General features: G+C 40.2%; 1 protein-coding gene, 2 long non-coding RNA genes and 3 pseudogenes across 3 annotated transcripts; 1 reads left to right on the top strand and 5 right to left on the bottom strand.

The window, feature by feature from the left end:
* Positions 1–4737: 4737 nt before the first annotated feature.
* LOC135517351 (myosin-7-like) lies at positions 4738–29811 on the bottom strand (annotated as a pseudogene).
* A 12325-nt stretch (positions 29812–42136) lies between these two features.
* Positions 42137–51813, bottom strand: LOC135516961 (myosin-7-like; annotated as a pseudogene).
* Positions 51814–73673: 21860 nt separating this feature from the next.
* Positions 73674–89460, bottom strand: LOC135517349 (myosin-7-like; annotated as a pseudogene).
* Positions 89461–91279: 1819 nt separating this feature from the next.
* On the top strand, positions 91280–119407 carry LOC135517352 (uncharacterized). Its single transcript, XR_010452025.1, has 4 exons — positions 91280–91416; positions 107551–107702; positions 118073–118145; positions 118504–119407. It is a non-coding gene; the product is annotated as an uncharacterized LOC135517352 (long non-coding RNA).
* LOC135517347 (myosin-7-like) lies at positions 98091–123227 on the bottom strand. Its single transcript, XM_064941565.1, has 43 exons — positions 123065–123227; positions 118481–118630; positions 118032–118105; positions 114422–114505; positions 114249–114292; positions 112246–112454; positions 111750–111893; positions 111502–111658; positions 111389–111416; positions 111191–111296; positions 110972–111064; positions 110366–110429; positions 110177–110275; positions 109660–109763; positions 109424–109562; positions 109204–109322; positions 108872–109021; positions 108610–108780; positions 108126–108435; positions 107939–108012; positions 107539–107744; positions 107315–107438; positions 105605–105741; positions 105261–105516; positions 104781–105023; positions 104435–104611; positions 104179–104324; positions 104010–104100; positions 103528–103917; positions 103296–103422; positions 103082–103200; positions 102796–102992; positions 102433–102616; positions 101898–102063; positions 100534–100658; positions 100138–100446; positions 99825–100028; positions 99424–99720; positions 99175–99279; positions 98966–99061; positions 98737–98871; positions 98409–98457; positions 98091–98220 (listed from the first exon to the last, which is right to left on the bottom strand). The coding sequence occupies exons 6-42, from the start codon at positions 112444–112446 to the stop codon at positions 98437–98439; spliced, it is 5814 nt and encodes a 1937-aa protein (XP_064797637.1). The 5' UTR covers positions 112447–112454; positions 114249–114292; positions 114422–114505; positions 118032–118105; positions 118481–118630; positions 123065–123227; the 3' UTR covers positions 98091–98220; positions 98409–98436.
* Positions 123228–124973: 1746 nt separating this feature from the next.
* Positions 124974–132157, bottom strand: LOC135517346 (uncharacterized). The gene is made up of 3 exons (XR_010452024.1): positions 131910–132157; positions 130211–130244; positions 124974–125081 (listed from the first exon to the last, which is right to left on the bottom strand). It is a non-coding gene; the product is annotated as an uncharacterized LOC135517346 (long non-coding RNA).
* Between the last annotated feature and the right edge of the window lie 1612 nt (positions 132158–133769).

Genomic DNA, 133769 nt, shown 5'->3' with positions numbered 1-133769 from the left:
CAAGGTCTCAGAGCGAGTGATGTCACCGATTGAAACGCTACCAGTGCTCATCACCGCTAACTAGCTAGCCATTTCGCATCGGCTACACATGACACAAGTAATTTTTCCAAAAATTGTTTACAGATAGATTACTTAACTTATAATTTACTGTATCCAGAAGTTTACATACACTAAGTTGACTGTGCCTTTAAACAGCTTGGAAAATTATGTCATGGCTTTAGAAACTTCTGATAGGCAAATTGACATAATTTGAGTCAATTGGAGGTGTACCTGTGGATGTATTTCAAGGCCTACCTTCAAACTCAGTACCTGTTTACTTGACATCATGGGAAAATCAAAAGAAATCAGCCAAGACCTCTGAAAAGAATTGTAGTCCTCCACAATTCTGGTTCATCCTTGGGAGCAATTTCCAAATGCCTGAAGGTACCACGTTCAAACAATAGCACGAATGGTACCACGTACAAACAATAGCACGCAAGTATAAACACCATGGGACCGCGCAGCCATCATACCGTTTAGGAAGGAGGGATAATCAATCCCAGAACATCAGCAAAGTATCTTGTGGAGATGCTGGAGGAAACATGTACAAAAGTATCTATATCCACAGTAAAACAAGTCCTATATCGACATAACCTGAAAGGCTACTCAGCAAGGAAGAAGCCACTGCTCCAAAACCGCAGTTTGCAACTACACATGGGGACAAAGATCGTTCTTTTTGGAGAAATGTCCTCTGGTCTGATGAAACAAAAAATTGAACTGTTTGACCACAATGACCATTGTTATGCTTGGAGGAAAAGGGGAGGCTTGCAAGCTGAAGAACACCAATCCAACCGTGAAGCACGGGGTGGCAGCATCATGTTGCAGGGGTGCTTTGCTGCAGTAGGGACTGGTGCACTTCACGAAATAGATGGCATCATGAGGGAGGAAAATTATGTGGATATATTGAAGCAATATCTCAAGACATCAGTCAGGAAATTAAAGCTTGGTCGCAAATGGGTCTTCCAAATGGACAATGACCCCAAGCATACTTCCAAAGTTGTGGCAAAATGGCTTAAGGACAACAAAGTCAAGTTATTGGAGTGGCCATCACAAAGCCCCGACCTCAATCCTCTAGAACATTTGTGGGCAGAACTGAAAAAGCGTGTGCGAGCAAGGAGGCCTACAAACCTGACTCAAGCATTTCGCTACACTCGCATTAACATCTGCTAACCATGTGTATGTGACAGATAAAATTTGATTTGATTTGAGGGATGGGCCAAAATTCACCCAATTTATTGTGGGAAACTTGTGGAAGGCTACCCGAAACGGTTGACCCAAGTTAAACAATTTAAAGGCAATGCTACCAAATACTAATTGAGTGTATGTAAACTTCTGACCCACTGGGGATGTGATGAAAGAAATACACACTGAAATAAATAATTCTCTCTACTATTATTCTGACATTTCACGTTCTTAAAATCAAGTGGTGATGCTAACTGACCTAAAACAGGGAATTTTTACTAGGATTCAATGTCAGGAATTGTGAAAACTGAGTTTACATGTATTTGGCTAAGGTGTATGTAAACTTCCGACTTCAACTGTATATATTATTATTTTAATTGTTTCAGTCACTTCTCTTTTTTTTTACTTGCACTGTTGGAGCTCGGCACTTAATACTTCTCTAGGTTAGGGGGCAGCATTTGGAATTTTAGATGAAAAGCGTGCCCAAATTAAACTGCCTTCTACTCAGGCCCAGAAGATAGGATATACATATAATTGGTAGATTTGGATAGAAAACACTCTACAGTTTCAAAAACTGTTAGAATAGTGTCTGTGAGTATAACAGAACTGATTTGGCGGGCGAAAACCTGAGAAAAATCCATTCAGGAAGTAGGATTGTTTTTTGCTGTTGTAGTTTTGGATACTGCCAATACAGTATCCATTGATGTAGGACTCAAATTGCAGTTCCTATGCCTTCCACTAGATGTCAACAGTCTTTGGAAATTGTTTCAGGCTTTTATTCTGAAAAATGAGGGAGTAAGAGCAGTCTAAATGAGTGGACCCTGCCGGGTCACAGAGCTTTTTCATGCGCGCGACTGAGAGAGTACCTTTCTTGTTTACCTTTTATATTGACAACATTATTGTCCGGTTGAAATATTATCGATTATTTAGGCTAAAAACAACCTGAGGATTGAATATAAACATCGTTTGACATGTTTCTATGAACTTTACGGATACAATTTGGATTTTTTTGTCTGCCTGTTGTGGCTACGTTTGAGCATGTGGATTATTGAAGAAAATGTGCGAACATAACGGAGGTTTTTGCATATAAAGAGAGACTTTATCGAACAAAATGAACATTTATTGAATAAATGAATGTCTTCTGAGTGCAACCGTATGAAGATCTTTAAAGGTAAGTGATTAATGTTCTCTATTTCTGACTTAAGTAAGTCTTCTACTTGGCTGGTTACTCTTCGTAATGATTTGTCTGCTGGGCGATGTTCTCAAATAATCGTAAGGTATGCTTTCGCCGTAAAGCATTTTTGAAATCTGACACCGTGGTTGGATTCACAAGAAGTTCATCTTTAAACATATGTAAAATAGTTGTATCTTTTCTGAATTTTTTAATGAGTATTTCTGTATTTGAATTTGGCGCTCTGCTATCTCACTGGATGTCACTGGATGTTGGCCAGGTGGGATGCTAGAGTCCCACATACCCTAGAGAGGTTAAGAATTACACTGCACCCTGCAATTACATTTGCAAACCTGCGCGTATGACTAAGAAACTAATCTAAACTATAGAAGTACCTGCCCTGAGATCCCATATATCAAAAACTTGGATGATGCGTTTATTCTTGACACATCCAGTTCTGGATGTTTGACCTCTGGTGTAAGAAGAACATCCTTGAACATCCAAAGACCTCATCATCAACTTTAGGAAGGTACAATCAGCTCCAGAGACCAGAGCATAGAACAGGTGGAGGAATACAAACAGTACCTCGGCACAATAGAAACGATAGCGAGTGTAGTAAAAAATGTCAATCCCCATACTGTATTTGCAAAAGCTAAGAAGGTTGAATGTGAATCAATACGTTTGCAGTCCTTTTTATAGGTGTTTTTTAAATTTAAATGTATTTTTTTTGCACATTTTCTCCGCAATTGGTTGTTACAGTCTTACAAGACTCAGAAGAGGCGAAGGTTGAGAGCCGTGCGTCCTCCGAAACACAACCCAGCCAAGCCGCACTGCTTCTTGACACAATGCCCAGTTAACCCGGAAGCTAGCCGCACCAATATGTCGGGGAAACACCGTACACCTGGTGACTGTGTCAGCGTGAATCGCGCCCGGCTCACCACAGGAGTCGCTTGTGCGCGATGGGACAAGAACATCCCTGCCGGCCAAACCCTCCCCTAACCTGGATGACTCCGGGCCAATTGTGACAGAGCCTGGACTCGAACCAAGATCTCAGTGCCTTAGATCACTGCGCCACTCAGGAGTCCCCTTTTCATAGATGTTTTATTGAGCTTGTCATCACATTTAGTATAGTTGTCTGGTTTGGCTCGCTCACATGGGCAAGTCAGAATAACATAGAGAGAGTTGTGCTGGTCAGTGAAAAGATTGTAGGGTGTAAAGCTCTCACAAGAGGGGGAACAAAAATTGCTGTGGATCAAGTACATATCTACTGAGTAATCAATGTGTAATAGTACTTCATTAAGTGTGCAGTTCTCAGGTCTTTACCTCTTAAAACCAAGAGAGCCACTAACAGTTTTTTTTACCGGCATCAGTATGGCTGTTACTGTACATCTGTTATATGTTTACTATAGTTTTGCAGCAACTGAAGTTCCTTCTGCGAAACAAAGTGATTCTATTTTATTTGTCTCTGGATTCCTTGTACGTTTTTCCTCAATTTGATGTTACATTTTACTTCTCATCTCTTGCTTATTCCTTTTGCTTTCTTCCCTCTTGCACAGCAGCTCATTTCAAAGTATCTTATCTGATATTTGTCTCCATGTCTCCATAACTTTGGATTGAACCTGCATAAGTATTCTTTTAGTAACTGCATCCAGTTCAGGTACCCACTTTTACTGGGTATAGGCCTCTATGTATGTTAAACCATTCTCCTTGTTTTTGACATCATTGCCATTGGACATTGTATTGGCCAATAATTGTCTATTTGCAGTCTGGTTAAGGTAAAGACAGATCAACCAAATTACAACTAGCTGAATATATTTTTCATTACTACATCAACATGTCCGGGAAAATGTTTCATTTTGATTGTTATCTGTGTTGTTTTGTCCACTGCTCAGAATCACATAAAACTCTCATTAAAAATGTAGTATTTCTAGTAATGTAAAAATACTATTTATTTTGTATATATCCTGACCATGATGACATTAACTGCCAATTATGCCCTTAGGCCTAGAGCAAGCTAATACTCACAGCATTGAAATTATGAAAGATCCCTTTCAGTATGTATGACAGATTAACAATTTGATATGATTAGTGGACATGTCCATTTCTGTCCTGACCCATATCACTGGGCCAGGTGACTATTAGTCAATTTGAGATAAATAACCAATTTAGATTATGGAACATTAAATGTCCGTTTCATTATGGAATCCCTGTTTGTAATGGAATCAACAACAACCCTGATGTCTATACCAGACATGGAAAACCTTTGGCATACAGGTAACATGTTACAAGCAATACACAGAGTGGGCTATTTAAATTGACTTTATTCTTCTCATGTTGCATGGAGAATAAAGAAAAACTAAAGCACTACAATCAATAGGTTTTCAGAAAGGTCCATCCGAGAGCTTCACTCTTCATCATGTCCTTTCTGTGACAAAGAAGATAAATAAAGGTTGAGAAAATGTTCTTCTGTATTTTCTGAAAAATGTCTTATTAAGTACTGTTCTTCATATAAATATTTCCATTAACTGTTCCAATAAATAATTTATTAAAATAATTTATTGTGAACAATATTCCAATTCATATTTGATCCTGTCCTATACAATATATAAAGAATATGTAATGAATAATAGTATGGCTGTTGAACATCAAATACTTACAGAGCTATTGAGGTAGAGGCTGTTGTAATACATGAGGGAATTTACAAATGATAACCAATATAATGAATCTGATTGAAAGAACTAACCTGCGAGCCAGCATCACAACTCCTGGCCTCACTCCTCATCCTTTCCTTTCTGTGACAGAGAAGATGGATGGATTATGAGAACATTTTAATTCTACTGTGTAAAGGACAACATTTTATACTGCCATTTACTGTGTCCTTAAAATATATGATGGGAAACTTCAACAGGTATGTGAATTATGGTACACTATGAACATCATGCTGTCCCATACAGATAGTAAATGTATCTGATTCTCTTTACTGTGTAATAGCCAACACTAAGCTTTTACAAAATGTTTGTCGCAATAACGTCCAATTAAAGCATTCAATAAACAGTCATATTTTTCTCTTCAACTACAGTATTACAGAAATGAGTTACAAATGTTAAAGCTGTTTGCCGCACAGATTCAATGAGCAATCTAAAACAATTCTAGATTTATCCCCAATTCTAACCCCGATATATCCTCAAAGCAACGGCATGGAGGGAATTATCAAACCAAGCCAAGTTGTATTAGACACATGCGCCGAATACAACAGGTAGACCTGACAGTGAAATGCTTACTTACGAGCCCCTAACCAACAATGTAGTTTAAAAAAGGGAACTCCAAACAAAAATCATTATCAGCTATGTTGGTCCTCGCCTGAGGTATTATTGATATAATTTGTCTATATTTTAAATACAATGATTTAGCCAACATGTTAATAGAAAATAAATCCATGACGCCATTCTGATTATTGGCATTCAATCAAAATGTCCCTTGATCTTGTCCTGTATAGTTTCAGAACACAATAGATGGCAGCAAATTAATAAACATGCATTGTTATCAATTATGAATAACAATATATACAGTTGAAGTCGGAAGTTTACATACACTTCGGTTGGAGTCATTAAAACTCGTTTTTCAACCACTCCACAAATTTCTTGTGGAGAAAAATGTTCTGTTTTTTTCGCTTTGGCTCCGCCTCCTGTCCAGCTCAGGTGTTTGGCATCGCCGCCCTTCTAGCTGCTGCCGAACCTACTGCTGGCAAACGCCCTTCACTCATCAACCCCGGACTTGTCTCATATTCATTTCATACACCTGGTTCCAATCCCCACTCTATCACTGTATTTTCAGTTGAAGTCAGAAGTTTACATACGCTTAGGTTGGAGTCATTAAAACTTGTTTTTCAATCACTCCACAAATTTCTTGTTAACAAACTATAGTGTTGGCAAGTCAGTTAGGACAGCTACTTTGTGCACGACACAAGTCATTTTTCCAACAATTGTTTACAGACAGATTATTTCACTTATAATTCACAATACCACAATTCCAGTGGGCCAGAAGTTTACATACACTAAGTTGACTGTGCCTTTAAACAGCTTGAAAAATTCCAGAAAATGATGTCATGGCTTCAGAAGCTTCTGATAGGCTAATTGACATAATTTGAGTCAATTGGAGGTGTACCTGTGGATGTAATTCAAGGCCTACCTTCAAACTCAGTGCCTCTTTGCTTGACATCATGGGAAAATCAAAAGAAATCAGCCAAGACCTCAGAAAAAAATTGTAGAACTCCACAAGTCTGGTTCATCCTTGGGAGCAATTTCCAAATGCCCGAAGGCACCACGTTCATCTGTACAAACAATAGTACGCAAGTATAAACACCAAGGGACCACGCAGCCGTCATACTGCTCAGGAAGGAGATGTGTTCTGTCTCCTAGAGATGAATGTACTTTGTTGCGAAAAGTGCAAATCAATCCCAGAACAACAGCAAAGGGCCTTGTGAAGATGATGGAGGAAACAGGTATAAAAGTATCTTTATCCACAGTAAAAGGAGTCCTATATCGACATAACCTGAAAGGCCGCTCAGCCACGAAGAAGCCACTGCTCCAAACCGCCATAGAAAAGCCAGACTACGGTTTGCAACTGCACATGGGGACAAATTTTTAGAGAAATGTCCTCTGGTCTGATGAAACAAAAAATAGAACTGTTTGACCATAATGACCATTGTTATGTTTGGAGGAAAAAGGGGAGGCTTGCAAGCCAAAGAACACCAACCCAACCGTGAAGCACGGGATGGCAGCATCATGTTGCGGGAGTGCTTTGCTGCAGGAGGGACTGGTGCACTTCACACAATAGATGCCATCATGAGGGAGGAAAATTATGTGGAAATATTGAAGCAACATCTCAAGATATCAGTTAGAAAGTTACAGCTTGGTCGCAAATGGGTCTTCCAAATGGACAATGAACCCAAGCATACTTCCAAAGTTGTGGCAAAATGGCTTAAGAACAACAAAGTCAAGGTATTGGAGTGGCCATCACAAAGCCCTGACCTCAATCCTATAGAACATTTGTGGGCAGAACTGAAAAATTGTGTGTGAGCAAGGAGGCCTACAAATCTGACTCGGTTACTTCAGCTCTGTCAGAAGGAATGGGCCAAAATTCACCCAACTTATTGTGGGAAGCTTGTGGAAGGCTACCCGAAACATTTGACCCAAGTTAAACATTGTAAAGGCAATGCTACCAAATACTAATTGAGTGTATGTAAATGTCTGACCCACTGGGAATGTAATGAAAGAAATACACACTGAAATAAATAATTCTCTCTACTATTATTCTGACAATTCAAGTTCTTAAAATCAAGTGGTGATCCTAACTGACCTAAGACAGGGACTGGTTACTAGGATTAAATGTCAGGAATTGTGAAAAACTGAGTTTAAATGTATTTGGCTAAGGTTTATGTAAACCTCCGACATCAACTGTATATAATGATAATATGAATGGCAAGTTGATTAAATATGCCTTAACGGTTTTCAAAGTTGAGGCTTTTTCATCTACAGTGCCTTCCAAAATTATTCATACCCCTTCGATTTCTTCACATTTTATTGTGTTACAGTGGGATTAAATTATATTTTTGTCAACAATCTACTCAAAATGCTCTGATGTCAAAGTGAAGAAAAAAACATTTTTTTTAAAGATTAATACAAATTGGATAGCTAAATTATAGTCATTGCATAAATATTCAGCCCCTTTGTTAGGCAAGCCTAAATAAATTCAGGAGTAAAATTTGTCTTAACAAATCACATGGACGTTTTTTTTATGACTAATCCTTCCTCTATCCCCCATACATCTGTAAGGTCCCGAAGTCAAATATTGAATTTCAAGCATAGATTTAACTACAAAGACCATGGAGCTTTTAGAAAGCCTCATAAAGAAGGGCAGTGATTGGTAGATGGGTAACAATAACAAATCAGACATTGAATATCTCTTTAAGCATGGTCAAGTTAATATTTTTTTGCCATGGATTATGTATTAAACCACCCATAGACATAAAAGATGCAGTCGTCCTTCTGAACTGAGCTGCAGGACAGGAATGAAACTGCTCAGGGGTGTCCCCATTTGGCCATCTGTGTTTAAAAAAAACTGAGGATGGATCAACAACATTGTAGTGAATCCACAATAATGACTTAAAAGAAAAATACAAATATACAGAATAAATTTAATTCTACAAAAAAACACAGCAAAGGAATATACATTTTTTCCCAAATGTAAAGCCTTAGGATTGGGGCAAATACAACACATCACGGAGTAATTGCCTCCTTTTTTATTTTCAAGCATTGTGGTGGCTGCATTATGGTATGAGTATTCTTGACATCGGCAAATAGTGGCTCATTTTTCAAGATATAAAGTATAAGGGGTTGAGCAAAGCACAGGCAAAATCCTAGAGGTAAACCTGCTTCAGTCTGCTTTACAACAGACACTGGGAGATGAATTCATCTTTCAGCAGGACGATAACCTACAACACAAGGCTAAATCAAACCTGGAGTTGCTTACCAAGAAGACAAAGTGTTTTCCTGAGTGGCCAAGTTACGTTTTTGACTTAAATAGTCTTGAACATGTATGGCAAGACTTTAAAATAGCTGTCTAGCCTTGATCCTCAACATCGTGACAGAACTTGAATAATTATGAACAGAATAACAGAATAATGGGCTAATATTGCACAACCCAGGTGTGTAAAGTTCTTAAAGACTTACCCAAGAAGACTGACAGCTGTAATCGCTACCAAATATTTATTGACTCAGGGAGCTGAACACTTTTCACATTTCTATTCATCTTTGACATTACAGAGCATGTGTAGATTGTATGTGTATTTTGTGTAGATTGTTGACAGAAAATTCCAGTTCAATCTATTTTACTTCCACTTTGTAACACAATAAACTGTGAAGAAATCCAAGTGGTATGAATACTTCTGCAAGGACACAACAGAACAAGGGAAGTCCGCAAATTATCCTTTAGGATTCTTGAAAAAGTAACTTTACTGACCTTGGATCCGGCATCACGACTCTTGGCTCTCATCTTGTTGACCTGAGACTCAGCAATATCAGCCCTCTCTTCTGCCTCATCCAGTTCATGCTGAATCTTACGGAACTTGCCCAAATTGGAATTGGCTTGTTCCTCCTGTGAAAAATGTTAAATACAATTTAAGTTTCTAGCAAACAAAACAATTAGAAAATTACAGACGCATCAGTTGGATGATAGAAGGTTACTTACAGCCTCCTCTGAAGTTCTCTTGTAGGATTTGACCTTCAGCTGCAGTTTGTCCACCAGGTCCTGCAGGCGGCTCAAATTCTTACGGTCTTCCTCAGTCTGCACACAAAAAGAAGGGAAAAAATAGTAATGCTGTAGATATATCTTACATTTCATTCTGAGCATGTTAATGTATTTGTGCATTGTCAAATTAAAGTATATAATGTACCTGGTATGTGAGCTCCTTGATGCGTCTCTCATATTTACGGACTCCTTTCACCGAATCACTGCTCCTCCTTTGCTCCAGTTCCACTTCAGTCTCTAGCTCTCTCACCTAGAAAGATATGATCGATGTTAACACAACATTTACATTTATTTTGATAGTAACCACTACTTTTAATTTTATAACTACAAATATGACTATAAATATGAATTGTGACATTGAATTGATAGAAGAGAATGTTGCTTAGACACTTACTCTGGCCTCCAGCTTCTGGATCTGCTTCTTGCCGCCCTTCATGGCGATTTGTTCAGCTTCATCCAGGCGGTGCTGCAGGTCCTTGATGGTCTGCTCCATGTTCTTTTTCATGCGCTCCAGGTGAGCACTGGTGTCCTGCTCCTTCTTCAGCTCTTCTGCCATCATGGCAGCATCAGTAATGGCCTTCTTGGCCTTTTCCTCAGCATTTCTACACTCCTGCACGGCCTCCTCCACTTCATTCTGAAGCTGGGATGTGTCGCCCTCTAGCTTCTTCTTCTGGCTCAGTAGGCTGGTGTTCTACACACATATATATATATATGACAAATTATGTTTATATTACCTATACGTACCTCAAGTAGCAGACATTTAAAGATGGAATCCGTAGTAGGGGAAACTGGCACTGTCATTCCAAACACCATAGTTATTGTTTTGTTTTGTTGACAAAGCAGAGGTGAGGAGCATTGCACAACATGGTACATTACATTTTCTGCTGTTTTATTGTGCTTGCAATGACGTCCAAAGGGAAAAAACTGTGTTTTTCATTTGCAGTAACTACTTTGTTGTTGTAATATCACAAACAGACGTGTCAGTTTCACATTAAGGATTCCATCTTTAAGGAGAACACAAATTGTTATGTATTACCGACTTACCTGTGAGTGGAGCAGCTGAACTCTCTCACTAACATCCAGCAGTTCCTGCTCAGCCAGTTTGCGGCCTCTCTCAGTCTGCTCCACCAGGGCTCTCAGCTCATCCAGTTCAGCCTGCATCAGGTTGTTCCGTCTCTCCACAATGGCAATGTTCTCCTTCAGGTCATCATTGCTACGAAGAGCATCATCCAGCTGCAGTTGAGAATCCTGTAGAAAGAATCAATGATTTGACTATATTTATTTGTATTGTTTCACAGTGTGTTTTTTTCTTTTTCTGAATGCACAAGAAATGTTTTTAATTCAGTGGTGTGGAAGTAATACCTTCAGATGGGAATGGAGACCCTTAAGTTGCTTCTGGGCCTCTGATGCCTGCCTGTTGGCCTGGCTGAGCTGGATCTCCATCTCATTGAGATCTCCCTCCATCTTCTTCTTCAGCCTGAGCGCTTCATTCCTGCTGCGAGTCTCTGACTCCAGGGAGCTTTGCAGGGTATCCACAACTCTCTGCTGGTTCCTCTTATTCATCTCCATTTCTTCATCCTTCTCCACCAGCTTCCGTTCAATGTCAGCTTTCACCTGATTGAACTCCAGCTGAGCTCTCATGATCTTGCCTTCCTCATGCTCTAGGGAGGCCTATGAGATCACAGCCACCCATAGTTTGTAAAATCTTAAAATAAAATGTTGGTACTTTCACTATCTGTAAATGTTTTCTATTCTCACCTCAGCTTCCTCTAGAGCAGACTGTATCTCAGCCTTCTCCTGCTCCAGCTGTTTACGGATCTTCTCCAGTTCATGGATGCTCTTTCCTCCTTCACCAAGCTGCTCAGTCAGGTCAGAAATTTCCTCTGTGGAAAAATATAGTTGTACATCAGAATCTTTTCTCTATAACATATCGATATTTTATTGACTAAGTTTTATAGGCTATTAATTCTTATGCTCTGACCTTGGAGGTTCTTGTTCTCCCTCTTCATGGTCTCAAGATGATCCAGAGACTCCTCATAAGAGTTCTTGAGTTTGAAGAGCTCAGTGCTGAGAGATCTGGCCTCTTTCTGGGAGCTCTCCAGCTCAGTCTGAGACTCCTCAAACTTCTGCTTCCACTCAGCTAGGACCTGAAAGTCATACAGGTGTTTTAAGTGGTTTGAATACAGTGTATGATTAAGATAAAATATATGTGGAAGGACCACGAGAGGGCAGGCTCGGCTCACGGATAGTCGCCCAACAAGGCATGGGAGACAAGGTAACCAGAGGCAATTAAGCACAGCTGACAGTACTAATGACATATTCTCCTTCCCCTATAAGAGAGAGTATGGAACCAGCAGAGGGGGGAAAACTATCTCTGGAAGGTTGTCAGCCGACGACATAGCCCAAACGATTTAATTTGATTGCTTTTCTGATTTTCGTGACCACGTTGCCTGCTGCTAGCTTGGCATAATGCTATGCTAGGCTATCGATAAACTTACACAAATGCTTTTCTTGCTTTGGCTGTAAAGCATAATTTCAAAATCTGAGATGACAGGGTGAACCTCTTAGAGATCAGGCTACTTTTTTCAAAATTCTGTTAAAAATCGTGCAACATTTCAACTTCCTGCTACTCATGCCAGGAATATAGTATATGCATATGATTAGTATGTGTGCATAGAAAACACTCTGAAGTTTCTAAAACTGGTTCAATGGTGTCTGTGACTATAACAAAACGAGTTCCTTGGTCAAAATCGCAAGAAAACCTGATCACAAAATCGACAAAGAAAAAATCCATCCGCCAGTCTCTGTATTATCTATGGCTTGCCATAAATGATGGGACTGAGCTTGCAATTCCTACAGCTTCCACACAATGTCGCCAGTGTTGTGATTACCAGGTCCCTTTATCCTTGGTCAGATTAGTCAATGGCACATCCTGTCTTCAGGTGCGCAACTGGAAAAAATGTCCGTGAGGAAATGGACTTTGTTTTGAAAACTTCTATCTATTGAATACAGATCGCTCCGTGATCAATTTGATCGTTTATTAACGTTTACTAATACCTAAAGTTGGATTACAGAAGTAGTTTGAAGTGTTTTGTCAAAGTTTATAGGCAACTTTTTTAATTAAAAAAAATAACGTTGCGTTTAAAAACAGTGTTTTTCCTGGATCTGACGGTCTTCATAAATGGACATTTTGGGTATACAAGGACCGATTTAATCGAAAAAGACCCAATTGTGATGTTTATGGGACATATAGGATTGCCAACAAAGAAGCTCGTCAAAGGTAATGAATGTTTTATATTTTATTTCTGCGTTTTGTGTAGCGCCGGCTACGCTAATTCCTTTGTTTACATCCCCTTCTGGTATTTCGGAGTGTTGCATGCTATCAGATAATAGCTTCTCATGCTTTCGCCGAAAAGCATTTTACAAATCTGACTCGTTGGCTAGATTCACAACGAGTGTAGCTTGAATTGAGTACCCTGCATGTGAGTTTTAATGAACGTTTGAGTTTTAACGAGTGCTATTAGCATTTGGCATAGCGCATTGTTGGCAAGGTGGGGCGATTGCGTCTCGGGTGGGCCAGAGAGGCTAAGCTGTGTTTCACTATATTTCATGAATATGAATATTTTCTAGAAAACATTTTTTGTCCGTTTTTTGTCCGTTGTTTTATGCTAATTACTGTAGTCGATGACAACGGAGGAGGAGGTTGATATTGAGGCCTCCCACATGACCTTTGAAAGGACGGCCACCTTGGAAGAGTGGCCGACCACAGAATGGGCGAGAGCATTAGCCCCTCTTTTGACCGGGGTGGCTCAGGAAGCCTATTTTGACCTGGATTCCCGCGAAGCTGCGGACTATGGGTGACTAAAAATCGAGATCCTGTCCCGGTACCAATTGACTGCCAGAGGTAGGGCTGTAAAGTTACATCAATGGACCTATACAGCTGATCAACCCGTCCGTGCCCAGATCTTCGCATTAATACGACTGACGAAACAGTGGCTAGAACCTGGAAAGAGAGTAGGACATGTGATAGAGACCCTCGTAGTGGACAAGATATTGAGGGAATTACCCAGTGACTTAAAAAGGGTTGTGGGGCAAGCCAACTCGTTGTCAGCCGACGACATAGCCCAGGCGGTGGAAACATATCGGTCTACAGGGGAGTTGTTAAAAAGTGACAATGAGGAACGGAAGGATTCTTCCAATCCCGCACCACGACTCACCCCGGCACGTCCGCCACCGAAACGCCCAAACCCCCTCCGGAGGTGGGAGAAGTCAGCCACCACACAGCAGGGTCGGTGTTATAAATGTCAGTCTCCCGACCATTATGCCCCACAATGTCCTAGCAAGGACGAGCCCATGGTCACGGAGTCATCACTGCCTACCCCCACACATCCTGTTTTGAGGGGGCAGGAACAACACTGTTGGTTACCAGAAATAGCCCCAGAGATTCCGGTTCGAGTCGAAGGACAAGATGTGGTAGCCATTCTCAACTCGGGAAGTATGGTTACGTTAGTAGAGGAACGGATGGTGACCTCCGCAACACTGCTACCAGACAAAGTAGCCGTATCCTGTATCCATGAAGACCCACTATTACCCCACTGTGAATCTGCCTATTCTCACTCCAAAAGGAAGGTGTACAGTCAGGGCAGGGAAAGTGCCCCAGCTGAAGATGCCATTATTGATCGGGAGAGACTGTCCCCTATATAAGGAGCTTCGGCAGATGACGTTATGCACGGGAAGAAGGTGGACAGGAAAGAAGAGAAAATCCAAGCCCGAGGTAGTAGTCCTAGAAGGAGACATAGCCGTGTCCTCGTCCTCTGCAGCAGAGGAAGAAATAGCGACCCAACGTTTACGACAGATATTCCAGGAAACCACTGATGAAGACACATGTGAAGGGTTATACACAACGCAGGAAGGAAGGAGCAACCAGGCACTAAGGGATATATTTGAAGCTCCATCCGAGGAGGGAACCTGGAAGGGATTCTCCTCGGTCACCCCTGATGGGGATGGGGAACAACCTCCACATCCCTCTACCCAGGTTGACCTGCCCCAGGAATTAAAGGGACAGTTCGGCACCTCACAGCATAGAAACCCAGACCTAAGGGTGGCCATGAGGAAGGTGAAGGTGATTGACGGGAGGAACGTCGACGGATCAGGTGAGCCCCCTCTTCCTTACTATGCAATCAGGCTGGGTCTCTTATACTGGGCTGTACAATGAATGGGGGAAAACCAGGAATTACTAATGGTGCATAGACCATACAGGGATACAGTTCTACAGCTAGCCCATTCCCACGTCCTAGGAGGACACCTGGCACGAGACAAGATTATTGACAGAATCATGCAGAGATTCTATTGGTCCCGGGTCACCCGGGATGTGGCCAGGTATTGTAGGACGTGTGATCAATGTCAACGTACAGCCTCCATGGCCACACCTACGTAACCCTTTGATTCCTCTCCCCCTTTGAACGCATAGCTATGGACCTCGTAGGACCCCTCCCAAAAATCCGGCAGAGGACACGAGTACATCCTAGTGATTATAGATTACGCTACCAAGTTCCCGGAGGCCATACCCCTGCGTAACATGTCTTCAAAGGGAATTGCCAAGGAGTTGTTCATTATGTTCTCTCGTGTGGGCCTCCACAAGATGATCTTAACCGATCAGGGAACCCTGTTTATGTCCTGGTTGATGAAGGACTTGTGTCGGTTATAGCAGGTTCAACAGATATGTACAAGCATATTCCACCCTCAAACAGACGGGTTGTGTGGCCGCTTGAACAGATTGATTAATAGCATGTTGAGAAGAGTGGTGTCCCGAGATGGGAAAAACTGGGACATGCTTCTCCCACACTTAATGTTTGCCCTGCGTGAAGTACCCCGGGCATCCACTGGATTCTCTCCGTTTGAATTGCTCTATGGCAGACCCTGTCGAGGGATCCTCGACTTAGCCAAGGAGACCTAGGAGACCCAACCATGCCTCTTTCGATCCACAATAGAACATATTACCCTGATGAGAGACCAGCAGTGTGGCCCATAGTCAAGGAGCATATGGAGAAGGCACAAAGGACCCAAGGCCGGGCCTATGATAAGTCCGCGACCCCCAGTGAGTTCACCGTGGGAGAGAAAGTGATGGTGCTCATGCCCACGGCCGAACATAATTTGCTGGCGCAGTGGAGGGGGCCCTACGAGGTAATGAAAAGGGTCTCACCGGTCAATTACCTCATCAAGCAACCTGACAGGAGGAAGAAGGTCCAACTCTATCACATAAACCTGTTGAAGACGTACCATGGACGAGAGGAGGAGGTGGCTTTGATGGCCCTGGCTTCCAGGTTAAGAGAGCAGGTGTTAAGAAGCGTTGTTTGGCGGGTTATGTTTCAGAGGATACATGACTCTACCGTCGCCTCTCCTGAGCCCATTGGGGAGTTGCAGCCATTAAACAAGATCGCAATTGGATAACACAAAATTGGGGAGAAAAAGGGGGTAAAAATATAAATATGCAGTACATAAAATCTGCAGCACAAAAATGTCCCTATTAATGACCTCCATCTCATCTGATCCATACTACTAATCATCTATTTTCTGTGACAAAGGTTTTTATAGATGAAATAGTATTTATTTAATATATTTTCTTAGTCCCTTATTCGTTATGATTAATTTGCATGTACCCCTTTAAGAGCTTCAAGCAAATCCATGCTATAAATATTTTGTTTCTCTCTGTAAATTAGGTATTTAGATTAAAATTGGTTTGGGTGAGAGTAGAACGGTTTTTCTGCATTGTAAAGATACAAAACTATACTCTGCCTGTTTCTATGGCAGAGGCTATGATACACAGCTAAGCATAATCAAACTTGCCTGTGCTAATGATTCTCACAAGGCGAAGTAAAATGATACAAATGACTTTGAAATTCAAATGGATTCAATTGCGATTTTTGGGTTGTTTTTTTTGTAATTGGCCTAAACACAATACCCCGTACTGTCAAAGTGGAATTATGTTTCACAAAATTTGTACAAATTCATTAAAAATGAAAAGCTGTCTTGGGTCAATAAGTATTCGACCCTTTGTTATGGCAAGCCTAAATAAGTTCAGGAGTATAAATGTGCATAACAAGTCACATAATAAGTTGCATGGAATCACCCTGTGTGCAATAATAGTGTTTAACAGGATTTTTTATCACTACCTCATCTTTTTACCCCACACATACAATTATATGGAAGGTCCCTCAGTGCAGCAGTCAATTTCAAACCGATTTGGGGGGATAAAAATGAAATGGATTGGAACTAAGCACAGACAAAATCCTAGAGGAAGATGAATTCACCTTTCAGCAGGCCAATAAAACACAAAGCCAAATCTACAGTGGAGTTGCTTACCAAGAAAGACAGTGAATGTTCCAGAGTGGCCAAGTTACAGTTTTGACTTAAATCAACTTGAAAATCTATAGCAAGACCTGAAAATGGTTGTCTCACAATGATCAACAACGAATTGACAGCGCTTGAAGAATTTTGAAACACTAATGGGCAAATGTTGCACAATCCAGGTGTGGAAAGCTCTTAGATTTACCCAGAAAGACTCACAGCTGTAATCCCTGACAAAGGTACTTCCACAAGGTATTGACTCAAGGGTCTAAATACTTATTTAAAGGAGATATTTCTCTATTTAATTTTCAATACATTTGCAAAGATTTCTGGAAACATGTTTTCACTTTGTTATTAGACAGTGTGGTGAAGAAGGTACAACAACACCTCTTCAAACTTATGACCAATTTTTGTTACAGATGCACAATTGAGAGCATCCTGTCAGTCTGTTTCACTGCCTGGTATGGCAACTGCACCTCTCGCGGGGCTTTCCAGAAGGTGGTGCGGTCTGCCCAGCGTATCACCTGGGGCACACTAGCTGACCAGGCCACCTACAGCACCCGATGTCATAGGAAGGCCAAACAGATAATCCAGGATATCAACCACCGAGCCACGGCCTGTTCACCCCGCTATCATCCAGAAGGTGAGGTCAGTACAGGTGCATCATAGCTGGGACAGAGAGACTGAAAAAATGCTTCCATCTCAAGGCCATCAGATTATTAAATAGCCATCACTAACCGGCTACCACCTGGTTACTCAACCCTGCACCTTAGAGGCTGCTGCCCTAATGTATATACATACACATGGAATCACTGGTCACTTTAATGATGTTTATATACTGCTTTACTCATCTCATATGTATATACTGTATTCTATTCTACTGTATTTTAGTCAATGCCACTCCTACATTGCTCGTCCTAATATTTATATATTTCTTAATTCCATAATTTTACTTTTAGATTTGTATGTATTATTGTGAATTGTTAGATACTTCTGCACTATTGGAGCTAGGAACACGAGGATGTCGCTATACCTGCAATAACATCTGCTAAATATGTGTATGTGACCAATGAAATTTTATTTTATTTGACATTTTCACTTTGTTATTATGGGGTATTGTGTGTAGATGGGTGATTTTTAAAATATTTTTTATTCATTCCTTTTGAATTCAGGCTGTAGCACAACTAAATGTGGAATACATCAAGTGGTATGAATACTTTCTGGAAGCACCACCAAGTCAAAATTCTATGTGCATTCCAAAGGACACGTTTATAAGTGAGTGTTCCAAAAATGTACCATTTGAAAACCACTGCACCAGACTACCTGCCGCCCCTCATGTACTATAATGAAGGCTAATAAGACTTGTGTTTTTCTTACCTTGTCAAAGTTCCTTTGCTTCTTGTCCAGAGAGGCAGCAGCTGCATTGGATCTCTCCACATCCACCATGAGATCTTCAATCTCATTCTGGAGTCTGTGTTTAGTCTTCTCCAGGGATGAACATTTAGCATTTACAGCTTCCACAGCTTCCTCTGCATCCTGCAGACGCTGAGCCAGCTTCTTCCTAGATTGACATAGATGAGAAACACATTTCTAAACAGCTGTCTAATATATAATGGTTGTGTAACAGGTAATCAATGTATTCTTCATCATGTACATTTGTGTATCACTCTTTCAGCCAAGGTTCAATAGCCTGAAAATTAAGAGAAAGTAATAAAACATCCTTACTTTGCGTCCTCAAGCTCCTCAGTCTTCTGGATGGCATCAGTTTCATACTTGGTTCTCCACTGAGCCACCTCAGCATTAGCCTTGGACATGCCACGCTGCAGCTCAGACTTGGCCTCCTGCTCCTCCTCATACTGCTCCCTCAACAGATCGGAGTCATGGCGAGCAGACTGCACTGCATGGGCAAGTGCGTTCTTGGCCTGGTAAGGACATTTAAAACAAAAAAGGATATGTGATTATGCCTGAAGATGAATGTAGTTAGATAAGAGACACTGCATTCTTTGTATAAATACCTTGACTTCCTCCTCCAATTGTCTCTTTAGATCTTCAATCTGCTGAACGTTGGACTGCTTACCTCTGGTCAGTTGAGAGACCAGAGAGTCCTTCTCCTCCAACTGTCTGGCAAGTTCACCTGTTTTCATGCAATTCAAATTATTTTAAATTATATTACTTAATCAGGTTATTTATTGTGGCTGTTCATGTGAATGTTCAGATTTTTTGTTAATATACCATTCTCAGTTTGAAGCTTTGCTTTCTGCATTGTGAAATCATTGATGGATCGCTGTCCTTCCTCAGCTTTTGTCCTGTATTCACTCATCTGGTCCTCCAGAGTGCGACACATTTTCTCGAAGTTTGTCTAAAACAGATTTGTTTTTGAAATACAGAACAGCGACAAAAAGCATATATTTTATAGATCAATGATCAATGGTAACACATACTTTGGACTTCACCATCTGCTCCATGTTGGAGACCACATCATCCAGCTCCAGCCTGAGCTCACTCTTCTCTTTCTCCAGCTTCTGCTTCACTCTCTGAAGGTTGTCAATCTGTTCTCCCAGGTCAGCTACACTGTCAGCATTTTTCTTCCTCAGAGTGGCAGCTGTAGCCTCATGCTGCAGGGTAGCCTCTTCAAGGTCTCTGCGCACCTTCTGGAACTCAGCCTCCCTCTTCTTGTTCATCTCAATCTGGGCAGCAGTGGCTCCACCAGCCTCCTCCAGCCTCTCACTGATCTCTTCTAGCTCTCTGGACAAGTCTGCCCTCTGTTTCTCCACCTTGGCACGGGCAGCTCTTTCAGCCTCCAGCTCTTCCTCTAATTCCTCAATGCGGGCCTGAAGTGGTAGGAATTCAAATTATCTAGTAAAAATGTAACTTTAACAAGTAAAGCGTTTCAACAATTGTCTTGAATTACCTGCAGCTCCTTCAGTTTTTTCTGAAGCTGGGCACCCATGGCCTGCTCATCCTCAATCTTGCTGTTGAGTTGGCTCATCTCAAAGTCCTTCCTGTTGAGAAGAATATGATTGTTTTGTTTTTGCTATTGAATAACACTTTGTAAGCACTTTTTGACCTGTGATCCTACTTCTTCATTCTCTCTTCCATCTGCTGCTTGTCATTCTCCAGGTCCATTAGGCTTCCTGGGTCAACTTCAAGTCTCCTTCCAGCTTTCTCTTGGCTCTCTCAAGGTCCATTCTCACCTTCTTCTCTTGCTCCAGAGACCCTTCAAGCTGATAAAATATATATTAAACAATATTCAGAGTAACCAATTTACTGTAGCATATTTTTTAGGATATAACACATTTTGTTGTAATTTTTATGAATTCCTATTTGATACTCACATCATCAACATGCTGTTCCAGTTTGGCTTTGGCTTTGGTCAGTGTGTTGACTTTGTCCTCCTCACTTTGCAAGTCATCCAGCGTTTGCTGATGAGCTTCCTGCAGAGCCTTCTTCTCCTTGGTCAGCTTGGCAATGATTTCATCCAGAGCTGCCATCTCCTCAGTCAGGTTTTTAACCTAAGGAAACAGAACATTGCCATTACACTTCCTCCAAACATATTAATTTAAGTTTTAATAACACAATAATAAAGAAAAGCATTTACCTTGTTCTCTGTGGCATGCTTTTCCTTCTCCACTTTAGCCAGAGTGAGCTCCAGATCATCAATGTCCTTCTTGAGTTCTGAGCACTCATCCTCCAGCTTCCTCTTCTTAGCAGTTAGCTCTGAATTCATCTCCTCCTCATCCTCCAGTCTTTCTGTCAGCTCTTTTGCTTTGGCCTCAAGCTGGATTTTGCTTTTGATCAGACCCTCACATCTCTCTTCAGCATCAACAATAGTGTCTTCTTGCTGTCAAGAAGTATATCAAATTCTCCAATGCTCAGATGTTTGTTTGGAGGCAAAATATTTGGACACTACAAATGATTGACAAATTCTCCACTGATTGTCCGTATAAATTTAGAAAATATTGTCTCTTTCTCTCTGTTTTTCCATTTCTCTTGTTAGCTCTTAGCTTAAAGCTAACTAGTAAGGCCATTTTGACCCAATATGTGACTGCAGCAAAGTAACTGTAGTGCAGTTAAAGTTACTCACAGTTTGGACAGCGAGCTGCAGGTCGTTCTTCTCTTGGAGAAGGGAGACCATCTTCTCTTCCAGCTCCTTTCTACGGGCTTCACTTTTAGCATAAGCCTCTTTAAGCTTCAGGAATTCTTCCTTCATGTTGGCCATCTCCTTCTCAGTCTCTGCTGACTTCAGCAGAGGTTTGATCTTGAAGTACAGCTTCATCCAGGGCCAATTCTTGACACCCATGAAGGCACGAATGTTCCATTGGATCACAAGCAAGGCATCCCTGCAACATTTTTTATAAAATATGGTTAATACAACTGTTCCTCACCCCTAACATATCCTCTGCAAGAGTTTAAGCTAATATAATTTCTACCTGCGGTCAACCATTTTCTGGAACTCAATTCTAGCAAGTAGACCACGTGATCTGGCCTGGAATGCAGTGATGATAAGGGCGAGACGATCGTCTCTCATCTCCTCAAGTAGACCCAGGAGACCAGCCTTGAAGAACACCTGAAGATACACAAAGGCCATAATGTGATGCTGAGATCTTCTTGTATTTGGTAGGATTGTATTTTTCTAAATCATCTGAATGTGGTGTACCCCAGATTTACAAAACTTGTCAGTCATGTTTTGATTGCTGATTTCTTGCTTCTGTAAGGAAATGGCATGAGTTGACCACCATCTTTCCTGTCATCAGCATAAGTTTTTATAACTTCAGACCCAGCATGTTGACCAAGAGTTACTACAAGGTCTTTAAAAATAGAAAGTCCATCTCAAATGGTTTGGCCACTATGCTTTTAATTGCTTTCTGTAGATCTGAATCTACTACATTTTGGACCTATACCAAGTATAAATGTGTATTTCTTGACTTGACCCATTTGCCCTACAGACAGATGACATGAGGTAAGCATGAACAGTTATATATTAGCAGTTATTTCAAGAGGCATTGTTCAGGTCGGCTGGATGGTGGTGCATTGGTAGTATACTGCTTAGACCCCGTAATTACTGCTACTTTTCCATCCTGCAATTTATGCTGCTTTCATTACCAAGTGGGAGGTGTGAATTTACCAGTTGTGAAGTCATAAATACCAGCAGGTGGATGCATTCACGTGATTTGAAGTCGATGAGAAACAGCGAGTGGTTAATGGCCAACAAGCTGCGTAATTCATAAACTAAAAGTAAAAGCTATCATGCTCGTTTAAAAAAAGTATAGTTTTCAACATATTAATAGATTTATTTTTATAAATAATGTTTTGTCTGATAGTGCTGTTTGAGGTCATTTCCCAGTTGGATGGGCATTCAAGTGGACATTTCTGGGTCGTATTTCTGAGTGGTAAATTCCCACTTCCTACTTGGTTACGAACGCACCATTAGATAATTTACCTTAGTGTGTCCTAATCTGTACTGGGTATGGTCAATATCCAAAGAGCCCAACAGTTTTTCTGATGCCTTCATGTTGTCCATGAACTGACCCTCAGGGATAGCATTTGGATTGAGGATGCGGTATCTGAATTTAAATCAGAAAGCAATTATCTTTAACAATGGAACACCTGAATAGGTAAACAGTTGAATTTATTTTGGAAAGGAAATTAATAATTATTTTTTACCTTTGTTTGAAGTCAGCATACAGGATTCTGTTGGGGAAGCCCTTTCTGCAGATCCTGATGCCTTCCAGCACACCGTTACAGCGCAGCTGGTGCATGACCAGAGGATTCTCCATGGCCCCAGGAGTCTTGGTCTCATTGGGGATGATGCAACGCACAAAGTGGGGGTGAGTAGACCTCAAGTTGGTCATGAGTTTACCCAAGTTCTCCTGTCAGTATGACAAATGTAGAATTTTCCATCAGTGAATGAGTCTCCAAGTACCTCACGAGTCACCATAGCATTTAATGCTAACATGCCAATCCATCTCAAGAATAGTGCAAACATAATACATTTGTTAGTTAGAAATATATTGATTTAAGCTCAGATTTACCCTATGCAATGCAGACACAGTCTGGAAGGAAGAGCCTCATTGAATGAGTCTCCAAGTCCCTCACGAGTCATAGTGGCATTTAATGCTAACATGCCAATCCACAACATACTGGCATCTCAAATTTAGTGCAAATATAATACATCTGTTAATAATCTTCCATGTGAAAACATCAAACACATATTGAGTTAAGCTCAGATTTACCCTGTGCAATGCAGACACAGTCTGGAAGGAAGAGCCTTTCTTCTTTTTTCCTCCAGCCGCTTTTTCTTCAGGTGCTGTATAACAATGAAATAACTATTCAAATATACTTTTATTACTACTATCATATACTGTGGATTGTTATTTATTTGAGTGTGTTGTAGTATTTGCAGATATAAACACATAGTACCTCCTTCTGCACCAGCATAGTTTGCAAAGAGGTTGGCCAGGAACTTAAGACTTGACTTCTGGAACAGTCCAACCACAGTCTCATTCAGGGGGTCCTTGTTCTTCACCAGCCAGTTACCAATGTTGTAGTCAACAATGCCAGCATAGTGAACCATGGAGAAATGGGCCTCTGGTTTACCCTTAACAATCCTAGGCTTCTGGAAGCATGCATTTTTGCCGAGATGTGTATCATACAGCTTAGCTTTGAATGTATTATCACTGGCCTTAGGGAACATGCACTCCTCTTCAAGGATGGACATGATACCCATGGGCTAGTGGAAGGAATGAATGAAAATTAATTAATGTTAAGAGCAAAGCATTGTGAATAAATATCAGAATAATTTGTCATTGAAGCACATTTATGAAGACCGTCCTTGTAATATTTGAAATGTCAAAGATGACTTAGGATACATCATATAAACTACTGCACAACTGAAGATACCAACCCTTTCAATGAGATCAATGCAGGCAGCCAAGTCCATGCCAAAGTCAATGAACTCCCAGACGATGCCCTCTTTCTTATACTCTTCCTGCTCCAGCACAAACATGTGGTGGTTGAAGAACTGCTGCAGCTTCTCATTAGTGAAGTTGATGCACAGCTGCTCAAAGGTGTTGAACTGAAATAGAAGTTCACAGTTACTTTATTTTGTCAGCTGTAATGTTATAGATTAATTGTTTTGTGTCCTTTTTATCAAATTTACATCAAACACTCACCTCAAAGATCTCAAAGCCAGCAATGTCCAGCACACCAATGTAGTGCTGACGAGCGTTCTTAGTGTCCAGAGTCAGGTTTATTCTTATCACCATCCAAAGGAACATGTTCTCATAAATTTTCTTTGCCAGTGCACCAATAGAGTAGTACACCTACAAAATATTGAGAAAAGAAAATACCGAAACATCGCCTCAACATAAACACATAGGGACAGTTTCCTAGACATAGATTAGATTAAATATGATTTTTTTTGTAAAACATTTCTTTCCCTTTATTTAACTAGGCAAGTCAGTTAAGAACACATTATCATTTACAATAATGGCCTTCACCGGGAAGACGCTGTGCCAATTGTACGCCGCTCTATGGGACTCCCAATCATGGCCGGTTGTGATACAGCCTGGATTTGAACCAGGGTGTCAGTAGTGACGCCTCAAGCACTGAGATGCAGTGCCTTAGACCGCTGCGCCACTCGGCCTCATTCTGGACTAAAAAAAGCGTGCTAAATCGGGAATTACAGGTATGAACATAGACAAGATTTGAATATTATTTCATTTTTTGGGAGACTCACCTGGTTGACATTCTGACCTTTGGTGACCCACTCATTTCCAACTTTGACCCTTGGGTTACACAGCCCCTTGACCAGGTCAGCAGAGTTCAGACACATCAGATATGCAGCTTTGTCAAGATCTAGAAAGGCAATGTTTTATGATTGGAAGAGGCAATATAACTGATTTTAGATTTTCAGATTTTTCAGATACTACTGCATAATGAAGTGAGAGGTTTTAAATCCTCAGCACTCACCCTCAGTGCCATCTGCCTCTGCTTGCTCCTCCCGCTGTTTATTCTTGAACTTCATGTTGCCGTAGTGCATGATTGCACCAACCAGCTTATACATGCCATTCTTCTCCTCTTGGGAGAAGCCCAGCACATCAAAGGCATCCTAGTCCCAAATGAAAGGTAATTGTTTTGCATTGCAGAAGGGGTTGGAATATTATTGCATATACAGTATATAGATATATTACTCACATCAGTAGCCATTAGCTCATCTGAATCATTAATGGAAGTTACAGCAATCTCTCCTTGGGAGATGAAGGCATAGTCATAGGGATTGCTTGTGATGAGTAGCATTTCTGAAAAGAATTGAACAGCTCAGTTTAATGTGTGTTCATGCTGTGGTATAGGTCATAACATAATATACTCAGTATTTGGATAGGTGTGAATAAGAAAATTGGCATTGTTCTAAAACAAGTAATATTATAAATACCCAGGACTACAAATTTGGCATCATCAAGTTTGGAAAAACTTCAGCTGGAAATTGTTTTGTGTGCATTGAATATTTGTGTTTTGTGCTTAATAAGCATTTAAATCATTGTACCTTTCTCATTGACAAATAAAATGTTAAAAATCCCATTCTGTTATGAGTTTTGCAGTGAGGAGAAAAGGGGTAACACACTGCCTGGGATGGCTGTGCTGCGTCATAAGAATTTAATTGGATTTCATCAGAAATGTTCAGTTTAATCCAGAATTGACCTCAACCCTATTCAGTTTGATGTTTCAATACTCACCCAGAAGTTCTGGTTTCTGTTGGGACAGGATCTGGTAGAAGATGTGATAGTCTCTCTCAGCCTTGAGCTGGAAAGTTACACGTGACTTCTCCAGAAGATCTGATCAGTATGGAAAAGTGCTTTTGGTATTAATGTGTTTCCTGTCAAATAGATCTGTTCAAGCCTGGGCAAATTGAGTGTTGTACTCACAAGTCTCAATGTCAGCAGACGAAAGCTTCCCAGTGACTCCAAAATGAATTCGGATAAATTTACCCTGTAAGTTATTTTCAAAGCAGAAATGAATAATCACATTAGATCAGAGTTCAAGTAGTATTTGTTTTCTTTTTGAATACCTTAAGTGCACATGATTGAGCTTGCATATGGTGTAATGGAACTGATGGAATAGTCCTACAAGTTTAAATTCCACCTATCTGGTTCTCTAGGCAAACTCAATCAAACACTGAAAGTATTTAAAAGAAAACAAATACTGTTGCACACATACAGTCCCAAAAGATTAGCTGATGGACCTGAGGAAGTTTAGCTGACGTCATGACATCTACTAATTATATCCTAATAAAATTTGGATTATAATAGAATTCAAACACAGACAATAACAGATTAGATGACCATGTATGATAAGATTTAAATGATATTTGACAAACAAACAAGACCAAACTTACGAATCGGGAGGAGTTGTCATTCCTGATGGTCTTGGCATTACCAAAAGCCTCCAGGGCAGGATTGGCCTGGATGATTTGATCCTCCAGGGTCCCCTACAACCCAACAACCACACAGTGTTAAAATGCTGCGATAAAGATCTTTATGAACTAAAACATTTTTTTCATCAACATATGCTCATTCAACCATGAAGAATGTTGCTAGTGTGGAAAATTATGCCATTTTAGAGTTTCAAAGTAAATATTCTGCAATTCTATACATTTTGCCATGACAATCAATGGGGGCCACATGCCATGACAATTTGGGAATTTTAGGGTCTCCCTGACTGTAGTTATTATTTGAGTGATTGTTAGTTCTCAAAGATGATCATATTGAAAAATATTATGGTCCATTATCTTTTCTCCATACATTATATCTGGTTTTTGGTAATTTAAGTCTACACTGAAAACGATCCCCAATTATTATTATTAAAAATGAATATAAAATAAAAAATGTTTTGTGTGGGACATGATTTAGCAGTAGCGGTATTTCACATTTGCATTCTATTTGACCTTTTTTTCTTCTGATACACTTTTCTTTCCACTAACAGCAGCAATGCTGGCAAAGTACTGGATGACTCTCTTGGTGTTAACAGTCTTTCCAGCACCAGATTCTCCACTGGAATTGAAAATACAAATGTTAATGTCTCAGGATTTATCCGAATTTTAAATAGCCTCAAATCAAGTCAGCATTGGGTTGATGTACTTACGTGATAAGGACAGACTGATTTTCCCTGTCTGTTGAAAGAAAACAGACAGTAAATTAGACATTTTCCAAATGTAATTTTTCATGTTAATGTAAATGAAAGTTGTATTTTACCTGACAACATGTACTGGTAGGCATTGTCAGAAATGGAGAAGATGTGAGGTGGAGCTTCACTCCTCTTCTTGCCTCTGTAAGCATTGACAACAGACTGATCGTACACTGGCAGCCACTTGTATGGGTTGACAGTGACACAGAACAGTCCTGAGTAGGTCTGTGGAAGACAAGGGGATGCATATTTAGTTTAATTCATTTGAATGAATGATTGATTTAATAGATATATTAGCAGACAGGTCATTACTTACGTAGATCATCCAGGCTGCGTAACGCTCTTTGAGGTTAAACAGCACAGCGGGCTCGTGCAGGAAGGTGAACATCGCCATGTCCTCAATTTTATCAAACTTTGGCGGGTTCTGGGGGTGGACATCATCCTCCTTCACAGTAACAGTCTGAAAGAAGAGCCAATTCAACTGTTTTGTTACATTTTAAGGTGTAGAGACAAATCCTAACTTGAGATTGATTACACACAGTGTTGAATTTTTGCAAATTATACATTTACATGTAATGCCTGATTTGCATGAAAGTTAAATATCTCATGTTAGGATTCGGCATTTTCATTTTCTCTTGTGAGAAAAAATTTAATTTTAAAAAGCACATAACTCAATTCAGTTTATAACTAATAGTTCATCAATCATGGAGTTATCGTAGTAGAAAAATGTATTATTTTATGATTTTCCAGAAATGTTCTTCACCAAAATATTTACCTTTCCAAACTCCGTCTCAGCGGTGACTTTAGCCCCATCTCTGCTGGTGATTGTGGCCTTGACGTATTCTACCTCAGGGTCAGGCACATAGCACTCTCTCTTTATGTCAAAGGGTCTAGTCTGGCATTCCATACGCTCCTTGTCTGACTTACGAAGAAAGGGCGCTGCAACGCCAAACTCTGCCATCAAACTGTCCCCCATTCTTAATTCTGTAAAAGCAGGAACAGAGCATTGAATATGTACAGTATGTACATATTACATACATTACAGTAAAAGGTTTGAGTTAATGAAGTCCCAAACTCTGCCATCAACGCATCCCCCATTCTTAAATCTATACAGGTATGTGTGTATCTATAATTGTTAGGTTCAATTACCAGTCACATTTATTTATAAAGCCCTTTTTACATCAGCCGATGTCACAAAGTGCTATACAGACACCCAGACAAAAAACCCAAACAGCAAGCAATGCATATGTAGAAGCAGATGTAGCACAACTTCCCGATTTACATGTGGCTGTCCTCTCACTGTTGCCATGTTGTGTTGTATGCCAGGATTCTCATGATAAATGTTTCTCAAACGTAAGAAAGAACAACCATTTAGATCTTCATACTTTACAGTATTTTTTACAATATCAACCATATTTTGATAGTTTTACATTTTATTCTGTTAATGACAAAGGGAACCGTGCATGTTGTGGTAATAACCTAATATCAGTGTAAAGCACTAATATTAAAAGAATATTAAATACATCAACAACTTTAGGGCACCAGGGCTGTATTTCACTTCTCTCTGGTACCATTTTTGGAATGCATAATGTAAATCAAACATTTGATCCCAAACATTTTCCACCAAAGACCTAAGTTAATTGGAAAATGGTATGCTAGTATCACTACTGTATGTATATAGGTGTACTGTATATGAGTGGTATATTGTACCATGGCATAAAGGTCATGGCAGAACAATAGAACTTTAAAATATAAGCCTAAAATAGACATGAGGGTCAAGGCAGAACAGCAGTAGGCTACCAGATTTAGAGTCATAGATTAATAAGAGTTTATCTGAACAATGTCAAGGTTAGCCAACCAATAGCACATTGTAAATACACAATATCCTGTGCCTTTCACAGCAGGCCAAAAGTAGCTACGTCCACTGTAGCTGATATTTACCGCTTGTGTTAGTGATGAAACCAATTACTTTACATGAGAGATATATTATACAATACAGCAAAATGATCCTGTAGCAACAGGAGTTTAACCGGTTAGTCCATAATGTTGCTTGTTCAGTGATTAGGCTGTTAGCTGGCCAAATGTAGGCTACATGAAATTACTGTTTATAGAACCGTCTGTTAGTGTGAGTTTTCAGTGAAATCATATAAATCACGAAGATCATCTGCATTTCGTGCATTGCAGGAAAACTCATCAACAAAAGTCTGTACATCTGTGAAGTTTGACGAGATTGATGTGTTCAGACACCAACATGTTTGCATTACAAATGTGGCAAGCTGTTTTACTTTTCATGAAACACATTTGAAGACTTCACTCAAAACATTTAGGAGGCATCTTGTAGAACCTATTTTTTTTACAAGATTATGATTCTTACCAGTTGTTGGTTACCCCTTTGGATACCTTTTGATGAAAATAATTTCTACTGAAAAGGAAATAGACATACAAATACAAATATCAGTCAACTGACCAGCTATGTGTGGTTATGACTATTGTTAGGTCGTATAATGATTATCTTTGCCCTCCTCAGCAGACTGCCTCTATATGCTTACCTTCAGGATGTCCTGTGTCCTTGTGTCTCCCCCTGGTCTGTCTCCCCCTGGTATCCATCACTCTTTATAAAGAGTGTTACTCAGCCATATATGGAGATGGGCTATGTCATGACATAAATTAGACGGCTTATTTCAAAAGATCTGTATTTGGGGCTAGAGGTGTATACCTCTTTGACCTATCAGGCTCGTTGTAACAGGCTATTCCAGGGTGGACAGAGGATGCATTGAAAGCATTTTATTTCTGAGTTTGTTATTGTGAGGTAGTTTGGATCGACAATAGCAAGCAGCAGGTCTTTACAGTACCATTAGTCCCAAAATGAGGAAAAATAAGTTAAAATATCCTAATTTAATTTCATAACCTGTATTCAGCTGGTCATTTACATTTTTATGGATTTTAATGGTGTGTAATTGGATGTACAGCATAATGCAGTTAGATGATCATTGACCTACTTCATCACATATTATTTATTCATCAGAGATGTTTGGAATAAGATTGACTCCTCTAATGTTCACTGAAGGTGAGCATAGAGGATCTCAAGGACATTCGCACAGTCATAGAGACGTGATTACATTTCCTGAGCACTTTCCTCTTGAAAAAGTTATAATAACCTGTGTAATCTAATGGGTTAAGAGTAACCTGTGTAGGATACTTAATAAGGAGTTGAACCAAGGGGCATACGGGCTTTGATTTGTAGTAACACTCTCTTAAAGGTCGAGATAGCTGTCAATGCATTAGTGTAAAGCTGTCTACAAGCCGTCAACAAGGTGATAATAAGTAGTTGTCATCGCCAGAGAGAGTTCCCCTCCTTAAAGACCTCTGCAGGGGACATAGAGGTGCCTTACAACTTAACACCTTGGGTCTCCTTTCAGCAGTGATGTTAACTAATCAGCTTCCAGAGCTGAAAATATCACATGCTACTCAATGACACTGTTAAGGGTCGAATTCCCAGCTGTCGGGGGTGTGTGTTAATATGTGAGTGGAGGGGAAACATTTGTAGATTTCAATTTTTAAAAACACCTGCATGAACCTACAGTCCAGTGAAGTGAAAACTTTACAGTTTTGGATTTGAGATACAATCTTTAAAATGATGCGACAGTACAGAATGTCAACTTTTATTTAAGGGTATTTTCATACATATCTATTTTAATGTTTAGAAATGAAATCACTTTATGTATCTAGTCCCCGCATTGGTCATAAGTATTTGGACAAATTCACTTATGTTTATTATAGTAGTCAAGTTTTGTATTTGGTCCCATATTCGATCCCATATTCCTAGCACGCAATGACTACATCAAGCTTGTAAATACAAACTTGTTGTATGCATTTTCTGTTTGTTTTGGTTGTGTTTCAGATTACAGTGCATTCTGAAAGTATTCAGACCCCTTGAACTTTATACATTTTGTTACGTTACAGCTTTATTCTAAAATGGATTAAATTGTTTTTTTCCCCTCATCAATCTACACACAATAACCCATAATGACATTGCAAAAACAGCTTTTTAGACATTTTTGCAAATTAAATTTAATCAGTACTTTGTTGAAGCACCTTTGGCAGCGATTACAGCCTCGAGTCTTCTTGGGTATGACGCTATAAGCTTGGCACACCTCCCATTTGTCCCTTCTCTGCAGATCCTCTCAAGCTCTGTCAGGTTGGATGGGGAGCGTCGCTGCACAGTTATTTTCAGGTCTCTCCAGAGATGTTCGATTGGGTTCAAGTCCGGGCTCTGGCTGGGGCATTCAAGGACATTCAGAGGCTTGTCTCGAAGCCACTCCTGCGTTGTCTTGGCTGCATGGTTAGGGACGTTGTCCTGTTGGAAGGTGAGCAGGTTTTCATCAAGGATCTCTCTGTACTTTGCTCCGTTCATCTTTCCCTCGATCCTGACTAGTCTCCTAGTCCCTGCCGCTGAAAAACATCCCCACAGCATGATGCTGCCACCACCATGTTTCACTGTAGGAATGGTGACAGGTTTTCTCCAGACGTGACACTTGGCATTCAGGCAAAATAGTTCAATATTGGTTTCATCAGGCCAAAGGAGCTTGTTTCTCATGGTCTGAGAGTCCTTTAGATGTCTTTTGGCAAACTCCAAGCGGGCTGTCATGTGCCTTTTACTGAGGATTGACTTCCGTCTGGCCACTCTACCATAAAGGCCTGATTGGTGTAGTGCTGCAGAGATGGTTATCCTTCTGGAAGGTTCTCCCATCTCCATAGAGGAACTCTGGAGCTCTGGCAGAGTGACCATAAGGTTCTTGATCACCTCCCTTCTCCCCGATTGCTCAGTTTGGCCCGGGGTGCCAGCTCTAGGAAGAGTCTTGGTGTTTCCAAATTTCTTCCATTTAAGAATGATGGAGGCCACTGTGTTCTTGGGGACCTTCAATGCTGCAGAAATGTTTTGGTACCCTTCCCCAAATCTGTGCCTTGACACAATCCTTTCTCAGAGCTCTACGGAGGGCTCATGGCTTGGTCTTTGCTCTGACATGCACTGTCAACTGTGGGACTTCATATGGACAGGAGTGTGCCTTTCCAAATCATGCTCAATCAATTGCATTTACCACAGGTAAACTCCAGTCAAGTTGTAGAACCATCTCAAGGATGATCAATGGAAACAGGTGCACCTGAGCTCAATTTCGAGTCTCTTAGCAAAGAGTCGGAAATTTTCCAAATCTAAAAACTTGTTTTCACTTTGTCATTATGGATTATTGTGTGTAGATTGATGAGGAAAACATTTAATTTAATCAATTTCAGAATAAGGCTGTAGCATCACAAAATGTGGAAAAACTCAAGGGGTCTGAATATTTTCCAAATGCACTGTATTTTATGCCCAGTAGAAATGTATGGAAAATAATGTATTTTGTCATTTTGAAATCACTTTTATTGTAAATAAGAATATAATATGTTTCTGAACACTTCTACATTAATGTGGATGCTACTATGATTACAGACAATCATGAATTAATCATGAATAATGATGAGTGAGAAAGTTATACAAGCACAAGACAATAACAGGAGAGGTTAGTATATTTTGGGGAGGTTATTCTATTTATGTCTCTAACTTTCTCAATCTTCATTATTCAAGATTCATTCACGATTATCCATGATCATGGTAGCATCAAAGTATTTAAACATATTATAACCTTATTTGCTATAAGTGACTCCAAAATTTCACGATACATTTTTAACCATTCATTTCTGAAACACAACCAAATCAAACTGCAAATGTATCCAACAAGTTTGTAGAGTAAAAGCTTGGTGTAGTCATTGCATACCAGGAATACAGGACCAAATACAAGACTTTTGACTACTTTAATACACATATAAGTGTATTTTCCAAATACTAATGACACCTTCATATGGGGGGACTAGATACATAAAGTGCTTTCATTTGTAAACGGTAAAATAGATATGTATGAAAATACCCTAAAATAAAAGGTGAAATTCTGTCCCCTTTGCCTCATATTAAACATTTGACCTCAAATCTAAAATGTTGGAGTATAGAACCAAAAAGTATAGAAAGCTTCACTTTCCAAATACCTTTTTAGATGTGTGTATGTAGCTTAGTCTCAGATCAAATTAAGTGTTGAAAGATGACGCATTCATGGCTTTCATATATAACCAGACTTAGTATAGTATATTTAAGCAATAAGGCTAAGGGCTGTTCTTACGCATGGCGTAAAGTGAAGTGCCAGTATACAGCCCTTAGCCGTGGTATATTGGCCATATTACACAAACAACCGAGGTGCCTTATTGCAATTATAAACTGGTTACTGACAGAATTAGAGCAGTAAAAATAAATGTTTTGTCATACCCGTGATATACCGCGACTGTCAGCCAATCAGCATTCAGGGCTCAAACCACCCAATTTATAATATATCGTATACCACGAGTATAAGAAAACAATTACTTTTACTGCTCTAATTACATTGGTAACCAGTTTATAATACCAATAAGGCACCTCGTGGGTTTGTAGTATAAGGCCAATATACAGTACCATGGCTAAGGTCTGTATCCAGGCACTCCGCATTGCGTCGTGCTTAAGAACGTCCCTTAGCCATGGTATATTGTACCAAACACCACACCCCCTCGGGCCTTATTGCTTAATTAGACAGCATTTCATGTTGGTTATTCTGGTAATGAATGTCCATTTTGTTGAGAAGAATGCATGGGTAAATTTACTAACTTAAAAATACTACTAATTGTGTCAAAAAAATAGTGTAATCATTACCCTGATGCAATATCAGTACATGGTTAAAATATTGTCTCTCTTAAAGATGGATTTCAAAAGAAGCAAAACCCAAGATGATATTGATTGAATCCTAATTACCAGAATAATACATATCACACCATTGTTATGAATGTTCTCTTGACGTCCGCCCGTCTGTCGCCCACCGGCGGGCGGGTGAACCCTATAACACACCGTGCTGACAGCAAGCGAACGAACACTGAACGAACGAACCCCGACTATGCAAACCTACAATCTGTCTAGTGATTTTTCCCTTTTTTACAGATGCGGTAAAATATACTGGCACCCTTGTATGACTACATATTTTTGGTGTTGACATGTTTATTTGTTTGATTAATAACTGCACAGGACCAAGTAAAAAATTACCTGTAATAAATTATCTAAAATTCAACTGAATTTGCTTGTAGGCAAGGCTTCTCGTTTACTGTGTAATTTCTCACCTGTGGCAAGTAGCAGGTGCCTACAGGGTAAAAATAGCTATTCAACCAGTTTTGAAAAAACAGAATGTTCTTCTCTATTGCACTCCTTTGTACAGGACAAGGGTGCCAATATATCTGACCGCATCTGTAGCTAGTTAGCTGCTGTTATTCTACATCTAAACGTATGAATACTTCTATTCACTTCTACAACATTCTATTTCAGGCGTGACCTTTGTTTATATGTCCTCAGTGTGCTTGTGTTATGAGCACTGTCTGTCAGACTGAAGGAATGGCTGGGCACCTTTCCACTGATCTGCTGTTGAAATGTGTTACCTGACCCTCCTATGTGATTTAAAGACTGAACTATCATTAGTTCCATGCAACTGTTCTGACTGGAAGGTCATAGAGAACTCAACTCATGTCAGCTGATGACAATTCCGAATTCATAAGCATGACGTGATTAAGGACACAGAGAGCAAGTCATAGTGTCCCCTGCTATATGCTGACATTTTGTGCTCCTAAGTAAAAAATGTAGGAGCACACAAAGACATTTAGGAGCACAATGAAAAGTATTTAAGGTAGTATTTTAATGATAAGAATCGTCAGCAATTACAAAATACAGGGTTAAACACCAGAAATATTTTTAAGATTGAGAATATAGCCTACATTAGGCCTTTATGAATCCTAGCTACTTTTGAAGCAAAAGTCCCAATGAATGAAGTAGTTTTAGAACTGCCCATGACATTGTGAATTAATGTATGAATGTAAAATGCAGTCCGCCAACAGAAAAAAAATGTTCTGCCTCCTAACTTTGGAACGGTTTGAGCTGCAAACAAGCTGTTTTCTCTGTAGTAATTGTGCAACCACGACTGTCACGAATATGCTCAATTTATTCTCTATATTACTCAGAGGCTGAGGTACAGCGAATCCTAATCATTATCTGTGTGGTTTTTTTCTAGGCGCACTCGTGCTCCCAAATAGAAATTCCAGGTCAGGGAGTAAATATTTAGGAACATACAGTTGACGTCGGAAGTTTACGTACAACTTAGCCAAATACATTTAGACTCAGTTTTTCACAATTCCTGACATTTAATCCTCGTAAAAATTCCCTGTTTTAGGTCAGTTAGGATCACCACTTTATTTTAAGAATGTGAAATGTCAGAATAATTGTAGAGAGAATGATTTATTTCAGTTTTTACTTCTTTCATCACATTCCCAGTCCTTAAGCCATTTTGCCACAACTTTGGAAGCATGCTTGGAGTCATTGTCCATTTGGAAGACCCATTTGTGACCGAGCATTAACTTCCTGACTGACGTCTTGAAATATTGCTTCAATATATCCACACAATTGTCCTCCCTCATGATGCCATCTATTTTGTGAAGTGCACCAACCCCTCCTGCAGCGAAGCACCCCCACAACATGATGCTGCCACCCCCATGCTTCACTGTTGGGATGGTATTCTTCGGCTTGCAAGCCTCCCCCTTTTTCCTCCAAACATAACGATGGTCATTATGGCCAAACAGTTCTATTTTTGTTTCATCAGACCAGAGGACATTTCTCCAAAAAGTACAACTTTTGTCCCCATGTGCAGTTGCAAACTGTAGTCTGGCTTTTTTATGATGGTTTTGGAGCAGTGGCTTCTTCTTTGCTGAGTGGCCTTCCAGGTTATGTCGATATAGGACTCGTATTTATATCGTAATATATTTGATTTGGAATGCTAAGCCAGACAAAATTAAACTAAAATATACTGATTAATAAATAAATAAAACATTTTTTATGGATAATTATTTTTTTAAATTATATTAATTTTTATATTAATTTTCTGTGTACCAGGGAGCTAGTTTCTTATGAGAATTTTTTTTTTAGTTTTTAGGGGTGCAACTGCATCTAGGGTATTGTGCAAGGTTAAATCGAGTTCCTCAGTTAGGTGGTTAACTGATTTTTGTCCTCTGACGTCCTTGGGTAGACAGAGGGAGTCTGGAATGACATCAAGGAATCTTTGTGTTGTCTGTGAATTTATAGCACGACTTTTGATGTTCCTTGGTTGGGGTCTGAGCAGATTATTTGTTGCAATTGCAAACGTAATAAAATGGTGGTCCGATAGTCCAGGATTATGAGGAAAAACATTAAGATCCACAACATTTATTCCATGGGACAAAACTAGGTCCAGAGTATGACTGTGACAGTGAGTAGGTCCAGAGACATATTGGACAAAACCCACTGAGTCGATGATGGCTCCGAAAGCCTTTTGGAGTGGGTCTGTGGACTTTTCCATGTGAATATTAAAGTCACCAAAGATTAGAATATTATCTGCTATGACTACAAGGTCCGATAGGAATTCAGGGAACTCAATGAGGAACGCTGTATATGGCCCAGGAGGCCTGTAAACAGTAGCTATAAAAAGTGATTGAGTAGGCTGCATAGATTTCATGACTTTAAGCTCAAAAGACGAAAACGTTATCATTTTTTATTTGTAAATTGAAATTTGCTATCGTAAATGTTAGCAACACCTCCGCCTTTGCGGGATGCACGGGGGATATGGCCGCTAGTGTAGCCAGGAGGTGAGGCCTCATTTAACACAGTAAATTCTTCAGGCTTAAGCCATGTTTCAGTCAGGCCAATCACATCAAGATTATGATCAGTGATTAGTTCATTGACTATAATTGCCTATTATAATAGACCTATTTTGAGATGTGAAGTATCATGATCTCTTTCAATAATGACAGGAATGGAGGAGGTCTTTATCCTAGTGAGATTGCTAAGGCGAACACCGCCATGTTTAGTTTTGCCCAACCTAGGTCGAGGCACAGACACGGTCTCAATGGGGATAGCTGAGCTGACGACACTGACTGTGCTAATGGCAGACTCCACTATGCTGGCAGGTTGGCTAACAGCCTGCACCCTATTTCATTGTGGAGCTAGAGGAGTTATAGCCCTGTCTATGTTGGTAGATAAGATGAGAGCAATTATCTACAAATTCTATCTTTTGGGAGGGGCAGAAAACAGTTTTCAGCCAGCGATTGAGTTGTGAGACTCTGCTGTAGAGCTCATCACTCCCCCTAACTGGGAGGGGTCCAGAGACAATTACTCGATGCCGACACATCTTTCTAGCTGATTTACACGCTGAAGCAATGTTGCGCTTGGTGATCTCTGACTGTTTCATCCTAACATCGTTGGTGCCGACGTGGATAACAATATCTCTATACTCTCTACACTCGCCAGTTTTAGCTTTAGCCAGCACCATCTTCAGATTAGCCTTAACGTCGGTAGCCCTGCCCCCTGGTAAACAGTGTATGATCGCTGGATGATTCATTTTAAGTCTAATACTGCGGGTAATGGAGTCGCCAATGACTAGAGTTTTCAATTTGTCAGAGCTAATGGTGGGAGGCTTCGGCGTCTCAGACCCCGTAACGGCAGAAGTAGAGACAAGAGAAGGCTCGGCCTCTGACTCCGACTCATTGCTTAATGGGGAAAACCATTAAGTCAAAGGTTTGGACACACCTACTCATTCACAGGAAGGCCAGGAAGATCAAGGTCCTCAGCCACCCAAGCCATGGGCTGTTCCCATGGCCTGTTTACAATTGTAAATATGTATATGTTATTATTTGAATGATTGTTTTCATTCACTTCTATTTTTGACCTGCACTGCATAGCTTATGAATTTCACTTTAGCCTGCAATTACATTTCCGACCCTGTACATATGACGAATAAACTAAACTATAGAAGTACTCGCCCTGAGACCACCAACATAAAATACTTGGATGACACTTTTATTCTTGACACATCCATTTCTGGAAAGTTTGACCTCTGGTGTAAGAAGAACATCCTTGAACATCCAAATACCTCATCATCGACTTTAGGAAGGTTCTATCAGCTCCAGAGACCGGAGCATAAAACAGGTGGAGGAGTACAAACAGTACCTCGGCGCACTAAATAATTTGGGACCCAACAGTGGGCGAGTGTAGTAAAAACTGATCATTCCATACTGTATTTACAGAAGCTAAGAAAGTTGAATGTGAATCAATCCGTTTTGCAGTCCTTTTATAGATGTTTTATTGAGCTTGTCATCACATTTAGTATAGTTGTCTGGTTTGGCTCGCTCACATGGGCAAGTCAGAATAACATAGAGTTGTGCTGGTCAGTGGAAAGATTGTAGGGGGAAAAGATCTTGCAAGAGGGGAACAAAAATTGCTGTGGATCAAGTACATATCTACTGAGTAATCAATGTGTAATAGTACTTCATTAAGTGTGCAGTTCTCAGGTCTTTACCTCTTAAAACCAAGAGAGCCACTAACAGTTTTTTTACCGGCATCAGTATGGCTGTTACTGTACATCTGTTATATGTTTACTATAGTTTTGCAGCAACTGAAGTTCCTTCTGCGAAACATAGTGATTATATTTTTTCTGTCTCTGGATTCCTTGTTGGCCTACGTTTTTCCTCAATTTGATGTTACATTTTACTTCTCATTCCTTTTGCTTTCTTCCCTCTGCACAGCAGCTCATTTCAAAGTATCTGATAGTTGTCTCCATGTGTCCTTAACTTTGAATTGAACCAAATACAGACTTCTATGTATGTAAAACAATTGTTGTTGGTTTTACATCATTGCCATGGAACATCAAAATGGCCAATTATTGTATATTTCCGGTTAAGGTGAAGACAGATCAAATAAACTACAACCAGCTGAAGATGTGTTTTTCATAGCGACCTCAAGACGCCCGAGATTGTTATGTGGGTTGTTTTGTCCACTGTTCAGAATCACATACTGTGAAACTGTCATTTAAAAAATACTTATTTGGAATAAATCCTGACCATGATGGCATTAACTCCCAATTATGCCCTTAAGCTTAGATAAAGCTAATACTCACAGCACTGAAATGATGAAACAGCCCTTTCAGTAGGTATGTCAAGAGATAAACAATTTGATATGATGTGGGTACTAGTGGGCACTTTCCGTCCAGCATGCCACTTGGCCAGGTGATTGTATGTACATTTGAGATAAATAACCATTTTAGATTATGGAATATTAAATGTCCCTGATGTCTATTCCAGACATGGGAAAACCTGTGGCATGCTGGCAACATGTTACAACCAAAACAAGTTGATTTTATTCTTCTCGTGTTACATGGGGAATAGAGAAAAACTAAGCACGACAGTCAGGAGATTTTCAGAAAGATCCATCTGAGGGCTTCACTCTTCATCATGTCCTTTCCGTGACAAAGCAGATACATAAAGGTTGAGAGAATGTACACCTGTGTATTCTGCAAACATTGTTATTAAATACTGGCCTTCATTACATTTAAATGTTAATGGAGAAGTTAGGTCTAAGGGCTCTATTCAATCAGTGTCGCTGAAGTATTACAGATTGAACAGTAGAAATGTAAAGGTAATTTCCGATTGAATCGACATATGCAGCATTAGCCGTGAATGAAAGTCTCCGCTAACACTGGAACATTGCCTTTAAATTAAATTTCAACCATGCAGTAATGCTGAAAGCTCTGAATAGAGCCCCAATTCTTACAATAAAATGTTATGATAAATCATTTACAAAAACAGTTTTCTTGCCATTGCGCAATTGGTGACCTTTGAAATCAAGATATTCCTTTGAAATAATGGTTGTGAACTGTCACATTCTGACCATAGTTCTTTTGGGTTTTCTTTGTTTTAGTGTTGGTCAGGACGTGAGCTGAGTGGGCATTCTATGTTGTGTGTCTAGTTTTCCCGTTTCTATGTTTGGCCTGATATGGTTCTCAATCAGAGGCAGGTGTTAGTCATTATCTCTGATTGGGAACCATATTTAGGTAGCCTGTTTTGTGGGTGGGTGTATTCTGTCTTTGTGTGTCTGCACTAGACAGAACTGTTTCGTTTTTTTCACATTTGTTGTTTTGTATTTTGTAGTGTTCACGTTTATCGTCTTTATTAAACATGATGAACACTAACCATGCTGCGCTTTGGCCCTCTCCTTCGTCCACAGAAGAAAACTGTTACAGTAAACAATAATCTAATTCATATTTGACCCTGTCCTATACAGTCATGTCTTTGGCATCATTAAAGTGAAGACTTATTTTATCAAATCAATTCTCTGTAATTATTATTACATGATTAAACTAATCATGTAAATGTAATTAACTAGGAAGTCAGGGCACCAAGGAAAATCTTCAGATTACAAAATTATAATTTTCCTAATATAACTTTTCAGATATTTTAATATCTGACCAATTAGTCTTCTAATTAATGAATTATTCTTTACCTCACGTTAGTCTCATTCCAAACTCTGTAAATTGTTGGTTATCTGCATGAACCCAGCCTTCACTATGAATCATCCATACATCAATTGTCTTAATTTAGTTAGTTAGCAAATAAATTATTATCATTGAAATGCATAACAAACAAACAGTAGGTATGGTTACAATTAAATGATTGGGGATGTGCCCTAGTGGGCTAAACCGGTATGGCGGTTTGGTAGACAAAGGGACTGAGAAGGGCGCGAAAGACAAAAGATACTACACAGTTGATAATCATATTGATAGAAATACTAATACTTTGCACATGAAAAAACTAATTTGGGAATATTTGCAATCAATATATATATTTAGGCTCAGTGTGTCTTCGTGATCTCTGTTGGAATCGTCCGTCTTTATGTTGGAAAGTTCATCTGAACTTCTCTTTGTGTCCCTAGAGTCTTTCGTGAATGGATACTTCATAATCGCATTCAGAAATGTTCTTATAGAATAGATGTTCCGGCGGTTGTCGGTCTTCGCATTCAGTCAACATAAATTCTAGCTGCAGACTAGTAATTAGTATCGAAGATTTTCTCTTATTTTGTCAGTATCGATAGTCTGAGTTTAACCATTTCCACCAGTGTAGCCAATGTGCCACGTGGTTTGGTTAGGAATTCATTAACCGAGGAATGCATGGTCTCTACTCAAACCTTAGCCCTCTCGGTAATCGAGGTACGCTTGGTCTCAAGGGAATTTGGGGGTTTTATTCGAAAATGCAGAAAAGGCTGTCCCATGACGTCAGATCAATATCTGTGCTCATGGGGCGGGCCAATGACTTAGTTAACTTTAAAGGGAATTGGATTCTCTGTCATTAAACAGTTTAAAATCACATTACAAAATTTCACAAATTGTTTCATCTTTACTCATTCATTTTATACAATAATTAGATGCAAATCTCATAACGGAGACTCTTGTATAAACAGAATTATGGTAATGTAGCTGTATTGTCTCTCATGAGGTCACAAACATTAGACAAAATGGGCCGGTCGTAGCTGGATTCTCCACTGACCATATACACATTCTCAACATGGATATTGTTCAGTTCTCAAGTTCTGTGAGGTAGAAGAAGTTCCTTTGTTCTACTGTGAACCCTCTCTCTATACCGCATGGCCGGGGGGGAAGAGAGTCTCCTCAGGAATTTATGACCTGACATAACAGAGCCTGGGTGTAGGGGGAAGAGAGAGGTGGTGAGAGAGAGTTGGTGCTTGCTATATCCAAAGAGGGCCACGTCATGACACAGTATTCTTTAAAAATATATACAATGTGAATAATAGTATGGCTGTTGGACATCAAATACTTACAAAGCGATTGAGGAAGAAGCTGTCATCATACATGACATGAGGGAATTTGCTAATTATATCCAATATCATTATTTTGATTAAAAGAACTGACCTGGGAGCCAGCATCACAACTCTTGGACTCACTCCTCATCCTTTCCTTTCTGTGACAGAGAAGATGGATGGATTATGAAAAAATTGTAATACTACTGCGTAATGAAAAACATTTTATACTGCATTATACTGTGTCCTTAAAATATATGATGGGAAACTTCAACAGGTATGTGTATTATGGTATGGAATACACTATGAACTTGATGCTGTCCCCATACAGATACTAAACATGTATCTGATTATCTTGTGTAATAGCCAACACCAAGAGCAATACTGTCCAATTAAAGAATTCAATGAACAATAAATAAATTTTGCTCTTCAACTACAGTATGTATTACAGAAATGAGTTACAACTGTTAAAGCTGTTAGCGACATACATTCAAGAAGTAATCTAAAACAATTCTAGGTTTAGCCACAATTAAAGGGGAATTCTCTCAAAAGAAATTATCAACTATGTTACTCCTCACCTGAGGTATTTTTGATATCATTTGTCTATATTTTAAATACAAAGATTTTTCCCACTTTTTCATGGGTTGTAAATCCATGACGCCATTCTGACCATTAACAGTTGATCAAAATGTCACTGGATCTTGTCAGTTTTAGAACACAAGGATGTATTTGAAATGTGTCAGTACGAAATTGTATGAATTTTGACCATTACAGAGTAGGATGACAAGTCTAATAAAATGGTTATCCAGTCAATCGTATTTCATGGCTTTTAGAAAGAGCTCACAGACAGCTGTCCCCCAGTGTTCATTATGAAGATGAGATGTTAGGGAAGCAATACAGAACAAATTTAAGTGAGTTCTGCTTCCATGTTCTAAAATCTTGTAATGATAGGGGGGTGACTGGGACAGGAAATGTAACATCATAACCTTTTTAGGAAAACATGCAACTTACATGGGTTCATCTTGAAACTTTCTCTGTACAGGTAACTTTCATCAAGGTTTTACATGGTCTATAATTTAAGAGTATTTCCAAAACACTGTATATAGATTTTCTGAAATTTTGGTACATTTGTTTTTATTGTTTTAAGAAATTATGAAAGAAATTAAAAACACAACAATCTAATCATGGCATGACAGACATGCATTTGTTTAAAACCTATCACTTTCAGGCAAAGAATAATATGCATGTCAATCGATCATGGCTCAAAGTGGAGGAGAGATTGATTTCATAACTACTTGTATTTGTGAGAGGTATTGACTTGTTGAAAGCAGCGAGCTGTCTGTTTAAACGACTAGCACACAGCTCAGACACCCATGCATACCCCACAAGACATGTCACCAGAAGTCTCTTCACAGTCCCCAAGTCCAGAACAGACTATGATAGGCACACAGTACTACATAGAGCCATGACCACATGGAACTCTATTCCACATTAGGTAACTGATGCAAGCGGTAGAATCAGATTTTAATAAACAGATACAAATACACCTTATGGAACAGCGGAGACTGTGAAGCAACACAAATATAGACAAAGACACATGCATACACACACATGATAACATACACACTATACACACACGCACACATGGATTTTGTGTTGTAGATATATGGTAGTGGAGTAGTGGTTTTTGGTAAGTCTGCAAATTATCCTTTAGGATTCTTGAAAGAGTTACTTTACTGACCTTGGAGGCAGAATCAAGACTCCTGGCTCTCATCTTATTGACCTGAGACTCAGCAATATCAGCCCTCTCTTCTGCCTCATCCAGTTCATGCTGAATCTTACGGAACTTGCCCAAATTGACATTGGCTTGTTCCTCCTGTGAGAAATGTTAAACATGATCTAGGTTTCTAGCAAACAAAATTATTTGAGAATTACAGATGCATCAGTTGGATGATAGAATCAAATCAAATTTATTTATATAGCCCTTCGTACATCAGCTGATATCTCAAAGTGCTGTACAGAAACCCAGCCTAAAACCCCAAACAGCAAGCAATGCAGGTGTAGAAGCACGGTGGTTAGGAAAAACTCCCTAGAAAGGCCAAAACCTAGGAAGAAACCTAGAGAGGAACCAGGCTATGTGGGGTGGCCAGTCCTCTTCTGGCTGTGCCGGGTAGAGATTATAACAGAACATGGCCAAGATGTTCAAATGTTCATAAATGACCAGCATGGATGAATAATAATAAGGCAGAACAGTTGAAACTGGAGCAGCAGCACGGCCAGGTGGACTGGGGACAGCAAGGAGTCATCATGTTAGGTAGTCCTGGGGCATGGTCCTAGGGCTCAGGTCCTCCGAGAGAGAAAGAAAGAGAATTAGAGAGAGCATATGTGGGGTGGCCAGTCCTCTTCCGGCTGTGCCGGGTGGAGATTATAACAGAACATGGCCAAGATGTTCAAATGTTCATAAATGACCAGCATGGTCGAATAATAATAAGGTAGAACAGTTGAAACTGGAGCAGCAGCACGGCCAGGTGGACTGGGGACAGCAAGGAGTCATCATGTCAGGTAGTCCTGGGGCATGATCCTAGGGCTCAGGTCCTCCGAGAGAGAGAAGGAGAGAATTAGAGAACGCACACTTAGATTCACACAGGACACCGAATTGGACAGGAGAAGTACTCCAGATATAACAAACTGACCCCAGCCCCCCGACACATAAACTACTGCAGCATAAATACTGGAGGCTGAGACAGGAGGGGTCAGGAGACACTGTGGCCCCATCCGAGGACACCCCGGACAGGGCCAAACAGGAAGGATATAACCCCACCCACTTTGCCAAAGCACAGCCCCCACACCACTAGAGGGATATCTTCAACCACCAACTTACCATCCTGAGACAAAGCTGAGTATAGCCCGCAAAGATCTCCGCCATGGCACAACCCAAGGGGGTGCCAACCCAGACAGGAAGACCACATCAGTGAATCAACCCACTCAGATGATGCACCCCTCCAGGGACGGCATGAGAGAGCCACAGTAAGCCAGTGACTCAGCCCCTGTAATAGGGTTAGAGGCAGAGAATCCCAGTGGAAAGAGGGGAACCGGCCAGGCAGAGACAGCAAGGGTGGTTCGTTGCTCCAGAGCCTTTCCGTTCACCTTCCCACTCCTGGGCCAGACTACACTCAATCATATGACCCACTGAAGAGATGAGTCTTCAGTAAAGACTTAAAGGTTGAGACCGAGTTTGCGTCTCTGACATGGGTAGGCAGACCGTTCCATAAAAATGGAGCTCTATAGGAGAAAGCCCTGCCTCCAGCTGTTTGCTTAGAAATTCTAGGGACAATTAGGAGGCCTGCGTCTTGTGACCGTAGCGTACGTGTAGGTATGTAAGGCAGGACCAAATCAGAGAGATAGGTAGGAGCAAGCCCATGTACATGTAATGCTTTGTAGGTTAGCAGTAAAACCTTGAAATCAGCCCTTGCTTTGACAGGAAGCCAGTGTAGGGAGGCTAGCACTGGAGTAATATGATCAAATGTTTTGGTTCTAGTCAGGATTCTAGCAGCCGTAGTTAGCACTAGCTGAAGTTTATTTAGTGCTTTATCCGGGTAGCCTGAAAGTAGAGCATTGCAGTAGTCTAACCTAGAAGTGACAAAAGCATGGATTAATTTTTCATTTATAGAAGGGTACTTACAGCCTCCTCTGAAGTCCTCTTATAGGATTTGACCTTCAGCTGAAGTTTGTCCACCAGGTCCTGCAGGCAGCTCAGTTTCTTACGGTCTTCCTCAGTCAGCACACAAAAAATAAAGAGAAAAAATAGGGAAACATTATATGTATGTTACAATTGATTCTGAGCATTAATTGTGCCCTGTCAAATTAAAGTATATAATGTACCCGGTGAGAGCTCCTTGATGCGTCTCTCATATTTACGGACTCCTTTCACAGAATCACTGCTCCTCCTTTACTCCATTTCCACTTCACTCTCTAGCTCCCTTACTTAGAAAGATATGATCAATGTTAAACACTATTTCCAAGTATGTTGTTACTACTCTTTTCAATATTGAAGCTAGAAATATGACTACAGTACCAGTCATAAATTTGGACACACCTACTCATTCAACGGTATTTCTTTATTTTTTACTATTTTCTAACTTCTAGAATAATAGTGAAGACATCAAGACTATGAAATAACACATGTAGTAACCAAAAAAGGGTGAAACAAACCGAAATATATTTTAGATTATTTTATGTAGCCACCCTTGATGACAGCTTTGCACACTCTTGGCATTCTTTCAACCTTCATGAGGAAACCTTTTCCAACAGTCTTGAAGAAGTTCACACATATGCTGAGCACTTGTTGGCTGTTTTTCCTTCACTCTGCGGTCCAACTCATCAGGTCAGGTGATTGTGGAGGCCAGGTCTTCCGATGCAGCACTCCATCACACTCCTTCTTGGTCAAATAACCCTTACACGGCCTGGAGGTGTGTGTTGGGTCATTGTCCTGTTGAAAAACAAATGATAGTCCCACTAAGTGCAAACCAGATGGCATGGCGTATCACTGCAGAATGCTGTGGTTGCCATGCTGGTTACGTGCGCCTTGAATTTTAAATAAATCACTGACAGTGTCACCAGCAAAACACCATCACACCTCCTCCTCCACGCTTCACGGTGGGAATCACACATGCAGAGATAATCCGTTCACCTACTCCGCGTCTCACAAAGACACGGTGGTTGGAACCATAAATCTCAGATTTGGACTCATCAGACAAAATTACAGGTTTCCACGGTCTAATGTCCATTGCTTGTGTTTCTTGGCCCAAGCAAGTCTCTTCTTCTTATTGGTGTCCTTTAGAAGTGGTTTCTTTGCAGCAATTCAACCATGAAGGACTGATTCATGCTGTCTCCTCTGAACAGTTGAGGTTGAGATGTGTCTGTTACTTGAACTCTTTGTAGCATTTATTTGCATTTATTTGGGCTGGTAACTCTAATGAACTTATCCTACGCGGCAGAGGTAACTCTGGGTCTTTCTTTCCTGTGGCAGTCCTTATGAGAGCCAGTTTCATCATAGCACTTGTTGGTTTTTGTGACGTCACTTCAAGAAACTTTCAAAGTTCTTGAAATGTTCTGCGTTGACTGTCATTCATGTCTTAAGGTAATGACGGACTGTCATTTCTCTTTGTCTATTTGAACTGTTCTTGCCATAATATGGACTTGGTCTTTTACCAAATATGGCTAACTGCTGTATACCACCCTTACCTTGTCACAAAACAACTGATTGGATCAAATGCATTAAGAAGTAAAGAACATCCACAAATTAACTTTTAACAAGGCACACCTGTTCATTTAAATGCATTGCAGGTGTCTACCTCATGAAGCTGGTTGAGTGAATGCCAAGAGTGTGCAAAACTGTCATCGAGGCAAAGGATGGCTACTTGAAGAATCTCAAATATATTTTGATATGTTTAACACTTTTTTGGTTACTACATGATTCCATATGTGTTATTTCAATGTAGAAAATAGTAGAGAATAGTCCAAATAAAAAATAAAACTTGAATGAGTATGTCAACTTCTGACTGGTACTGTATAAAAAGTGACTTTGAATTAATAGAAGAGAATGTAGCTTAGACACTTACTCTGGCCTCCATCTTCTGGATCTGCTTCTTGCCGCCCTTCATGGCGATTTGTTCAGCTTCATCCAGGTGGTGCTGCAGGTCCTTGATGGTCTGCTCCATGTTCTTCTTCATGCGCTCCAGGTGAGCACTGGTGTCCTGCTCCTTCTTCAGCTCTTCTGCCATCATGGCAGCATCAGTAATGGCCTTCTTGGCCTTTTCCTCTGCATTTCTACACTCCTGCACGGCCTCCTCCACTTCATTCTGAAGCTGGGATGTGTCGCCCTCTAGCTTCTTCTTCTGGCTTAACAGGCTGGAGTTCCTCACATATATTTGACAAATTACTTTTAATTTAATCTCTACAGTATATACCTCAGGTAACAGACATTTAAGGAGAACACTAATTGTTATCTATAGAGCTTGCTAGTTTGTAGTCCTAAAAAAATGGAAATGACTTACCTCTGGTTCGTTCATTCATTCCTATGGGTGAAACGGGGCGGCTGGTAGCCTAGTGGTTAGAGCATTGGGCCAGTAACCGAAAAGTTGGTGGATTGAATCCCCGAGCTGACAAAGTTAAAAGCTATCGTTCTGTACCTGAACAAGGCAGTTAACCTACTGTTCCCCGGTAGGGCATCATTGTAAAAAATAATTTGTTCTGAACTGCCTTGCCTAGTTAAATAAAGGTTAAATAAAACATGAATGGGTAGATATTGAGGTTTTGGGATAAACCCGGAAAATAAGGTCTGAGGTTTAAACAGGCTTAGGAGATCCTATACATTTTGTTCTATGAGATAATATCAGTCAGTTAACATGCCCTTTATGAATTATGAAGCCTTTTTGTGCTTTATGTACTTGTTTTGATTACATAAATGCTTAAAAATTCACAAAAAGTTACGTTATCTGATGAAAGATTATCTCATAGAATAAAAAAGTACAAATTCTCCTAAGCCTGTGTTTACTACAGACCTTATTTTTCCTGTTTATCCAAAAAATAGCTTAATTTTTCCCATGGGCCTTGGCCAACGAGACATGACTGAGTTAGTGCCTGCAAAAAAGATGCCATTACTATTGTTCCTCTCTATTACTGTCTTACCTGTGAGTGTAGAAGTTGAACTCTCACTAACATCCAACAGTTCCTGCTCAGCCAGTTTGCGGCCTCTCTCAGTCTGCTCCACCAGGGCTCTCAGCTCATCCAGTTCAGCCTGCATCAGGTTGTTCCGTCTCTCCACAATGGCAATGTTCTCCTTCAGGTCATCATTGCTACGAAGATCATCATCCCGCTGCAGTTGAGAATCCTGTAGAGAGAATAGATTTTACTATATTTATTGTATTGTTTCACAGTGTGGTTTGGCTTTTTCTGAATGCACAAGCAATGTTTTTAATTCAGTGGTTTGGAAGTAATACCTTCAGATGGGAATGGAGACCCTTAAGTTGCTTCTGGGCCTCGGATGCCTGCCTGTTGGCCTGGCTGAGCTGGATCTCCATCTCATTGAGATCTCCCTTCATCTTCTTCTTCAGCCTGAGAGCTTCATTCCTGCTGCAAGTCTCTGCCTCCAGGGATCTTTGTAGGGTATCCACAACTCTCTGCTGGTTCCTCTTATTCATCTCCATTTCCTCATCCTTCTCCACCAGCTTCCGTTCAATGTCAGCTTTCACCTGATTGAACTCCAGCTGAGCTCTCAGGATTTTGCCCTCCTCATGCTCCAGGGAGCCCTGTGAGAACATAGCCCCATATAAAATCTCATTATACAGTCATTTGCTACCAGTAAATAGTGTCTGTTGCTAGAAGTAAATGTTTTCTGTTCTCACCTCAGCTTCCTCTAGAGCAGAGTGTTGCTCAGCCTTCTGCTGCTCCATCTGGTTATGGACTTTCTCCAGTTCTTGGATGCGATTTCCTCCCTCACCAAGTTGCTCAGTCAGATCAGAAATGTCCTCTGTGGTTAAAAAATACATTTACATGAGAATATTTTTGTGATAATTAATCTCTGTAAAATATACATCTTTAATTGACATCAATAATGCTGATGCTGTGTTCTCCGTCTTCATGGTCTGCAGGTGATCCAGAAACTCCTCATGAGAGTTCTTGAGTTTGAAGAGCTCAGTGCTGAGAGATCTGGCCTCTTTCTGGGAGCTCTCCAGCTCAGTCTGAGACTCCTCAAACTTCTGCTACTACTTAGCCAGGACCTGAAAAACATACAGGTTTTACAAGTTGTTTCAATATATTGTATATCATGTATTATAATGAAGGCTAATATGACTTGCGTATCCGATAATTTATTTAGTTGCTTCAAGGCAGCAGCTGCATTGGATCTCTCCACATCCACCATGAGATCTTCAATTTCATTCTGGAGTCTGTGTTTAGTCTTCTCCAGGGATGAACATTTAGCATTTACAGCTTCCACAGCTTCCTCTGCATCCTGCAGATGCTGAGCCAGTTTCTTCCTAGATTGATATAGATAAGAAACACATTTCAGAACAGCTGACTCTTTTCTGTCTAAATGGGTGTTATAACAGTTCGTCCATTTATTATTCATCATGTACTTTTGTGTATCGCTCTTTCAGCCAAGGTTCTGAAAAGTAAGAGAAAGTAATAAAACATCCTTACTTTGCGTCCTCAAGCTCCTCAGTCTTCTGGATGGCATCAGTTTCATACTTGGTTCTCCACTGAGCCACCTCAGCATTAGCCTTGGACATGCCACGCTGCAGCTCAGCCTTGGCCTCCTGCTCCTCCTCATACTGCTCCCTCAACAGATCGGAGTCATGGCGAGCAGACTGCACTGCATGGGCAAGTGCGTTCTTGGCCTGGTAAGGACATTTAAAAAAGGATCTGTAATTATGCTGGAGGATAGATAGTAGTTGGATAAAGGACACTGCATTTGTTGTATCAATACCTTGACTTCCTCCTCTAGTTGTCTCTTGAGGTCTTCAATCTTCTGAACGTTGGACTGCTTACCTCTGGTCAGTTGAGAGACCAGAGAGTCCTTCTCCTCTGTCTAGCAAGTTCATCTGTTTTTATGCAATTCAAATTATGTTAAATTATATTACTTAATCTGGTTATTCATTGTGGCTGTTCATGTGAATGTCAGTATGTTTAGTTAATATACCATTCTCAGTTTGAGGCTTTGCATTCTGCATTGTGAAATCATTGATGGAACGCTGTCCTTCCTCAGCTTTCGTCCTGTATTCACTCATCTGGTCCTCTAGAGTACGGCACATTTTCTCCAGGTTTGTCTAAAAACAGATTTGTTTTTGAATGACAGAACAGCATCACTAGATTACATCTTTAAAGGCATGTATGGAATTACTGTAACTCTGTGTTGTTGTTTGTGTCGCACTGCTTTGCTTTATCTTGGCCAGATTGCAGTTGTAAATGAGAACTTGTTTTCAACTAGCCTACCTGGTTAAATAAAGGTTAAATAAATAAACATTGGAAGTCAGATGTTCTGGTAAGAAAAGAACAGTTGCAACAGAAATATTCCCTTTTCAACACTGCTATTGACATACCTGCAAATCCTTCAGTTTTTTCTGAAGCTGGGCACTCATGGCCTGCTCATCCTCAATCTTGCTGCTGAGTTGGCTTATCTCAAAGTCCTTCCTGATGAGTAAAGCACACATTTTAGCATTTTTTTGTAAAATAATTATTTGTTCGATTTTTTTCAGGTTGAGATCTTCCTTCATTCTCTCCTCCATCTGCTGCTTATCATTCTCCAGGTCCATTAGGCTCTCCTGGGTCAACTTTAAATCTCCCTCCAGCTTTCTCTTGGCTCTCTCAAGGTCCATTCTCACCTTCTCATTCTTCAGTGACCCTTCAATCTGATAAAATATGTAATTAGCAATTTTCGGGTTTATCAATTTACTGCAGCCTATTTTTAGTATATAACGCATCTTGTTGACATTTTAATGAATTCCTATATGATACTCACATCATCAACTTGCTGTTCGAGTTTGGCTTTGTTCAGCGTGTTGACTTTGTCCTCCTCACTCTGCAGGTTATCCAGAGTTTGCTGATGAGCCTCCAGCACAGCAGTGTCATTACTCTTCCCTTCAAACTTTCCACCAAACCAATTAAGTTGCGTTTTAACAACACAAGGACAAAGACAAGTGTTTACCTTGTTCTCTGTGGCATGCTTTTCCTTCTCCACTTTAGCCAGAGTGAGCTCCAGATCATCCATGTCCTTCTTGAGTTCTGAGCACTCATCCTCCAGCTTCCTCTTCTTAGAAGTTGACCATAAATAACTTGAATGTGGGATCCTCCAGATTTAAAAAACGTGCCAGTCATGTGCTTCTGTAGGAAAATGGCACAAATTGACCACAGGGTGGCCCTGTAATGACCAATTGATTTACAACTTCAGACCCAGCTTGTTAACCAAGAGTTACAAAATGTGGCAAGGTCTTTAAAAGCATGTACATAACACATGGCCAAAATGCTTTTAATGACTTTTCAGTAGCCAGATTTGGATATATTATATGGTAGTAGCCAGATCTGAATCTGCAACATGGTGGCACTATACCAAGTACGCATTTGTATCCTTTTGTGTGAAAGGTTCACTTACACTTGAAGGGGTTAGGGAGGTTATATGAGTTGTGCTTGATGTACTTGAACACATAGATTCACCTTAACCTACTCTCCTGTCATCCTTTGTCTCCATAGATTGACAGACTGCCAGGCCATCTCTACTGCTCCCACATGGGCTAAGACCATCTCTTCCATCACCAAGGCACGTGGGCTCCCTGACAGGGGGTGAAAGAAAAATATAGGTTAGTGATGCAGGAGTAGCCTCCACTAATCTTCCTCTAGCAACAGAATCACCACTGACCAAGGTAAGTAATAATGACATTATCTTTAACTCCTACCGGACAGTCAGCATGTAGTGTTCAATGTGCAGGTGCTGGAAAAATTAATGTGGATATTATTAACATTTACCAAATGAGTGAGTCTCATGGTCTGTATCTGTAAGAATGAGAGAATATAATTGATTTTACAGGACCTCACTTCAATTACATTTTAGTGTAGATAATTTGTTGTGAGCTCTGTTAACCTACCAGATGTGGCAGGAGAAGCCAGTACAGAGGTGGGTAATGGCACAGCTTGTTTTCTACCTTCCCCAAGTGGACAATGTGGGAAGTACAGGGAGAACATTCTGAGTTAGCAGCCCATGGGGTCATGTAACACTCCCTGTAGTTTCACCCTTGCTGTAGGATGTGTAACACAGATGAAATATTAGCTTGTTGTTTCTTAATGTATTAGTCCATTTATTTAGTTTTTATTAAAAAGGTAAGTTTAACATTATTATTAAACAAATTCATTGGTCAAGGAAACTTTTGCAGTTCACATTGTTATTGAATACAAGTTATTGAATACAAAAACTGTTTTTATTGAGAAGTTAGGGCTAGTCAAAAGCAGAGAAAGCCAGGAAATTCAAACAAGATACACATCTCTTCACCCATGCACTACCAAGGTTTTCCAGCACACAGCTTTGACACTTGGTATATTAAAAAGTTCTAAGTACTTTTTAAAAACTTTTTTTATTTAACTAGGCAAGTCAGTTAACAGCAAATTCTTATTTACAATGACAGCCTACCCCGGCCAAACCCCCCGGACGACGCTGGGCCAATTGTGCGCCGCCCTATGGGATTCCAAATTATGGCTGGTTGTAATACAGCCTGGAATCAAACCATGGTCTGTAATGACACCTCTAGCACTGCCTTAGACCGCCGCGCCACTCAGGAGCCTGACTGATGCAGTTGATCACTACTAGACAGCCATACCCATAACACAATGCAGCCACCCAAAAAACATATATGATATTAAGAGTGGTACTGCTCCGGTACAGCCACACGCTGGTGTCATGACGTTGGCCTCTTTGGGTATAGCAAGCCCCATCCCCCTCTCCCTGCCTCCCCCTTGCCTCCTTCAACTAGGCTGCTGTGGTCAGAGAGAGGTCGTAAATTCCTGAGAAGACCCTGCCACATGGCCACATAGTATAAGAGGCAGAGTAGATTTTCATGGAGCACATAGGAATTTCTTCCACCTCACAGAACTTGAGGTACGAACAAATTTCATGTTCCGGAGAAAGTATAAAAGATTGGTGAAGAATCCAGCTATGAACTGGTCCGTTTGTTACAACTTGGGGAAGCTCATGGGAGACGGTGTGGCCACATTACCATAATGCTGTTTATATAATAGCCTCAGATATGAGGTTTACATACATCTAATTGTTGTATAAGATGAATGAGTGAATATGATATTGTTTACACAATTTTACAATGTGATTTTCGACTGTTTAATGAAGGAAAACTAAAAAAGGGGATTGGAGTTAAATCAGAGGACCGCCCCTGAGCCCAGTTAGGGTCAGGCGTCCTGGGACAGCCCTTTTCTGCAATTCCAAATAAAACCCAACTTTGAGAATTTATCAACAGACCATGTTTTTCTCCATTATGAGAGGACAAAGGTTGTAGACCATTGCTGAATCTTTTATCCATACCACGTGGTTAACCTCTTAGACTATCGATACCGACAGAATAAGAACAAGTCTTTGATATTTATTACTAGGTCTGCAGCTAGGAATTCGGTATAATTGAACGCAAAGAACGACAACCGCCGAAACATCCATTCTATAACGAAACAAATTAATGTCACTCTGAACTATCCACTATAACCACAACCGAGAGAGAGAGAGGGAGAGAGACTGACAATTCTACAAAAGAAACAAACTTTTCACCAGCGATCAAGATGACACACTGAGCGTAAATATATATATTGATTGCAATTGTTCCCGAATGAGGGAGCGTTCATCTGTAAAGGATTAGCATTTCAATTGTTATAATTATCACTCTGTAGTGATTTTTTAGTCGACCCCCACTTTCCCTTTTGTCTAACAAGCCGCCATGCCGGTTTAGCCCACTAGGGCACATTCTCCTATCATTTCTTGTAGCCATATTTACTGTTTGTTTATGCATTTCTGTGAATTACTTAGTTAGTAATAAATAAGTAATTTAAGACAATTGATGTATGGATGACTCATAGTGAAGACTGGGTTTGTGCAGATAACCAACAATTTACGACGTTTGGAATGAGACTAACATGAGGTAAAGTAAATAATTCATTAATTCGAAGACTAATTGATCAGATAAAATATCTGAAAAGTTATTTTAGGGAATGATAACTTTGTAATCTGAATATTTTTCCTTGGTACCCCGACTTCCTAGTTAATTAGTTTCATGATTAATCAGTTGATTGCGTAATACTAATTACAGAGAATCTTTGATAAAAACTACAAGTCTCCAATTTAATGATAGTAAAGACACGACACTGGATATTATTTTATTTACCATTGCATTCAGACCGCAAGGACAGCTCACTTGGGAGGTCTTTACCTTCAATTTTAATTCCAAACTACAACCTTTTCAGACAAGATAGAACTGCCAAAGGGGGCGGTGTTGCAATCTACTGCAAAGATAGCCTGCAGAGTTCTGTCCTACTATCCAGGTCTGTACCCAAACAATTTGAACTTCTACTTTTAAAAATCCACCTCTCTAAAAACAAGTCTCTCACCGTTGCAGTCTGCTATAGACCACCCTCTGCCCCAGTTGTGCTCTGGACACCATATGTGAACTGATTGCCCCCCATCTATCTTCAGAGCGCGTGCTGCTAGGCGACCTAAACTGGAACATGCTTAACACCCCAGCCATCCTACAATCTAAACTTGATGCCCTCAATCTCACACAAATTATCAATGAACCTACCAGGTACCTCCCCAAAGCCTTAAACACGGGCACCCTCATAGATATCATCCTAACCAACTTGCCCTCTAAATACACCTCTGCTGTCTTCAACCAAGATCTCAGCGATCACTGCCTCATTGCCTGCATCCGTAATGGGTCAGCGGTCAAACGACCCCCACTCATTACTGTAAAACGCTCCCTGAAACACTTCAGCGAGCAGGCCTTTCTAATCGACCTGGCCGGGGTATCCTGGAAGGATATTGATCTCATCCCGTCAGTAGAGGATGCCTGGATATTTTTTTTAAATGCCTTCCTAACCATCTTAAATAAACATGCTCCATTCAAGAAATTTAGAACCAGGAACAGATATAGCCCTTGGTTCTCCCCAGACCTGACTGCCCTTAACCAACACAAAAACATGCTATGGCGTTCTGCATTAGCATCGAACAGCCCCCGTGATATGCAGCTGTTCAGGGAAGCTAGAAACCATTATACACAGGCAGTTAGAAAAGCCAAGGCTAGCTTTTTCAAGCAGAAATTTGCTTCCTGCAACACTAACTCAAAAAAGTTCTGGGACACTGTAAAGTCCATGGAGAATAAGAACACCTCCTCCCAGCTGCCCACTGCACTGAAGATAGGAAACACTGTCACCACTGATAAATCCACCATAATTGAGAATTTCAATAAGCATTTTTCTACGGCTGGCCATGCTTTCGACCTGGCTACTCCTACCCCGGTCAACAGCACTGCACCCCCACAGCAACTCGCCCAAGCCTTCCCCATTTCTCCTTCTCCCAAATCCGTTCAGCTGATGTTCTGAAAGAGCTGCAAAATCTGGACCCCTACAAATCAGCCGGGCTAGACAATCTGGACCCTTTCTTTCTAAAATTATCTGCCGAAATTGTTGCCACCCCTATTACTAGCCTGTTCAACCTCTCTTTCGTGTCGTCTGAGATCCCCAAAGATTGGAAAGCAGCTGCGGTCATCCCCCTCTTCAAAGGGGGGGACACTCTTGACCCAAATTGCTACAGACCTATATCTATCCTACCATGCCTTTCTAAGGTCTTCGAAAGCCAAGTCAACAAACAGATTACCGACCATTTCGAATCTCACCATGCCTTCTCTGCTATGCAATCTGGTTTCAGAGCTGGTCATGGGTGCACCTCAGCCACACTCAAGGTACTGAACGATATCTTAACCGCCATCGATGAGAAACATTACTGTGCAGCCATGTTCATTGATCTGGCCAAGGCTTTCGACTCTGTCAATCACCACATCCTCATCGGCAGACTCGACAGCCTTGGTTTCTCAAATGATTGCCTCGCCTGGTTCACCAACTACTTCTCTGATAGAGTTCAGTGTGTCAAATCGGAGGGTCTGCTGTCCGACCTCTGGCAGTCTCTATGGGGGTGCCACAGGGTTCAATTCTTGGACCGACTCTCTTCTCTGTATACATCAATGATGTTGCTCTTGCTGCTGGTGAGTCTCTGATCCACCTCTACGCAGACAACACCATTCTGTATACTTCTGGCCCTTCTTTGGACACTGTGTTAACCTCTTGAAATTCTAGGGGCGCTATATCATTTTTGGATAAAAAGACGTGCCCGTTTTAAGCGCAATATTTTGTCACAAAAAGATGCTCGACTATGCATATAATTGGTAGCTTTGGAAAGAAAACACTCTGACGTTTCCAGAACTGCAAAGATATTTTCTGTGCGTGCCCTAGAACGTGAGCTACAGGCAAAACCAAGATGAGACGGCATCCAGGAAATGAGCAGGATTTTTGAGGCTCTGTTTTCCATTGTCTCCTTATATGGCTGTGAATGCGAGAGGAGTAAGTCTGCCCTTTCTGTCGTTTCCCCAAGGTGTCTGCAGCATTGTGACGTATTTGTAGGCATATCATTGGAAGATTGACCATAAGAGACCACGTTTACCAGGTGTCCGCCCGGTGTCCTGCGCCGAAATTGGTGCGCAAAAGTCAGCTACAAGTATTTTTCCACAGAATTCAGAGAAGAATGCAGGCTTCCACGAACGATATATCAATGAAGAGATATGTGATAAAAAAAACCTTGAGGATTGATTCCAAACAACGTTTGCCATGTTTCGGTCGATATTATGGAGTTAATTCGGAAAAAGTTTGACGTTGTAGGTGACGGAATTTTCGGTTAGTTTCGGAAGCCAAATGTGATGTACAAAACGGAGCGATTTCTCCTACACACAGACGCTTTCAGGAAAAACTGCGCATTTGCTATGTAACTGAGAGTCTCCTCATTGAAAACATCCGAAGCTCTTCAAAGGTAAATGATTTTATTTATTTGGTTATCTGGTTTTTGTGAAAATGTTGCGTGCTAAATGCTACTCAAAATGCTAAGCTAGCTTAGCATACTCTTACACAAATTAGTCAATTGCTATGGTTCAAAAGCATATTTTGAAAATCTGAGATGACAGTGTTGTTAAGAAAAGGCTAAGCTTGAGAGTAGGTGCATTATTTTCATTTTATTTGCGATTTTCAGAAATCGTTAACGTTGCGTTATGCTAATGAGCCTGAGGCTTTAGTCACGATCCCGGATCCGGGATGGGGAGTTTCAAGAGGCAATCTTCAATGCCATACAACTCTCCTTCCGTGGCTTCCAATTGCTCTTAAATACAAGTAAAACTAAATGCATGCTCTTCAACCGATCGCTACCCGCTCCTACCCGCCTGTCCAACATCACTACTCTGGACGGCTCTGATTTAGAATACGTGGACAACTACAAATACTTAGGTGTCTGGTTAGACTGTAAACTCTCCTTCCAGACCCAATCCAAAGTTAAATCTAGAATTGGCTTACTATTTCCCAACAAAGCATCCTTCACTCATGCTGCCAAACATACCCTTGTAAAACTGACCATCCTACCAATCCTCGACTTTGGCGATGTCATTTACAAAATACCCTACTCAACAAATTGGATGCAGTCTATCACAGTGCAATCCGTTTTGTCACCAAAGCCCCATATACTACCCACCATTGCGACCTGTACGCTCTCGTTGGCTGGCCCTCGCTTCATACACGTCGCCAAACCCACTGGCTCCATGTCATCTACAAGACCCTGCTAGGTAAAGTCCCCCCTTATCTCAGCACGCTGGTCACCATAGCATCTCCCACCTGTAGCACACGCTCCAGCAGGTATATCTCTCTAGTCACCCCCAAAACCAATTCTTTCTTTGGCCGCCTCTCCTTCCAGTTTCTCTGCCAATGACTGGAACGAACTACAAAAAGCACTGAAACTGGAAACACTTATCTCCCTCACTAGCTTTAAGCACCAACTGTCAGAGCAGCTCACAGATTACTGCACCTGTACATAGCCCACCTATATTTTAGCCCAAACAACTACCTCTTTCCCTACTGTATTTAATTTATTTATTTTGCTCCTTTGCACCCCATTATTTTTATTTCTACTTTGCATTCTTCCATTGCAAATCTACCATTCCAGTGTTTTACTTGCTATATTGTATTTACTTTGCCACCATGGCCTTTGTTTGCCTTTACCTCCCTTATCTCACCTCATTTGCTCACATCGTATATAGACTTGTTTATACTGTATTATTGACTGTATGTTTGTTTTGCTCCATGTGTAACTCTGTGTCGTTGTATGTGTCGAACTGCTTTGCTTTATCTTGGCCAGGTCGCAATTGTAAATGAGAACTTGTTCTCAACTTGCCTACCTGGTTAAATAAAGGTGAAATAAATAAATAAAAACTCCTCGAATTCGCCAGCCGTGAGTAACCATTGCGAATTAATAAGCTGCCCTGTTCAATGCAATTGTTTGATCAAGCATATTATGGAAGTGCAAAAGTGCTTATAATTGGAATGTTTGATAAACTTGGGAATAGAATTCAAAACACAGCAGTGTGAAAACAATTAAGAAGTTTGAGTTTGGTAAACACTGAGATCCTATGCACAATGTAATCTAATCAAATGTCTAATAGTAAGCCTAGCGTGGAAATGCAATGCATCAATGGAACGCAACTAAAGGATCTAAAGATACTGGGTGTTTAAATTTAAATAAAAGGTACTAAAGGAGGTCCAAGGGGGCATTGCATTTAACAATCAAATCAACAACTATGTCATTGTAAGATGAGTGAATTAAAAGTGAATGACGGCTGAAGAAGACTGGAGAGGGCAGAGGAGCATTTAAATTCACACTATGCAGCATGGAGAGGCAAACTTGGAGAATGTACAAGCAAAATGAATGAAATAAAAGTTATTGTTGATGGAGGAAATGTTGAAACTGTGAATGAGGGTTTTGAAGCATTTCATGTTGTTCTCAATGACTTTAAGAATGCTCATGAATCTGTGCTAGAGCTGGTCACAAAAGAAGAAAAGGAACAGGGGAGCATGAACTATTATCAACCAAGAATGAGGACTTATGAACATTTCCTGAAAGAATTGGAAATATGGAAAAATGTTGAAGTGGAGACACAAACGCTCATTGAACCACATGACAGCATTTCCAATGAGTCAACAATATAAAGTCAAACAAAGTATTCATCATCCTCAGTGTCCTTTGCATGCAAAAAAGCTGAGGCAGAGAGTGCAGCACTACTAGGTAGATATATTAGAGAGACCATATTTGAGAATCCATAATAGTAATATGTGATGTGCATAGGCAGTATATCATTTGGAAAATAAAATGGTATGTACAGTAGTAGGTGCTGTATACAACATTAGGAAGATGCTATGTCAAGAATACATGTATGTGTACATAGAGTAAACAACAGTATATAAACAGTATATGAGGTGAACAGCATTAAGTGACTCTATATACATGGGGCGTTAGTTTCAAGGTGCAGGGCTGAGTACCGGGCAGGTAGCCATTTGGCAGATTTTCAATGCACAAAAAAAGGCACTTGTGGTTTTGTACACAGTCATGATATGTGGTATAGAAATGTAAATGGGAAGCTATATCTCTGCAGATGATCTGTTTATCTGGTCAATATCACTGATACAGGTACCCTCCACCCTCTGGTGGCATAGATAACTTGTTATTAAGTCTCCAGAGAAACCTAGATTATGCAGGACAAACATATTTTCACAATTTCAGTTATAGCACGTTTTTGAGCTCATTCAGTAGTTTTTACCTGATCAAGTACAGGTAGAATCCTGTTGAAAAATAAAAGTACCATTTACAGTGCCTTTGGAAAGTATTCAGACCCCTTGACTTTTTCCACATTTTGTTACATTTTGCCTTATTCTAAAATGGATGAGATCCTGTTTAAATCCTCAGAAATCTACACACAATAACCCATAATGACATTAGAAAACAGGTTTTTAGACATTTTTTAAACGTATTAAAAATATAAAACAGAAATACCTTATTTACATAAGTATTCAGACCCTTTGCTATGTCATGTCTTTACTATCATTAACTGAAGACTTTTAGTTTTTATCAAAGATTCTCTGTAATTAGAATTTCGCGATTAAACTGATTAATCATGTAACTGTAATTAATTAGGAAGTCGGGGCACGAAGGAAAATATTCAGATTACAAAGTTATAATTTTCCTAATATAACTTTTCTGATATTTTCATATCTAATCAATAGACTTCTGATTAATGAATTCTTCTTTACCTCATGTTATTCTCATTCCAAACGTAAATTGTAAATTGTTGGTTATCTGTACGAACCCAGTCTTCACTATGAGTCATCCATACATCAATTTTCTTAAATCATGTATTTATTAACTAACTAAACAATCACAGAAGTGCACACACAAACAAAGTAAATATGCTTACAAGAAATGATAGGGGAATGTGCCCTAGTGGGCTAAACCGGCATGGCGGCTTGGTGTACAAAAGGGAAGTGGGGGTCGACTGAGATAAGACAACACACAGTTGATAATTCTAACAATTGAAATGCTATTCCTTTGCACATGAACACTCACTCATTCGGGAACATTTGCAATCGATTTATATATTTACGCTCAGTGTGTCGTCGGGGTCTCTGTTGAAAAGTTTGTTTCTGTTGGAGAGTTTGTCCTCCCTCTCTGTCGTGGTTAGAATGGATAGTTCAGAGTGACATTCATTCATGTCGTTATGGATAGATACATGTTTCGGCGGTTGTCGGTCTTCGCGTTTAAATGATACTGAATTCCTCGCTGCAGACTAGTGATTAATATCAAAGACTTGTTCTTATTCGGTCGGTATCAATAGTCTAAGAGTTTAATAACCTCTCTGGGATATGTGGGACGCTAGCGTCCCACCTGGCCAAAAGCCAGTGAAAATGCAGAGCGCCAAATTCAAATAAATTACTATAAAAATCTAACTTTCATGAAATCACACATGCAAGATAGCAAATTAAAGCTACTCTTGTTATGAATCCAGCCAACGTGTCAGATTTCAAAAAGGCTTTTCAGCGAAAGCAAACAATGCTATTATCTGAGGATAGCACCCCAGTGGCATGACACAAAACACAGAAATAAAAATATGTCCCAATTCGCTTTCAATTGCTGATCAAGGTCTCTTTTCACTACAATGCCAAGGTTTGTGAACTTGTCCATCACTGTTCTAAACGGGGTAGATTGCAGAAATTGCATATCCACAGGCCGTGCTATTGGCATCAACTCACTTTTTTGCCAGTTTATCATGTAGCCAGAGAAGGAGCCAAATGTGTTTACTTACTTATTTAAGTTAAGTAAGGGTGGAATATAAGTTTTAGGCTTGGACAAAAACAAAAGAACATCGTCTGCATATAGGGAAATTTTGTGCTGTGTGTCCTTTATTTTAACAGAAGCTATATCGGCACATGCCCGAATGCGAGTAGCAAGGGGTTCCATGGATATAGCAAAGATTGCAGGCGAAATAGGGCACCCCTGTCGGCACCCCTTGAACAAGCGGAATGACTGCGACATTTCTTGATTGGTCACCACGGACGCCATTGGGTGTGCATAAATAATTCTTATCCAATTAATAAATTCCTTTCCGAACCCGAAGTGCTCCAGAACCGACATCATATACTTCCACTCAATCCGATCAAACACCTTCTCTGCATCAAGAGCTATTACCACGGCCTCAACCTTATGATCATGATACATTACATTGAAAAGACGTCTCAAATTGTAGTGTATATGTCGGCCCGGGATAAAACCTGTCTGGTCAGGGTGTATGATGTCAGAAATATATGTTTTCAATCGGTTTCAACACCTTGTTTTCTATGGGGAGTAACGACACGGGGCCATAAGACGACATCTCCATGGAATCTCTATCTTTTTTCAAGATCAGTGCTATTGTAGCCTCATAGAGTGTTTGCGGGAGTTTGGCATTTTGTTTTGGATTGTTTAAACATTCGCAACATAAGTGGAGATGGACTGGCGCAGTACTTCTTATTCTTACTTCTTACTTCTTACATTCAGCGAGAAAGCGTTCCATAGTTTGTGGATCAGTAGCATCACATTTTGATTGGTATAGCTCTGAGTAAAACTGCGCAAAGCATTTATTAATATCCTGCGGATCTGTTACTATTTTCCCCTTCTTGTCTTTTATTTTGTGAATAGCTCTAGATGCCTGTACATGCCTTAGCTGTCTTGCTAATAATTTATGTGGTTTGTCACCCAGTTCAAAATAACTTTGTTGCTTTCTAGCAAGTAAAGAGCCCACCCGTTTCGAAAGGATGGTATTGTATTCATATTTTAACTTTGTGATCTTCTCAAGGACTGTATACAAGGAATTCGTCCTAAAAACATTCTCCTGTTCCCCTAACTCTCTTTCAGTTTCTCTCAGCCTAGTATTGGCGCATTTCTTCCTCTCTGATGTATAAGAAATAATGTAACCTCTAATCACAGCCTTTAGAGATTCCCAAAGGGTGGAGTCGTCAACATCCCCCGTGTCATTAGTTCCGAGGAAAAAGGCAATCTGCTCCTTCAAATACTGTCAAAAAGCCTCATCTTTCAGCAGGTATGCGTCTAAGCGCCACGGTCCCCGACCTGTCGACATATTGTCGAGTTTCAGCACCATGGACTGAGGAGAGTGGTCCGTAATTAGAATAGGGTGATAGGTAACCGACTCAGTTGCTGAAATTAGTTTGGAGTCCAACAAAAAATAGTCAATTCTGGAATATGATTTATGAACTGATGAAAAGAAAGAGTAATCCCTGTCTGTTGGGTGCGTCAGTCTCCAAATATCGACAATGTTAAGGTTTGTCATCAATGTATTTAGACAGACACTGGCATTTGATTGTTGAAGTGACCTTGATAGCTGTTTATCTAAAAGAGGATCTAGCGTACAGTTAAAGTCCCCTCCAACAATAACACTTGTATCCGAGATATTTGGTATGTCCTTAAATACCCTTTGAAAAAAATAATGATCATCGAAGTTGGGTCCATATAAATTGACCAAGGTTACTGGTTTTGAATTCAGTGTACCAGCCACAATAATATACCAACCATTATGATCTGAAATCACGGATGAGTAAACAAACGGAATGTTTTTCCTTATCAGGATTGCTACCCCTCTCGCTTTTGCATCAAAGTTCGACTGGTATATCTGACCGATCCAGCCGACTCGTAGCTTGGCCTGAGCGGAGCGTTTAATATGAGTTTCTTGAAGAAACACTATCTCAGCACCCAGTGATTTAAGATGAGAAAAAGCCTTAGCTCGTTTCACCACATGCCCTAAGCCATTACAGTTCCAGCTGACTATCTTTATTCCACCTGGTCTACTCTGTGCTCTGTCGCTATGTGGCATTTCTTATTTTAGAGCAAATTGTTGCTGTCATACAAAACTCAGAAGAAAAACGTCCTGCCGTGCAGGAGCTTGTCATGCCACCTATACTAATAATAAACGTGAACATAAAACACATACCCCATCCCCCCTCCCGTCCCTTTACTGAGTGACTTCCCCAAGCACTCCTTGGCTAACACACAAACCTTAGGGTGTCTAGACATACAGCTTGAACTAACTCGTCGTCTATAGATGCTCTGCATATACACTAATATTAAATAACACTTAACACTTAACTCTCACGTTAGGGGGTGAGTGGCGCTAAAACATGATGTGCCAAACAATGCTACATTAGCCACAACATCTCACCAATCATAAGTCCCAAATTCATATCTTCTAATCGAAAAGACATAGTCCGGAAATCCAAACACATTCCTGGCCTGTATTTGGTCATTTAGCCGGCTGACACAGCCGTTCTGTATCCTCAGCCAGGGAGCTTGCTTGTCAAGAACAGATCGGCCTCTTTTGGGTTGTCAAACGTACGTGTTGATCCTTCGACTGTCACCTTAAACCGGGCTGGGAAGAGGAATCCATATCGGATGTTGGCCGCCCTGCATTTGTTGCATACTTCATCATACTCTTTCCGTTGGTTCCTCACCTCCAAAGTAAGATCTGGGTAGAAAGACACCCTGGCTCTGTTGAAGTTAAGGGGGAACTTTTGACTAGCCAGCTTGAGGATGAGATCCCTGGTCTGGGGATAGTGCAGCTGTACAATGAATGGCCTTGGTGGCCCACCCTTGGCCGGCTTCGTTTCCTGAGATTTGTGTGTGCGGTCGATCAGGATGGCCGTTTTGAAGTGTTCACTCCCCAGCAGGGCCGGAGACAAATTCAGTGGGTTTCCCTTTCTCAGTGTCACATATTCAGATGTTCTGGCGTCTTGAATGCGACTCGAGCATTTCCAGTCGGGCTTTCGGGGTTTTGTTGTCATTTTTTAACGTTGCGCACTGTTTCTCTATGTCCTGTAGCCTGGCCTCGTGATCGACTGTCGTCTGCTCAACCTCATGCACCCTTCTCTGAGTTGCCTTCACAGTTTCGGCCAAAGTCCCAATAGTCTTTGAGATATCAGCCAACCTTGTGTCCACCTTCTTGCTTAGTGAGTTTATGGCAGCCAGTATGTCACTTTGCGTAGGCTCTGTGGGGAACTCTTGGAAGCTAGCCTCTTCAGCTAACTCCTCATGTGTTGGCGACGTTGAAATTGGTTCGTTGTCTATCTCATTCAAATGATCTTGTTTAGCGCTCCCTTTTCTGGTGCCTTTTCCCTTTGTCATATTTGTTTTTGAAGTTATAGGTCGTGAGAGGTTAAGATAAATACTAATTTGTTTCAAAATGGAGCGGAGCTCGCAAAGCACGTCTACTCCATAGCACGCTCTCTAGCGCCCCCCATGCCTTACCTTTGACGAGCTTCTTTTGTTGGCACTCCAATATGTCCCATAAACATCACAAATGGTCCTTTTGTTCGATTAATTCCGTCGATATATATCCAAAATGTCAATTTATTTGGCGCGTTTGATCCGGAAAAACACCGGTTCCAACTTGCGCAATGTGACTACAAAATATCTCAAACGTTACTTGTAAACTTTGCCAAAACATTTCAAACTACTTTTGTAATACAACTTTAGGTATTTTTTAACGTAAATAATCAATAAAATTGAAGACGGGATGATCTGTGTTCAATACAGGAGGAAAACAAGCTTTAGATAGCTTTCTGGTCACGCGCCTCTATCTAACAGTGCACTTCAAGTTACCCTCGTTCTGAACAGTGCTTCTTCTTCATTACACAAAGGAAAAACCTCAACCAACTTCTAAAGACTGTTGACATCCAGTGGAAGCGGTAGGCACAGCAAGAAGGTCCTTAGAAATCTGGATTCCCAATGAAAACCCATTGAAAAGAGTGACCTCAAAAAATAAAATCTGAATGGTTTGTCCTCGGGGTTTAGCCTGCTAAATAAGTTATGTTATACTCACAGACATGATTCAAACAGTTTTAGAAACTTCAGAGTGTTTCCTATCCAACTCTACTCATAATATGCATATCTTATCTTCTGGGGATGAGTAGCAGGCAGTTGAATTTGGGCATGCTTTTCATCCAAAATTCCGAATGCTGCCTCCTATCCTAGAGAAGTTAAGCATGTGGGATGTTTAAAGGTTTCAGGAGTCTGGTCTCAAACCTTGGCCCTCTCGTTATCGAGGTAAGCTGGTCTGCAACCTTTGTCCTCTCGTAATTGAGAGCAACATGGTCTGTTGAGAAATTCTCAAAGTGGGGGTTTTATTCGGGAGAGCAGAAAAAGCTTTCTCATGATGCCAGGTCCTAACTGTGCTCATGGGCGGTCCTCTGATTTAGTTAAACTCAAAAGGGAATTGGAGTTTCCTTCATTAAACAGTCCAAAATCACATTACACAATTTTACAAACAGTATCCTCCTCACTCATTCATTGTGTACAACAATTAGATGTAAACCTCATATCTGAGGCTATTATATAAACAGCGTTATGGTAATGTGGCCGTATTGTCTCCCATGAGTTTCACGAAATTGTACCAAACGGACCAGTTCGTAGCTGTATTCTACACCAATATTTTATACCTTCTCCGGAACATAAATGTTGTTCGGACCTCAAGTTCTGTGAGGTAGAAGAAATTCCTTTGTTCTCTATGAAAATTCACTCTGTCTCTATACTGTGGCCATGAGGAGGTAATCTCATTTACATTACATTTACATTTAAGTCATTTAGCAGACGCTCTTATCCAGAGCGACTTACAAATTGGTGAATTCACCTTCTGACATCAGTGGAACAGCCACTTTACAATAGTGCATCTAAATCATTTAAGGGGGGGGGGGGGTGAGAAGGATTACTTTGTCCTATTCCTTGAAGAGGTGGGGTTTCAGGTGTCTCCGGAAGGTGGTGATTGACTCCGCTGTCCTGGCGTCGTGAGGGAGTTTGTTCCACCATTGGGGGGCCAGAGCAGACAGACAGACAGACAGACAGACAGACAGACAGACAGAATGACCTAAAAATGTCTCTCTGTGTGTAGGTGTGACGTGTCCTATAGCGGCCCTCGCTGTGGTCTGTTGACTCACCAGGCGACGCAGTGCAAGTTTGCCGTAGCAGAGGAGGTGATTGGCATCTGTGTGGGCGTGGCCTTGCTCGTCTGCTGCCTCGCTGTCGTTCTCTACTGCTGCATCAAGAGAAGGTACACACACACACACACACCGACACACTGCCTGTCAGGGGCTAGAGAAGCATGGGAAGAGAGAAGGAGGAAATGAAAGAGAAGGAGAAAGATGAAGAGAAAGAGAAAGAAAGAGGAATACATTGTGACAGTTTCAACAGGGTCTTGTTGAATTCCTTACTCTATCAGATAGAAATGTAATGAGTAGAGCTGACATAATTCCTTACTCTATCAGATAGAAATGTAATGTGTAGAGCTGACATAATCCCTTACTCTATCAGATGGAAATGTAATGAGTAGAGCTGACATAATCCCTTACTCTATCAGATAGAAATGTAATGAGTAGAGCTGACATAATCCCTTACTCTATCAGATAGAAATGTAATGAGTAGAGCTGACATAATTCCTTACTCTATCAGATAGAAATGTAATGAGTAGAGCTGACATAATCCCGTACTCTATCAGAGGAGATAGAAGCAGAGCAAGTTGGTCAGCAGATAGCTTAGTGGTTAGAGCATGAGGCAAGTAACTGAAATATTGCGGGTTTGAATCCCTGAGCTGATAAGGTGAACATTCTGTCGATGTGCCCTTGAACAAGGCACCCTAACAGCTTCTGTACGTCGTTCTGGATAAGAGTGTCTGCTGAATGACTGAAATGTCATTCGAGACAGAACTGTCCTTTGGAAACAAACCCCATTCTGTGGGCTGCATTCGGTCTCTTACATAAATGACACGGGAGGAATAGAGTGATTTCTTTACTTTGTTTAACTTTTTCTCATTTTTTGTCTTTTTTTGTGTCTCTTCCTCCACTTCTGTCCTTCTCTTATTCCAGGTGTGAAAAAAAATATCTCCCCTATAAGACCTACAGGGGCTCGGAGAACTCAGTTTAGTTTGATCCCTCTGTCTCTTATTCATCACCATCATCATCATCACCATCATCACAATATCTTCCCATAACAAATTAAGGCTATTTATTGAAATATCTAAAAAATAAGTTATATATTTTTTTTAAATGTTAACATGTATTTCATATTTTTTTGTAATAAATGTTTTTAAATCGAATAACTATTGTTTGAAGATGTTGTTGAATGTTCTATACAGAAGTCAACGTCCTTATGATAATTTAAACACCATGGTTAGCGCTACACGCCCTGTGTTAACTTGTTACCTCATTTCACCACTAGAGGTCAGAGTTTTCTTGTTCTGATATTCCATCCTATTGAAAAGTTTCCTAAAACAGCCGGGACACGAACAGGTCACAATGAAAGGAAATCAAGTCTTATGTCACAGATGGCAACTTATTCCCTATAGAAGATCTGTTGCTAACAAGCACCCTTTGTCCTGGTTGTGTCCACATCCTGATTGTGCTCAGGAATTTACGACCTCTCTCTGACCACAGCAGCCTGGGTGTAGGAGACAGGGAGAGGGGGATGGGGCTTGCTGTACCCAAAGAGGGCAACGTCATGACAGCTATGAGACTCAAAGTTGAGCGCAGGTGCATCCTGTTTCTATTGATTATCCTTGAGATGTTTCTACAACTTGATTGGAGTCCACCTGTGGTAAATTCAATTAAATGGATATGATTTGTAAAGGCAAATGCCTGTCTATATAAGGTCCCACACGTTGACAGTGCATGTCAGAGCAAAAACAAAGCCATGAGGTTGAAGGAATTGTCCATAGAGCTCAGAGACAGGAATGTGTCGCGGAACAGATCTGGGGAAGGTTACCAAAACATTTCTGCAGCATTGTTGTTCCCCAAAGACACAGTAACCAGCAAGAGCCTTCCTAGTGCTGGCCACCCGGCCAAATGTAGCAATCGGGGGAGAAGGGTCTTGGTCAGGGAGGTGACCAAGAACCTGATGGTCACTTTGACAGAGCTCTAGAGTTCCTCTGTGGGGAGGGGAGAACCTTCAAGGACAATCATCTCTGCAGCACTCCACCAATCAGGCCTTAATGGTGGAGTGTCCAATCGGAAGCCACTCCTCAGTAAAAACCACATGACAGACCACTTGGAGTTTGCCAAAAGGCACCTAAAGACTCCAGACCGTGAGAAACAAGATTCTCTGGTCTGATGAAACCAAGATTCAACTCTTTGGTCTGAATGCGAAGCGTCACATCTGGAGGAAACCTGGCACCATCCCTACGGTGAAGCATGGTGGTGACAGCATCATGCTGTGGGGGTATTTTTAGCGGCAGGGACTGGGAGACTAGTTAGGATCTAGGCAAAGATTAACAGAGCAAAGTACAGAGAGATCCTTGATGAAAACCTGCTCCAGAGTGCTCAAGACCTCAGACTGCGGGCGAAGGTTCACCTTCCAGAAAGACAACGACTCTAAGCACACAGCCAAGACAACGTAGGAGTGGCTTTGGGACAAGTGTCTCTGAATGTCCTTGAGTGGCCCAGCCAGAGCCCAGACTTGAACCCGATCGAACATCTCTGGAGAGACCTGAAAATAGCTGTGCAGCAACACTCCCCATACAACCTGAGAACAGAACATGACAGAACATGAGAGAATCTGCAGAGAAGAATGGGAGAAACTCCCCAAATGCAGGTGTGCCAATCTTGTAGCATCATACCATACCAAAGAAGATTTGAGGCTGTAATTGCTGCCAAAGGTGCTTTAACAAAGTACTGAGTAAAGGGTTTGAATACTTATGTAAATGTGATATTTCAGCTTTAAATTTTTTATACATTTGCCGATTTTTATATTTTTTTAACCTGTTTTTGCTTTGTCAATATGCGGAATTATGTGCAGATTTATGAGGAGAAAAAAAACAATTTAATACATTTTAGAATAAGGCTGTAATGTAACAATGTATGGAACAAGTCAAAGGGTCTAAATACGATCATTCGGAAAATATTCAGACCCCTTGACTTGTTCCATATATATGAAATCATGCCCTCTTCATGACTGTCTTGGTGTGCTTGACCATGTTTGTTCACATCACCAAGAAACTTGAAGATCTCAACCTGCTCCACTACAGCTCCGTCGATGAGAATGGGAGCGTGCTCGGTCCTCCTTTTTCTGTAGTCCACAATCATCTCCTTTGTCTTGATCACGTTGAGGGAGAGGTTGTTGTCCTGGCACCAGACAGCCAGGTCTTTGACCTCCCATTGTTGTCGGTGAGTATAGGAGGGGACTGAGCACGCACCCCTGAGGGGCCCCTGTGTTGAGGATCATCATGGCGGATGTGTTGTCACCTACCCTTACCACCTGGGGGCTGTCCTTCAGGAAGTCCAGGATATGCTATCGTAAATACAGCATCTTATGCATTCTAAATAACCGCCCATTTGGAAAAGGAAAATGCAAGAAATATATTTAGTCTGAGCTGCGCTTCAATAGATTGGTCGAAGAGGGAAGGCTGGGTTGCCAAGCAGAGATCTCCCTTGTCCTTTGAAGAATATTTCTGGGCGGATATGTTGTAGTGTGTGGTAGAATGGATACGTTGTAGTACCCTGTCGTACCCTTCTGAAGAGATTGTCCGTTTCTTTCCTAGAACACGCACGTTTACAGTTGCTGCTGATAACTCGACGTCTAGGATGTATCACTTCTTTCGTAATTAAGAGTTCAAAGTTCATACCAAGTTGCCATACTGTAAGCTCATGCTATATTCTGGCTGGTGTAGTCAAATTCATCCTTCCAGCGTGGCGATCGTCACCTCCATGTTGAAATTCGCCCTTCTAAACATATGGACATCAGTCCTCACGTCATCGGGAATACAATGTTAATTTGTCAATGTTAATTTGAGGTTGGCTTAGTTCGCCGTGAATTGGGTCACGGGGGCTGTAAAATAAAATGTAGAAAAGGGGTTGGTTCATCATTTCTATCCAATGCCTATTCACATAGGCATGGCCACTAATTGAGCATATTTTACTTATGAAAACAATTCCCTCATTTTAAAAACAAAAATTACATTTAATCTTTTCACAAATAGTTTAAGATTTAAACATTTAAAATCTGATTCTTTAAGTACCACCGGACACTTTCAACTGGTTGAATTACATAAAGATTGTTATTTTCCCCAACCTGTTGATGTTACAATACTCTGTTTTTTTATTTTACCCTGTTTTCTCCCCAATTTCATGGTATCCAATTGTTTAGTAGGGAGAGACGAAGGTTAAAAGTCATGCGTCCTCTGATGCACAACCCAACCCAGCTGCACTGCTTCTTAACACAGCGCGCATCCAACCCGGAAGCCAGCCGCACCGGTACAGCGCCCTTAACCACTGCGCCACCCGGGAGGCCATACTCCCATTATGTTAACAAAGGGCTTTCCAAGAGTCCATTCTGTAGAGTGGAGAGAAAAAGGGAGAAAGGTATTTATGGGGAGGTCATAAACCTCCCCCAACATGGCAACGTCATGAAAGTAGTCATTTAGGCAGGATACCTTAGTGTTCTTGGGCACAGGGACTATGGTGGTCTGCTTGTAACATGTTGGTATTACAGACTCAGACAGGGAGAGGTTGAAAATGTCAGTGAAGACACTTGCCAGTTGGTCAGCGCATGCTCGGAGTACATGTCCTGGTAATCCATCTGGCCTTTTGGCCTTGTGAGTGTTGACCTGTTTAAAGGTCTTATTCACATCGGCTACGGAGAGCGTGATCACACAGTCGTCCGGAACAGCTGATGCTCTAATGCATGTTTCAGTGTTACTTGCCTAGAAGCGAGCATAGAAGTTATTTAGCTCGTCTGGTAGGCTCGTGTCACTGGGCCGCTCGCGGCTGTGCTTCCCTTTGTGGTCTGAAATAGTTTGCAAGCACTGCAGCATCCGATGAGCGTCGGAGCCAGTTTTTCACAATTCCTGATATTTAATCCATGTAAACATTCACGGTCTTAGGTCAGTTATGATCACCACTTTATTTTAAGAACGTGAAATGTCAGAATAATAGCGGAGAGAATTATTTATTTCAGCTTTTATTTCTTTCATCACATTTCCAGTGGGTCAGAGGTTTACATACACTCAATTCGTGTTTGGTAGCATTGCCTTTAAATTGTTTAACTTGGGTCAAATGTTTCAGGTGGCCTTCCACAAGCTTCCCACGATAATTGGGTGAATTTTGGCCCATTCCTCCTGGCAGAGCTGGTGTAACTGATTCAGGTTTGTAGGCCTACTTCCTTTCACAAGCTTTTTCAGTTCTGCCCACAAATTGTCTATATGCTTGAGGTCAGGGCTTTGTGATGGCCACTCCAATACCTTGACTTTGTTGTCCTTAAGCCATTTTGCCACAACTTTGGAAGTACGCTTGGGGCCATTGTCCATTTGGAAGACCCATTTGCGACCAAGCTTTAACTTCCTGACTGATGTCTTGAGTTGTTGCTTCAATATATCCACGTAATTTTCCTCCCTGATGAAGCCATCTATTTTGTGAAGTGCACCAGTGCTGCAAAGCACCCCCACAACATGATGCTGCCACCATTTTGTGAAGTGCACCAGTGCTGCAAAGCACCCCCACACATGATGCTGCCACCACCATGCTTCGCGGTTGGGATGGTGTTCTTCGGCTTGCAAGACTGCAGGTTATGTCGATATAGGACTCATTTTACTGTGGATCTAGATACTATAAATGTTTCCTCCAGCATCTTCACAAGGTCCTTTGCTGTTCTGGGATTGATTTGCACTTTTCACACCAAAGTACGTTCATCTCTAGGAGACAGAACGTGAGACAGAACGGCTGCGTGGTCCCATGGTGTTTATACTGGCATACTATTGTTTGTACAGATGAACTGCTCCCAATGATGAACCAGACTTGTGGAGGTCTACAGTTTTTTTTCTGGGGTCTTGGCTGATTTCTTTTGATTTTCCCATGATGTCAAGCAAAGAGGCACCGAGTTTGAAGGTAGACCTTGAAATACATCCACAGGTACAACTCCAATTGACTCAAATAATGTCAATTAGCCTATCAGAAGGTTCTAAACCCATTACATAATTTTCTGGAATTTTCCAAGCTGTTTAAAGGCAGAGTCAACTTAGTGTATGTAAACTTCTGACCCACTGGAATTGTGGTACAGTGAATTATAAGTGAAATAATCTGTGTAAACAATTGTTGGAAAAATACTTGTGTCATGCGCAAAGTAGATGACCTAACCGACTTGCCAAAACTATAGTTTGTTAACAAGAAATTTGTGGAGAAGTTGAAAAACTAGTTTTAATGACTCCAACCTAAGCGTATGTAATCTTCCAACTTCAACTGTATGTAAGTAAGTTCTTTATTTTTAATAAATTAGCAAAACGTTCAAAAAACTTGTCATGAACATTTTGCAGAATCAAATAAACCACCTATAGGCTGTACCATTTTGCCTCTAGGGTCAAAATGGTACCAGTCTGTAGTTTGAGGTTTACATTTTTCATGAAACCACACAAATCCTTAATGTTAGGCCAAAGAAATATGATATTGCTATTGGGTGTGGGTAAGTGTTTCCATTTCTTTAATAAATAATGGTGAATTCCATTCTTCCAAAATCTAGTCTAAACTTCCTGTCTGAATAGAATCAAGCAATACACAGAGGGGCTATTTAACTTGACCTTATTCTTTATTCTGCTCATGTTACATGGAGAATAGAGAAACAACTAAAGCACTACAGTCAGGAGATTTTCAGAAAGGTCCATCCGAGAGCTTCACTCTTCGTCATGTCCTTTCTGTAACACAAGATGGATGAAGGTTAAAATGTAATAAACTACTGTAAACACTCAAAACATTCTTACAATATTCTGTGCATCGTCAAACATATATGAACCTTTGGGGCTCATTGTTTGAGTGAATAGAATACACTATAAACATCATGAATAATACTAACTGTGTCTACTAGTAAATTAAAGATGTATTGATATGTAGATTGTCTGTCACAGGTGTTGCTGCAATCCATATCACTTTCGTTTACAATGTTTTGATTAATTAAAAGTTGTTCTTCAATAACTTTATTTTTGCAGAAGAGTAGCCCCTGTGTAGGCATAATTTGGCATAATAAGTAATTGTCTGCAATTAAATATGATAACAAAATCCTTGTACTACCAGGATATTCTAGTCTAATCATATTTGTTTAGTTGTTATATGACAATACTCAGTTGAACTTTTTACTATATAGATTTAGTTGTTCTTGATGTTACTTCTTTTGGGCGGGAGTAGTGAACACAGACAATGACCATTTCCGATGTCTAGTATCAAGCTGGCTTGGTGCCGTAACATCATAATATCAGCTAGTTATCACAGAGCTCAGTGTAATCTCTCTAAGTATCGTTTTGATGAAACCAGTGCTAACACAGTGGTACCTGAGAAGTTCCGCTTGTTAGTTGCAATCAACCCTTTGAACTTACAAAACAATTGAGGTTGGGTCTGTCATCATACATGGTATAAGGGAGTTTGCAAATTATAACCAATGTAATTATGTTGATTGAAATAACTGACCTGGGAGTCTTGGCCTCACTCGTCATCCTTTCCTTTCTGTGACAGAGAGGATAGATAAATAATGAGAACACTGTTTTCTGGTTGATATTTTACAATGGGGAACTTCAACAGGTATGTATAGTTACTTAGTAACAATTTACGCATTTATTACTTATTTTCTTCAGGAATAAATGAGTGAATATCGAGAATTGACCATTAAATAAAATCTCAGATACGAGACGTTAAAACTATTTAAGATTGAGGCTTTTGTCATGGGAAAATGCAAAATTATAATCTATACAACACTGTACATTGACAGCAAATTCACTGACCTTGGATCCGGCATCACGACTCTTGGCTCTCATCTTGTTGACCTGAGACTCAGCAATATCAGCCCTCTCTTCTGCCTCATCCAGTTCATGCTGAATCTTACGGAACTTGCCCAAATTGGCATTGGCTTGTTCCTCCTGTGAAAAATGTTTAATATGATTTACGTTTCCAACAAACACAACAATTTGAGACTTACAGATGCATCAGTTGGACGATGGAAAGTTTTCTACTTACAGCCTCCTCTGAAGTTCTCTTGTAGGATTTGACCTTCAGCTGCAGTTTGTCCACCAGGTCCTGCAGACGGCTCAAATTCTTACGGTCTTCCTCAGTCTGCATACAAAAAGAAGGGAAGAAATGTATCTTACATTTGATTCTGAGCATGTTAATGTTAATTGTTAACTGTGCACTGTTAAATTAAAACAATGTACCTGGTAGGTGAGCTCTTTGATGCGTCTCTCATATTTACGGACTCCTTTTACAGAATCACTGCTCCTCCTTTGCTCCAGTTCCACTTCAGTCTCTAGCTCTCTCACCTAGAAAGACATTAACGCACCATTTCCAATTACTTTGTTAGTTACCACTACTTTTAATATTGCAGCTAGAAATATTACTGGAGATATGACATGTGACATTGAATTAATAGAAGATAATGTAGCTTAGACACTTACTCTGGCCTCCAGCTTCTGGATCTGCTTCTTGCCCCCCTTCATGGCGATTTGTTCAGCTTCATCCAGGCGGTGCTGCAGGTCCTTGATGGTCTGCTCCATGTTCTTTTTCATACGCTCCAGGTGAGCACTGGTGTCCTGCTCCTTCTTCAGCTCTTCTGCCATCATGGCAGCATCAGTAATGGCCTTCTTGGCCTTTTCCTCAGCATTTCTACACTCCTGCACAGCCTCCTCCATTTCATTCTGAAGCTGGGATGTGTCGCCCTCTAGCTTCTTCTTCTGGCTCAGTAAGCTGGTGTTCTACGCATATATTTGAAATGTTGTATTTAAGGAGAACTCTAATTGTTCTATATTACTGTCTTACCTGTGAGTGGAGCAGCTGAACTCTCTCACTAACATCCAGCAGTTCCTGCTCAGCCAGTTTGCGGCCTCTCTCAGTCTGCTCCACCAGGGCTCTCAGCTCATCCAGTTCAGCCTGCATCAGATTGTTCCGTCTCTCCACAATGGCAATGTTCTCCTTCAGGTCATCACTGACACGAAGAGCATCATCCAGCTGCATTTGAGAATCCTGTAGAAAGAATCAATGATTTTACTAGTTTTATTTTGTTACACAGTGTGGCTTGGCTTTTTCTGAAGGTAAAAGCTATGTTTTTAATTCAATGGTGTGGAAGTAATACCTTCAGATGGGAATGGAGACCCTTAAGTTGCTTCTGGGCCTCGGATGCCTGCCTGTTTGCCTGGCTGAGCTGGATCTCCATCTCATTGAGATCTCCCTCCATCTTCTTCTTCAGCCTGAGAGCTTCATTCCTGCTGCGAGTCTCTGCCTCCATGGAGCTTTGCAGGGTATCCACAACTCTCTGCTGGTTCCTCTTATTCATCTCCATTTCCTCATCCTTCTCTACCAGCTTCCGTTCAATGTCAGCTTTCACCTGATTGAACTCCAGCTGAGCTCTCATGATCTTGCCCTCCTCATGCTCTAGGGAGCCCTATGAGAACACAGCCACCCATAGTTTGTAAAATGTAGTTCTGGTACTTTCACTACCAGTAAATGTTTTCTATTCTCACCTCAGCTTCCTCTAGAGCAGACTGTATCTCAGCCTTCTCCTGCTCCAGCTGTTTACGGATCTTTTCCAGCTCATGGATGCTCTTTCCTCCTTCACCAAGCTGCTCCGTCAGGTCAGAAATTTCCTCTGTGGAAAATATAATTGTACATCAAATTTTTTTTGTGATCTGATCTCTATCTGATCTCTATAGCATATCGATCTTCAATTGACTAAGTTATATAACCCAATGATTCTTATGCTCTGACCTATAGCCTATTGTCTAGTTTGGCTATAACATAGCAAAGAATATGTTTTGTTATAACTGCACTGTGATTTTAATTTTGTGGGGGAAAAACACACAACAAAAATGTTTTTTGTTAGTGGATTTATTCTTAACTTCAACGATCCCAATTCCGTTTTAACGTTTAAACATTCACACGCATAATCTCTATTACATATCGATCTTTCATTGACTAAATTATATAGGCTAATAATGCTCATGGTCTGACCTTGGAGGTTCTTGTTCTCCCTCTTCATGGTCTCCAGATGATCCAGAGACTCCTCATAAGAGTTCTTGAGTTTGAAGAGCTCAGTGCTGAGAGATCTGGCCTCTTTCTGGGAGCTCTCCAGCTCAGTCTGAGACTCCTCAAACTTCTGCTTCCACTCAGCCAGGACCTGAAAATCATACATGTATTTTAGGTAGTTTGAATACAGTGTATGATTAAGATGAGATATGCATATTGTTCATTAACTTACAAAGAATAGAAATGTGTCTTTGTGCTCAAAACCCAACCCCCCACAGATACACAGGCATTGGAAGCTAGGCGTCAGCCACAGTGCAGTGCCCCTGGAGCAATTATTGGGGGTTAAGTACCTTGCTCAAGGGCACAACGGCAGGCGGTGTAGGGTGTAGGATGACGCTCCGGTTGCCGGCTAACTCCGCACCAGGTTTTCTTGTCTGAGGGTGTTGGCCCACTTCTCGAATCACTAGGCTACCCCTATCATGTATAATAATGAAGCCTCTGCCGAATGAAGGACTTGTGTATTCCATATGTTTATTTCTTACCTTGTCAAAGTTCCTTTGCTTCTTATCCAAAGAGGCAGCAGCTGCATTGGATCTCTCCACATCCACCATGAGATCTTCAATCTCATTCTGGAGTCTGTGTTTAGTCTTCTCCAGGGATGAACATTTAGCATTTACAGCTTCCACAGCTTCCTCTGCATCCTGCAGACGCTGAGCCAGTTTCTTCCTAGATTGGCATAGTTGAGAAACACATTTCAGCTGCCTTTTTTCTGTCTGGAAGTACAGTATAATGGTTGTTTAACACGTAATCAATTTATTATGTATTGATCATGTACAGTAGATTTGTGTATCGCTTTTTCAGCCAAGGTTCAATAGCCTGAAAAGTAAGAAAAGGTAAGAAAACATCCTTACTTTGCGTCCTCAAGCTCCTCAGTCTTCTGGATGGCATCAGTTTCATACTTGGTTCTCCACTGAGCCACCTCAGCATTAGCCTTGGACATGCCACGCTGCAGCTCAGCCTTGGCCTCCTGCTCCTCCTCATACTGCTCCCTCAACAGATCGGAGTCATGGCGAGCAGACTGCACTGCATGGGCAAGTGCGTTCTTGGCCTGGTAAGGAAATTTATAAAAGGATCTGTAATTATGCCTGATGATGAATGTAGTTAGATAAGAGACACTGCATTCTTTGTATAAATACCTTGACTTCCTCCTCCAATTGTCTCTTTAGGTCTTCAATCTGCTGAACGTTGGACTGCTTACCTCTGGTCAGTTGAGAGACCAGAGAGTCCTTCTCCTCCAACTGTCTGGCAAGTTCACCTGTTTTCATGATATTCAAATTATTAAAAATTATATTACTAATTGTGGTAATTAATTTTGTCTGTTTATATGCATGTCCAGGTTTTTAGTTAATATACCATTCTCAGTTTGAAGCTTTGCTTTCTGCATTGTGAAATCATTGATGGATCGCTGTCCTTCCTCAGCTTTCGTCCTGTATTCACTCATCTGGTCCTCTAGAGTGCGGCACATTTTCTCCAGGTTTGTCTAAAAACAGAGTAAAAAAAAAAAATCAGAACAGCATCACTAAATTTCTTCTTTAAAATGTAGAGAAAAAACATACATTTTATAGATTGCTCAATAATACCACGTACTTTGGACTTGACAATCTGCTCCATGTTGGAGACCACATCATCCAGCTCCAGCCTGAGCTCACTCTTCTCTTTCTCCAGCTTCTGCTTCACTCTCTGAAGGTTGTCAATCTGCTCTCCCAGGTCAGCTACACTGTCAGCATTTTTCTTCCTCAGAGTGGCAGCTGTAGCCTCATGCTGCAGGGTAGCCTCTTCAAGGTCTCTGCGCACCTTCTGGAACTCAGCCTCCCTCTTCTTGTTCATCTCAATCTGGGCAGCAGTGGCTCCACCAGCCTCCTCCAGCCTCTCACTGATCTCTTCTAGCTCTCTGGACAAGTCTGCCCTCTGTTTCTCCACCTTGGCACGGGCAGCTCTTTCAGCCTCCAGCTCTTCCTCTAATTCCTCAATGCGGGCCTGAAATGTTAGGATTTCAAATGTTCTGGTAAGATGAGAAAATAAGCATATGTAACAGAAAGATTCCCTTTTCAGCAATGCCATTGAAATACCTGCAGCTCCTTCAGTTTTTCTGAAGCTGGGCACCCATGGCCTGCTCATCCTCAATCTTGCTGTTGAGTTGGCTCATCTCAAAGTCCTTCCTGTTAAGTAAATAAGACATTTGAGCACTTTCTGTAAAATAACTATTCATGATATTTTGTGGTTTTGTGGGATCTTACTTCTTCATTCTCTCCTCCAGCTGCTGCTTGTCATTCTCCAGGTCCATTAGGCTCTCCTGGGTCAACTTTAAATCTCCCTCCAGCTTTCTCTTGGCTCTCTCAAGGTCCATTCTCACCTTCTTTTCTTGCTCCAGAGACCCTTCAAGCTGATAAAGGATATATTAAACAACATTCGGAGTCAGCAATTTATTGTTGCGTATTTTTAGGATATTACTAATTTTGTTGTACTTTTTGTGAATTACTATTTGATACTCACATCATCAACTTGCTGTTCCAGTTTGGCTTTGGCCTTGGTCAACGTGTTGACTTTGTCCTCCTCACTCTGCAGGTCATCAAGTGTTTGTTGATGAGCCTCTTGGAGAGCCTTCTTCTCCTTGGTCAGCTTGGCAATGATTTCGTCCAGAGCTGCCATCTCCTCAGTAAGGTTTTTAACCTTCGGAAACAGAACAGTGTCATTACACTTTTATCCAAACCACTTAATTTGAATTTTATCATCACAAGAATAAAGATAAACCATTACCTTGTTCTCTGTGGCATGCTTTTCCTTCTCCACTTTAGCCAGAGTGAGCTCCAGATCATCAATGTCCTTCTTGAGTTCTGAGCACTCATCCTCCAGCTTCCTCTTCTTAGCAGTTAGCTCTGAATTCATCTCCTCCTCATCCTCCAGTCTTTCTGTCAGCTCTTTGGCTTTGGCCTCAAGCTGGATTTTGCTCTTGATCAGACCCTCACATCTCTCTTCAGCATCACCAATAGTGTCTTCTTGCTGTCAATGTGTCAATATATAAGTATTATAAGTATTTGAAGTTTGTTTGGTGGCATAATATTTGGACAGTACAAATAATAGACAAATGCTCCACTGATTGTTTGTATTTAGCAAATCATGTGGTTCCTCTCTCTGTTTTTCTATTTCTCTAGTTAGCTAAAAGCTCATTTTGACAAAGGAAGTGAATGCAACAACTGTAGTGCAGTTAATGTTACTCACAGTTTGGACAGCGAGCTGCAGGTCATTCTTCTCTTGGAGAATGGAAACCATCTTCTCTTCCAGCTCCTTTCTACGGGCTTCACTTTTAGCATAAGCCTCTTTAAGCTTCAGGAATTCTTCCTTCATGTTGGCCATCTCCTTCTCAGTCTCTGCTGACTTCAGCAGAGGTTTGATCTTGAAGTACATCTTCATCCAGGGCCAATTCTTGACACCCATGAAGGCACGAATGTTCCATTGGATCACAAGCAAGGCATCCCTGTGAAATTGAATAGAATTATACAGCCTTTTCTTCCTCTACCATATTGTCTGCAGAAGTTGTATCTATTCTCATTCCAACCTGCGGTCAACAATTTTCTGGAACTCAATTCTGGCAAGTAGACCACGTGATCTGGCCTGGAAGCCAGTGATGATAAGGGCGAGACGATCGTCTCTCATCTCCTCAAGAGTACCCAGGAGACCAGCCTTGAAGAACACCTAAAGATACACAAGTTCATAATGTAGTGCTTGTATCGTCTTGTATTTGGCAGGATTGTATTTTGATGCCAGTTAAGCATAAATACCTTGAATGTGTTATCCCCAGATTTACAAAACGTGGTAGTTCTATTTAGATTGCTGATTTCATGCCAATTTTTACAAAAATGACACAAATTGACCACAATTTGGCCCTGTAATGAACTAATTATATTTGGCCAAGGCTTTGGATCCATATGTAACGCCCCGTTTGGCCCCCATCCTGCCACCATCCTGCCTCCCTGGATCCCGCTGGAAATATCAGTATCATGTTCTGTTTCTTTACCTTGAGGCCTACATTGTTGTTGTCCCTCTCCCTTCACATTTCTCACTGTCAATTGTGAATGATAATTCTTCAAGTTTTACCGGTGAAACGTCTTTGCAAAAACTGCATGCCTTTCATTTGATCTTAATCAGTTTCATGGGAATATGCATGTAGATCTAGTTGTGTAGATTGAGCGAGTTTTATAGCAGATGGTGTTAACAACCTGTAGCATACCTGTGTTTTGTTTCAACTAAAGTACATATTTTGCTTAGTGGTGTGCACTGTTGAGTTCTGGCCACATGAGACAAAAATGCAACTATTCGCACAATCCTCCTAAAATCTCATAAGAAATTAAGTGCTGTTTTTTTTCTTACAGTAACATTATACAATGCTATTATAGTCCGTTCTGTTATGTACAATACAGTCATTGGGATATTGCAGACATTGATTCAGCTTTGATCTAACTTTGTTAAACAAGAAACCAGAGCAGCCTGTTCTCTACGAGTAGAGCAGAGACTGTGCGTGAGTAGAGAATCCCACACATGCGCAGATGCTTTGGGATCTTTTACCCTGGAAGAGGGGTCCAGAAAAGTCAGATCCCCAGCCACTCTGTGGATTTTAGAACTTCAATCCCAGCATGCTGACCAAGAGTTACACAATTTGGCAAGGTCTTTAAAAACATGTACAAAAATATTATGGCCACAATGCTTTTAATTGCTTATAAGTAGCTACTTTAGATCTGGATCTACCACATGGTGGCACTATACCAAAGATACACTGAGTATAACCAACATTAGGAACACCTTCATAATATTGACCCCCGCCTTGCCCTCAGAACAGCCTCAATTCGTTGGGGCATGGACTCTACAAGGTGCCGAAAGCTTTCCACAGGAATGCTGGCCCATGTTGACTCCAACGTAGTTCTTGAAACAAACTGGTGCGCCAAGCACCTACTACCATACCCCGTTCAAAGGCACTTCCATTTTTGTTTTTCCCATTCACCCTCTGAATGGCACACGTACACAATCCATGTCTCAATTCTTAAAGCTTAAAAAATCATCCTTTAACCTGTCTCCTCCCCTTCATCTGCACTGATTAAAGTGGATTTAACAAGTGACATCAATAAGGGATCATAGCTTTCACCGGGATTCACCTGGTGAGTCTGTCATGGAAAGAGCAGGTCCTCGACTTCTTAATGTTTTGTATACTCTGTTTTTTATCTAGACTAGACACATTTTCCCTAGACACAGATGACATGAGGTAAGCATGATCAGTGGTATATCAGCACTTATTTCAAAAGGCATTGCTCAGGTTTCCATGATAGTGATGTATTGGTAATATTGCTGCTATTTTTCCATCCTGGTACAACAGGTTGCTTTTTTATTGCTTTTCATCTATTTAGAGAACTTACCTTAGTGTGTCCTAATCTGTACTGGGTATGGTCAATATCCAAAGAGCCCAACAGTTTTTCAGCTGCCTTCATGTTGTCCATGAACTGACCCTCAGGGATAGCATTTGGATTGAGGATGCGGTATCTGAATTTAAATCAGAAAGCAATTATCTTTAACAATGGAACACCTGAATAGGTAAACAGTTGAATTTATTTTGGAAAGGAAATTAATCATTATTTTGACCTTTGTTTGAAGTCGGCATACAGGATTCTGTTGGGGAAGCCCTTTCTGCAGATCCTGATGCCTTCCAGCACACCGTTACAGCGCAGCTGGTGCATGACCAGAGGATTCTCCATGGCCCCAGGAGTCTTGGTCTCATTGGGGATGATGCAACGCACAAAGTGGGGGTGAGTAGACCTCAAGTTGGTCATGAGTTTACCCAAGTTCTCCTGTCAGTATGACAAATGTAGAATTTTCCATCGGTGAATGAGTCTCCAAGTACCTCACGAGTCACAACAGCATTTAATGCTAACATGCCTAACACAACATACTGGCATCTCAAATTTAGTGCAAATATAATACATTTGTTAATATTCTGACACGTGAAAACATCATACATATATTGAGTTAAGCTCAGATTTACCCTGTGCAATGCAGACACAGTCTGGAAGGAAGAGCCTTTCTTCTTTTTTCCTCCAGCCGCTTTTTCTTCAGGTGCTGGATGATAATGAAATAACTATTTAAATATACTATTATGACCACAATATTGTCTATTTGTAATTATGTTAGTGGTTTGTAGTCTTTGCAGATATAAACAAATAGTACCTCCTTCTGCACCAGCATAGTTCACAAAGAGGTTGGCCAGGAACTTAAGACTTGACTTCTGGAACAGTCCAACCACAGTCTCATTCAGGGGGTCCTTGTTCTTCACCAGCCAGTTACCAATGTTGTAGTCAACAATGCCAGCATAGTGAACCAGGGAGAAATGTGCCTCTGGCCTACCCTTAACAATCCTAGGCTTCTGGAAGCATGCATTTTTGCCCAGATGGGTGTCATACAGCTTCGCTTTGAATGTAGAATCACTGGCCTTGGGGAACATGCACTCCTCTTCAAGGATGGACATGATACCCATGGGCTAGTGGAAGGAATGAACGAAAATACATTAATGTTAAGGGAAAAGCATAGTGAATAAATATCAGAATAATTTGTAATGGAAGGACATTTATTAAGATGTACCTTGTAATGTTTGAAATCTCAAAGATTACTCAGGTCATATCATATAAACTTCTGCAAAACTGAAAACACTAACCCTTTCAATGAGGTCAATGCAGGCAGCCAAGTCCATGCCAAAGTCAATGAACTCCCAGACGATGCCCTCTTTCTTATACTCTTCCTGCTCCAGCACAAACATGTGGTGGTTGAAGAACTGCTGCAGCTTCTCATTAGTGAAGTTGATGCACAGCTGCTCAAAAGTGTTGAACTGAAATAGAAGTTCACAGTTACTTTATTTTGTCAGCTGTAATGTTCTATATTCCATTTTTATCAAATTTACATCAAACACTCACATCAAAGATCTCAAAGCCAGCAATGTCCAACACACCAATGTAGTGCTGACGAGCGTTCTTAGTGTCCAGAGTGAGGTTGATTCTTATCACCATCCAGAGGAACATGTTCTCGTAAACTTTCTTTGACAGTGCACCAATAGAGTAGTACACCTACAAAATATTTAGAAAATAAATTACTAAAACATAGCCTCAACATAAACGTGGGAATTACAGGTAGGAAAATATTAGCAACCCTATACAGAAGTGTTAGCTCCTTGAAATGTAAAACTATTTTGAGACTCACCTGGTCGACATTCTGACCTTTGGTGACCCACTCATTTCCTACTTTGACCCTTGGATGACACAGCCCCTTGACCAGGTCAGCAGAGTTCAGGCCCATCAGATATGCAGCTTTGTCAATATCTGGAATGGCAAAGTTGTATGATTAGAAGAGGCACACTAACTGCATTTTGATGTTCAGATTTTTCAGATACTACTTTATAATGGGGCGGCAGGATAGCCTAGTGGTTAGAGCGTTGGACTAGTAACCGCAAGGTTGCAAGTTTAAACCCCCGAGCTGACAAGGTACAAATCTGTCGTTCTGCCCCTGAAGAGGCAGTTAACCCACTGTTCCTAGTCATTGAAAATAAGGATTTGTTCTTAACTGACTTGCCTGTTTAAATAAAGGTAAAATAAATATAAAAAAATAATGAAGTAAATCGTCAGCACTCACCCTCAGTGCCATCTGCCTCTGCTTGCTCCTCCCGCTGCTTATTCTTGAACTTCATGTTGCCGTAGTGCATGATGGCACCAGTCAGCTTATAAATGCCATTCTTCTCCTCTTGGGAGAAGCCCAGCACATCAAAGGCATCCTAGTTCCAAAAATGCCATTGTTTTGTACTGGAGAAAGAGTTGGATACAAGTGGGAAATGATCGTATGTACAGTATGTACATATTCTACTCACATCAGTAGCCATTAGCTCATCTGCATCATTAATGGAAGTTACAGCAATCTCTCCTTGGGAGATGAAGGCATAGTCATAGGGATTGCTGGTGATGAGTAGCATCTCTGAAAATAATTGAACAGCACAGTTTAATTTGTGTTTGGGCTGTGGTATAGGTCAAAACAAGATACACTCAGTATTAGGATTGGGGTCAATTCTAAAATTGGCATTGTGTTATATTATAAAAAGACAGGACGGCAAATTAGTCCTAATCAAGTTTCGAAAAACTGCAGCTGGAAATTGATTTGTGTGCATCCAATTTCAGTGTTGCGTACTTGCATGGAATTTAAATAATTTTAACTTTCTTATGAAAAAAGGAAACGTTACAACATAAATCACGCTACATTGTGCTGAGTGTTTTTCGCTGGGGAATCGGGGTAGCACACTCTCTGGGCTCGCTGCACCATAAGAATTTAATTGGATTTCATCAGAAATTTTCCGTTTAATCCTGAATTGACATCAACCCTACTCAGTTTGATGATTCAATACTCACCCAGCAGTTCTGGTTTCTTTTGGGACAGGATCTGGTAGAAGATGTGATAGTCTCTCTCAGCCTTGAGCTGGAAAGTTACACGTGACTTCTCCAGAAGATCTGATCAGTATGGAAAAGTGCTTTTGGTATTAATGTGTCTCCTGTCAAATAGATCTGTTCAAGCCTGGGCAAATTGAGTGTTGTACTCACAAGTCTCAATGTCAGCAGACGAAAGCTTCCCACTGACTCCAAAATGAATGCGGATGAATTTACCCTGTAAATTATTGTAATAGCATAAATGAATGAGCACACGAGAGCTGGGTTCAAGTAGTATTTGTTTTCTTTTTCAATACCTTAACTGCGCATGATTGAGTTTGGATGGTGTAATGGAACTGATGGAATAGTCCTACAAGTTTAAATCCCACATTTCTGGTTCTCAATCAAACACTGAAAGTATTTGAAATAAAACAAATACTTTTTAACCCATACATCATTTGTCTGGTGCACAGACAGACCCAAAAGGGAAGATTAACTAACGTCATGACATCAGCTAATGGTTATACAATTCAAATCCAGGGGATAAGATTTGAATGATATTTGACAAACAAACAAGACCAAACTTACGAATCGGGAGGAGTTGTCATTCCTGATGGTCTTGGCATTACCAAAAGCCTCCAGGGCAGGATTGGCCTGGATGATTTGATCCTCCAGGGTCCCCTACAACCCAACAACCACACAGTGTTAAAATGCAGCATTAAAATAAATACTGTACGAACATATATTGGATTTTGTCAATATACTGTATGCCCATCCAGCCATGAAGAATGTTGAATTTAGGATCGATAACAATTAATAGTTGCCGTCTTTTTAACCTTTTTTTCTTCTGCTGCACTTTTCTTTCCACTAACAGCAGCAATGCTGGCGAAGTACTGGATGACTCTCTTGGTGTTAACAGTCTTTCCAGCACCGGATTCTCCACTGGGATTTAAAAATACAAATGTTGATGTCTCAGAATTTCTCTTAATTTCTAATAGTCTCAAATGGATATAGCCTTTGGTTGATGTACTTACGTGATAAGGACAGACTGATTTTCCCTGTCTGTTGAAAGAGAATTATCAGTAAATGTGACATTATCCAAATGTCATTTGATTTATATATTTGAAAAGGAAAAGTTATATTTGACCTGACAACATGTACTGGTAGGCATTGTCAGAGATGGAGAAGATGTGAGGAGGAGCTTCTGTCCTCTTCTTGCCTCTGTATGCATTGACAACAGACTGATCGTATACTGGCAGCCACTTGTATGGGTTGACAGTGACACAGAACAGCCCTGAGTAGGTCTGTAGAAGACAAGGGGATGTATATTTAGTTCAATTCATTTGAATGAATGATTGATTTAATGGAGATATTAGCAGACAGGTCATTGCTTACATAGATCATCCAGGCTGCGTAACGCTCTTTGAGGTTAAACAGCACAGCGGGCTCGTGCAGGAAGGTGAACATCGCCATGTCCTCAATTTTATCAAACTTTGGCGGGTTCTGGGGGTGGACGTCGTCCTCCTTCACAGTAACAGTCTGAAAGAAGAGCAAATGAAATTGTTTTGTTTCATTTTAAGGTGCAGAGGTGTTCTCATCCTAATTTGAGATTACACACAACATTGACTTGTCACAAATCATCCATTTACATGTAATGCCTGATTTACATAAAACATGTTCAAGATCTCAAGTTAGGATTCTTCTTTTTGTTGTCTCTTGTGAGAATCATACTTATAGTAATCTATAAAGCGCATAGAGTTATCCTAGTAGGAAAATTAATTATCTTATGATTTTCTAGGTATCCATTTTCCAGGTCATATTCTTTTAGAAATGCTCTTCAACAAAATATTTACCTTTCCAAACTCCGTCTCAGCGGTGACTTTAGCCCCATCTCTGCTGGTGATTGTGGCCTTGACGTATTCTACCTCAGGGTCAGGCACATAGCACTCTCTCTTTATGTCAAAGGGTCTAGTCTGGCATTCCATACGCTCCTTGTCTGACTTACGCAGAAAGGAAGCTGCGGCGCCAAACTCTGCCATCAAACTGTCCCCCATTCTTAAACCTGTGAAGGCAGGAACAGAGCATTGAATACATACAGTGCCTTCAGAAAACATTCATATCCCTTGACTTATTCCACATATTGTTCTTTTCAGCCGGAAATTGTATAATGTGATATTAGTATGTACAGTGGTGTCCGATATTATTGACACCTTTGATAAAGATGAGCAAAAATGACTGTATGAAATAAAATATTCAGATACTGAGCTATATTGTATGCTCAAAAACATTTGGAAATTATATATTTTTTCTAATACAATTGTAATACAATTGCTCAGGAAAAGAGATTTTATTAAGTAATATTTTTCTCTCTAACAGGTACAGGGTAAAAATGATTGACACCCCTGTTTTCAATACATGAGGATAATGACGCTGTGGCCCTTGTTAAGGTCAATGGCATCATGACCTTTACCCAGTACAAGGACATTTTAGGCAAAGACCTGGTTACCTCTGGCAGGAGGCTGAAACTTGATCGCAAGTAGATCTTCCAACAAGACAATAACCCAAGCACACATCAAAATCCACAAACAAATGGTTAATTGGCCACAAAATCAACATTTTGCAATAGCCATCTCAGTCTTCAGACTTGAAACCTATTGAAAACCTGTGGTTTGAGTTGAAGAGGGCAGTCCATAAGCACAGATGAAGGATATCAAGGATCTGGAAGGATTCTGTATGGCGGAATGGTGGAAGATCCTCCCCAATGTGTCCCAACTCGTGATATATTTGACAAAAAGGCTCAGACCCATTATTCTCACAAGGTGGGGTATTGAAAACAGGGGAGTCAATCATTTCGACTCCTTTTTGAGAAAAGTTGTTTTACTTGTTAAACAAAATATCTTTCTCTGAGCAATTGTATTAGTATAAAATATTCTAATTTCCCAAATTTATTTAGGATACTAAATAGCTCATTATTTGAATGATTTATTTTATACAGTCATTTTTGCTCATCTTTATCTAGAGTCAATACTTTTGTACTATATATGAGTAGTATACTGTACCAGCCATGGCATAATGGTCATGGCAGACCAATAGAACTGTAAAATATAAGCCTAAAAAAAACACGAGGGTCGAGGCAGGACAGCAGTAAACTACCAGATTTAGAGTCATAGATTAATAAGTGTTTATCTGAACAATACAAAGGTCAGTAAACCAACAGCACATTGGAAATTAACCAAAACATGTGCGATTCAGAGCGGATAAAAGTAACTAGGTACACTAGGTACAGCTTGTGTAGTGATGACACTGACAACATGTAATTACTATACTGGATAGATGTATTATGCCACATAAACAAGTTGACTAGATTGATGAGTACAGACAAGAAAATTGAATACATCAAATAAATAACATTATTTGTATCTTTATTTTTGCATTAGTATACAAATTTGTCAAGCTGTTATAGTTTTCATGAAACACATTTAAAGACTTCACACAAACCACTAGGAGGCATCTTATAGAACCTTAGAAGATTATGATTCTTACCTGTTGTTGGTCACCCCTTGGATACGTTTGGTGGAAAAGATCTCTACTGAGAATGAAATAGACAAATACAAAGACAAATATCAGTCAACTGACCAGCTATGTGTGGTTATGACTATTGTTAGGTCCTGTAATGATTATCTTTTCCCTCTTCAGCAGACTGCCTCTATATGCTTACCTTCAGGATGTCCTGTGTCCTTGTGTCTCCCCCTGGTCTGTCTCCCCCTGGTATCCATCACTCTTTATAAAGAGTGTTACTCAGCCCTATATGGAGATGGTTCATGTCATGACATAAATTAGACTGATTATTTCAAAAGAGCTGTATTTGGGGCTAGAGGTGTATACCTCTTTGACCTATCAGGCTCGTTATAACAACAGGCTATTCCAGGGAGGACAGAGGAGGGGAGAAATTGGCTGCATTGAAAGCCCACTTGATCAGGGGGCGGTTTCAGGCACTGTAGGCATCTAAACATTACAAGCATGTATGTTTGACCAATGAGAATTAATCAAATGATGTATGTAACATGAAATGACAGAAAGTAAGTTGGATCCCAAAATTTTGGAAGTAGAGGTGTGCACATCAGACCTATCAGGCGTGTTGTAACAGCAGGCCATCAATAAGGAGGGAGAAGGGGAGCAAAATCCCAGGGTGCATGTAGAGCATCACCCTTTGCTATAATTCCTTTTTTTGTGTCACTTTACCAGATGAGGTGGCTACATGACGACATTGTGACATTTCAGAGCCCATTTTAGCACCCTCCTTTATTGGGCAGTTTCAGGCTCCATGGACATCCAACACATACCAATATTGTATGTTTGATCATTGGAAATCCCTTGAATTTAGTAAGGGGGAGTTGATTTTAATGGAGGTTAGTTTTGAGTTTTATGTTCTAGTACATGTTTGGGAACAAACTAGAACTTATTTGTGTTGTGATTGCTTAATGTAATTGGATGTCATGAGAAAGTCATCATACATGGTGTGAAATCATTGCAAGACAACTGCAACTGTCAGTTGTTCACCAAGGCAAGGTCACTTTCCTTTCCATTGTCACTAAGAGTCCCAGCTACTGTAAGCATAACCCTAGGCCCCATCTTGTTGACGTGGCATTGTCTCCTTTTTATCCTTGAGGACAAATATAAACCTGTGAAATTGTTATTGGATTCCTTCAACTGACCATGAGGCACTTCAATGTGCTTGAATGTGTGGGCCTCACCATCTGACATTGTAATAGCTGCAGCCTTCTCACATAAATAATTCCAGACCACAAATGGAAGGGAGAACTCCATTTACCTCATGAGTTGTTAACAAAACTTTTACCCAGGCGCGTCATACCTGAGTTGGAAACAGAAGATATTGTTTATTTTACACATAATTAATTCAAAAATATCCAATTTACTATCAGTGCTCCTAAAAAAAGGGTACATGATGTTTATCAGTGTCCAACATGTCAGATACTGGTAACGCTTTCAAAAACAATATGCTATTGAAACCTTGGTGAATAGCCTTTTTTCCCCCTGCTATTTATTAGTGTCCTCTGTGTAAAGTTTGCATCAAGTCATTCTTAGTACATTGCATACCCAAAAACATGCGTAGCCCCTGTGTATTTCTCAATTAGACTGAGTGAATATCTGATAAGGTGCTGAGACAAGGGACATGAGGTCTTGGATTTGTAAGTGTCACACTGTTAAAGATCAAGAAGTGTGAAGCTGTTAACAAGGTGATGATGTACTTGTGACATAGCTGGCTGGAAAGGGTGTTACCTCCTTCAAGACCTGTGCATATGACCCCTGTATAGTATAATGCATGTTGGAGCCCTTTTGACTCTTACAACTTCACACCCTGGCCCTCGCTTCAGCCTTGAGGTTCTGCAATTAGCTTCCACAGCTGAACATACCATCCCCTGCCCTTCAATGACTCGCTAAGGATCCCATTCCCAGCTGCCGTGTGTCGTGCTTGATGTACTTCAACACATGGATTCACCTTAACCTATTCTTCTGTTGTCATTTGTCTCCATATATTGACAGACTGCCAGGCCATCTCTACTGCTCCCCCAGGCTAAGACCATCTCTTCCCTCACCAAGGCACGTGGGCTCCCTGACAGGGGGTGAAAGAAAGATATAGGTTAGTGATGCAGGAGTAGCCTCCACACATCTTCCTCTAGCAACAGAATCAGCACTGACCCAAGGTAAGTCATAATGACATTATCTGTAAGTCCTACTGGACTGTCAGCATGCTGTACTCAATGTGCAGGTGCAGGGATATTATATTTTAAGAAATTTGTGTGGATATTATTATCATATAGGAAATTCGTGTCATAGTCAGAATACGAAAGACTGAGAAAATAGCCTTGATTTGATAAGACCTCGCTTCAATCTCATTTTTGGTGTAGATCATTTGTTGTGAGTTCCCAGCTGGACTTGGTACGAAGTACTGTTTGCAGCCCAAGAGATCACATCACAGTCTTCCCTATAGTTAACACAGATGGACTATTGGCGTGTTGTTTCTTAATGTATCAGTAGTTAAGTATAACACTTTAAACTCTTGCATATAAAAAACATGTTACGGTATTTCAGTATTAATGTGGTAACACTTCACAATAAGGGTACATTAAATTAAAATTCCAATTGTGTCAGTTATTGATGTTGAGTGATTCAAAGTTAAGATGCACAAAATGTAAGCAATTAGAAAGACAACAGATCAGGCTAAATGTTTTTTATGCAAATAAAATTGAACTTAATAGTTTTTGTTCCTTTTTCAGCTAGAAATCCTTGTCTAACGACCAGCCTAAATACCCCCCAAATATGCAACAATTATATTACTCATAGTTACATTTTAATTGGCGTCTTTCCAAAGCCCAATGAAGAAAATGATAGAGAAGAACCAACATTAGCCTATATAATAAGCAGAATACAAGACACAGTTGTGATATTATAACCTAAATATGTGTAGGAGGTGTGAAAATCATACATATGTAGCCTAGTGAATTTATAATTTAAATCTACATTTTGGGGGTTTAGAACGGAGCAGAAGACATATGTAAATGATTTGCTGTAACAGACAATAAAGTTGTTTTCTATTCTAATAAGTGGGGTGTGGCTGTTGCTGTCTCTCAAGTTGTTGGCTTGGGGGTGTAACCTTAACTCTGTCTTGTTTATGCCACATTGTTTCCCTCCCTTTGTCCTTCAGTACAACTATAACCCAGTGAAATTCCTGCTGAGTGCCTTTCTCTGATTGAGATGGACAGCTTGTGAGGTACATTGATTTCTGAGATTAGCTGGTGGTCTATAAAAATGTCTGTTTACTGAAATTTGGTCACACATAAACAAAGTAATTTAAGATAATTACTATAATAATTAGGCCAATGTTCATCCTTGAACAAAAGCATCACTAAAAATAAATGGAGGGAATGTATTAATTATTTTAAGTTTACTGTAACCAATGCATGATTGTCAAGGCCATAGAGAGTAAACATTTCTGAGAAGCATTCACTACAAGAACCAGTTGGTGTGTTTGATTGAAACATAGTTGAGGATGGGAATGTGGATTCTAAGCTTGAGGGCAGAAGGCTACAACAGCAAGAAAATTGTTAAGTTTTAGGTTAGGGGTTAATTGCTGCAATGCAACCTTCTTCTAACACCATCTCAAGGAGGAACTGCTCCAAAGTACGTTGTTGAAGCCTCTTCACTGAGGATTGTAGTTGTGTTTTATGTTTGTGTTGTTTTGTATATTATTTAGGGGTTTACCGTGAATCTGTGAAACCTGTTGGTATTCTTATATATTTGTTCCTTGACGTGGTCAAATAACTCAAACATAGACCATGTGTGACTTGATCTAAAAGAATGGCACCAATTGGCCTATGGGTGGCGCTGTTACAAGCAGTCTAACTTAAACCTGCATATTTGTCACCCCGTTTGACCTATAAACTTGAAACTTTGTATGTAGGTGAACAAATCTGTCTCAAGGACCCCGTCAGGATAAATTGTCCTCCAATGTTTGAAAACCTTTGAAAAACATCTTCTCGTGAACCGTAAATCCAAATATCACCAATTTGGTATGGAGGCCCATGGTACATCTCTTAACTTAGTTTGAGAAAATGTAAGGCATTGGTTAAGACATGGCTAATTAATTGATAAATCAGTACATATTTTGTGTCCATTTAAATCTTTTGTAAATCAACTCCACAATGGCCTATCAATTTGTAACATTTTAGGGAAATCAAAGACATGAATTACCATGATGATCCATATTACGTTTGACATTGATGTCTTTAAAAAAGAGGAAACTATTCACATTTCACTTTTTTGACTGTGTAACGCTAATGCATAAAATAATCATACATCTTCTTCTCATTGACTAAAAGTCAGATTCACTACAAATGTGTTCTTTGGACTCATCACAATAGTCCCTAAAGAGTTTGATTAAAGAACATTGATGCATTCAAATACGTCCACACTACACCAGTAGATGCGTATTAGCACGTACGCTAATATGCTAAAATATGCCAAAATTCTTCTCATGAACCATAGGACCAATTGACAGTAAATGTGGAATGTAGGTCCATGGTACTTGTCTTAAATTAGTTTCAGTGGATATATACTCACTGAAAACCTTAGATGGCTGCACCGGACCAGTTGGTGGCACTACAGATGTCATTGACACCAGTGGCACCATAGGATACTAGAGCAATAACTATTGATCAAGTAGACTATGTCTCAAGTAAATTATGCAGACAAACAATGTGAAATATTATGAAAATAAAGCTGACAATTTTTCACCAATCTTAACATGAACTATTAGCTAAATTGACCCCAGAATTGGTATAAAATCAATACATTAAGTAGTGAAGTTAAGAATGATTATCTGCAGCATTCAAAATCAAATCTTATTGGTCGCATACACATATTTAGCAGATGTCAGTACGGTAGTAGCGAAATGCTTGTGTTCCTAGCTTCAACAGTGCAGTAATATCTGACAATTCACAACAATACACACTCTAAAAGTAAAATAATGGAATTAAGAGATATATAAGTATTAGGACGGGCAATGTCGGAGTGGCATTGACTAGAATACAGTAGAATACAGTATATACATATGAAATGAGTCAAACAGTATGTAAACATTATTAAAGTGACCAGTCATTCCATGTCTATGTACATAGGGCAGCAGCCTCTAAGGTGCAGGGTTGAGTAACCGGGTGGTAGCCGGCTAGTGACAGCGACAAAGTTCAGGTTACTGGGTGGAGGCCGGCTAGGGATGGCTATGTAATAGTCTGATGTCCTAGAGATGAAAGCTGTTTTTCAGTCTGTCTCGGTCCCAGGTTTGATGCACCTCTACTGACCTTGCCTTCTAGATGATAGTGGGGTGAACAGGCCGTGGCTTGGGTGGTTGATGTCCTAGATTATCTTTTTGGCCTTCCTGTAACATTGGGTGGACAGTAGATGTCCTTGAGGGAATGCAGTGTAACCGCGGTGATGCGTTGGGCCAACCGCACCACCCTCTGGAGAGCCCTGCGGTTGCGGGCGGTGAAATTGCCGTGACAGGAGGTGATACAGCCCGACACAATGCTCTCAATGGTGCGTCTGTAAAAGTTTGTGAGGGTCTTAGGGGTCAAGCCGAATTGGATGATAGCCGGGTGAACAGGCCGTGGCTTGGGTAGTTGATGTCCTTGATGATCTTTTTGGCCTTCCTGTGACATTGGGTGCTGTAGATGTCCTGGAGAGCAAAGCTGTCATCAAGGCAAAGGGTGGCTACTATGAAGAATCTCAAAATAAAATATATTTTGATTTGTTTAACACTTTTTTGGTTACTACATGATTCCATATGTGTTATTTCATAGTTTTGATGTCTTCACTATATTCTGTAGAAAATAGTAAAAATAAAGAAAAACCCTTGAATGAGTGGGTGTGTCCAAACTTTTGACTGGTACTGTATATGTTAATGTCATTCAAAACTTTAAAAATTCTTGAAGCATGGATTCCGATTGGTCAGACCAGCGTTGACTAGACCTTAGCTAGGGCTGGACAGTATACCGTATTTTATTATATACCTGTATTGATAAAGGGATCGGTTTGGGTTTTTACTTTACCATCTATACCAGTATTACCAGTATTTTAATGTTTGTTTTGTTAAATGTGATACACCAAGTGTAACGTCATCTCTGGTCTTTCTCTCCGTGCCACTTTCCACACAGACCTAGCCACGCCTCTTGTCACTCAAGGAGTGCATTTGATGTTCCTTAACCAAGCGGCAGGGTAGCCTAGTGGTTAGAGTGTTGGACTAGTAACCGCAAGGTTACAAGTTCAAATCCTTGAGCTGACAAGGTACAAAGCTTTTGTTCTACCCCTGAACAGGCAGTTAACCCACTGTTCCTAGGCTGTCATTGAAAATAAGAATGTGTTCTTAACTGACTTGCCTAGTTAAATAAAGGTTAAAAAAAAGCAGTGTTGCCAACTTAGCGACTTTGTCGCTATATTTAGCGAGTATTCAGACCCCTCTTGCGACATATTTTCAAAAAAGCGACTAGCGACAAATCGAGGAACCTTTTCTGGTGTTATTGGAGACTTTTGGAGACTGATGTGAAAGCACGTATCGTTCTTACTCTTCTCAACTAGCAGCGGGTGCTGCCATAAGCCCCACCCCGTCCCAAAGCACTCTCAGGCGGCCCAGTCCTCACGCAGCAGTCCCTCCCAGCTGCAGTCAGAGCAGGAGATGTTCACCCCTCCGTGTCCAGGCTGCAAATGAATCACACATGCGGGAAGCCGCCGCTGGCTGATCCCGCCATGGCTTACATTTTTTTTTTACGATTAACCTGAATTAGAGCCAGACTAGTTACCATAATTTTCTCACATTGCCATTGAAAGTTTTTTCTATTGTCTTTTTTTGGACCATTTAGATTGTTAATGTAGATTGCATACAAAAAAAAATGTTTAAAATGTTCATGTTTTACTGTGACTTGTGGACCTTAAGGTTAAAAATCAAACCAAATTAAGAAAACTTAACTAAAAAACAAAAAACAAAAAAATTTAATTAAATAAAAAATCAAATAAAAAACTAAGTAACTCCGCCAGAGTGTATCTTTTGGGTCACTTTTGCCGGTCCTACGCCCGGATAAAGGATGAGGGTTGGAATTATGACATTAAAACAAACAATAATCAATCATTTGTAGTTCTAAACATATTTAGGGTGTTTTTTACTCACTTTTTGTTTCTCCCACGATGTTATTCCTCTCTCCTACAGCGTCCATCACAATTACATGCACTTAGCCAATTATGCAAAGTGGGTGATGACGTCATTTAGCGACTTCTAGCGACTTTTAGGACAACCAATAGCTACTTTGCTTACTGAGGAGTTGGCAACACTGCAACCACGAGACACTTGTGTTCAGTCTGCATGGTCAATGCAGTATTTGCACCAATGTTGATCACAACAATGCTGTTTTCACTTTGCTTCTTAATATAAATCCACAAGCGTTCTATAATGGAAGTGGTGTTGGAGGGCCAGTAGGAGGCACTCTTTCCTCTGGTCTAATTTTTTTTTGCCCATTGCCCCACCGCAGTGATTGGGGACACTGCCCTGTGTAGTGTGCCGTTTTTCGGATGGGACATTAAACGGGTGTCCTGACTCTCTGAGGTCATTAAAGATCCCATGGCACTTATCGTAAGAGTAGGGGTGTTAACCCCGGTGTCCTGGCTAAATTCCCAATCTGGCCCTCAAACCATCACGGTCACCTAATAATCCTCAATTTACAATTGGCTCATTCATCCCCCTCCTCTCCCCTGTAACTATTCCCCTAACTAATAAAATAAATAATGACACTATTAGTTTGTGTTTCTTACATCAGCAAACAGCTAGTTTGTCTTTTCTTAGCAAGTTGCCCGAAATCTTGTTAGCCGCTAATATGATAATAGCTAGCTAGCTAATAAATGTAATGAGTAAGTGCAAACGTAGCTAGCTAATACAGCCTGATAGATAACAGTGATGGTGTAGACGTAAATCAGCATGTTGTTTGTGCAACAGTATCTTCTAAATCAAAGAGGAATGTAAGAATGCTGATGTAAGAAACACAATTGAGTGTATGTACACTTCTGACCCATTGAGAATGTGATGAAATAAATAAAAGCTGAAATAAATAATTCTCTCTACTATTATTCTGACATTTCACATTCTTAAAATAAAGTGGTGATCCTAACTGACCTAAACAGGGAATTTTTACAAGGATTGAATGTCAGGAATTGTGAAAAACTGAGTTTAAATGTATTTGGCTAAGGTGTATGTAAACTTCCAACCTCAACTGTAAATCACCCAGAAAATATACCTCTGTGTTGATATCACATACATTATCAAGCATTTCACACGTTATCCAGATTCTGACTGTTAGCACTTAGTGATCTATAGCCGCTTCCCACAAGAGTGGGCTTTAGGTGAGGCAGATTAACCGGTAACCATATTACTTCAACCGTATTTAACAAGAGATCCTCTCTAGTCTAGTCTTTACAGTAATGTAGTTCTGAATATAATATAATGGTGGAGGTGTTGCTGTTTATCTAAAAATAATCAATTTCTTATTAAACCACACAAATCCTTACTTTTGTGCCAACAAAATGTGATATTGCTCATGGTTGTGGGTAGGTGTTTCATTCTCTGTCTATATAGGTATTTTCTGAACAATATATCAGTTCATTTAGGGGACCCAATTTGGCTCAGAAGCACCCCCAGATGAAAAAGTGAGAGATATTTGTCTATTGTCATGATTCTCTGTGAGGTAAGTTATCAGTATGTTCAATGAAAACCCGTGTTAATTTTGTTAAATAATAGTCGATTTCATACCTGTTCATAATAGAATCAAGCAATACACAGAGGGGCTGTTTAACTTGACTTTATTCTTTATTCTGCTCATGTTACATGGAGAATAGAGAAACAACTAAAGCACTACAGTCAGGAGATTTTCAGAAAGGTCCATCCGAGAGCTTCACTCTTCATCATGTCCTTTCTGTAACACAAGATGGATGAAGGTTAAAATGTAATAAACTATTGTAAACACAAAAAAACAATATTTCAATTTATTGTTATATGAATGATAGTATGGTTATTGGACATCAAATGCTTGGGACTGTCATCATACTTGAGATGAGTTTGCAAATTATAACTAATATTATTATTTTAATTAAAAGAACTGACCTGGGAGCCAGCATCACAACTCTTGGACTCACTCCTCATCCTTTCCTTTCTGTGACAAGGAAGATAGATGGATTGATTGATTATTAGAACATTTTACTGTGTACTGAAAAACATTTTATATTGCCGTATACCGTGTCCTCCTGTTGAAATTTTACAATGAGGAACTTCAACTGGTATGTATAGTTACTTGGTAACAATGTAATAGATTATGCATCTATTACTTATTTTCTTCGGGAATCAATGAGTTAATATCGAGAAATGAAATGACCATTAAACAGAGTCCCAGTTCCCAGAAAGTTGAGGCTTTTGAAACAGAAACTTCACTGACCTTGGAACCGGCATCGCGACTCTTGGCTCTCATCTTGTTGACCTGAGACTCAGCAATATCAGCCCTCTCTTCTGCCTCATCCAGTTCATGCTGAATCTTACGGAACTTGCCCAAATTGGAATTGGCTTGTTCCTCCTGTGATTAAAAAAAATATTATTTAAAGGTTTCTAGCAAACAAAACAATTTCAGAATTAAATATGCAACATATGGATGATAGAAGGTTACTTACAGCCTCCTCTGAAGTTCTCTTGTAGGATTTGACCTTCAGCTGCAGTTTGTCCACCAGGTCCTGCAGACGGCTCAAATTCTTACGGTCTTCCTCAGTCTGCACCCAAAAAGAAGGGAAGAAATAGTCATATACTGTATATATCTTACATTTGATTCTGAGCATGTTAATGTTAATTGTTAACTGTGCACTGTTAAATTAAAACAATGTACCTGGTAGGTGAGCTCTTTGATGCGTCTCTCATATTTACGGACTCCTTTTACAGAATCACTGCTCCTCCTTTGCTCCAGTTCCACTTCAGTCTCTAGCTCTCTCACCTTGAAAGATATGATCGATGTTAACACACCATGTACATTTATTTTGATAGTTATCACTACTTTCAATATTGAAGCTACAAATATGACTAGAAATATGAAATGTGACATTGAATTAATAGAAGAGAATGCAGCTTAGACACTTACTCTGGCCTCCAGCTTCTGGATCTGCTTCTTGCCCCCCTTCATGGCGATTTGTTCAGCTTCATCCAGGCGGTGCTGCAGGTCCTTGATGGTCTGCTCCATGTTCTTTTTCATGCGCTCCAGGTGAGCACTGGTGTCCTGCTCCTTCTTCAGCTCTTCTGCCATCATGGCAGCATCAGTAATGGCCTTCTTGGCCTTTTCCTCAGCATTTCTACACTCCTGCACAGCCTCCTCCACTTCATTCTGAAGCTGGGATGTGTCGCCCTCTAGCTTCTTCTTCTGGCTCAGTAAGCTGGTGTTCTACACATACAGTATATATGACAAATTATTTGTATATTCCCTCTACATACCTCAAGTAGCAGATATTTAAGGAGAACTCTAATTGTTCTATATTACTGTCTTACCTGTGAGTGCAGCAGCTGAACTCTCTCACTAACATCCAGCAGTTCCTGCTCAGCCAGTTTGCGGCCTCTCTCAGTCTGCTCCACCAGGGCTCTCAACTCATCCAGTTCAGCCTGAATCAAGTTGTTACGTCTCTCCACAATGGCAATGTTCTCCTTCAGGTCATCATTGCTACGAAGAGCATCATCCAGCTGCATTTGAGAATCCTGTAGAGAGAATAGATTTTACTATATTTATTTTCTTGTTTCACAGTGTGGTTTGGCTTTATCCAAAGGCACAAGCAATGTTTTTAATTCAGTGGTGTGGAAGTAATACCTTCAGATGGGAATGGAGACCCTTAAGTTGCTTCTGGGCCTCGGATGCCTGCCTGTTGGCCTGGCTGAGCTGGATCTCCATCTCATTGAGATCTCCCTCCATCTTCTTCTTCAGCCTGAGAGCTTCATTCCTGCTGCGAGTCTCTGCCTCCAGGGAGCTTTGCAGGGTATCCACAACTCTCTGCTGGTTCCTCTTATTCATCTCCATTTCCTCATCCTTCTCCACCAGCTTCCGTTCAATGTCAGATTTCACCTGATTGAACTCCAGCTGAGCTCTCATGATCTTGCCTTCCTCATGCTCTAGGGAGGCCTATGAGAACACAGCCACCCATAGTTTGTAAAATCTTAAAATAAAATGTTGGTACTTTCACTACCAGTAAATGTTTTCTATTCTCACCTCAGCTTCCTCTAGAGCAGACTGTATCTCAGCCTTCTCCTGCTCCAGCTGTTTACGGATCTTCTCCAGTTCATGGATGCTCTTTCCTCCTTCACCAAGCTGCTCCGTCAGGTCAGAAATTTCCTCTGTGGAAAAATATTATTGTACATCGGAATCATTTTGTGATAACTATTGTTGATTAGGGGTGAGGCAAATGGGGAAAAAAATCCCAATGTTTAATCAAAAATGTATTGGTTTTCCGTTTCTGTTTTTCCGGGGTGGCAGGGTAGCCTAGTGGTTAGAGCGTTGGACTAGTAACCGGAAGGTTGCAAGTTCAAACCCCCGAGCTGACAAGGTACAAATCTGTCGTTCTGCCCCTGAACAGGCAGTTAACCCACTGTTCCTAGGCTGTCATTGAAAATAAGAATTTGTTCTTAACTGACTTGCCTAGTTAAATAAAAAAAATAAAAAAAATGCATAAAATTCCATGTGAATTCACACTGCAGCTGTGCTGCTGCCAGCAACGGTTTGGGTCTCACAGTGCGTCCCTTTCAGATGGTGAAGCACCTGTACTACCATTACTGTACCTCAATTCTACTCTGCAAAGTTTGCATTTCACCACCATTTCATTTGTCAAAGTATTGCCATATAGGACTTCACTGCTGTCTCTTGCCTTTGCCATTTTTCCAACTGTTAATGACGATGATTTAGTGGTGGAGAGTCGACTTTTTGGAATGGAGGAGACTGATTAGTTGCCGTACTATCGAGAACACTCACATTTTCTATAGCGAGCTAGAGAGGGATGGAGAGGGAGGGGCACAGTATAGGCAGGTCGGCCACCATGCAGACAGAGTCAGAACTGTACACTTGGCCTATCTATTGGGTAATCAAAAGCTGTATCTCAGAATGGAAGCTGTATCTCGCAATTTCTTGGCTTGCAATAGGCTAGGATATTCTACACGCAACAGACCGGGAAGACTGAACACATTAGCAAAGAGCAACAGCAAGCGAGCCAGAGCGAGGGAGAGAGAGGACATGGCCATTGTCATATGTCTTGGTAATCTGTACATTTACCAAAGTAGCCTAAAATTTGACTCTTTCCCCTCTGGTTTTATTTAAATTACACAACAAAACCCAGGCCTTTATAGCCTATTGTCTAGTTTGGCTATAACATGGCAAAGAATATGTTTTGTTATAACTGCACTGTGATTTTAATTTTGTGGGGGAAAAACACACAACAAAAATGTTTTTTGTTAGTGGATTTATTCTTAACTTCAACGATCCCAATTCCGTTTTAACGTTTAAACATTCACACGCATAATCTCTACTACATATCGATCTTTCATTGACTAAATTATATAGGCTAATAATGCTCATGGTCTGACCTTGGAGGTTCTTGTTCTCCCTCTTCATGGTCTCCAGATGATCCAGAGACTCCTCATAAGAGTTCTTGAGTTTGAAGAGCTCAGTGCTGAGAGATCTGGCCTCTTTCTGGGAGCTCTCCAGCTCAGTCTGAGACTCCTCAAACTTCTGCTTCCAGTCAGCCAGGATCTGGAATTCACACAGATATTTTAGGTAGTTGGAATACAGTATATAATTAAGATACAATGTACTTATTGTATTGTCCATTAACTTACAGAGAACTCACAACCCAACCCTTCAAGACACACACGGGCTGGAAGCAATGTTTCAGTCGCACTGCAGCTGGAGCAATTATAGGGGGTTAAGTGCCTTGCTCAATTGGACAACAACACGCGATGGTAGTGTGTAAGATGATGCCAGAAACATTCTGATTGATAGCTCACTCAACATCAACCTTCTTGCTGGCCTACTTCTCGAACCACTAGGCAACCTGCCACCGCTCGTACTGTATTGAAGCCTCCTATGGCTTGCGTATCCAAAATGTTTTTATTTTTTTACCTTGTCAAAGTTCCTTTGCTTCTTGTCCAGAGAGGCAGCAGCTGCATTAGATCTCTCCACATCCACCATGAGATCTTCAATCTCATTCTGGAGTCTGTGTTTAGTCTTCTCCAGGGATGAACATTTAGCATTTACAGCTTCCACAGCTTCCTCTGCATCCTGCAGACGCTGAGCCAGTTTCTTCCTAGATTGACATAGATGAGAAACACATTTCTGAACATCTGACTTTTTTCTTCCTGATATATAGTGATTGTTTAACAGGTATTCAACTTATTATTTATTCGTCATGTACTTTTGTGTATTGCTCTTTCAGCCAAGGTTCAATAGCCTGAAAAGTAAGAGAAAGTAAGAAAACATCCTTACTTTGCGTCTTCAAGCTCCTCAGTCTTCTGGATGGCATCAGTTTCATACTTGGTTCTCCACTGAGCCACCTCAGCATTAGCCTTGGACATGCCACGCTGCAGCTCAGACTTGGCCTCCTGCTCCTCCTCATACTGCTCCCTCAACAGATCTGAGTCATGGCGAGCAGACTGCACTGCATGGGCAAGTGCGTTCTTGGCCTGGTAAGGACATTTTAAAAAGGATCTGTAATTATGCTGGATGATAGATAGTAGTTGGATAAAGGACACTGTATTTGTTGTATCAATACCTTGACTTCCTCCTCTAGTTGTCTCTTGAGGTCTTCAATCTGCTGAACATTGGACTGCTTACCTCTGGTCAGTTGAGAGACCAGAGAGTCCTTCTCTTCCAACTGTCTGGCAAATTCACCTGTTTTTATTCAATTCAAATTATTTTCATAGATATTACATACTGTGGTTATTAATTTCGGCTGTTCAGGTTTTTTGTTAATATACTGTATGTACCATTCTCAGTTTGAAGCTTTGCTTTCTGCATGGTGAAATCATTGATGGATCGCTGTCCTTCCTCAGCTTTTGTCCTGTATTCACTCATCTGGTCCTCCAGAGTGCGGCACATTTTCTCCAGGTTTGTCTAAAAACAGATTTTAAAAAATTTCAGAACAATATTACTAAATTTCTTCTTTAAAATGTAGAGAAAAATCATACATTTTATAGATTGCTCAATAATACTACATACTTTGGACTTGACAATCTGCTCCATGTTGGAGACCACATCATCCAGCTCCAGCCTGAGCTCACTCTTCTCTTTCTCCAGCTTCTGCTTCACTCTCTGAAGGTTGTCAATCTGTTCTCCCAGGTCAGCTACACTGTCAGCATTTTTCTTCCTCAGAGTGGCAGCTGTAGCCTCATGCTGCAGGGTAGCCTCTTCAAGGTCTCTGCGCACCTTCTGGAACTCAGCCTCCCTCTTCTTGTTCATCTCAATCTGGGCAGCAGTGGCTCCACCAGCCTCCTCCAGCCTCTCACTGATCTCTTCTAGCTCTCTGGACAAGTCTGCCCTCTGTTTCTCCACCTTGGCACGGGCAGCTCTTTCAGCCTCCAGCTCTTCCTCCAGCTCCTCAATGCGGGCCTTAAATGGTAGGAATTCAAATTTTCTGGTATGATCAGAACATTAACAATTGTAACAGAAGGATTCCCTTTTCAACGATGCTATTGAAATACCTGCAGCTCCTTCAGTTTCTTCTGAAGCTGGGCACTCATGGCCTGCTCATCCTCAATCTTGCTATTGAGTTGGCTCATCTCAAAGTCCTTCCTGTTAAGTAAATAAGACATTTGAGCACTTTCTGTAAAATAACTATTCATGAGATGTTATGGGTTTGTGGGATCTTACTTCTTCATTCTCTCCTCCAGCTGCTGCTTGTCATTCTCCAGGTCCATTAGGCTTTCCTGGGTCAACTTCAAGTCTCCTTCCAGCTTTCTCTTGGCTCTCTCAAGGTCCATTCTCACCTTCTTCTCTTGCTCCAGAGACCCTTCAAGCTGATAAAGGATATATTAAACAATATTCATAGTAAGCTATTTACTGTTGCATATTTTTAGGATAGTACTAATTTTGTTGTACTTTGTATGAATTACTATTTGATACTCACATCATCAACTTGCTGTTCCAGTTTGGCTTTGGCCTTGGTCAGTGTGTTGACTTTGTCCTCCTCACTCTGCAGGTCATCCAGCGTTTGCTGATGAGCCTCTTGCAGAGCCTTCTTCTCCTTGGTCAGCTTGGCAATGATTTCATCCAGAGCTGCCATCTCCTCAGTCAGGTTTTTAACCTATGGAAAATGAACAGTGTCATTACACTTAACTCCAAACCAATTAATTTGAGTTTGGCTCGAACTAAGGGGGGGCGGCATGTGTGGTCCGGAGTCGGTTGCTGAAACCGCTACACCAGACTCCGGCACATGAAGTTTTAACAACACAAGAATAAAGATAAGCGTGTACCTTGTTCTCTGTGGCATGCTTTTCCTTCTCCACTTTAGCCAGAGTGAGCTCCAGATCATCAATGTCCTTCTTGAGTTCTGAGCACTCATCCTCCAGCTTCCTCTTCTTAGCAGTTAGCTCTGAATTCATCTCCTCCTCATCTTCCAGTCTTTCTGTCAGCTCTTTGGCTTTGGCCTCAAGCTGGATTTTGCTCTTGATCAGACCCTCACATCTCTCTTCAGCATCACCAATAGTGTCTTCTGACTGTCAATGTGTCAATATGTTGTGAGTATATTAAATTCTCCAAACCTCAAAAGTTTGGTGACAAAATATTTGGACACTACAAATGATCAACAAATGCTGATTGTGCGTATCTATTTATCAAATCATGTCTCTTCTCTCTCTCTCTTTCAATTTCTCTAGAGCTAATAGCTAACTAGGAAATACCATTTTGACAAAGGATGTGAATGCAGCAACTGCAATGCAGTTAATGTTACTCACAGTTTGAACAGCGAGCTGCAGGTCATTCCTCTCTTGGAGAAGGGACACCATCTTTTCTTCCAGCTCCTTTCTACGAGCTTCACTTTTAGCATAAGCCTCTTTAAGCTTCAGGAATTCTTCCTTCATGTTGGCCATCTCCTTCTCAGTCTCTGCTGACTTCAGCAGAGGTTTGATCTTGAAGAACATCTTCATCCAGGGCCAATTCTTGACACCCATGAAGGCACGAATGTTCCATTGGATCACAAGCAAGGCATCCCTGTAAAATTAGGTAAATTGGCGTGTTATAAAACCTTTTCTTCCTCCACCATATTGTCTGCAGAAGTTTTGTTTATTCTAATTCCAACCTGCGGTCAACCATTTTCTGGAACTCAATTCTGGCAAGTAGACCACGTGATCTGGACTGGAAGCCAGTGATGATAAGGGCGAGACGATCGTCTCTCATCTCCTCAAGTAGACCCAGGAGACCAGCCTTGAAGAACACCTGAAGATACACAAAGGCCCTAATGTGATGCTTGGATCGTCTCATATTTGGTAGGATTGTATTTTTCTGCCAGTTGACCATAAATAACTTAAATGAGGTACCCCCCCAGATTTACAAGACTTGGTAGTCATGTTTAGATTTCTGATTTCTTGTCTCTGTACAAAAATGTCACAAATTGAACACAAGTTGGCCCTCTTATGTGCAATTGATTTTACAACTTTAGTCCCAGCATGTTGACCGAGAATTACACATTTTGGCAAGATCTTTAAAAATAAATACATAAAGTCTAACCGTGTTCATATCTGTTAACAATTACTATGACAAAAAATATTGTCAATTACCTATTTTCCCTGAAGAAAACTAACGACGAGATGTGGAGATGCCATGAAAAAATGATCCAACTGTAACAAATTGGTATTCATTTTAGTTGATAAAAATGTGATGAGACTTGAATTTCATGTGAGACTAATGGACATTCAATTTGACATGAAGCTCCTTTTCATCTGTTTTGTCCAATCATAAAAATTCATTCCTTTGCAGAAGATTTAAAGCTGCAATATGTAACTTTTTTGGCATCCTGACCAAGTTCACATAGAAATGTTAGTTATAGATCTGTCATTCTCATTGAAGCAAGTCTAAGAAGCAGTAGATCTGTTCTATGTGACCTATTCATATGCTTCCCATTCTTAAGTTTTGTTTTTTACTTTCGGTTTTGTACACCAGCTTCAAACAGCTGAAAATACTATATTTTTGCTTATGGAAAATACATTTCACAGTGTTTTAGATAGTACAATGATTCTCTACACTATACGTACTTGTATTGTGACATAATTTGGAATTAGGCAAACTAATTTTAGCAACCAAGAAATTACAGAGCAATTTCTGCATATTGCACTTTTTAATGCAATCCTCTCATTGGCAGAATTAACGTCTTTCAGTAGCCTTGGCTTTGTAGCCTTGGCTATATGGTAAATCATGGCTGGCATTGGTTACAATCTGCCACAATATCAATATGCCAGCAATATGAGGGAATAGTAGACCTAGTGGGACAAGGTTATCTTAATATCCACATGATGGAAGGTCAATGTTCATTATTTCAAGGAAAAATAATACACTGAATAATATGTGATTAAATGACTGGGGCTAAGACTAAAATTGTCCCGATGTTGACTGATAGCTGAAACTAAGAAGGGTGAAATTATTAAATGGGACTAAGACTAAAAGGTATTTTACTCATAAAATCTAAGACTAAAACTAAATCCAAAATAGCTGACAAAATTAACACTGAAGTCTATTTAGAAAATCAGGGCCACTATGCTTTCAATTGCTTACTGTAGATCTGGATCTACTAGCTTGTGGCACTATACCAAGTATAAATGTGTTATCTTGACATGACCCATTTGCATGATATATACCATTGATCATGCTTATCAGCAGTTATTTCAAGAATCATTCCTCAGGTTGGCCAGATGGTGGTGTATTGTTAATATACTGCTCGGACCCGATAATTGCTGCTGTTTTTCCATCCTTTTCCAATAGGTCTTATTTCTTTTCATCTATTTAAATAACTTACCTTAGTGTGTCCTAATCTGTACTGGGTGTGGTCAATGTCCAGAGAGCCCAGGAGTTTTTCAGCTGCCTTCATGTTGTCAATGAACTGACCCTCGGGGATAGAACTTGGATTGAGGATGCGGTATCTGAATTTAAATCAGAAAGAAATTATCTTATATAATGGAATACCTGAAGAGGTAAACGGCTTATTTTATTTTGAAAATGAAATGCATCATTATTTTTTACCTTTGTTTGAAGTCAGCATACAGGATTCTGTTGGGGAAGCCCTTTCTGCAGATCCTGATGCCTTCCAGCACACCGTTGCAGCGCAGCTGGTGCATGACCAGAGGATTCTCCATGGCCCCAGGAGTCTTGGTCTCATTGGGGATGATGCAACGCACAAAGTGGGGGTGAGTAGACCTCAAGTTGGTCATGAGTTTACCCAAGTTCTCCTGTCAGTATGACAAATGTAGAATTTTCCATCATTGAATGAGTCTCCATTCCCTCACGAGTCACCATAGCATTTAATGCTAACATGCCAATCCACAACATTCTGGCATCTCAAATTTAGTGCAAATATAATACATCTGTTAATAATCTTCCATGTGAAAACATCATACATATATTGATTTAAGCTCAGATTTACCCTGTGCAATGCAGACACAGTCTGGAAGGAAGAGCCTTTCTTCTTTTTTCCTCCAGCCGCTTTTTCTTCAGGTGCTGGATGATAATGAAATAACTATTTAAATATACTATTATTACTACTTTCATATACTGTGGATTGTTAATTATTTGAGTGTGTTGTAGTATTTACAGATATAAACACATAGTACCTCCTTCTGCACCAGCATAGTTTGCAAAGAGGTTGGCCAGGAACTTAAGACTTGACTTCTGGAACAGTCCAACCACAGTCTCATTCAGGGGGTCCTTGTTCTTCACCAGCCAGTTACCAATGTTGTAGTCAACAATGCCAGCATAGTGAACCAGGGAGAAATGGGCCTCTGGTCTACCCTTAATAATCCTAGGCTTCTGGAAGCATGCATTTTTGCCCAGATGGTTTTCATACAGCTTTGCTTTGAATGTAGAATCACTGGCCTTGGGGAACATGCACTCCTCTTCAAGGATGGACATGATACCCATGGGCTAGTGGAAGGAATGAATGAAAATAAATTAATGTTAAGGGAAAAGCATAGTGAATAATTATCAGAATAATTTGTAATGAAAGGACATTTATTAAGATGTACCTTGTAATGTTTGAAATCTCAAAGATTACTCAGGTCATATCATATAAACTTCTGCAAAACTGAAAACACCAACCCTTTCAATGAGGTCAATGCAGGCAGCCAAGTCCATGCCAAAGTCAATGAACTCCCAGACGATGCCCTCTTTCTTATACTCTTCCTGCTCCAGCACAAACATGTGGTGGTTGAAGAACTGCTGCAGCTTCTCATTAGTGAAGTTGATGCACAGCTGCTCAAAGGTGTTGAACTGAAATAGACGTTCACAGTTACTTTATTTTGTCAGCTGTGATGATTCAGATAAATCATTTTATGATGTGTCCTTTTTATTAAATACTCACATCAAAGATCTCAAAGCCAGCAATGTCCAGCACACCAATGTAGTGCTGGCGAGCATTCTTAGTGTCCAGAGTAAGGTTGATTCTTATCACCATCCAGAGGAACATGTTCTCATAAATTTTCTTTGCCAGTGCACCAACAGCGTAGTACACCTACAAAATATTTAGAAAATAAATGACTGAAACATAGCCTCAACAGAAACACTAAGGGACAGTTTCCCTGACACCGATTAGGCCTAGTCCTGGACTAAAAAGCAATGTTCAATGGGGAATTACAGGTATGAACATAGACAAGTTTTATGCTGAATATTATTTTTTAAATGTTGAAGACTCACCTGGTTGACATTCTGACCTTTTGTGACCCACTCATTTCCTACTTTGACCCTTGGGTTACACAACCCCTTGACCAGGTCAGCAGAGTTCAGACACATCAGATATGCAGCTTTGTCAATATCTGGAAAAACAAAGTTTTATGATTGGAAGAGGCAATCCAACTGATTTTAGATTGTCACTACTGCATAATGAAGTGAGAGGTTTTAAATCATCAGCACTCACCCTCAGTGCCATCTGCCTCTGCTTGCTCCTCCCGCTGCTTATTCTTGAACTTCATGTTGCCGTAGTGCATGATGGCACCAGTCAGCTTATAAATGCCATTAATCTCTTCTTGGGCAAATCCAAGCACATTAAAGGCATCCTAGTTCCAAAATAAAAGGCCATTGTTTTGTATTGGAGAGAGGGTTGGATACAAGTGAAATGTTATTTCATATACAGTATATAGATTTTTTACTCACATCAGTCGCCATTAGCTCATCTGCATCATTAATGGAAGTTACAGCAATCTCTCCTTGGGAGATGAAGGCATAGTCATAGGGATTGCTTGTGATGAGTAGCATCTCTGAAAAGAATTGAACAGCTCAGTTTATGTGTGTTCATGCTGTGGTATAGGTCATAACATAATATACTCAGTATTAGGGTTGAGGTCAATTAGAAAAATTGCTTTCTGCAAAAAGAAAACTGTAATATTATAAATAGACAGGATAATTTAAAATGAACTGCTGGATATTGTTATGTGTGCATAACATTTTTATGTTGTCTGCTTAAATTACATTTTAATAATTGCAACTTTTTTATATACAAAGAAAATGTTACAACATAAATCATACGACATTGTGTTTTACGGTAGGGAATGGGAGTAGCACAAGGCCTGGGCTGGTTGCACCATAATATTTTAATTTGATTTCATCAGAAATGTTCAGTTGAATCCAGAATTGACCTCAACCCTACTCAGTTTGATGATTCAAAACTCACCCAGCAGTTCTGGTTTCTTTTGGGACAGGATCTGGTAGAAGATGTGATAGTCTCTCTCAGCCTTGAGCTGGAAAGTGACACGTGACTTCTCCAGAAGATCTGATCAGTATGGAAAAGTGCTTTTGGTATTAATGTGTCTCCTGTCAAATAGATCTGTTCAAGCCTGGGCAAATTGAGTGTTGTACTCACAAGTCTCAATGTCAGCAGACGAAAGCTTCCCAGTGACTCCAAAATGAATTCGGATGAATTTACCCTGTAAATTATGGTCAAAGCAGAGATTATAGAGCACACCAGATCTGGGTTCAAGTAGTATTTGTTTTCTTTTTGAATACCTTAGGTGCACTTGAGGTTGCATGGTGTAATGCAGGAATGGGCAACTTTGATAGGGATGGAGGCCAGTCACTCTCACTCAAATATCATATTAAAAACATTTCTCTCCACTCTAACACAACGTGCCATTGGAACACAGGACTGATGGTTGCTGATAATGGGCTTCTGTACGCCTATGTAGATATTCCATAAATACAAAATCTGCCATTTCCAGCTACAATAGTCATTTACAACATTAACAATGTCTACACTGTATTTCTCATTAATTTGATGTTGTTTTAATTTGACAAAAAAAGGAGCTTTTCTTTCAAAAGCAAGGACATTTCTAAGTGAGCCCAAACTTTTGAACGGTAGTGTATATATTAAATTACATATTTTTTGTAGCGGTGGTCCATATAGGGGAAACACTGAACATGTATAATAAGATTTGAATAATATTTCACAAACAAAGAAGACCAAACTTACGAATCGGGAGGAGTTGTCATTCCTGATGGTCTTGGCATTACCAAAAGCCTCCAGGGCAGGATTGGCCTGGATGATTTGATCCTCCAGGGTCCCCTACAACCCACCAACAATACAGTGTTAAAATGATGCAATAAAAACAATACTCTATGAATAAAATTGGGTTTTGTCAACATATACCCATCCAGCCATGAAGAATGTTTCATTTGCATTAAATTTGACCTTTTTTTCTTCCGCTGCACTTTTCTTTCCGCCAACAGCAGCAATGCTGGCGAAGTACTGGATGACTCTCTTGGTGTTAACAGTCTTTCCAGCACCGGATTCTCCACTGGGATTTAAAAATACAAATGTTGATGTCTCAGAATTTATCGGAATTTCTAATAGTCTCAAATGGATATAGCCTTTGGTTGATGTACTTACGTGATAAGGACAGACTGATTTTCCCTGTCTGTTGAAAGAGAAGTATCAGTAAATGTGACATTATCCAAATATCATTTGATTTATATAGATGAAAAGGAAAAGTTATATTTGACCTGACAACATGTACTGGTAGGCATTGTCAGAGATGGAGAAGATGTGAGGAGGAGCTTCTGTCCTCTTCTTGCCTCTGTATGCATTGACAACAGACTGATCGTACACTGGCAGCCACTTGTATGGGTTGACAGTGACACAGAACAGCCCTGAGTAGGTCTGTGGAAGACAAGGGGATGTATATTTAGTTCAATTCATTTGAATGAATGATTGATTTAATGGAGATATTAGCAGACAGGTCATTACTTACGTAGATCATCCAGGCTGCGTAACGCTCTTTGAGGTTAAACAGCACAGCGGGCTCGTGCAGGAAGGTGAACATCGCCATGTCCTCAATTTTATCAAACTTTGGCGGGTTCTGGGGGTGGACGTCGTCCTCCTTCACAGTAACAGTCTGAAAGAAGTGCAAATTAAATAGTTCTGTGTCATTTTCAAGGTGCAGAGCTATTCATTTTGAGACAAACCCTAACTTGATATTACACACAACATAGAATTTACAGAAATCATCCATTTACATGTAATGCCTGATTTACATGAAAGTCAAAGATTTAAAGGATTCTGCTTTAGTATCTCTTGTAAGATTTTTTATACTAAACAGTGAAGTTTATAAATAAATAATCAGTTTATAAATAATTGTTCATCAGTCATAGAGTTCTTAGTAGAAAAATGTATTATCTTGTGATTTTCCAGGTATCCATTTTCCAGGTCAAATTTTTTCAGAAAATGCTTTTCAAAAAAAGATTTACCTTTCCAAACTCCGTCTCAGCGGTGACTTTAGCCCCATCTCTGCTGGTGATTGTGGCCTTGACGTATTCTACCTCAGGGTCAGGCACATAGCACTCTCTCTTTATGTCAAAGGGTCTAGTCTGGCATTCCATACGCTCCTTGTCTGACTTACGCAGAAAGGAAGCTGCACCGCCAAACTCTGCCATCAATGTGTCCCCCATTTTTAAACCTGGAACAGAGCAGGAACAGAGCATTGAATACATACGTATATTTTACATACAGTACCAGGTTTGAGTTGGAATAATACCATGTATTTGTTGTTGTGTAAAGTGTGTATGTACTGTATATTCTATTTATTATTATTATTATTATTATTAGGTTCAATGTGCTAAACTTCAGATTTCCATGTGGCTGGTTTCGCACTGTTGCCATGGTGTGTTGTATGCCAGGATTCTCATGATAAATGTTTCTCAAACTTAAGAAACAGCAACCATTTAGATCTTCATACTTTACAGTATTTTTTACAATATCAGCCATATTTTGATAGTTTGACATTTTATTCTGTAAATGACAAAGGGAACCGTGCATATTGTGGTTATGATCTAATATCAGTGTAAAGCACTAATATTATATCATATTAAATACATCATCAAATTTAGGGCCCCAGGGCTGTATTTCGCTGTTCTCTGGAACCAGTTTTGGAATTCAGTGTAAATTAGACCTTTGTCCTGATTGTCCCTTCATACAACAACAACAAAACATTTTTATAAATGTTACCCCAAAGACCTAAATGAATTGGAACATTAGATATTAGTGTGACTGTATGTACAAGTAACTGCCAAAATAAAGGAAACACCAACATTTAGTGTCTTTGCTCCCGAGTGGTGCAGCAGTCTAAGGCACTGCATCTCACTGCAGTCCCTGGTTCTAATCCAGGCTGCTTCACATCTGGCTGTGATTGGGTGTTCCATAGAGTGGCGCACAATTGGCCCAGCATCACCCGGGTTTGGCCAGGGCAGGCCGTCATTGTAAATAAGATTTTGTTCTTAACTGGCTTGCCTGGTTAAATAAAGGTTAAATAAAAAAAATAGGGCATTGGGCCACCACAAGCCAGAAAAACTCAAATTAACCTTGGGATAGATTCTACAACTGTCTGGAACTCTGTTGGAAGGATATGACAACAATCTTCTATGGGAAATTCAATAATTTGGTGTTTTGTTGATGGTGATGGAAAACGATGTCTCAGGCAGGCGCCGCTCCAGAATCTCCCATAAGTGTTCAATTTAGTTGAGATCTGGTGACTGAGACGGCCATTGCATATAGTTTACATCGTTTTCATGCTCATCAAAGCATTCAGAGACCACTCGTGCCCTTTGAAATGGGGACATGGCCACGGTAGCCAAAATAATGGCCTGCCCATTATAATTTTACATGACCCTAAGCATGACGAGATGTTAATTACTTAATTAATTCAGGATCCATACCTGTGTGGAAGCACCTGCTTTCAATACACTTTCTATCCCTCATTTACTCGAAGTGTTTCCATTATTTTGGCAGGTACATGTATATACTCTATATGAGTAGTATAATGGTAATAATGGTCATGGCAGGCCAATAAAACTTAAATATAAGCCTAAAGAAACACGAGGGTTGATGCAGAACACCAGTAGGCTACCAGATTTAGAGTCATAGATTAATAAGTGTTTATCTGAACAATATGAAGGTCAGTAAGCCAAAAGCACATTAAATATTAACCAAAACTTGTGAGGTTCAGAGCAGACAAAAGTAACTAGGTCCACTGTAGCTGAAATCTACAGCTTGTGTAGTGATGACACTGACAATGTAATTACTATACAGGACATATGTATTTATGCCACAAACAAGTTGACTGGATTAATGAGTACAGACAACAAAATATATTTTTTTGCATTAATATACACATTTTATGAAACGCAGTTAAATACTTCACACAAGCCACTAGGAGGCCGGTAGAGCCTTGATTTTAGAAGATTGTGAATCTTACCTGTTGTTGGTCACCCCTTGGATATTTGGTGGAAAAGATCTCTACTGAGAATGAAATAGACAAATACCAAGACAAATATAAGTCAACTGACCAGCTATGTGTGGTTATGACTATTGTTAGGTCCTGTAATGATTATCTTTTCCCTCTTCAGCAGACTGCCTCTATATGCTTACCTTCAGGATGTCCGGTGCCTTGTGTCTCCCCTGGTCTGTCACCCCCTGGTCTCCATCACTCTTTATAAAGAGTGTTGCTCAGCCCTATATGGAGATGGTTCATGTCATGACATAAATTAGACTGATTATTTCAAAAGATCTGTATTTGGGGCTAGAGGTGTATACCTCTTTGACCTATCAGGCTCGTTATAACAACAGGCTATTCCAGGGAGGACAGAGGAGGGGAGAAATTGGCTGCATTGAAAGCCCACTTGATCAAAGGGCGGTTTCAGGCACTGTAGTCATCTAAACATTACAAGCATGTATGTTTGACCAATGGGAATTCATCAAATTATGTATTAATGTGAAATGACACGAAGTTAGCTCCAAAAAGAGTTTTATATGTCAATTTTTTTTTTAAAGATTTGCACTCCCCCTGTCCTTCCCCCCCGTCCCCCCATTCGTTGCTCTTTGGGATGACTTGGGGATTTTAGTCTTGCTATTCCTACAACATTGCGTTGAGTAAACGAGATGACATGAGAAAGTGTTGTTGCAGTGTGTAAATTAATTGCATGATAGAGTTCTTATGATGCAGACAAGTGCAGCTGTCCTTTGTTCACCAAGACAAGGTCACTCTCACATCTATTGTCACCAAGAGTAACAGCTATTGTAAGTATAACACTAGACCTCGACTTGTTGACGTGGCATTGTTTCCTTCCCCTTTGTCATTGAGGACAAAAATAACCCTGTGAAATTGTTCTTTGGGTGTACAGTATATGAAGTGCACATAAGTAAATTAATTAAAGCCATGCATTGAGTAATACATGTCACTTTCTTCAAGAAACTCATGCTAGAGGGACTCAATGTACGTTAGGAATATTAATGTTTTAAAATTAAATGTTAAGAAAAAACACTTACGTTATAAATGTTAGGATGTCACTTCTCCCTATTTTTGTTATAATAACCTGTATACGGTGCTGGCTAATCAGGTCAGAAATGCCTGGGTAGAATACTATATAAGGTGCTGACCCAAGGGGCATCAGGGCTTTGATTTGTAGCAACACACCGTAAAAGGTCAAGATAGCTGTCAATGTGTGAGTGTGAAGCTGTCTACAAGCTGTCTACAAGGTGACAATATAGTGGTTGTCATCGCCAGAGAGAGTTCCCCTCCTTAGACATAGAGGAGCACCTTTGACTCCTACAGCTTTCACACCTTGAGCATTCAGCCTCAATGTTTCCTAATTAGCTTCCACATGCTACTTCTCAGTGATGCTGTTAGGTGTCCAATTCCCAGCTGTCGAGAAATGAATTCCTGTCACTACAGGAGGAAATGCACACTGATCATGAAAAAAACAGTGTGACCTTTTACCCTAAAACTATATCAGTAGATGGCTAAAAACAAATAGTTCTCTCTCTCTCTCTCTCTCAAAGATGGACTTTAAAAGAAGCAACGTTTTGTAAGCCAATACTTTCGCTGGCACGTTATTCTTTCCCTTGAGGATAATGTACAGTGGGGTCCGCTATTATTGACACCCCAAAATATTCTTATGAATAAAGTAGTCAAAAGGTTTGTATTTGGTCCCATGTTCCTAGCACGCAATGACTACATCAAGCTTGTGACTCTACAAACTTGTTGAAAGCATTCGCAGTTAGTTTTGGTTGTGTTTCAGATTATTATGTGCCCAATAGAAATTAATGGTTAATAATGTATTTTGTCATTTTGGAGTCACTTTTATTATAAATAAGAATAAAATGTGTTTCTAAATACTTGTGTATTAATGGGGAAGCTACCATGATTACCGATAATCCTGAATGAATCGGGAATAATGATGAGTGAGAAAGTTAGAGAGGGTCAAAGATCATACCCCCAAGACATGCTAACGTCTCATCACTACCAATAACAGGGGAGGTTAGCATGTTTTGGGGGTATGATCTTTGACCTTCTGTAACTTTGTCATAATTCATTTAGGATTATTGGTAATCATGGTAGCTTCCACATTAAAATAAAAGTGTTTAGAAACAGATTGTATTCTTATTTATAATAAAAGGGACTCCAAAATGGATTATCCGTAATCATGGTATAAATTATCAATAATCATGGTAAAATCATTTTAGTATAAAATATATAATTTCCATTTTTTTTTGAGCATACAATACAGCGCAGTATTTGAATTACACATTTTATACAGTCATTAATGCTCATCTTTATCAAGGGTGTCAATCATTTTGGACCCCGCTGTATATCCACCCCATCCATCAGCCAATATATTTCAAGCCTCTATAATCTGCCATGATCCACAACATATTGACATAGTATTTGTATTCACTTGTATTTTGCATTAGTGCCTCTTACATACTATTGCCCAATGCTCTAGTATTTAACTTTAAAAAAAAACTGTTTTACATTGCACTGTTTGATTTGACCCTCAAATGTTTCACTCCCCTCATTAAGCTCTGTACTTAGTCTCAGTACTTGAACAGTCTATTCTAGGCTCAACCTCTCTTTTTACACCTCATACTCAGCTGTTCAGTCTGCTTGTGTTATAAGAACTGCCTGTCAGACAGAAGGAATGATGGCTGGACACCTTACCACTGCTCTACTGTTGAAATGTGTAACCTGACCCTCCTTTGTATTTCAAAGACTGCCCTATAATTAGGATGCCCATGTGTCTGTTGTGACTCAAAGGTCATGGAGAACGCACCTCACTTCTCAGTGTTGTCTCTGTCCTTGCTTTGCCTTTCACACTCTGACGCTATTAGGCTTGTGTTATTCACACACTGTAGATACGTTAACATAAAACTGTCATTGAAATATGTTGGACTCAATGTAACTAACTGATTGCTGGTTTTATCATTATTTAGAAAGTTGAGCTTAAAGGGGCAGTCTGCAGTTGCTACATCATTTTTGGAGTTATACATTCGTTATATGTACCCATTGATTCTTGAAGATTATAACTTTGAAATGCCTCATAAGCTTAGCTCAACTGTCGTACCCCATCAGAACCCAAAATATAAGCTTGTTTAACTCCAATGTTTGTAAACAAAGTAAATATAAACAACACTTTATCGCCTCAAAACATGGTTTAAAACCATCATTTTGATATCATGGATGGTCAGTCCTGGCATCCATAGCTCTATCTATGAATTTGGGAGTAGTTACATTTCTCCAGCTCCATCCCTTTAGATATTTACTGAAACAGGGGCAGGGACAAGCTTTGCTATTGTTTCAACTGCTGATTGCTGCTTTAAAGTGAAGGTTGCAAGAAAGGTTGTTTTTTTCCACCTGAATGTATGTTTTATCCCAATACAAAGGTGCACATCTCTGTACAGCAAAGTAGCTTGCTATGTTTGTTCATTGATGGGCACATTTTTTACTCTGTCATGCTGATATCCGCAGATACGGGACATTAGACAGTTAGGCAGAATTTTGTCACACTGTGTTAGTTTCGTGGGGAAACAAACATGCAATCTACTTTAAGAATCATTTTATTTGTTGGGTAATGGAAAAATGTTTTTGATCTCCCTATGGGGTTACTGGCTGTTGGAAAGCGCTGCACTATGGCTTATTAACCATTAATAGGATGACACAAGTGTTTTGTTTGGACGCAGACAGTTACTGTGTGATATTTACCTTATTTGTATGTATCAACCTCTCCTCCATGTGACTCACAGATGCAGGTCCAGCCTCTTGCATTGGGTGAATTCCTGTCAGGGACAGCAAGCATGACCACACACAAGAGAGATGGTACAAAGTGAACTGTCTTTGGTAGCATTAGATTATACACTATTATAGTGTCTATTGTTCCATTTACTTCTAATTAGATTTGTTATGTCTTTAATTTCCATCTTTTGATACAGATGTGTTGGATAACAAGTTACCTTTTTTGCTTGTGTCACGCTTCAGCAGCAAGCACAATTGTCAGTTTTATTTTCTTATATCGTTGCAAGCCAGTTTTGATTTTTTTTAATAGAATTTACCAGAACAACAGATATTTATTGAATTAGCATCGGGACAAAGGGTGACTTTTAAACCAGTAGATCTGTATGATTCCCTTTGCTTTTTCCTCCATTTGATCTTACATTTCACCTTTCTTCTCTTTCAGCTGATTCCTTTTGCTTTTAAGTTCCTTCTTCCCTTGACATCTGCACGTCAGCCCATTGTACACTTGTAGATCACCTTCAATGTCATCTCAGGATAGTGTTTTCTTTCCACAGGGACCACAGAAGCATCTGAGCAGGATAATATAACTGGTAATGTATCGTTATTCTGAAAGGTATATTTTACCTCACTTCAAAAATATTAAGAAGGAATACAATCTGATACTTTTAATATAACACTACTACTCACAACCATTTTATGGCCAATTCACTATTCTAGGTCATTCTTGGAGTTGCCCCAACCTCCAGTCAATAACAGATTCTGCACGCACCTCTTTACTGTGTAAAACTTTTTTGTAGAACTTTTGCATTGTGTAGCATTTTGCATTGTATGGACTTCTTGTTACATGCTTTATTTGACATAGAACAACATTTAGTCTATAGTGTAGCATTGCTAAGCAAGTGCACCTCTTGTTCTGAATGTACACTGCCTTCACTATATTATTATTATTATTATTATTGAGTTCTCTAACTGGTTAGCATTACTCAAATTGATTTCAATAGAATATTGTCATAGAATAATGTTGTCATATGTATTCAAGGCTGTTAACAAGACACTGTTTGAATACAGTGGTCTATAATGTAAGTACACTTCGGATGATGCGGATATGGAGGCTACATTTTAATGACACGAAAAGGGTTACTGTTCAAGACAATGTATAGATACGGTCACACCTTTACCATTGTTGATGGCAAGAATACAAATTTTCCCTCCCTCATATTCATAGTGTCATCTTTGTTTTCTATATAAAATTGGTAAATAATCCAATTACATTTGAGACACACTGTAACTATTACTCACAATGTTATCAAAACTTAAGCGAGGTGTTAAATGTTTGTCTTTTACTATGATACCATTTGAAGTATGTTATCTGTATTTTTTAAAATTAAAATCAGTTTTTTAAATATAATTGTGTTAAATAATAGTGCATTTTATTATTCCAAAATGTCTAGAAATCCTATTCATAATGGCATCAGCACCAACCTTGATATTTATACCAGACATGAAAAACCTTTGGCACAAACGTAATATATTACAAGCAATATACAGAGATGCAATTTAAATGTACTTTATTATTTATTCTGCTCAGTAACATTTAGAAAAACTAAAGCAATAAAGTCAGGAGATTTTCAGAAAAATCCATCTGAGAGCTTCTCTTTATTGTGTCCTTTCTGTGACAGAAGATGGATAAAGGTTTTGAAAATGAACTACTGTATATTCTGAGAACATTTTCATTATATACTATGGATTTTCACATTTTAATGGGGCAACTCATTAAGTGTTTATTCAAAATTATCCAACGGGTGGGTCTAATCCTGAATGCTGATTGGTAAAAACCGCATTCCAACCAGTGTCTATTCCACAAGTTACCACTGGCTAAATCTATGATGTTAAAATGCCTATTTACTCTGTTCCATCTGACTGCGCAATTTACTGTCTCATCAGACCACCCAGGCAATTTATAAACTTAATCTCCATTAAAAGCATCTAGACATTATCTAATTTCTTTTAGACTATCATTTCGTTTACAACGGCGGAGATTTGTATAAACCTTCCTGTCTGTCTCTCCGACATTTGCAACATTGTTTCAATATTCAAATTGGATCTCCAGCTGTCCCAAAGTAAGGAAAGTATCTGGATGAGACAAGCAGGCAGCTTTTCTCAAGCCAGTCGAAATCATGAATCAGCATCATTTTAATGGATATACAGTTGAAGTCAGAAGTTTAAATACACTTAAAGTGGTCATTAAAACTCCACATTTTTTTTGTTTATAAACTATAGTTTAGGAAAATTGGTTTAGGACATCTACTGTGTGCATGACAAAAGTCATTTTTCCAACAAATTTTTCCAGACCGATTATTTCACTTATACAGTATTTCACTGTATCACAATACCAGTGGGTCAGAAGTTTACATACACTAAGTTGACTGGGCCTTATAACAGCTTGGAAAATTCCAGAAAATGATGTCATGGCTTTAGAAGCTTCTGTTAGGCTAATTGACATCATTTGAGTCAATTGGAGGTGTACCTGTGGATGTATTTCAAGGCCTACCTTCAAACTCAGTGCCTCTTTGCTTGACATCATGGGAAAATCAAAAGAAATCAGCCAAGACCTCAGAAAAAGAAATTGTAGACCTCCACAAGTCTGGTTCATCCTTGGGAGCAATTTCCAAACGCCTGAAGGTACCACGTTCATCTATACAAACAATAGTATCCAAGTATAAACACCATGGGGCCACGCAGCCATCATACCACTCAGGAAGAAGACGCATTCTGTCTCCTAGAGATGAACGTACTTTGGTGCAAAAAGTGCACTTCAATCCCAGAACAACAGCAAAGGGCCTTGTGAAGATGCTGGGGAAACAGGTACAAAAGTATCTATATCCACAGTAAAACGAGTCCTATATCGACATAACCTGAATTGCAGCTCAGCAAGGAAGAAGCCACTGATCCAGACTACGGTTTGCAGCTGCACATGGGGACAAAGATCTTACTTTTTGGAGAAATGTCCTCTGGTCTGATGAAACAAAAATATAACTGTTTGGCCATAATGACCATCGTTATGTTTGGAGGAAAAAGGAGGAGGCTTGCAAGCCGAAGAACACCATCCCAACTGTGAAGCGTGGCAGCATCATGTTGTGGGGGTGCTTTGCTGCAGGAGGGACTGGTGCACTTCACAAAATAGATGGCATCATGAGGAGGAAAATTATGTGGACATGTTGAAGCAACATCTCAAGACATCAGTCAGGAAGTTGGTCGCAAATGGGTCTTCCAAATGGACAATGACCGCAAGCATACATCCAAAGTTGTGGCAAAATGGCTTAAGGACAACAAAGTCAAGGTATTGGAATGGCCATCACTAAGTCCTGACCTCAATCCTATAGAAAATGTGTGGCAGAACTGAAAAAGTGTGTGCAAACAAGGAGGCCTACAAAACTGATTCAGTTACACCAGCTGTCAGGAGGAATGGGCCAAAATTCACCCAACTTATTGTGGGAAGCTTGTGGAAAGCTACCCAAAACGTTTCACCCAAGTTAAACAATCTAAAGGCAGTGTTAGCAAATACTAATTGAGTGTATGTAAACTTCTGACCCACTGGGAATGTGATGAAAGAAATAAAAGCCAAAATAAATCATTCTCTCTACTATTATTCTGACATTCCACGTTCTTAAAATAAAGTGGTGATCCTAACTGACCTAAAATATGGATTTTTTTACTGGGATTAAATGTCAGGAATTGTGAAAAACTGAGTTTAAATGTATTTGGGTTAGGTGTATGTAAACTTCTGACTTCAACTGTATCCAATGAACTATCAAAATGCAGCTAGTTTGCAGTCTTTCCAGCTTCAGTTTGAAGTGATTTTGTTAGCTGTTTTGTTAGCTAGCTCTCGTACAACAGTGTCCTGACGAAAGAGCATATTTTCTATTCCAGGTGAAATCGCGCATCATTCAGCTCAATGTCGCTAGAAAACAGGTAAAAAAATGCAAATGCAGCTCCTCTGTTGTTGTTCTGGCTGCACTGTTTGACGTGACTGTAAATTAGCTGTAGTTGGCTCGCTAGCGAGCAAGGGATAAGATAGTTGCCAGCCAGTATGGCAATAGAACATTTAGAATAAACAACTGGGTCGCGTCCATATGTGCTGAACAAGACGGAGTGGTTTGGGTAGCAGCCCTAGATTTGTGTCGGGACTTTATCTTGTGGAAGGATGAAATTGTATGAATAAATTCATCAAAATAACTTTTTCTCATGAAAATATGTCTATCGTTATTTGAATATGTTGATAACCTGATGTATAAAAGTCATAATGCCCTCAAAGCCGGTGTTTGGAGGGTATATTGGCACTTTTGCCGGCACGAGATAAACAACCGTGCCAATATCCTCCAACCCCGGCTTTGAGGGCATTATCCCTTAAATGGGCATTTACCCTGTGTCTGTGACATCCTAAACTGTAGTGCTTTGCAACGGATGAAATTACAAAAGACCATGGTAGACACAAGGTTGAAAATAATGAAGTTCTCTTACAAAACTAAGGACTATTTCAAAAATGAACAGGTGTAGGTATACATGATTTAGTTTACTAGGCAAGTCAATTAAGAACAAATGCTCATTTTCAATGACAGCCTTGGAATAGTGCAGAACGATAGATGTTTATCTTTCAGCTCGGGGATTTGATCTTGCAACCTTCCTGTTACTAGTCCAATGCTCTAACCACTAGGCTACCTGCTATCCCACATTACACACGACCTTCTTATGAAACTACCACGTATATACATTTCATTTAAAGTGGGATCTTTTTTAGAGAGGAAATGTATCCTTGTATAGTTTTGGAACACAATAGATGCTAGCAAATTAATGAATATAAATGTACTGTATATATTCAATTATTAATGATATTATGGCTGTTGGATATCAAATTCCTTAAAAGTTTTCAATGATCAGCTATAAATTACATGGGGGAATCTACCATTTATAATTAATAGAAAATTGAAACAGCAACTACTGACCTTGGAACCGGCATCACGACTATTAGCTCTCATCTTGTTGACCTGACACAGCGTTATCAGCCCTGTGCTCTGCCTCATCCAGTTCATGCTGAATCTTGCAGAACTTGCCCGAATTGGCTTGTTTCTCATGTGAAAATATATTGATATATTTTTTATCCTTCAAATCAAGGGCACCATTGAGTTATATGATGGAAGGTTTTCTAATCAATCTTCGATTTAACTGAGATATCAGCAGGCAGGTAATTACTTACGTAGATCTTCCAGGCTGTGTAACACTCACCATGTCATCAATTTTATACAACTATGGCAGGTTCTGGTGATGGCAGTCAATCTCCTTCACAGTAATAGCCTAAAACGAGTAAATTAAGTTTCCACAGTTAATGTTGGCTCCGGCTGGAGCAACCTACTATTTTAATTTATTAGATACATGAAACCAATTAATCACTTTTTTGTTTCAAAGTACAGAGGTATTTTATTCAATATCAGTAAGGGAAAATTGCATAGTTAATTATATTGAGTTTTTCATATTGTTCCCCATTGTGTATCCGTATGAAAACCTTTCATTAAAATAGTTGCCTTCCCAAACTCAGTGTCAACAGTGACTTCATTTTTTTAAAATCCTGTTGATTGAGGCCTTGACATACTTAGCATATAGCTCTCCGTCTTTATGTCAAATGCTCGAGTCTGGGCTTCCATACGCTCCTTGTCTGATTTACACAGAAAGGAAGCTGCACCCTTAAACTGAACATGCCCCCCCATCCTGAAACAGGAACACTGAATATCTACACTTACATCTACATTTTAATTTAAAATATCACTTTCTGATGTAAGTGAGTAAACCTGAAAATTGTCTTTAGAACCTAAAGTGAAAACAGGCTTTCAACGACACTTTTAAAATCATATTTATCCCGTGCAGTCTGAAATGATAAACAGTTTGATGTTCCATTCATTTGGTTTCACATTGAATCCATTGTTTGTTTAGTACATTCATCAAAATAAGTTCATTTTTAATTCATGGGGATTGTATATTCAGTCTTAGAATCATTAAGTTATAGTTAATACTGAATAAGCAAATAAAATGTTCTTAACTTCAGATTTATATCAGCTGTATTCTCACAGATGCTTCCATGGTTGTTTTGTGGTAACACATTAGGGTGTTACCACATCATGTATTATTACTTGCTATAAACTTTCTATGTGAGCATTTTTCAATAGGCTCCAAATGACTGATAATAACTGGCTTATTGTAATATAATGCTATATTATTCCAATGACGTTCAGAGAACGCTTTAAGAATGTTGTGTAATGGGCCCAAGGGAACGTTCTCTTGGGGACCTTTTTCTAGGTCCCTGTAAGTTCCCAGGATGTCACTGAAGACCAGGTCAGCATTCTCTTGGTGTACCTTTTTATAGTTCCCGGTTTGTCCCAGGGAATTTTTTAAGACGTTCTTCGGACATTATCATAGTCTCCTGAAGGTCCCCTGAACATTCTTGGGATGTTGTATCATGGTCCCCTAGAGGTTTTGCCAAGTTCCCGGTTTGTCCCGAGGACGTTTTTAATACGTGCTTGGGACGTTGTTTCTTGGTCCCCTGAACTATTTTGGGACGTTGTGTCATGATCCCCCTGGAAGTTTTGTCTAGTTCCCAGTTTGTCTTGTTGACGTCCCCGAGAAAGTTTTTAGGACGTTCTTGGCAAGTTGTGTTATGGTCCCCTGAACGTTCTTGGGACATTATGTCATGGTCCACTGGAGGTTTTTGTCACATGATGGTCCCAGGTGTCCGAAATGATTATAAGTAAAGTATTGAAATGGTATGGGGGGTTTAAGGTAAGTGGTAAGCTGTTCAGCTAAACTAGTGTAAAAAATCGTTAATCGATGATAATATGATTACATTTGACATGATCACTTATCTGTAACGGATCTCGCCCTCCTCTTCTGAGGTGGAGTAGCGAGAAGGATCGGAGGACCGATGCGCAGCGTGGTAAGTGTCCATAATGTTTAATCAAACACAACAGAACACTGGAACACAACAATAAAGGTGAATAAACGAAACAGTCCTGTGTGGTAACAAACACTGACACGGAAAACAAACACCCACAACTCAAAAGTGAAACCAGGCTACCTAAGTATGATTCTCAATCAGGGACAACAATTGACAGCTGCCTCTGATTGAGAACCATACTTGGCCGAACACAGAAATCCCAAATTATAGAAAAACGAACAGACAACCCACTCAACACACGCCCTGACCATACTAAAACAAAGACCTAACAAAGGAACTAAGGTCAGAACGTGACATTATCACTTAAGGGCGGCAGGTAGCTTAGCAGTTAGAGCATTGGGCCAGTAACTGAAAAGTTGCTGGTTTGTATACCCGAGCTAACAAGCTGAAAAATGTGTTGATGTGCCTTTGAGGAGTAAAACCCTTATTTGCTCCAAGGCCGCTGTACTTCTATGACTGACCCTGTAAAATTACAAATTTCACTGCACCTATCAAAACAGCCTCAATTCGTCAGGACATGGATTCTACAAGATGTCGAAAGCGTTCCACATGAATGTTGACCCATGTTGATTCCAATAGTTCCCACAGTTGTCAATTTGGCTGAATGTCCTTTGGGTGGTAGACCATTCTTCATACACACAGGAAACTGTTCAGTGTAAATAAAAACAGCAGCGTAGCAGGTCTCCACACAAATCGGTGTGCCTGGCACCTACTACCATACCCCGTTCGAAGGAACTTAAAGCATTTGTCTTGCCAATTCACCCTCTGAATGGCACACATATGCAATCCATATCTCAAGGTTTAAACTCCTTCTTTAACGTGTCTCTACACATCTACACTAAGTTGAAGTGGATTTAACAAGTGATATCAATAAAGGATGATAGCTTTCACCTGGATTCACCTGGTCAGTCTATGTGATGGAAAAAGCAGGTGTCCTTAATGTTTTGTAACATTAGTTTTTCTATGATGTAAAGCTATAGTGGTCTTAGTTTCTATGATGACGTGAGGCAGTCGTACAACATTTTATTAAAGTACAAATACATCATATTCTTTTAAATCAAGGGATATATTTCAGCATTGGGGAGTAGTGAAATACATGTAGTCCAACTAGTAATTAAATCGCATTTTGCAGTAGCTTGGTGGTAGGTGAACCAATTTCAAATCTTGGTAGTTTTTTCTGTGGTGTTGCTAACTACTGGAACTACACACTACTTTTTGGGCGAAAAAAAAGATAAAAGAATATAGAGGAAATAGGCAATAATATCCTTTAATATTCAGCATCAGACTTGCCTAATTCTCACTTGGAACATAGTTTTTGTGCTTAATAGGCTAAGTTACACATTCTGTTATTAACACCTGACCCAGAGTGATCTGATCTTGCAATTTGTAGTCTATGACATTACAGATTTAGATATGATAATTTTTCCCAAAGTAGCTTGGATGTAATGAACTACTTTTCAAAGTAGCTTTAGTTCAGTAAAAATAAAAATAATTAACGGTAACTTTAGTGTAGCTTAACTTCTTATGTGAAGTAATTGGTGGTTTGGTAAACGATGATTTCAGAATAGCTTCCAGAAAACGTATATTTCATTAGAAATGATTGTACATTTTACATACTGTGGCTTTAAGGACAGGTGCAGTTTCACTTCAATATCCAATTACAATGGGTTGTATTCATTTTCAAATCAAATCTTATTAGTCACATGCGCCATATACAACAGGTATATAGACCTTATAGTGAAATGCTTACTTACGAGCGCCTAACTAACAATGCAGCTTAAAAAGCCCCAGATCAGAATAAGAGATAAAAGCAACAAGTAACTAAAGAGCAGCAGTAAAATAACAATAGCGAGACTATATACAGAGGGGTACCGATACAGAGTCAATGTGCTGGGGCACCAGTTAGCTGAGGTAGTATGTACATGAAGGTAGAGTTATTAAAGTAACTATGCATAGATGGCAACAGAGAGTAGCAGTGGTTTAAAGAGGGGGGGGGGCAATGCAAATAGACTAGATGTTCAGGAGTCTAATGGCTTGGGGGTAGAAGCTGTTTAGAAGCCTCTTGGACCTAGACTTGATGCTCCGGTATCGCTTACCATTCGGTAGCAGACTCTATGACTAGGGTGGCTGGAGTCTTTGATAATTTGTAGGGCCGACCTCTGACACCGCCTAGTATAGAGGTCCTGGATGGCGGGAAGCTTGGCCCCAGTGATGTACTGGGCCGTTCCCACTACCCTCTGGAGTGTCTTGCGTTTGAAGGCAAAGCAGTTGCCATACCAGGCAGTGATGCAACCAGTCAGGATGCTCTCGATGGTGCAGCTATAGAACCTTTTGAGGATTTGAGGACCCATGCCAAATCTCCTCAGTCTCCTGAGGGGGAATAGGTTTTGTCGTGCCCTCTTCTTGACTGTCTTGGTGTGCTTGGACCATGTTAGTTTGTTGGTGATGTGGACAGTAAGGACCTTGAAGCTCTCAACCTGCTCCCTACAGCCCCATCGATGAGAATGGGGGCGTACTCGGTCCTCTTTTTCCTGTAGTCTGCTATCATCTTCTTTGTCTTGATTACGTTGAGGGAGAGGTTGTTGTCCTGGCACACACTGCCAGGTCTCTGACCTCCTCCCTATAGCCTGTTTCGTCGTTGTCGGTAATCAGGCCTACCACTGTTGTGCCATCTGCAAATTGAATGATCGTGTTGAGTCGTGCCTGGACGAGCAGTCATGAGTGAACAGAAGGGGTACAGGAGGGGACTGAGCATGCACCCCTGAGGGGCCCCTGTGTTAAGGATCAGCGTGGCGGATGTGTTGTTACCTAACCTTACCACCTGGGGGCGGTCCATCAGGAAGTCCAGTGTCCAGTTGCAGACGGAGGTGTTTAGTCCCCGGGTCCTTAGCTTATTGATGAGCTTTGAGGGCACTATGGTGTTGAACACTGAGCTGTAGTCAATGAATATCATTCTCACATAGGTGTTCCTTTGTCCAGGTGGGAAAGTGCAGTGGAGTGCAATAGAGATGGCATCATTTGTGGATCTGTTGGGGCGGTATGCAAATTGGAGTGGGTCTAGGGTTTCTGGGACGATGGTGTTGATGTGAGCCATGACCAGCCTTTCAAAGCACTTCATGGCTACAGACGTGAGTGCTACGGGTCTGTAGTAATTTAGGCAGGTTACCTTAGTGTTCTTGGGTACAGGGACTATGGTGGTCTGCTTAAAACATGTTGGTATTACAGACTCGGACAGGGAGAGGTTGAACATTTCAGTGAATACACTTGCCAGTTGGTCAGCGCGAACTCGCAGTACACGTCCTGGTAATCCGTCTGGCCCTGTGAATGTTGACCTGTTTAAATGTCTTACTCACATCGGCTGCGGAATGCGTGATCACACAGTCTTCCAGAGCAGCTGGTGGTCTCATGCATGTTTCACTGTTATTTGCCTCAAAGCGAGCATAGAAGTACCTTAGCTCATGTCACTGGGCAGCTCTTGACTGTGCTTACCTTTGTAGTCGGTAATGGTTTGCAAGCCCTGCCACATCCGATGAGCGTCAGAGCCGGTGTAGTATGATTTGATCTTAGTCCTGTATTGATTCTTTGCCTGTTTGATAGTTTGTCGGAGGGCATAGCTGGATTACTTATAAGCTTCTGGGTTAGAGTCCCACTCCTTGAAAGCGACAGCTCTAGCCTTTAGCTCAGTGCGGATGCTGCCTGTAATCCATAGCTTCTGTTTGGGGTATTTACGTACGGTCACTGTGCGGACGACGTCATCGATGCACTTATTAATGAAGCCAATGACTGATGTGGTGTACTCTTCAATGCCATCGGAGGAATCACGGAACATATTCCAGTCTGTGCTAGCAAAACAGTCCTGTAGCTTAGCATCTGCTTCATCTGACCACTTTTTTATTGATCTCGTCACTGGTACTTCCTGCTTTTATGTTTGCTTGTAAGCAGGAATCAGGAGGATAGAATTGTGGTCATATTTGCCAAATGCAGGGTGAGGGGGAGCTTTGTATGCCTCTCTGTGTGTAGAGTATAGGTGGACCAGAATTATTTTTCCTCTGGTTGCACATTTAACATGCTGATAGAAATTTGGTCAAACGGATTTAAGTTTCCCTGCATTGAAGTCCCCGGCTGCTAGGAGCGCCGCCACTGGGTGAGAGTTGTGTTTGCTTATGGCGGCATACAGCTCATTCAGTGCTGTCTTAGTACCAGCCTCTGACTGTGGTGGTATGTAAACAGCTACAAAGAATACAGATGAAAACTCTCTCGGTAGGTAGTGTGGTCTACAGCTTATCATGTGATCATCTACCTCAGGCGAGCAATAGCTCGAGACTTCCTTAGATATCATGTACCAGCTGTTATTTACAAAAATGCATAGTCCGCCGCCACTTGTCTTACCAGATGCTGCTGTTCTATCCTGCTGGTACATCATATAACCAGTCAGCTGTATGTTGATATTGTCGTCGTTCAGCCACAACTCCGTGAAGCATAAGATATTACAGTTTTTAATGTCCTGTTGGTAGTTTACTCTTCTGTGTAACTCGTTGATTTTATTCTCAGAGGATTGCACGTTTTATAGCAGAATAGAGGGAAGTAAGGCTTTATTCAATCGCCTACGAATTCTCAGAAGGCAGCCCGCCCTTCGGCCCCTCTTTTCTTTCCTCTCCTCTTCACTCAGATCACTGGGATCGAGGCCTGTTCCCAAGGAAGCAGTATATCCTTCGCGTCGAGCTCGTCACAGTCGTGAAAGGGGAAAAAAGGATTCTCTAGTCTGTGCTGTCATTGCAATCCTCATGTCTAGAAGTTATTTTCGGTCATAAGAGACGGTAGCGGCAACATTGTGTATAAAATAAGTAAAAAAATAAGTTACAAACAACGCAAATAAACAAACAAAAGCACAATCGTTTGGGGCACGTAAAACGTCTGCCTTCTTCTCCTGCGACATTTTACCTCACTCCCAATGTCCATGGGATAAATAGCTTGAGGTGTGTGTCAGTTGTAGCGTGGTTAACACCTAGACAGTATAAACATTCTGAATGAACTTGCAGTGTGTGCTTCCTTCACTGCATTGTGTGAAAATAGATTGAATTGGGGCCTTTCTCAAGAGTGTGTGCCTACACTCTACAACCTAAGTGTGGAAGTTTATGACTCTTACCTGTTGTTGGTCTGTTTGGTGGAAAGGCTCTCTACTGAGAATGAAATAGACAAATACAAAGACCAATATCAGTCAACTGACCCGCTGTATACATTGGGGCAAAAAAGTATTTAGTCAGCCACCAATTGTGCAAGTTCTCCCATTTAAAAAGATGAGGCCTGTAATTTTCATCATAGGTACACTTCAACCATGACAGACAAAATGAGAGAGAAAAATAATCCAGAAAATCACATTGTAGGATTGTTAATGAATTTATTTCCAAATTATGGTGGAAAATAAGTATTTGGTCACCTACAAACAGACAAGATTTCTGGCTCTCACAGACCTGTAACTTCTTCTTTAAGAGGCTCCTCTGTCCTCCACCTGTATTAATGGCACCTGTTTGAACTTGTTATCAATATAAAAGACACCTGTTGTAATGGTTTTCTGGGGAAAGAGAGGCCGACCAAAACGCAGCGTGGTTACTTGTAAACATCTTTAATAAATAACAATCTACAAAACAAGAAATGTGAAAAAAACAAAACAGCCCTATCTGGTGCAACAAACACAGAGACAGGAACAATCACCCACAAAAACCCAACACAAAACATGCTACCTAAATATGGTTCCCAATCAGAGACAATGACTAACACCTGCCTCTGATTGAGAACCATATCAGGCCAAACATAGAAATAGACAAACCAGACACACAACATAGAATGCCCACCCAGCTCACGTCCTGACCAACACTAAAACAAGGAAAACACACACGAACGATGGTCAGAACGTGACACCTGTCCACAACCTCAAACAGTCACACTCCAAACTACACTATGGCCAAGACCAAAGAGCTGTCAAAGGACACCAGAAACAAAATTGTAAATATTACTTTTTGGTAAAAACTAAACTCGTCGTGTTTGGAGGACAAAGAATGCTGAGTTGCATCCGAAGAACACCATACCTGCTATGAAGCATGGGGGTGGAAACATCATGCTTTGGGGCTGTTTTTCTGCAAAGGGACCAGGACGACTGATCCGTGTAAAGGAAAGAATGAATGGGGCCATGTATCGTGAGATTTTGAGTGAAAACCTCCCTCCATCAGCAAGGGCATTGAAGATGAAACGTGGCTGGGTCTTTCAGCATGACAATGATCCCAAACACACCGCCCGGGCAACGAAGGAGTGGCTTCCTAAGAAGCATTTCAAGGTCCTGGAGTGGCCGAGCCAGTCTCCAGATCTCAACCCCATAGAAAATCTTTGGAGGGAGTTGAAAGTCCGTGTTGCCCAGCAACAGCCCCAAAACATCACTGCTCTAGAGGAGATCTGCATGGAGGAATGGGCCAAAATACCAGCAACAGTGTGTGAAATCCTTGTGAAGACTTACAGAAAACGTTTGACCTCTGTCATTACCAACAAAGGGTATATAACAAAGTATTGAGAAACTTTTGTTATTGACCAAATACTTATTTTCCACCATAATTTGCAAATAAATTCATTAACAATCCTACAATGTGATTTTCTGGATTTTTTTTCTCATTTTGTCTGTCATAGTTGAAGTGTACCTATGATGAAAATTACAGGCCTCTCTCATTTTTTTAAGTGGGAGAACTTGCACAATTGGTGGCTGACTAAATACTTTTTTGCCCCACTGTATTTGCTGATTTGTGTAATCATAGCAGTTAGGTCCTTTAATTATTATCTTCTTCTGCAGATGTGCTTACCTTCATGTGTTTGGTGACTTGTCTCGCTTCAGGCCTGTATCCATCTTTATAAAGAGTGTTGTTCAGCCCTACATGGAGAGCCCATAAAAATTGTGTCATTATTCCCTCCCTTTATCTTTGAGGACAAATATAAACTTGTGAAATTGTTATTGGATTCCTTCAACTGATCTTGGGGCACTTCAATGTGCTTGAATGTGTGGCCCTCACCATCTGACATTGTAATAGCTGCAGCCTTATCACATAAATAATTCCAGGCCACAAATGGAAGGGGGAACTCCATTTACCTCATGAGTTATTAAAAACTTCACTCGGGTATTCGGATTTTTGGATGAAAAGCGTGCCCAAATTAAACTCAGGCCCAGAAGCTAGGATATGCATATAATTAGTCGATTTGGATAGAAAACACTCCAACACTGTTAAAATAATGTCTGTGAGTATAACAGAACTGATATGGCAGGCGAAAACCTGAGGAAAATCCAACCAGGAAGTACTATTATTTTGAAAGGCTGTTTTTCCATTGAAAGCCTATCCACCATACAAAGACTTAGGACCCAGTTCATGAGCTCTGTGGCTTCTTTTACATGTGGCCAGTCTTTGGGCATTGTTTCAGGCTTTTACTCTGAAAAATTAGGGAGATACAGCACTTTCAATGATAGGCCAGTGGAAATTTCCAGACATCAGCCATGCGCCTGATCGGGAACGTGCCTTTCTTGTATCCCCTTTCCTATTGACGAAGCTTTTGTCCAGTTGAAATATTATTGATTATTTATGACAAAAACAACCAGAGGATTGATTTTAAACATGGTTTGGCATGTTTCTACTAACTTTTATTGTACTTTTTAAAAACTTTTTGTCTGGACTTGTGCACGTGCCTTGTGCATTCGGATTACTGGACAAAACGTGCGAACAAAAGGGAGGTTTTTGGTCATGAAGAGGGACATTATCGAACAAAACAAACATTTATTGTCTAACATGGAGACCTGGGAGTGCCACCAGATGAAGATGATCAAAGGTAAGTGATTAATTTTAATGCTATTTCTGACTTTAGTGAGCCCTCTCCTTGGCTGGAAAATGGCTGTATGGGTTTCTGTATCTAGGAGTTGACCTAACATAATTGTAAAGTGTGCTTTCACCATAAAGCCTTTTTGAAATCTGACACAGCGGTTGCATTAAGGAGAAGTTTATCTTTAGCCGTATGTTTAAAACTTGTATCTTTTATCAATGTTTATGATGAGTATTTCTGTTATTTGATGTGGCTCTCTGCACTTTCACCAGACGTTTGTTTGAGACAATGCATTTCTGAACATAACGCACCAATGTAAACTGAGATTTTTGGATATAAATATGAACTTTATCGAACAAAACATACATGTATTGTGTAACATGAAGTCCTATGAGTGTCATCTAATGAATATCATCAAAGGTTAGTGATTAATTTAATCGCTATTTCTGACTTTTGTGAGCCCTCTCTTTGGCTGGAAAATGACTGTATGGTTTTCTGTGACTAGGTGCTGACCTAACATAATCCCATGGTGTGCTTTCGCAGTAAAGCCTTTTTGAAATCGGACACTGTGGTTGGATTTACAAGAAGTTTATCTTTAAAACGGTGTATAATACTTGTATGTTGAATTTGGCACTGCAATTTCACTGGCTGTTGTCGAGGTGGGACGCTCTGTACCAGAGAGGTTTTAACACAACTTTCACCCAGGTGCGTCATACCTGAGTTGGAAACAGAAGAAAAAGTTTATTTTACACATAATTAATTCAAAGATATCCAATTTTAATACCACTGCTCCTTAAAAATGTTTATATATGTGTCCAACATGTCAGATACTGGTAACACTTTCAAAGACAATATGC

Source organism: Oncorhynchus masou, chromosome 28 (genome assembly GCF_036934945.1).
Source record: "Oncorhynchus masou masou isolate Uvic2021 chromosome 28, UVic_Omas_1.1, whole genome shotgun sequence".
Taxonomy (NCBI): Eukaryota; Metazoa; Chordata; class Actinopteri; order Salmoniformes; family Salmonidae; genus Oncorhynchus; species Oncorhynchus masou.
This window is presented reverse-complemented; position numbering and strand designations above follow the sequence as displayed.

Excerpts from the sequence above, each read along its gene's own strand:
- LOC135517347 (XM_064941565.1), bottom strand. The coding sequence starts at position 112,446 with ATGGGGGACACATTGATGGCAGAGTTTGGCGGTGCAGCTTCCTTTCTG. Across the intron at positions 109,764-110,176 it reads AAAGAAACCAGAACTGCTGG|AGATGCTACTCATCACAAGC; the intron begins GTGAGTTTTGAA and ends AATTCTTTTCAG. Across the intron at positions 109,563-109,659 it reads ATGAGCTAATGGCGACTGAT|GATGCCTTTAATGTGCTTGG; the intron begins GTGAGTAAAAAA and ends TTTTGGAACTAG.